Source organism: Sylvia atricapilla, chromosome 3 (genome assembly GCF_009819655.1).
Source record: "Sylvia atricapilla isolate bSylAtr1 chromosome 3, bSylAtr1.pri, whole genome shotgun sequence".
In the NCBI taxonomy this organism is placed as follows: Eukaryota; Metazoa; Chordata; class Aves; order Passeriformes; family Sylviidae; genus Sylvia; species Sylvia atricapilla.
The window spans coordinates 34,276,780-34,385,722 of record NC_089142.1 but is presented as its reverse complement, the minus strand read 5'-3'; the positions used below and the strand labels follow the sequence as shown (position 1 = coordinate 34,385,722).

Genomic DNA, 108,943 nt, shown 5'->3' with positions numbered 1-108,943 from the left:
TGAGAAATACTTGAATTTTGTTTGCTTATTTAAAAACACAAATCTCCATTTTTGATAAATAATGCACAAACTGTGTCTGCTGTTCCTTCTAACCAAACTGAGGTGTTCCAAGGAACTCTGTCAGCAAGATGAACAGACTCACCACATCTCTCTTCTCTCTTGTTGAACTGGGCTGCTATGATTGAGTGTCCCATGAGGACATTGCGCAGATTCTTATTTATCATTTAAGATTTCTATTCCCTGAACATCTCAAGTATTGTGTTTAAGAGCCTTTATTTCCATAAAACATAATTCCAGTAAATAAAATAGAGGCGAATGCAGAATGTGTGAAAACCCCAGCTTTCAGTGTAGAAGGGAAAGAGTCTGCTAGCATTCAGGATTAAAAAAAAAAAAAAAAAAAAGATGTAGGAGTGCTTTAAAATGGAGGACTGGGGACAAGGCGACAGATGCAGGAGAGCATGCCAGTTGGAGTGACTCATTATTGAAAGGGTAAAACTGAAAACACTCTGCATGCCTGAGAGAAGATGACTAAATCCAAACAGCAGACAACAAAAATTGTTGCAAACACTCAAAAGAAGTCAGACATACAAACAAGGGTTAGATCAGTACTTCACATGAAAGTGCTCTATGTGACTGCTGGGCATCTGAGGATGGAGATTAGTGAACAGGAATATTTAATTTTAAATGTTTATAGTAGTAGGCATCTGATAGAAAATAATAGATCTGAATAACAGAGATATATCAAATAGATCTGTATAATAGAGAAGGCTACGCTATTTTAGCAGTAGTGTTTGTTAAAACAAAGCTCAGTTTTGCATTGATAACAGAAAGAATATGTGCTGTAAAATCAGTTTGGGTTGAAATTTCCTATCCAGGAAGGAACAATAGCAAAAAGCAGTTGTCCTGAACTGGGAAGTCAGCCTGGACATCATGCCTGTTGATGACAAGCGTGGGAGTCTGCCTAGCAAACTCTGACAAAATATTTACCTGTTCAGTGGGTAAAGTTCAGCGTGATAAATCCACCTTATGATCAAGGCTGTGCTTCTGGTGACTCACACAGAGGGTGACAACAGCTGCAAAGCACCCTCAGATTAAAGGCTGCCAGGGTCAGATGGGTGCAAGCAGAGACTGCAGCTGTCTGCAGGGGGATTAGGAAGAGTTCAGAGCACGCTATTATTCAGAGACAACTGGTTCAGATAGTTTCAGTTCTTGGCCCAACTAGTCAGGTGATCAACAAGAAGAAAAGCCATTCTAGATTTAATCCTGAGCATTTTAGAGTAAGTATTTCTATATATGACTATGGAAGAATAGCTCTGTAGTAGTCTAAGGTATTCAAATACAGTATCCCTGCAAGAAATGGAAAGGGCACCAACATCCCAAGTTCAAGAAGGGAGTTGCTTGCAAATGGTGAAATTAATTTAAAAAATTAAAAATACAAGAGTTATATAAAAAAATAAAGGTGAACTTATATGGCTTTATATGTGAGGGAGTAAGCATGACCTGTAAAGGTTGAAGTCACTCTTCACCAATGAACTAAACATTGTTTATAAGATGCTCATTAAGTGCAGGTATCAAAATGAAACAGAAACCATGATTATAACACCCCTTGAGCCACTGGTGAAACTGTATCTTGAGTATTGCATGGCCTTTGGCTCCACTGATAGAGTATAACTAAAAACAGATGGGCAGCAATTAGGATCAGAGAATGGTAGCAACACCTAGGCAAGTGAAGGAAATATTATGGGTTATTTCCTCTTATATTACTCTTCAGCACAGAAAAAATAAAGTGGTTAAAAAAATTTATTTGATATCTGTAAATCATTAATTATATAGAATGTAAACAACTATTTTTACATAGCAGTGGAGCATCACATTAAAATTATTAGAAGATGCCTTTTTATATAATGTGTGATTAAAATTACAAACACATTGCTTAGAGGGTGTCACAGAGACCAAAAGCATAGAGAAGTTTAAAAAACCTGCAAGACATAGATAAGGCAGATCCATCACATCCTTGTCAGCATCCAGTGTCAGAGACTGAGCTGGACCAGTGCCCTGCCTACCCTGGGGTTGCTGTTCTCACATTCTAACGAAAGTAATTTAAAAATTGCAAGAAAAAAACCCAAGATATTATTTTCTCCACTTCTACCCGTCAGATAATAAACTTTGATTGTTGCAAACCAGGCTGGATTCCAAGTAAAAATTTCAAGATTAACAGCTCCAGCTAAGTTACCATATCCCAGGGGTTCTCATTTGTAAATGGAAAATAAACATGAATACCAAGTCTATCTAACTGAATGAAGCACAGCAGCTCTCTGTCAGATTATTTTAATGAAGATAGGTATCTTTAATTCATGTAAAATATATCTCTTTCAAAGCACAATTTGATTATTTCTACTTCCACATTCTTCTTTTGTAATTTGGTAAGGAAAACTGGTAAGAAAGGTAAGGATTTGCTAAGAAAAGCCATTAATAGAATAGGATCATTTTCAGACTGATGTTTCCACTTGTCACAGTTACTTGAAAAACACAGAAAATTGGGTTGTCCTTATCTGCCTTTCTCTGGTGCTCAGCATGTGAGGCACCATGGGCCAAGAATGATAAATTTAATTAAGCTCCTTGAGCAACAACATTCTGTCTCAGTAAACATTAACACTTCCCTTTATGCCTGAGCAAACACAAAGATCTGGTCTCAGCTTGGGAATAGTTCAGAGTGCTAATGCAAACAACACAACTACAGCTATTTCTACAAATGGTCCTGAAAGGTTTTCTAGCATGTGTTGATCACACTTCTCACTCAGGAAGTTCACTTTACTCTGTTATTCTGTACCTTATGAGCAGAATCTTTTGTGTCAATAAGTGAAACTATTTCTTTGGCATCAGCAGGGGAGGATCTATACTAAGAAGACTCTAGGTAGTCTTCACTCAGGGAAAAGAAAAAAAAAAAGAAAAAAAAATTTGAGCAAAACCCTCAAGTAACTAGAATTACATCTCCAGTTATTTCCCACTGCAAGAAGCAGGTCAGATTTTCACAGCTGCATTGCCACAATTTGGAGGGGCTAAATTTGCTTTTCTCCAAGTCTGTATCTGCCCAATCTACATGATACGCAGAGAAGCAAAAGGCACATATATACAGACGCGTATGGTTGTATATGAGCTTGTATATTGATCACTGGCACATGCCAGACCAGCCACTTGCTCACTCTGCCCCAGCAGACCTTTCTCTCCACCTGAGGGGCTGTGTAACACTCCACTCTTCAGAATTCCCTTCACTTGTGTTGTTCGTTCAACTGCTGCCTGGTGTCTGAGGTGGAGGTGCAGAGGAACTGTACAGGAGTTATCCGTCCTCGTACTGTGGAAGTGCCACATCATCTCACATGTTTGGAGCTCCTGGATCGCTTGGGGGAGAATGGCTCTGCTCAGGCCGTACTCAGAGAGGGAAGCATCACAGCCATGAACTCATTCAGGAGAAGAGTATTTGGGAACTACAACATGGCAAAGTGTTGCCTGACCAGTGTTGCAGCCCTGGGGGCCTGCTGGAGTGTCTGAGGTTCTTCCCCAGGGATTTTGGGCCAGGTACTTTAGGAGCACTGGAGGGATGACTGCATTGCACACTGGGCCAGTGATGTATCAGAAATGCAGCATTTTTTGCTTTTGAATTAATCTATGTTTAAACTTGGCAGTGCACATACAGTAACATGATTTCTGTTGTTGTTTTTTATGCTTTGATGGCATTGAAGACAAAGAAAGCTGAAGGGGTTCCCATATCATCAGTATTTCTGGAAAAGGAAACCAAAGCACCTGCATCTGTTTGCACTGGAAGGCATCAGGCCTTGACCTGGTTACTTGCCTTGATACTTATAATTATTTCTATTTAATCTAAACTGGATGCCAAAAAATGCAGATTCATTTGCTGGGTTTTTATGCTTGCCATTTTGTGTTCTACTGCTAAGTGCCCAATTTCCTTTTGCAAAATCTAAAAACAGGGAAATGCTTGTGTCCTAAGGTTACTTTTCATTTGAAATACAGAATAGTCATATTATTTAAACAAGACTTTGAAATTTTAGGGGAATTGAAGGTTCAATTGCCTGAATTAAAGTTCCATTCAGTCAGTACATCATCCAGCCCTGTCTCTTCCTGACTCCAAACTACACCTTATTTACAAACACATACATGTTTAGCAATCAGCCTTTTTGGCCTATGTGAATTTTGTGTTTTTAAGTTTCTGCGGGAAAGCGCCAACTGGTTTAATGGATCCCTATTATTTCACTATCTTTGTTTGGAACTGTGTTTTGTTTCCTTTTAGGAGCTCCACTCATTCATCACATTTCTTTTGTTCCTTTTATAATCAGGCCATGTTCTAAGAGAACATGAGCTAAACACCAAACCTCTTTGTCCTTATCGTTATCATCAGGATCAGTTCCCTTTACATTTTCACATCTGACTAGCCTTCCTGAAACTCAACATTATATTACAATTAGAAATGCTCTAGACGTAATGTGCACAGGAACTTCCTATTCCTATTCACAGAGCTGTGTATTTTGAACTGAACAGACAAACAAGTCACTGCCTTGGAAGTGCTAAATTCAGGGACAAGGCAGGGTGGACTGTGGTTTGCCCTGGGATATGTCCATTTTATCTGTCATAATTATCAGTTGAAAAGGGATTATTGAGCCTTATAAACGATGTGGGAGGTCTCAGCTGTGTTTTGCACCTGCATATATCTGTTTGACTGTTACCTCAGACTGAAAGGACGAAGGCTCAGGTTTTCAACTTCCCCAGCAAATGGCCTATCAGGAAGCACCAGGCCATGGTGGTGGAGGAGGGTTATGCTGGGAGTAGGAAAGACACACTATTCTCAGGATCCTCATTCACAGTTTAGGTAGTTAAAATGTACTTTGTAACTCGAACATATATGTCTATTTTCCCTTTGCTTTCAATACTTCCTTGTGCAGACCTATTTCCAACAATGTCTTGTTTCTTCTTGGAGTTCCAATTTTAACTTCACCTGTTGGTATTTCATCAAGAGGAGAATGACCTGCCTTTCCTTCAGAGATCAGCAGAGAAAAGAAGCTGAATGCATGCTGTCTGCATCTCTTCCCTCATTAACTATGTTGGTAGTATGAAATATTTCATTATTTTCTTTCCTTACTGTAAGCCTTGGGAGTGTATTTTGATAACCTTGACAATCCTCTGAGCAGAGCTTGCTGTACCTTCAATCAACTCAGTGCACAAAATGAGGCAAGCAAAATATAGATTTTGCAGCTATGATTACTTGTAAGTTTGGAGACTTCTTGTCTTCTTGTTGGCCAGAACCTATGGAGAGATTCAAAGTGAGCAGTTCTTTAGAGGATGATCTTTATGTTCTCTCCTAACCCATGGAGATTTTGTCTAACATTCTTCTTAGGCTTCATATTTCTATAATGAAAAAAAAAAAAAAAAAAAAAAAAAAAAAAAAAAAAAAAAAAAAAAAAAAGATTCTAAGTACATTCCTTGTTCCAGGTGCACAAAAAGCTGAGTGGGAAATCTGCAGATCGTTGTGGTGCATTCAATATCTTATATGTTGTTTCTCATATAACCTTTCTTTTCTGATAAAGATCCTTGTGTCTCATAATAAAGAAATCTGTACAGTCATTGATGGTTTTTTTTTCTTTTCAATTTTGTAACAGATTAAGATTAGATGCAGACATTCATGAGCCAAATTTCACTGCCTGTGCTAGTATTGATTTAACAAGAGGGAAGTGGAGTAAAATAGTAGCTGGGATTGAAAGAGGTCATGATGTTGTGATGAAATAATACAAAACCTGAAGTCACACCCTGGCTAGAGAGCAAATTACATTAAGTCTAGTCCTGAAGATTCATTCATTTTTCAGAGCCTCTCTTTGCATTGTCATGAACCATATTATGCTGATGCCCTTCTGACTGGGGAATCCTGCCATTGCACATTGTGTGATTCTGCTAGAGAGTTTGCACAGTTTTATGCAGATAGCATAGAGCCTAGGATGAAATTTTTGTTCATAATCTCTGACCTTGTGTCTCAAGCCTGAAAAGACTTACATAAAATATTTGAACACACTGAGCCTGGTGCACAAACTAGCTTTCAGTAAGTAAGAGGTACTGACACTCTTGAAAAAATTAATTTGAGATTATTTCTCATATACCCAGAACAGTCTGCTTTCTAATTCTTTTCCTTATCTCAACATTTTACTCATTACCCATTTGATACTTTGAGCCTGACTCGACTCTACGTCATATAAACTGAGGAAAGAGATTATACAATGTGTTTGCCTGTGTTTCTGGGTTTAAACACATTTTGCCTTCAGTGAGAACAGCATCATATCATATTCCCACGACAGACTGTGATGACAACAGGATTACAATCTGAGGCTTAGGATAGGAAGTGGAGGGAAAAAAAGTCTTAAGGAGCAAAGATCCTGTTTTCTTATAGCTAGTTTTAACAGCCAAAAAATAAAGTCTTGAGAATTTCAGTTTGAGGAATGCCTGACAGGCATTTTATACTAAATTTTTTATTTCCTATTTGTTACTATCAGTAAAGCATCAAAATTGTGGTTTGCAGGCTGTGCAAATACAACTATATATGTTACATTTAAAATATGTATTTTAATATTTTATTATATTAATAAGAAGAAATAAGGACTCTGAAAAATGGAAACTTAGTAACTGAATCTAAGATAAAAGTAAAGAGAAAAATTCAAGTCTTAGACCTTCCCTATAAATCTCTAGTTAACTTCAGTGGAGACCAGTACTCACAGGGATATTGGAACGTCTAAGACAACAAAAACTGAAGCTAAAACTCTGTAATGGCACAAATCAGGAACCGTATTTTTACCTTCTCAGCCATACAGAAAGTCTCAGAAATGTCCATTCAGCTTGTTCCACTGCAGACTTATTTACACTGGGCACTTGATTTAAAAAGCTTTTTAGTGATAATGTTTCACCTGATCTCACCTGATCTGATCTGAACATCATAATGTTTCACCTGTACTTTAATGTTTATTCTATTTTCATGCTCAACTAGCTTAGACGTGTTAGAAATTAATATCTTTTTTAAACTTACTAAAACCACATCATTAATTCAGATCAATTCCTCAGCTGATTACACTGAGGAGTAACTCCCAAGTCATGGTCTCTCATGCAGGATCAGTAACCACTCTCAACTTGTGTATGGCTCCAGTGATGGGGAGACTTCTCAGATTTTGCAGTTTATTGAAGGACTAGCTCAGTTCCTTTAGGACAAAGAATTCACCTTTAATTCCATGTTTACACTTACATTGTTATTCACATGCTTGGCTCCCATATGCCAGCATTTAATCAACATATTTTAGCATTTCTCATCTGTACTGGGGACACATTTTAGTTTATTTTAGTTTTTCCACTTAGTATTGTGCAAGTTCCCTGAGAACTGATTGTCTCAATTAACAGCAGTAAGAGATTATACACAAAAGTTCTAACATAGTAAGAATGAGTTAAACTCATGCACAAATGCCTTCAAAGTTCTGTTGTTTTAGAAAGATGTTTTCGGGTAACTAAAGTCCAAAATAATATAATGCAATATTTAAGCATATCTGAGCTTATTCATCTCTCAATTGGAGATGAATTTTTCTACATATTTAGCTCCTGTGAACAATTTTGGTAAAGCATCAGAAGTGTTTTGCAAAACCAACAGATTGTAGAAAGTCTCTAGGATTTATTTTAATACTTCAGTTGAAGCACCTGCTGCTTAGGTTAGAACAAAACCAAAGCAATTCTGGGAACCTTTATATCATGCCATGAATTTTGTTCATCAGGTTAAGTGAGGCTTTCTCAAGCTTCTGGAAAAGGTTACCTAGAAAGTTGTGGACACTCCATCTCTGGAAACATCCAAGGCTGAGTTGGACTGGGTTCTGAGAAAGCGGATCTAGCTGAAGTTGTTCCTGCTCATTGAAGGGGGGTTGGACTAGACTACCCTTAAAAGTCTCTTCCAATACAAATTGTTAAGTGATTCTACAAAGCAGCAAGCTTTTTCACTGTGATTTTTCATTAGTTATGATAGTTCAGAGGAAAAAATCTGCTGGTTGTCATTGTGCAATGTGACAAGAAACAACCAAAGGTGGCTGTAGCCTCTGTGGTGAATGTTGGAGTGAACAGAGCAATCCTGAACCTCCCCAGCAGTTGCCTTCCCAGGAATACTGTGGCCATACTGTGGCATCTTCTCAAACTTCCCTTATTTGATTATTTCAAACTAGCTGTAGGAAGCCTATTTCCACATTGAAAGAATAGTTATTTAAATAATCCACTAACATCTATGTGGTTTAAAATCCAATGCAGTAAAAAAGATTACTATTTGGTGCAATCTGAGAGCAAAATGCCCTACAGCAACAGATAAGAGCTCTCAAACCACAGTCATCAATAACATCAATATCAATTAAGATATCTGGGGGAAGGCCTCATAGAGGTATCATAAGTAATAAACGTGGAGAGAAAAACAGGACTGGTAATGCACTTAGTGCCAAGATACACAGTAAGTGCTTTGTAATCTGCTAAATTTTGTATTGCTTAAATACACCCTGAAGATCAGAAATAACTGTTGGGGAAGAAAAACTGTAGAGCAAGGGAGCAGTAAAGACACACTGCATTATTAAACAGTGATTAAAGTACTAAACCCAGAAATGTTGCTTTCTTTACAGCTCTTTAAATACTTAGAAAAATCATCTGTTGAACCACATGCGATCAGGACGCAAACACAAAACCTGACAAGTGTAGCTGAAATGTATTCAGTGTATGATGGCTTCGCAAGAGGAAGCTGAAGACAAAATATGCAGGGGCGTGTCCTGGGCATTGGTGGGTGTGGCAGGCACAGAGGAATGGGCAGCCCAAAGCACTCACCACCACAGTGGAGGAGAAGGTCCCCAAATCTGCTTCCTAAAAGCCTCTCGGTGAAAGTCTCACATGAAGCTCAGATTTCCTCTGCATACTTAAGTGGTATAAAAGGACTAATTCTCTACTTAGTTTGCGTAGGCAAAAAACCCCTAAAAAATCAAATCAAAACAACAAAAAAACCTCCCCATAGCAACAAATTTTCAGCTGGCACAGAAGTTTTCATTTTTATGAAATTAATGTGGGAAAGTTCAAAGCAGTGCCTATCAAATTTGCATGTATCAGCTAAGAGGTGAGGATAGAAATGTGTTCAAGACATGTCTGCATCTGCTGGGTGATGTGACTTAGGAGTTGCAGTGGCACTGCTGGCTGAACAGTTGGACTGGATGATCTCAAAAGTGTCATCTAACCTCTACGATTCTATGAAAAATGCGGGCAATTAATGTCATGGTTTCATGACAGATAGATCTTCTTAAATCAAATTTCACTGTCTTTGACTTAAAGTCAGTTTGGAAAATAGTGACAATACGTCAATACCATCTGCTTGGGTTTTGGCCAAGTATTTATATGTATTTAGTATATGGATATGTATCTAATATATGTTAACATATTTAAATTATATTATTTATTTATATGTTTAGATCTAAAAGCTCTTATCTGGTGAAAGAAGGCAAGTGCTAAATCCAGAATTTTTCAGACAGGTCTCAAGGTAGATGAGAATGGAGATCTTCAATGAATTGGGCAGATTTTGATATGTCTCCAAAAATTCAGTTTCTTGTCCAAGGCTATTCAGCATTTACGTTGATGACTCTCAAGATGAGTCACAAAGTCTTTGCTGGCAAGATTTTGGATCTCAGAAGATTGCATTGGTAATGTATACCAGGAACCAGCTACTTAGCACTCTGGATGTGCCGTGTAGGGTTTGCTCTATCTACAAAAGGAAGATACATTTAATGGGGGGAAAGTGTATTTCTACACATTTTCAGTGTAAGAGAATATGCTGGAAATTAGCAGCTCCAAGAAGAAATGGGAAAATAACAAAGACAAATCATGGTGTTGTAAGGAAGGAGAGGTCATGTCAGGATGAAGGTGGCCTGTAAGTGAGGGGGCAAACCTTCCCCCCATGTAGCCCAGCTGGGTGAGTGCCCACATTGCACCAGCCTTGAGAAGAGATCCACAAGTAATTCAGAGATTAGAAAAAACTTTTTACAAAAGAAAAGTGGGAGGTGATTGGAAAACCATGTCTCACATGGAGAAGATGCAGTGGTTTCACCCTGGGAAATAGGAGCAAAATGTTGTTCAGGAATTTCCCTCTGAGCTTAGTTGAACAGAGGGAGGAGTGAATGCCTGAACACTTCATCCAGGAAAGAAAGAAATGCTGCTTACATGCTTTCAGGTACATTAACTCTCCCCTCCTGGCCCAGGTGTGTGGTAGGGAAAGCTCTGTGTGCCTGTGTGTGGGCACTTGACATCCGAGGGTCACCATAAATACCCATCGGTGGTCTTCTATAGAGAAAAAGAAAGTTTCTGCTGTGCTCTTAATACTCATAAATTCTCTGCAGCTCTGCAGTGGGACAATGACTGTAATCAAATCTCATGCTTCAAGGCTTCAGGGTCAGGAAAAAATAACACCCTCCATGCCACCATCAGTACATGCTCCAAATACCTCTGGGGCCTGACAGGGGAGCCTTTTCATTTTCTATGAGCTCAGGCATGTTGAGGACATTGGGAACACTCTACCTGCCTGTGCATGTGGAGATGGTTTTACTGCCTGAGGTCATGCAAAACCTGCTGCTAGGTTTTGGAAAGCAGGTCATATTCAGCCTATCTAAAAGGCAGCAGTTTGATACTAGGTGCCCTGGGATCTGCAGGTGAATTTATCTGGTACTCTGATTTGGACTTAATTTTTGTGAAGGAATTTACAGAAAATAAATTCCAAACTGAAGCTAAAAGCATTGTCTTCTTAATTCAGAGGGTGTCACTGTTAATACAAAATTGTTGGACTATGCCAATTGAACCTTTTTAATGTTCTACATCTGCACTTTGTGTTCCACTTTTACCAAGGCAAAACTCACAATACAGCTATACTTGATTTCATAGCTAAAGTGTTCTACAGAATACAAACAAAACCCCTGATCTCTGGAACTTATTATTTATTGTTTAATGACATACCTGAACAAAATCTTCAAAATCCAAATTTATGTTTGCAAAATAAATTTGCTTATCCTGTTTCTGTAATCATGTAGTACTTTCTCCCTTTATAGTCCCAGTAGCAATCAATCAGTATCAGTCAATATTTAATTGACTAAAATGAAATGGATGTGTAATGAAAGGAAAGGAGTCTTCCCAAATGTAATATTGTGCATTCAAGTTTAGGATTATGAAAGCAGACATTCAAACCTAGCAATATACAATCTTTCTATCCCCCTTCAAAACTAAGGATAGAAAAACCTTCATTCCATGTGTGCAATTAAGTTTGTGAAGAGAATAATAAAGCTGGACCAAAATACAGTAGTTATGCTTTGGTACAAAGTGCCCACATCTGGGTAAGTATTGCAAATGAATCCCCAGTTTTGCTTGTTCATCAGGTTGTTGTTTAATTTTAGTCTAACTTTTCTAATTTCAAAACGAATATACTTATTTCAGAGAGGAGAGAAGCCTGACTCTACCTCTGCAGAGTTTGTAATAAGCCTTCCAAGTGGAAAAAGCTGTGAAAGGAAGGCATGGTAAGGGGAGTTTCAAGTGGCCATGACTGAGGACGAGAGAAGGAGAAGGAGGGATGGAGAATAATGGCTCACTGTGCTTGAAGGCAAACAGATGATTAGAGAATGTATTCTGAGAAATAATGAAGGATCAGCACCAGGATCCAGTTTGGTGATAAGGTTTGGGGAATAAATGGGCTCCAAGGTGCACAGAGCCGTGAGACACCAGCAGGTCAGGGGACCCTCTGTATAAGCTACAGGAGACTGATGACCCTAATGGCGAGATTCCAGACACCAGGTAATAGAGTTGAGAAAGAGCTTGACCTTACACGTGACCCAAAATATCTGTTTATTAGTCTCCCTGGTATGCCTGCAGCAGGCAATGACAGGAGCCTCCAAAGCTACTCAAGAGAGGCTGCCCCAAGCTATCTGCACCACTGCTGAACCCCATCATACCTTCTTTAGAGACCCCATGCCCTCACTTCTTCCCTTTCCTGTTTATTCCTTACTCATCCCTTCCCTGACCTTCCCTGACTCCTGCCCTCCAGCTGGCCTCATCCAGCTGATATCTTTAAAAGCCCTTTACCCAGTCCATGATGGTCTAGCCCCAATGGCAGATGGATGTTTTGTTGGGAGACAAGGAGGGAAAACCTCTGGGCATACCTTCAGGGTACAGAGGTGAAGGCTAGAAGAGCAAACGTCTTTCTCCTAAGCCTGTGATTATGTGGCTGCAAGTTACACTATCTAATGGTGAGAAGCTCTGTTGAGCAGGAAACACTGGGTGGGGAGAAGAGCTATTTAAACTAAAACACAAAGTTGCTACAGTAATGAAGAAGAATAGCATTACCACAAATTGAGCTGAGTTGGAAATCAAAAACTCTGTAAGTTTCAGAGGGGAACAGGAGAAACACAGGTAACACATCCAAGTAATTATTGTTGGAATAAAACCCAGTAATTAGGTTTTAAAGTACAGCTTCATCATATTATGAATAGGATTACTTTACCTAAATGCATGAAAATATAAAAATTAGGCTTCATGGCACACAACCCTATGCAAAAACCTATTCAGACTGCTAGGTCTTCGAGATAAGAGTGGTCATATTCCACACTTTTTGAGTGTCAATATTCTCTATCCATGACTGCAAGTAGGACTTTCTATATGCTGCTGTATTTACGAAGGAATAACCTGAGAGTAGGGAAGAGAATTAAACAGGAAAAAATAACTGTGATATTCAGAAAGGTTGTTTGATTTGTGGGGAGTATACAGAATCGAGTCTTGTAAGAAGAAGTTGTGACATCCCTGGCACCTCATGGCAGGCAGTCTGTTTGCTGGGCTGCCCCGGCTGCAGCCTCAGCCAGCTGCTCCATCTGGAAGCGGGGATTGCTTCGATGGTGGCTGTTTGCTGCCATCTACGGCCGGAGACTGGCTCCCACACCCAAGGATCATTTGAGGAAGACAAACGTGTATGGATGAATTTAATGAGATCAGCAAGGACACTGATACGATGCACCTTTATATCTGTCCACAGGTATTAATGTGTCACTGCTCTGCCAGGTGTTTGATGCAAAATGCGAGCTCGTAAAAGCTGTTAGTAACTTCTGGAGTGGCTAAATACTTTTCAGGTTGGCCTTTGTATACAAAGCACAGAATATTAATTTGAGCTATGGAGTTAGGAAACTTCATAGGAAGTTAGGAAGTCGGTTTCTTCTTTGCTGAAAAAAGGAATCGCAGTGCTAGAGAAGATACAGAAGATGCAGAAGAAACATCTGTTTTTCGACAAAGATGATATGTTTGTTATAGATGTCAGTTGCTGTGCCATCCCCTTTTTTCTCCCATACATCCTCAAGGACAGCCAGCCTTCAGTGCCACAGCCAGAGTCACTGTGTTGTTTTAGGAATGCTGTCTGGCCATGGCCACGGCTTTGCAAAGACATCTCAGATGTAGAAACCACTCCAGGTGGGAGTGGACAAAGCTCATCCCCAGCCGTGCTGCAGTGTGTCTGTGGGCTATTCATCTCCCGGCAAACACTGCTGGCAGTGCTCCCTAGCGACTCCTGCCCCAACAGCAGCTCCTCTGAGGGCAAGGGCATGTGCACAAACCCAACTTGCTTGCCCATCCCAAGGCAGAGGTCCGTGTCTTCTCTCTCCTCCCTCTTGGTTCAGACTCTGAATTTGTCGACAGCTGTGAAACTTCCTAAAGTATCTGTGGAGAAATGTGCTCTGTAGAGCACATCACAGCTAGGACCAGCCCCAGATGTGCCTAAACAACTACTTGAAATGAATCTCTCTCCCTCAATGGTGTACAGGGAAGGAGGCAAACACCTGCAGATAGATGTCTGCATAGCAAAGTCTACATGTGAGACAATTGTCTGAACTCCCACAGCCACTGAGAGAGGGCAGGAGTGGGATGCAGCACCCACATGCCAGCAGCTCATGCTGTTCAAGATGCCCCTGTGTATCTCAGTTATTCACACAGCGCTGCCACATGTGACAATGAGACCTGCAGGAGACCCAAACCCTTCTGCAGCAGGAGCCGAGGGCTCAGCAGAGATGTTAAAAAGGCTCTAGATGCCCGTGTGTGGGCAACAGTAGGTGTCTGAATTCAAATGTATTGTCCTGAGCTGGACAACACTGACTGCACTGCTACCTTCTCTGAGCAACCACAAACAGCTGGTGCAGTCTACACTAAACAGATTTCAGAATTTCCTGCAGTTACTCATAATATTGCACCAATAATTTCTTCTGGTATGACTAATAGCTGCAACGATGGTTAGCCAGTTAAGGTTGTGGGAACTGCTACTGAATTTAAAAGAAGGATATTTTAACTGGTTATTTAAATGGCCTAATTATTCAAAAATTGTCTACAGATCCGTATCTATAGCTTCAGTCATCTCATGTTTAACCATGCAGCACATCTCCTGACTACATCAGTGAGGTTTCTGATGTAGTACTCAAGTGAAGGTGGTGTGCATCTGCATATATTGTGTGGTAACCAGAGAAAGGGCATGGAAGACACATTCCTGTGTTTTGAGTAGGATCCGCTGTGTCCCATTGATAGTAACACTGTTTTGGACTGCACACAAGCCAGAATATTACTAGCCAGGGGCTTCAAGGTTCAGAATTAGAGAGCCCCTCACTATTTGTAAATAAGGCCCTCACATTTGCTTTGCAAATAAGCCTTAAATTATTTTTCTGCATTTTAAAAAATGATGATAATTTGCAAGAGGAATGGCTTCCAAGTATTCCAGGATCAGAAGGAACCAAATACAGTGAAACAATCCTAGCCGCCTAAACTGTGTAAGAGATATATGTGTATTAGAAAGCAATAAATATAGCTGGAGAATAGGAATAAAAAAAAATTTAAAAAGGAATGTGTATTCACAACACACCATACAAGAAAAATATATAGAATATATATAAAGAGAAATAAAAGCCAGCATACCAGAATATACCAGAAGTGGGTGCAGGGACACTGAAAGACAAAGTTTAATGTGATGAAGCTGTCAAATGACAAAAAATATTTTAGTACTGGGACCTTTTCTTCTCAAAGTGAGTATCTGTAATGTTACAGCAGCACCTATAAAGACTTTGATGATTTTTGAAATATCAAAAGCACAGAAAATAGGAATGGATATGGTGCTATTATGAGTGTCTGAATTTGGTCAGTGATGGTAAAACTATCCCCTAATAATCTACTAATCATGGACATTTCTTAAGAAGACTTTTACTCAATTATCTTCTTATTTTCCAATTTAGCCCAGAGGCAGAAGTACAGCTGGACCAGCCAGACCTCTCTGACATGATGTCATTCTCCTACCACCTGACAGAAAAGGAAAAAGCAGAAGAGGGAAAAGCAAGGTGCAAGGAACTTCAAAAATACAAATATTTCCATTGAAGTGATACTTAGTATGCCTCAACTGGCATTGTATTTTTGAATAAGGAGATCAAGAAGATCCCTATGTGAATTTTTTAGATCATAGGTCATGTCAGAAAAGAGCAAGGCAAAATTCATGCATCCTAGTTCAAACTATCACGAAAAAACACTGCAACTTCATGCAAATAAAATGTGATAGTGAATCACTGGTTGCCTATCAGTGGAACAGTCACATAATCTTTGTTCCAGAATGAGCTTGTTGCAAACTCAGTTTGGAATTTCTGGATTTTCTGGATGAGAAAGGTGTATACAAGGCAGAGTTGTTGAACTGGAACCCATTTATGCTTTTTTTCCCCTCTGTTTTCAAAGATCTAAAGCAGAGCATTAATCATTATTGTTTGACTGTTCTGATGGCTTTACTGTATATATTCACTATCAAAAATACATGTTGAAATCCTTTTACAGGACATTTCACAGATATTTTGATCAATTACATGTTTGTGGTTTGGTCTGTAGGTGTGCACTCACTCTGAATATACATCCATATTTCACTGGATTCTGTTCATACCTTGGAGGGACCTCTTGCATTTCATTAACTAGTGCCTCAAAATGCAAAACTAACAGGAAAATCAAAAGTATTCCTTAAGTATCTTCAGTATCATCAAAGTATTTCCTGTATCTGATCTTTAACATATATATATTTTTTAGACCAGACTGTTTTTTATTAAAGTTTTCTAGCTCTTCTTCCGATGCAAGAAGGTGAATAACTCATCAGCCATTAATGAGCAGAGTGTGCTGCTGTCATGGTGCATTCCCCTCACACTCTCAATAGAGACAGAAGGAAATAGAAAACATAAAGATTTGTAACATTTGAATGTGTCTTTTTAACAGAAACTAGTACATGGGCAGCAGCCTCACTTCTGGCAAGGCACCTAAATGCAGCTAATACAAATAAGTCAGTTTGTGAAGTTGAAGCAATAGTCAACCTCACTGAAGCAGAAGAATCTTTTTTCTTGGCTCTTTGACAGAGATGCAGTCATCTCCAGAGTCCAGAATTATCCACTGCTGTTAATCCTGCTTCTTTTCACTGAGAATGCAGTTAACCTTCAATTTGACCCATCTTTGACAACGTCCCTCGCCTTCAATTACCAAAATTGCAGCCATTCTTTTTGCAAAATCTGGATCACTAGGATCTCCCCCTCTCATCTGCTGCTTTTCAAAGTTGCCGACGCAGCTCTGATTCCCACTGTAGGGAGGGTTATGTCCCAGAAGAGTTCCATAATTAGAACTGACCACACAGATGTGCTTCAAGAGACTAAGCAGCTGAAATACAGAAAATACTCACTTTAAAAAAAAAAAAGTTGGCTTCAATTTGCAACATTGCTGCTTTGTGTTGGTGGCTTTCTTCATGGTACTGCTCATCACTCTGACTCCTTTCATTTAAGCTGAGGTAATTGATACCTTTTCTATTATTAAAGCCTTGGGAACAGAAGATGAAATCCTGCCTTCATTAAAGTCAGTGGCAGAACTCCTGTGAACTTCAGTTCCTTGAGTGTCATTAGATTGTCCTGTATATCATTGATACTGATGTTTTCATCTTGGACTACTGCCTACTCTCCAGATGGCATCCAAGCTGTGACTCCTAAAGGACAGAAAATGCACCACTATCCTTGGGGGTGACATATTCCCATGATTAGTTACCATCCCACTAAAACCCCCCTGAATTATGTCCTATTAAGCTTACCTAGTTTAAAGTTTTAGGCACTGACTTTTTATAGCTTTCCTTCTCAAATTGAAGAGACTTATCCCACCTATCATATTTTCTCCAGAAAGATACCAATTAAGAGTAATTTAATCTCTTTATAAAATTCTAACATCTACCCAAATTAACAACTGTGATTTCTGACCCTTTGCCAAAAATTTTGTTTCTGTGGTTTTTGCCTGCATTCTCCCCTATGTTCTAAAGCAATCAGAGGACTCCGCGGTATTTCAATATCCATCTCACCAGCTCCACCTACAGCATCATCTGCCCACAGTTCTGCTGCTTGCAACCCCATTCAAGCACATCTTGTGTGGTGCTGGGTTCTCCTAGAGAGTTGCTTGTCTGCTTGTCCCAAACACATGGCCCTCATAAAGACACAACTTGAGTACTTTGTTTTCAAGATGGAGTACTTTTGTTCCTTGTATAAGATTGTTTTGGGCTACATCAAAATATATTTTGGTGCAGGTAGCCAAGTAGTTCAGATCAATGTGTAGGACAGCCCAGTCCTACAGTATATATTTACTTGGTTTTCTGCATAGCACAGCTCTGAAGCCAGGAAGTGATGCTGAACATTTTATATTTGCCCTCAGGGCCTTGGTACCTAATCGTCATGCTCAGGCCAAGGCAAAATAGTGGTATCAATATAAATGTCTTGTACAAACGATTTTAGGGGCTTATCTCCTAATACAACTGTGCCATTATTAGTATTTTATAACAACACTGTGTTAGACACTTTCGTTGCAGCATGCTGCTGCATAATATTTTGCACTTTCATAGCACCTTAGAATCTAACCCTCTACCAAGAATAATGAGAGGAGCTCCACAAAACTACCCTGAAGCAGCCCTTGTGCTAGTCCAAGCCTCAAGAAGATGAAAAGGAATGACAGCAAGGATAAGGAATCCCCAAGGTCACTAAGAAAGTCTATGGCAGAACTGATTCTGGAAAAAAATTTTTCATGATTTCTTGCCTTAGGCTTTCACCATACAATCATTCTTCTTCTGAACATAGTAGTGATAAGAAAGAAAAAATAAAGATAAGAGGCACAATTATAAGAAATTATTTCAATATTTTGCATGAAGATATTCCCATTGATGAAGATATTCCCATAGAGAAGGCAGATTGTGCAAAGTGAGGCTCGTAATAGTTGGGAAATGGATGTGCAACCTGCTCTGTTTGCATTACAGTGTTTTTCTGGCGATGATTCTTTCTCTGCAGTGAATAATCTGGGAAAAAATATCTGCAATCAAATAGGGTTTCAGGGTCATGTATCTGTTCTCATTGCTGTCAGCATGACTGCTGCTTCACAACCTCCAGAAGTTATAAAATGTGCAGAAAATGAGGCAGGGGACTGCAGGCAATTGAATGCTGCCCTGGAGAGATTGATGCTATCCCTGCCTCTGTCATTTTTCATTTTCTTGTGGCCCGATTGGAGACATCTGGGCCTAAATTAGAAAAAGGCTGAACATTCACAGCTGCACTTAAAATTGCTAACTTCAATTTGAACAGAAAAAAAAAAAATCAGGCTCTGAGTTTCTAAAATTGGGCATTCTCAAATTTAGCTAATACTTGATAATTCTGAGTTTCACATCTGTTCTTCAGGTCTCTCGGTCTCAGGTCCCTGGACATAAAATTATGGGAAGAGTAACCTCAAAGCAGAGCTGTAAGAATGCATTAAATAATGTTGCTAAACAGTGATAATATTGCAAAGAGGTCATCACAGTAAATCTCATGAAGAGATTAATAATTCAATAGAGGATTTGAGTAATTGTGTTAAAAAATGTGTAAGTAATGCTTGAGCTTACTGGAAGTGGAATATTTGATTACTTGCCCCTCAGTGAGGTCTGTCCATCCTTCAGATAAATAAGGCAGGAGCACTGTGGGAAATGGATGTGGCTGTGCCATATTACCAACAGCTGAGCTGAATTCCAGCTGCTCTTTGAAATTGGGCACTACCTAACTCTTAAGAGCCTGAATAACTCTTTAAAAACATCCTTTTATTACATGCCTCTGCAAACTAAGTTCTATGTATACAATTTTTTCAGTATAATTTGGCTGCAATTGCCATATACTCAGTGGTAAATTGAAGCTTCCATGAACTTGCAATTTATTGTGACAAGTACAGGGAATTATGTCTAGAGAAGACAAGGCAGATTGCTGTTGTGAGCAGACAGAAATACCACATACAGATCAATAACCCCCTTTCATTTTAAATATGTGTATTTTCACTGCCTTTCTCTGCTCGGGGTTATTTACTATGAAAATCACACATTCCTGCTGCTCCTGAGAGGCAGGTACACTTTCCATAAGGAGAAAACCTTTGGTCTCATGGTGGGAGCACAGGCTGTTGTTAGACACAACATACAAAGCACTGCGTTCCATGCCACAAGTGCTGCCTTGTAACACTGCATTACAGAGCAAGGTGTAAGGTCCTGGACATCTCACCAACACAGCCTTTGGTAGACCTCATCTGGGGAGCGCCACAACAGGCAAGACCAAAACCTGCTATTTTAAAAGGGATTTTTGCAAAATGATTCATGGATGTTGTATTTCAAAGTGCACATGGCAGACGGATGCTGCCAGCTGCTCACAGCCCGAGTTGCTGTTCCTCCACTCCAGGAAAAGCCCTTGTGAGGCTTTGCCACCACAGGCCTGACTTTGCCTCTCCTACAGTCCCTTCCCATCACCAGAGGGAATTCTTTGGCAGCTTAATGTTGAAGAAAACCCATCCCGCTGTCAGAAAGCACCAATGTAACAAGGTTGGAACTTTTTTCCCTGATAGTCATCAATTTACCTACTGCACTGCCCTCCAACTATCGCTGGAAAATCGGGCTGTGCAGACCTCTGGCCACAACAGATCATGGGGTAATATATTGAATGGATGATGTGCCTTGAGGAAACACTGCATTTTGGGTTAATCTTCAAATAACCCAAGCTCCAATTGATTCTTTTGATGCCTCCAGCTGTCTCTCTTCAACTGGTTTCAGGTATTGGCAGCTCTAGCTTCAGTTTGGGGTCAGACCTTGCAGACCAACTTCCACATTGCTAGGGAATAGTGCTGGTACTTTTAACAGTTTACACCTATACAAATATAATGAGAACTTTTTATTTTAAAAAACAGGGTTTTATCAACATACAAAATTACACAATCTTAAAAACTGTTATCTATTCCAGCACCAAACCAGACAGCTTAATTCTACTGCCAGCTTGTAATGAAAGAATCTGGTTTATATTACTTCTGGCATAACTTCATACCACAGATTTTAATAGTTCAGGATTTTTTTTTACAGTATGTGTTTTAATTTGGAGAGGAAGGACTTTTCTTCTAGCTTCAGAGAACTTCTAAGGCAGTCAGCCAATATAGAAGGTGTATTTGGAAAATTTCCCTTTGTTCAATTAAGATGGCTGGGAGCAATCCAGAATTAATGCAATGCTTTCTTTAACCAGCTCTCATCAAATTTATTATTCATTTTTTTTAGCCTAGCTTTCAAGTAAAACGGATGAGGATATTAAACTATGAAAAACCATTCAGATGAAGGGCTGACTTCATCTCTCAAAAAGCAGGAGAGCCAAGGTTAAAACTGTCACTACTAGAAGACCTCTACAATATTAAAGAGACACAATGAGAGCAAGCTAAAAATGGTATTTCAGGATTAACTCAATTTTTTTGTGTGTGTTTGCAGATTCATTACAGAACCAACTCCTACTTATGTTAGGTGACTAATCTCATTGCAATGTAGTAACTTGCATAAGTAAAAAAATAAGACTTAGCCTTTACTGATTGTTAGCTAGCTGAACTAAATTATAGCTTATTTTAAAACTCTTTAAATATATCATACCCTTAACTACTGCACTGATTTATATTTTTGATATTTGGTCCTACCAACAACAGAATGAGTTGGATTTTACAGAAAAAAATAGCAACATATGAATCATGTTAAACAAGTATTGCCTGACATGCTCTGAGCACTGCCATCCCAAGTGAACAAGAGAGCAAGAATATAAAACCAATGTCATATTTAACTGTGTTCCTTGACCTTACAGATTTTTAACTAAAAAAAGAAGAAAAAGAAAATTACCCTCTCCCATTTGTGCACAGATTGGGCTGCGTTAAAGGTTTAGGGTGGTGAATTGTTCCATTAATGGTTTTGATGGTAGAATTAGTATTATGTCTAGTTGTGGCTTCAAAATCTGTGGCAGGAATGTTGGCTAGCTGGTGATCAAATACCAGCTAGTTTTATTATAGAAACATGGACTGAAACATGTACTTTATGAGTCAGCCCTTAGAAGTAAAAAATGAATGTTTCAGAAGGTAGGATATTTATTAAAGTTCATGCTCTGACAGTGAAAACATTGTATTTTCTTAAATTAAAGAATGAAATGCAAGAAATAAATATCTATTTTCTAACAATCAAATGCATCTTGAAGCCATAGAAGGTACTGAACCATAGAGAGGAACATTAAATGAAATGACAATCATTCTCTCTTCTGAAAGTTTTTGTATTGGCTCTCGATCGTGACAGAGTTGGAACAATCTATGTTGTGATGATCCATGTCTGGCACTTCTAGACAAGTTCAAGAGCTGGGGATGGGAAATCTAAACATATTCAAGATGCTCTCTTAGATTCAAATTCTAAAACTTTTATTCACACCAAAGAATAGCTTATTACATTTTTAACCCTATAGTCAGTGCTCACATTCCACAAGGAGGGACTTCTCAGTAGATACAAACAGTGACCTGCATCTTTCCTACCAGTTACTTCCCTGGTGCCTACATACAAGAAAATTAATTCTATTTTACGTAAAGGGAAGGTTTTTTTCCCCATTTCTCTAAGCTAAGAAAAAGCACTGAGGGCTACAGTGTGAGCACATCTTCATATACTTCTGAGGTTTTGTGGTGCCTTCTCAGTTTGTGCAACCGTGACCTCCAAAATTTCCACCATGTCACATGTGCTTGTCTGTACATTGATGCACATGCACACACATAGTCTCTCACTGTGTACTGTGTCTCTTCTGCCAGTTGACAGGGACAGAGCTGCCACTGGGTCTAAGTGTCACCAAACTGGGTACAACATTACAGAGTATCTTCCCTAAATTCTGCAGTTTCTTCTCCTGAGGTAAAACAACCCTGATTTATGTTGGATGAAGATCTTAGTGTTGTATTTCTAGTAAAACTGGTCATGTTAAAGTCTACTTGCTGAAGGAATGGGATGGTGATATTAAGGTAAAACTCTTTTACACATCCTACAGAGTTTTACTTAGAGGGGGGCGTTACCTGTGTGACACAGAGCTGTGTGAGTAGGAAGTCCCTGCAACTGATATGAAGACAATACATCATCACTTTCTCTGTTCTAGTATTAGTGGCTCATGTAATTAACAGGAGACAGAAGCACATGGCACAAATAGGTCAGAAACCCTCCTGACGGTCTCTTCCATGGAAGCAGCTACTACTGCAGCCCGCTGGAGGAGCAGATGTCCTGTTCCTTCTCCATCTGTGTCTGCAAAACAGAAGGAATTTCCTTTCCCTTGTCTTTCCCCACCTCTCCCACTCAGTTTCAAGGAAAAATATTAAAGCCTATTTACTCAGGCTTTATGGAGAGCTCTAAATTCACCCTCTCTGAAATCCTTTCTTCCTCATAAAAGAAGGTTGTGAAAGTGGATGTCACGAAGTATTTTCAGAGGCTCAGCAGGTCTCAGATTTTTTGACCTTTGATACAGCCTGGAGCCTTTATTGTTGCTGAACACCAGGTGTTCATCCTGCACTTGAGAAGCCTTTGAAACTGTCAGCTATAAGGAATTACTGACACTCTTGAGATCCCTGGTAGCTGGATATGAAAACACTGTACAAAGACACCGGACAGATTCCTGTATGTAATGTGTTTTGCAGAGCTAATACTTTTCAAGTGCCCTATCCCATTGTCTCTGCTTTGCAGGATTCATTCAGGGAAAACAACAATATTAATGGGGAAGTAAAGGCCACAGAATTTCAAGTAAATAGGTGAGGCTAGGACTAACATCCATCTTAGTTCATTTTAGGTGCCCACACCACAGATATTTGTGTGTGAACCCATAACCTGTCTTTCCTTTATTGTCAATGAAGAAATACCTGCAGGATTTATCTGATCTTTATAAGGATATCTATTTTATGGCAAGATGGAGCATAGCTCAGAATTGTCACATCTTGGCTGGAATGCAGATAAGTAGCTTAGCTCAATGTCCAAATTTCAACAAATGAATTGCATTCCTAGAGGTAAATCTCCATCACTTCACACTTTTGGCATTGCTAGCACAATGTACTCTGTCATAACAGTGACCAGTGTTAACGAGTGCTAAAACCACATTTAGCTTTGAAGAAAATTATAGAATACAGGCAATGCAGCCAAAGACAAGGACTTCATCCTCCTGAGTAAGAACTGGAGAACAATGCTTCTGCAATGATCTCGTATTTCACCAGTTGCAATGGGACATTGTTTTACCCTTTTTTCCCCCAGTGCATATTTTTCTAGGAAACTGTCACATTTTTTATCATTTCAAGACAACACTTACATGTTAGGTACTGTAAAAAGCATTAAGGTGTGCTATCTATTTAGAAAACCTCCTCTTAGTATACTATCCCCAAAGCATCTTCAATTGATTTCAAGCTGAGTATATGTCAACACATCATTTTTAGATCATCAAATGTTAAGTGACTGGTTTTTCACTCATTCCTTGAGTGGGTGCTTAAAGCAGATTCACTGCAGTTTTCATTATTGTTTTAAGTGGGTGCTTGAAGCAGATTGACTGCTTCAAGCAGTTTTTGTTATTGTTTTAAGAAAAACCTATTTTATTTTCTTTGCTATGAACCTTATGTTATTTAGTCTTATCCTTTCTGGAAAACAGAAATATAATGACCCCAGCTGAAATACACCTAAATCCACTCAGAAATATTATCTCATTCTTTATTTGCTACGTATGTTACATGGAGAAAAAAAAGTTTAATTATCCTTGCTTAAAAACCCAAACAAGCCGCAATCTGAAGATGCATATGCACTTGAACAGATATCTTGGCTATATAATTCTGTAAAAGACTAAAACAATTTACTCTTGCCTTGAACTGGACATGAGCCAGAAGCAAATTTACAGACTCACAGTGCTCAGACATCATGAAGAATCCACTCATCCAACTGTTTAAAATCAACAAATCCAGTGCAAACTTCAAGATGGCTCTGTGAGTTTCAGAGGGAATTCTTGATTGTTTACAGCTTTGTGTGTCAGGATTGACGGTAAAGGTTATAATTAAACCTGACTTCCAGACGTGTGAATAGAGACATTTCTAAAAATTTCCATAAAACCCTAAGAAATGCAAACAACAAAACAGTAATAGCCATCCCCCACTCCCAACATTACTGTATCTGGTTTATTTGGATTCCTGTACTTATGCTTGATTTTCCTGGAAATTTCTGCATTTCTTAACCCCAGTCTGTCTCAGAAGAATCCTGTCATTCTTACAGAGTCTTTGTCCAAGTCTTACACTTACTGTAATGAAGCTGTAAGACCCAGGTTCTTCTTTTACATCTGCATCAAACACAAAAAAGGAAAACCTGTCAAAAATTAACAATTTATATTCTGTACTTTATATACTCTTCTCTTATATTCTATACTCTCATAAAGCATCTATATGAAAACTTTTTATGAGAATAGTGGACCAGAACATGGCTGAATTGTGAAACAATGCAATCAGACATTAACCCTCCAAGATAACTAGTGCAAAGAATGTAAGTGCATGAGGGATGCATGGGCAAGGCTGCCTGTATCTGATTTATTTGGGCAAAAATAAATTCATTATCCTTTTCTGCCAATGTACAATGGAAAAGAAAGTTTAGAGTTCTGATTTTGTTTTTCCCAGTTTTTGAGCAGTTATATACAGAAGAAACTTCCTTTTTTTATTCCCTTCAGATTTTTTGTGACAATTCAATAACATTTCAAGGATTTCTGCGTGCAGTGAAGGACCAACACACTAAAAATCAGAGTTCACAGGAACATTCCTGCATTGTCTCATATCATCCAAACAGTCTAAACACCAAGGTAATCTCTAAAGTTTGAATTAGCTCCCTGAACTGCTCTAGCACTTTAAATAAAGGCTCGCCACATAATACAGGTCTAACTTCAACGCTACGTTCTATTTGATGCATTGCAGTGAGCACTAAGATTCTCTCTGGCTGATACAGGTTAGAAAAACCATGATGAAGGGATGTAGCATCCCCACTACTGCTATACATGGAGGGGCTGGAAAGAGATAGCATGCTATCCATATGTTGTTTTTATTCCACTAAAAATATTTATGAGATGATCCTGGTAGGTTTCTAGATCATTTATGGGGCAGGACTGGCATGAACGGGCATTGGCAGCTCAGTTATTCTGCTCAGTTATTTGTCTGCCAATCCAGATCCTCAAAAAATACCTTTAATCTTCAAAAATGGATGGTTAAATTAATAATTATGTTGACAAGATGCAATGTAAATGAGTTATTCCACTTCATTACATCTATTCCGAAGTCAATATTGGTAATTAGAACGACTATCAAGCATTCTGGATATTAAACCTTCATAATGGACTTGCTGAACTCTCCAATGTCAGTCTTGAGAGAGAAAGACAAGTTCACCCCTACTGAAAAATTAATTTATTTAATGGTGACTCTGCTATTAATGTACATTAAATGTGCACATTACTAATCTAAATAAAAGATATGTACATTCTGACTTTTCACGAGTAGTTATCAAATAGCTTTATAATCCAGGTGAAATTCTGTGTAAGGAAAAAGCAATGTCTTCATGTTATAGAGAAAAATCTGTTTCTTTTATGAATGCTTACTAAAGGGACATAAATACATATGATCAATTATTTGAAATGACATGTAAATATGTTAGCATTATGCAGTGAGCTAGCCTCCCTCTACAGCAGTCCCACTCAAACTCATCAAGATGAAACACCCACAAATACTGAGTGTTCTGCCCTGATCTGCCAAGTCTGACACTGTAAATGCAACAAAAAAAAGATGCAAAGGAAGGATGAACTTCCATACTCTCAATTTCTAAGTACAGCAGTAAGACTTACTGTCTGTAATTTACACATGTAAATTTACGCATGTTTATCCATGTGCTTATCAATGCTTTTTGTACACCAAAATATAAATGGAGCATAACACAATATACATATTTGCTATATCCTACCCTTGCTGCATCTTTTTAATTTTTTTTTATTTAACTGCATTTTCCTGACCGTTTTTAGACATAGTGCCTAGAGATTTACTAACAGAATTGTTTCATGTTGAACAAAGATAGTCTCTTATCAGTTCTACTCCTTAGATCTCCTGTGCTGCAAACACCTTATTATGGAAAGTCTCTAGCAACACCAGCAATGTGGTGAGCATTTCCTCGACACAATGAGAAGGGAGTCCCTGGGGGTAATAATACTCATGTTCCATACAGAGAAGCTGGGAGGTTAAATTAGCATCTCTGAAGTACTTGGAGTTCTTTGAAGACACCATAGAAATGAAGGCTAAAGCAAATTCTTATGTGAAGCGAGAATGTCAACAATCAATATTATTCAGTAATGGTCATAATTTTTCTATTAACAACACATAGAAATGAGGCTCCTTCTAGATGTGGATCAGTTCTTAGTTTAGACTGAAATTTTCCACATAGGCACTTCATTGTATACACAGGGACATAAATAAGTAGCCCAGTAGACATGATGCGTTAGGCAATGTCTGTCCACATATTGATCTCTACCCGGGTTGGCTTCTGGAGGCTGTTCCTCTCTTTCAAGCATAGAAATTTGTAGACATCTTTAACCTCCTCCTCCTAAAAGCTATGCTATGCTTCCTTTTATGTGGCTCCACTCCAGGAGTACTGGGTTATCACTTCCTTTATCACAGTTCCTGGAGATCATTTTCACCATTCTGCCCACTGGGAGCAGCGTTTCTTGATCAAACCATGCAGGCTACATATACAAGTGTGCATCCTAAAAGAGCACTGCATTTTTCTAGCCTTGAATTCTCTAAGTCATCCCAAATTTAGCACAGTATTAGCTCTCACACATATAATTTCTAATCTGAGGTAGGGTCAATAACTTGCTACTGTCAATCTTTGAATCTTAAAAAAAAAAAAAACCCCTTTGTAGAGTTGCAAGATACTCAGAGTACCATCACTTTCAAGGAGAGTGCTGGCACTCAGCACTTCTAGAAAACTGTCTCATCAGATAGCTATATAAAGATTGAAAAATGTCAATAATATTTGGCTTATTCTTCTCACAGGATGAACTCAACATGGCATCAGGAAATATTTGTCCCTTTTTCTGTACTCAAGGTAATTAACAGGTAATTTGTTTTCCTCCCACACTGAGTATTCTACAGCAGCATGATAAACACAGTCTGGCTTTGTTAAGGATGATGCTTAAGCACTCCTTCTGGTAATTAGTATTTTTCCACAACGTGCTTCCCCAATTGCATCTAACTCAAGAAGAAATCAACTTTGATGCATATTCTTTAAGTAGTAATTTAGTTCATTAAGGTCCGGTGCTGCACCTCCTGTAGAAATTATGCTTTCTTGTGATAACCTTACTGTGTAGTGTTTGAGGAAACAGTCCTACCATGGTCTTAAGAATAAAATGAGTGGATTTCCTCAGTGCCAAATCTATGACCCCGTTTTTTTATTGTCCAAATTTTCAAAAAAGTTGGGGATGGCTTTTCTAGATTTCTCTTCAAGTACAAGCAGTTTCGATGAAACTAGAAAATCATGGCACAACAAGAAGATACATGGAAAGAAATGAGGAATACCCCATGGGCAAGAAGAAGGGTCTCATTATGTCCTCTAGATAGAAGTGCTGAGGGAAGAGCAGCTATGAGCACCAGGGCTGTTCTGGTATAGCCTATGCCAAATACTTCCCTGCATGGGGTGTGTGCAGGCACAGGAGTGGCAAATTTTCCTCCTGTGCTGGAGTAAGTTTTTTCCAGTTAGGTGGTCATTATCAGACTGCACAGTGAGCTTAAGAATGGGCAGGAGAACTTAACATTTAACACTGTTCATTACAGTTCTCTGTTTGGATATTGCAAAAATCCTGAGTACAGTCCTGACCCTATGAGAGCCATTGGAAAATCTTTTGGCTTGGTCATAGTATGACCAACCACTCTGTGCAAAAGGATGAATATCTTTCCACGTCTCTAGCAACACCTACACCTGGGCAGAAAAAAAAAAAAAAGACAAGAATAAAGCACCCCTTACAGGTGCTCCTGACAAAGGCCTCTTCTGCTTTCGCTTTTATCAAAGGGTTTGGCAAATTTGGAGGAGTAAAAAAACTCTTCACCTTTAAACAAAGCAGCCTACAGTCATGGTATACATCTATCATGAAGGTATTCATGGACCTCTCTATAAGGAGGAGAGAAAGAGCCTTCTAAAACTCTCAGGCATTTTCTCCAAATTCCATAAAGAAAACATGAAAATAGGAGTTTTAGCAGTCTTGCCATTCAGTGCCAGTGCCATTCAGTCATATATAGAAATGGAAATGACACCCCAGTCCTGTTGAGGGTATCTGATTACAAAGTCTTAAGTCTGAGAAGATCTCTCCATACAGCATCACACTGAAAGTTAAAATATGTTGTTCACCTGCAATGACCCCTAATCCTTTTTCAGAGTAAAAGCTTTCCAGCAAGTAATTTTATAGGATTTGCTTCTAGATATATGCACATGACTGCATTAAAGCATTGTTAATGATCCTAGGTTATCAAGCAATCCAACATCAGAAGGGTTTAATCTTTACATAGTTGAGACAGTCAGTATTGTGCAAGCAAGACCCATTAAATCTGAGAGTCATAAAGTCAAGAAGAAGGCGTGAAGGAGTTGATTGACTACATCTCACAACCAAAATGGTTCTTAGGTTGCCACTGGAGGCCAGTACAATCAAAAATGTCCTCCTGTGGGTGTACAGATTCAGTTAAAGAGCAACTTCAAGCCTGGAAGAGTAGGAAGTGAGAACTCACTAAGCTGTACCAGTCACACTACCACTTCAGCATAATAGCTGAAGAATTTGATCTTACATTAGAAGACTGAGTTTTAGGCTCAGAGCCTTAGCAAAATTATGATGAAAATACCAGAACTGTGAAAAGATTAGGAATTAAGTATTGCTAAAACATTACTATGATATACATATTTGCATATGTAAGTCTTAGCACATGTTCGTATCTCTAATTGCATAAACCAGCATTTTTCTCAAGTGAATAGTGGTCATATTTAGTCATAAGGCATCACAAATCATGATCTCCCTTCCCCATTAAATACATGCTTATCTTCTTTTGCTTAAAATTTATTTTACCCTCTGGTTGAAAGTTGTACTCTTATTTGACATATATCTGGCATCTATTGAACTTCTGCTGAACAAATCTGTCACTGAAATTATAACTTCAGAAATTTCCTAGAAGACTTTGACTGTCACTTTCTCATACAGCTGAGAATTTCTGAGCCTAGAGCAGCAGCAGACAGGGCAGGCAGTACGTGCTTGAAAGCTCACTCCTAAAGTTCAGATGGTACTGCAATTCCATGAACTGTGAGGAAAATGATTATTGAATCCCTACAACCTCCTTCTTGTAGGTCAGCTTCATTCTAAGACACACCAAGTTCTTCCCTGATTAAAACCGGCTTTTAGGATGTCAAAAAGATCAAATAAACAGTTCACATCACCTGGCAGAGCTCTTAAAGAGAAGGTGGGTCACCCTTTCTGGACCTGGCTGAAGGCCCACTGTCTTAATAGCTTTTGCCTAACACTCTCTATCCAGCAGCTCCTGCAGATACTGGACAACATGTAAAATAAAAAATGCCATACATGCACATCATTTGTGCATGCACAAAAAGCTGCTGTTTAAAAGCTGCTCTGCTTTTGCAGAAATTGGGGACTTGCCAGGAGCCAGAGAAGCAGGTAAGAGACCAGGCTCAGTTATCAGGATGGCAGCTTTTATTGATTTAGGAGATCAAAGAAATGGAATTTTCTTCTCTTGAAGACCTTTTCTTTTTGTAAGAATATAGAGAGGCTTTCTCCCTTGAAAATCATTGCTAGCTGCTTCTCAGGCCCAGTTTGTCCCAGTTGTGCTCAATGTAAAATACAACATTTAATGCTTCCACTGGTGGAGCAGATAGAAGTCAGTGAAGCATCCCTGTTTCTATCCATTGTCATAGCCAGGATAAGTGTACACTTATTACTTAGCCAGCTGTACACTTATTACTATTATTTATACAATATTTCACCGTTTACAGCAAAAAATGCTGCCACTTTGGAAGTATGAGTATCAAAATAATACACCTTTACAAAAAAAAAGTTTATTTTGCTTGAAAATTAAAATGGAATGTCCACAAAGCCAAGGTAGTTTGAAAGCCTGTTGTCTTTCCATGGATCAAAATTTCTACGGTACATGAAATTTGGATTTTGTTTCAGGCAGCATCCTGCTCTCTTTTGAGGAAATGATGCATTTGGCATCAATGCCTTCAGAGTTACTTTGTATTCAAAGACAGGATTGTCAATTAGTCAATGAGTAATAAATTTTAAACTTCAATTAGTACTGAATAGTCTTTTTCTGTTGACTCTGGTGAATCTGCTTCATGATGTCAGTGAAGCTTAGTATGGCTTCACAAAAATTTTTTTCTGAATTTCTCTTTTCCAATATAAACATCTTCAATGAAATACAAAACATTTCTATTCAAGATGACTTGCAGCTTTCTTAAATTATTTCTCCCCTCTTTCTAATATCAATAGAAAGCTGGTATTTCCACATTGACTATAGTAGAATACATATTACCTATAGAAGCAGTAAGTTAGGTAGCTTTTGGTACACAGACCTGTTAAAATAAATCTGTAAAAGATTAGTGCTCTGTGTAAAAGAAAAGGTTAAAAAAAAAGACAAATTTAAGCCTAATGTGAATCTGTTGCGTGGAAGTGCAATATACTTCATACATACCTCCAGACTTTTGAATTGGAAGCTCTATCAGGATTACAAAATTAATGACCAGAATCAATCCTAAATAGTGAGGAATTTCACAGGTACTGACTTCCACAATTACAGGACTTTTGCTCCATTTCTGATACATATGTCCATCTGACCCCTTTCTGGTCTATTAAACTCAGTGTTATTGCCAGACATAAGCCAAAAACTACTCCAGCAGCAAAACCTATCCTTGTGATGTGAATGATGTGGTCCGTTAATGCACCAGTCAACAGAAGTCTCTAAGATAATACAGTTTTTAAGGTTGTCCTTGTGGGAACCAGCATGCTGAGTAAGGAACACACCTTTTTCATCTGTACAGAACATGCCAATTACCACCCTTCTGTAACCATCAACTCTGTAATATTCAGACACTCCATACTCTGCAGAACATGACCTCACTCTGACATGGCTTAAAGAACAGTAGAAGAGCTCGTTAGCTATTCTTTGTGTAACTTTTCTCTTCTATTAATTCTCTCTTTTATCTAAATTAACTTAATTTTCAAAGTTCTTCAAAGACACAAAAAAGGCATTTCCTATGGGATGTAGAGTACATACTCATGCCACCAAGTCTGTACCCTTACCACTGTGTACGGCTGTTCTCTTAGATTTAGTAGCTCAAGTAGTTCTCCAAAATGTAGCAAATCTTCTGCCTGGGATGTACAAAGACATTCAGGCTACATCCTTCTTAGTCTGTCTTTCTGACTGGAAAACTGATAAATTGCTTTAATTTCTTTATATCACAGCAACCAAAGGAACTACTGAAATAAATGCCATTAAGGAGGGTGACTACAGGGGCTGGACAAACAGTTGTGGACAGAACCCACACAAGACCAAGCAATGAGGTTATATTTAACATCAGAAGCACAGAAACTCCTGAGTATTGCATGATTTGAGTACTTACTGTTGCACGAGCTGTAGAGAAAGCATAATGCAAACTACCTGGCTCCATCAATCCAATACAAAGTCAGGAGGATGCTTCTCCTTTGAAAAGTCTTTTTTTTCCCCCCTCCCCAGAGCTAAACAGATCTGTTCAGGACTGCTGTTATCACTATGGTTACAGCCAGCCTCTCCAGGAGCTCTGTTTGTACCACTGGCCCTAAGAGTAAGAGGGAGAAGCAGAAAAACAGCACTGGGCCTGAGGCAGGCTCAGGCACAGACAAGGTGGGGTCCAAATCTCTGCCTGAAGGCTGAGGAAAGGGCATCGAAGTTGGCTGAAGAACTGGAAGACTTGACAGGAGAAACTGGCAGACAAATGGAAAAAAATGCAGAATTATGGTGAGAAACCCCCAGATTTCAGTGTACTCTAGTGCACAGTTTACATGCTTTACATCACCCAAGACATGGGCATTTCTGGGGCAGAATTCAGGTATGAGGTGTGATGAATCAGCCCTTACACATGCCTCCTTCCATCCACGTGTGCTTGAATGTGAGATTAACACAGATCAACTCTATTTTTCTCACTTCACATTCAATTAAGAATTATCTTTGTGCCTCAAAATGGCCATTCAGTTTGTTATTAATATATCTCCTCTTTTTTAAGGCTTTCATTATTAAATTGAAAGCACAGTTACAAAGAGTCAAGAAAGACATCACCAATTCTATGTTATTTTTAGCAGCAATAACCCTTTACAGCTGCTTATATGGCCCTCATCTAGACCTCCACCAGCCGAGCTGTGAACTTAGGTTTCACAGAGCCAGCACAGCAGGCAACTTCTTGGGACTTCATCAAAAACTACCCTGTGGAATGGCAACCCCAACTCCCCATCTATTTAGTGCTGGGCTGCTCCCTCCATGGTGTATCCTTATTCAAGATGGTTCCTGTTTCCTGTGTGGCCTTTTGTTCATTACAAATATGAACTCCTCTTTTGTGGAAGTGGTGGTTGGTTTTAAATCCGAAAGCAATACAGCTTCAGTAGATCACATCCTTTCACTCTGAATTTAAAGAGTACTAATGTCTTCTTGTCTTACCTTCTTAAAGCACCTTAGGTTTTCATTAAGAAACTGCATAAATTTTAAGGCAATGGTACAGATTATCTGAATTATCTTTTGCTTCAGTATTCTGAGAATACAAAGATATAAAATTAGCTGAGTATTAAGAATCACAATTTTTGGTGACACAGATGAGAATCTCAGTGACAGTCACTATTGATAACAACACTGACTAGTTCAGAAAGTATACAGACTTTCACACTGAAGATGTACACTAGATGTTAATAAAAGTTGCATCACTTATTAAATACTTTGGCTAGCATAAAGTTGGCTAGCATAAAACTATCCTGCTTGGCCCAAACCAATTTGTGTAGTTGTGTTGTTGTTCTTTTTTTTTTTTTTTTTTTTTTTTTTTTCTGTAATATACTAGTTAAAAAAGAAGTTTCTCTTTTAAAGTCAAACCATTCTAAACTCCTGTCAGTATTACCAAGAAAAGTTCAGTCTTAATGCCAGTAATGGAACATGAAGTATTGGTAGGTCCCAGCTGTTTCTTTCCTCTGAAATCAATTGGGAGTATGAGCCCAATAACTGATTGTGAAGAACAGAGGAAAAATTGTTGTGTGCCTCTGCTAAGACATGCTTCTAGCTGCCACAAATCGTGTCATTAATGTCAAATTCCTAGGCATCGAAGTCAACATTTCTGTCGTAACAGAAGCAATTTCTAAATATTATTCTCCTTCGAAAAGTCTTTTTGTCCATACTTGAACAGTGAACTACAGTAATGCTAAAGAGCACAGTATTATCTTTCTGTGCAACTCCACAGCTGATTTATTTGCTACTCATTACTGAATGGAAACGAGAAACATGGACATCTTCTCACTGCTGGAATGTGGGAGTCTCTCTTAGAGGAACATTCGAAGTTTACAGACTCCTAATGCTGATTGCCAATAGCGATATACTCTTCACATCCTTTTTTAAAATTAAATCCCACTCCATAGTCAAACACTGCATTTGAAAAAACCTTTGAATCTTGAAATTCAAAAATCTCTGTCTGATCTGCAAATAAGAAGGAGATTCAACCAATAATGAAAAATGTGCAAATGTGAACACCTGTCTTCAGTGGTCCAAAGCACCATTTTACAGCTATTTGGGAAGAGATTTCTCACAGAAAAGATTGACTTGAACTTTCGAGCAGTATTTTAACAGCATTCCCAAGCTTTCAGGCTACCTAGGATTTTAAAATCTCCTTTTTGTCAGGTAAAAAAACAAAAAACAACAACAAAAACCAAACAAACCAAACCCTCAAACAAACAACAACAAAACAAAACAGGAAAAAGGAAGAAAGAATGAAATAGTAATAGCATTAATAGAAAGAATGAAATAGAAAGCTGGCGTTCCATACAGTCACCGATCACAATCCTTTTCCAGCGTTCTCCTCCTGGAATAACAAATTAAAATGGTGCCATATGTCTCTGTATGCAACACAACCCAATAATCACTTGGTGTGCACAACTCTTCAATACTGACTGTACATAGTGTTTTCTCCAGCTAGTTAATGTCATAAGCTGACATAGTCTTCTGAAATGTGTTCTGCCGGCAGCTCGAAGTAATTGCTACCTGTGCCATTTCGTTTAGACCCCACCCACTTAAATCACTTTACTCCAAAACTAAGTTCAGCCAATTTATGATAATATATGTACGCCGCATTTCCAATACTCCACGGATCACTCCGGTAGGCTTCAATTACACAATGAAATTGTAGCAATATATCCTCCCGAGTGTGGCTGAGTTGTAACCAAGACCCTTAGGCTACCTTAGGCAACAGAGATAAAACCCTTCCGGGAACCTATTTCAGAGGTTTTTGATAAGAATAACATCGTAACAACCATCTGGAGAAATCCAGTCTTATGTGCGGTTTTGGGATCCCTCAAGGCGCTATTTTAAGCGTTCACGACAGGACCACGAGACGCAGACCGGAGAAGCATCAGCGGCTCCGGCTCCCCCCAGTCCCGGATCCCCACCGGGACAGCCCCCGCGTGGGATCAGCTCCGGCCGTGCCGCCGCCACCTCGGGGACGCGGGCGGCGGGCGGGGGCCCGGGGTCACCTGACTGCGCCGGGCCACCGATCTGCGGCGGCGGCGGCGCTCGGCTCCGCTCCGTCCCGCCCTCTGCACCGGGCTAGGGGGCGGCGCTGCTGCGGCAGTAGCGCGGGGATTAGGCTGCGGGAGGATTAAGCCGCCGGCTGGAAATAGCAGCGTCGGCTCCCGGGCGTGGACGCCCAGCGCATCCCCGGCGGCGGCGGCGGGAGGGGACAGCCCGCCCGGCACCTGGGGCTACCGGGGCCGGGGGGCCGGGGGGGGCTGCTGCGCCGCGGGGCGCCTCGCCAGCGGGCCGGGCCGGGCAGCGGTCGCGGCGGGGGCCGGCAGTGCCCTCCCCGGAGCGGCGGCAGGAGGACGGGAGGGAAGGACGCGCTGACAGGTCGGCCGCCGGCGCTCGGTCCGTCCCGCTGTCCCTCCGCGCCGGGATGCTGCATGGCGCTGGGCGCCGCCGCCGCCGCATCCAGCGGCGCCCCGCTTCCCGGCGCGGGTTGGGGGGGTCCCCGTCGGGGCCGGGGGTGGCGGTGGGGGAGGCAGCGGGAGGGCAGAACATGGCGCAAGGGTGCCATAATCTCCCATCGGGGAGGCGGCGGCGCGGGCGCTGCAGCGGGGCCGGGGCGCGGCGGAGGCTGCTCCGCGGGTCCGCTCGTGGGGCGGGCGCTGCCAGGCAGGTGCGGGAGGGCTGCCTTCGCCCATCCCGGGGCTCGCACCGTGCTCGTCTGCAGCCTCCTTCAGCCGCCGTCATTATTTCCCCTTCATCTGTTCCTTGCGACGCCTAAAATACCCTTCTTCCTGCCCCAGGCGGCTTCTAGCGAGGCAGAGGCTTACACAACGGGGCGGGGGGGGCCGCGCCTCGGGAGGGGCCGGGCTGCCCGAGGGACCATTGTGCGTGCGGCGGGGCCGTGTGAGTGCCCGTGTGCGTGTGCCCCTGCCGTGCCTGCCCCCGGCCGCAGACCCGGCATCTCCGCCTCCCTCCCGTGTCTTTCGCCCCTGCAGAGCAGGCAGCAGCCAGCGCACCGTTCGAAGATGTCGGGTCAGACGCTGACAGATCGCATCGCAGCTGCTCAGTACAGCGTTACGGGATCGGCCGTAGCCAGAGCCGTCTGCAAAGCCACCACGCATGAAGTGATGGGGCCCAAGAAAAAGCACCTGGACTGTGAGCATCCCTTTTTGTTTCCCCAGCGAAGGCCCGGGGCTGAGGAGCCTGCCCGCGGGGCACTTTAGTGGGCCTTTGAGCCGGCTGCCTGTCACGCTTGCTCTAATCCAGCTTGCAAAGCGTGAGGGTGATGGGAAATCTCCAGGAGAGGATGAGTTATTATTGCATTTCTTCTCTTATTGCATAATACTGCTCTTTCGGCCATTTTTTTCGCCATGACCTCTTGCCTTTTATCCAGGAAGACAGTGGAAGGAGCGCCTTATGGAGCAGGGGCTTGGGGAGAGGGGAGAGAATCACAGGGCAAAATGGACACACTTGTCATTGCCTGCTTGGGTCAGGATTAAGCTAGGATGTGATATACATAAATGATATTCCCAGGTACTGGCCAAGCACCGGTACAAGTGGGGCCATCTCAACAGCACTGCATCTCCATTTCTGAAGATGTTCAGATGATGGTCTGCTTAGATGGCAAGGCACTGGGATAACACTGTGTGTAGATTGGAGCAACCTTTGGAGAGTTTCAAGGGCTGATGCTGAGATCCCAAATATCTGACAGCAACTTTGTGAGCTGTCTGGTAGTTTGCATCACGTTTTATTAAAGATGGCTGTTGGCTTTATCTCAGATTTTTGATGTATTTTGGACTGAGATTAGTTAGTTAAGGCATGAAACAAGGTTGAGGCAAAACATTTATTGGAAAACAATGAGCTGGTCATGTTTCATCTTGACAATTTCATTTCAACCGTCAGCCCCTGCATGGAGACACCAAGTAGTAGAATGGTAAAAGGATTTGGTTGTGTGATGTTAGTTGGCCTTGTTTGCCAGTAGTATCTTTGTCCAGCACTGAACTTTGCAGATCAACAGCAGGTGTTAATATCTAAAACAAAGTGGGTTTCCCATGGTTTTTTTGGATCTGGTAAGAAGTACATTCAAGTAAAGATCAGCAGGTTTTATACCAGGCTGTCTCTTGGCTGCTGGCCATTACTAAGTAATGCTGGTGCAGGTGTTTGTGACTACAGTTCTGATGATGCAGTATTTGTTAAAAGGAGGTAGCATTACTTCTGGAAAATAATTCCAGGTTTCACTTCTAATGACTTCGTAGCTTTTTCTCCAAGTGACAAACAGTAGGCGCGTTTTTCAGTATATTTAGATGCTCCTGCATATATGTCCAAGAAATGCTGCTCTAAGCAGCATTGATTGAAGACTTACCAGAGTCTAAACTGTTGTTTAAGTAGATAATTGGTCCTGATATCATGCATTCTGTCATGTTTTCTTGTGTATTTAAAAAAATCATCTTGGTAATTGATGTATCTTTATGTTGTTGTTTGGTAGCCGTCAACACTTTTTAATCTGTAGGCTGTATGTCTGGACTGTCCTATACAGACTGTATCTGTTACTAGAAGCTTTAGCTTAAAAAAAGCATAGCTCATGTGTTTGAAAGCATGCTGTGTCTATGTGTCTCTGTGTTGCTGTGTGTATATACATATAAAAATAAAAAGTACTATCATGAATAGGCTGGATTAAAGTGAGGTAGAAGTAATCTACCAGTGGTATAGTAAGGACTGTAAAGGATTTGTGTTTGAGTATTGAATATAATATTACTACTCAAGAAAGTGGGTATATTGGAGACAGAAGTCAGTTGAATTCCACAGAATTTCTTACCTACCTGCATGTCATAAAAGAGTAAAAGAAGTTATAATCTCCTTGGAAGACATATGCTTCCTCTTTTTTTTTTTTTTCCTATTTTACAAGCTGTAAATAACAGTTCAGAGTTTAATTGGCTAGGTGCATTTCAGGTTGGATAAGTAGCATTTGACGATATGAAGAATGAAAGGTAAAACTTTCCAGTGCCTTAAAATGAGTTTTATGTCAAAGGTATAAAGGATTTAGACAATTAAAAATTCAGGTTCCAGACAGTGATGGTTGAAGTGATGCCTTATGAAGAGCTGTAATTCTGGTATTGACGTTGGAGTTCTGTGTCCTTAGGGAACTCCAAAATTTTATTTAGTATCTTAGTGGCCAGGTGTCAAGTCACACAACCTCTCTTCCACTGCCTTACTTAACACCTGGCCTTTGTAAATTAAATTGAGAGATCAACTATTTAATATGGGTTAAGTAGTCCTGTAAGGATAGGATACAATGATGCCTGTTTTCGTATGTTTTCTGCAGAAGAGAACAGTTCCAGAGGGCTATAGGGACATCATAGGTGACAAGGTGAAAGGTAGTGTGTGAGGGAGAAAAGAACAGAATTAGTGTCTTCAGTGCAGAAAAGCTGCTAAGTGTTTACTTTTGTGTGGTTTTCTAGACTTGCTACAGCTTTCAAATACAGACTGTAATATAGATGCTGTTGTCTTTTGGCATGGGCTCTTGGTGCTGGACAGGCTGGTCATGTGAAGGAGTACTGAAGTATCATTTGGTTGCTATCTTATGCTCTTTAACAGCCTTTACCATTTTCTGGAACTCCAGATCTCCTACTAGTGAATTTTCAACAACTGCTGCAAGTAGTGCCAGACGGCATTAAATGAGCTTCTCAAGTCCCTGTGGTGGGAGAAGGAATGTAAATCTAGGATGCTTTGATGGTTTGGGACAGCTGAGCTCTGACCATTTTGGGCTTAGGAAACTGTTGTCATCTAAAAGTTGTCTAAAACTCACCACAATGATATGGATTCCTATCCCTCAGCTAACCAATGTTTGTTAGCTAAATTATTATTCCTGTGAAGAAATGGGGAATTAGCAACTTTATTTTGATGCAGTGGGAAGGGCCATTGCAGAGTTGGGTGAATGATGCATATGGGCTACATTAAGGATATATAAACTGATAATTCAAGTGGGAAGACAATACTTGTGCACAGCATAGGAGTTTGATTATTAGAATTGTTCTGAAAGATGTGTTAAGGCTTCACCAAGGCTTTAGTTGTGTGGGCCAAGTAAAAGGCTGCTTCCAGCCTCAAATGGGAATGGCTCTGATGGTATCAACAGGAGATGCTTTTGGAGAAGGGAAATAACATGACTTAGAAATGTGAAAACACATCATAGATGAGGGAAAAGTAGGTAGCTCTCTACTTAGCTCTTTTTATAGGATCTCACTCAGAAACAGACCTTCAAGCTTTCATTTAGGGAAGAGAATTGAAAACTAGTGAGGTTGTTGCATCTGCAGGTGGTTGTAATAAGTTCCTGTTTCTGAAAACGATAGAAATGGCTGGGATTTTCCTTGACTTATTTTGCTGAGTGACTTGCTTTGCAGCAGGAGGAAGTTCTGCAGTGTGTATTCTGAAAAGACCACGTGTCTCCTTACTTCTTCAAAATAATTCTCATAAGGTAGAGGGACCTTCCCAGAAGCCTGCTCAAGAGCTGGGAGATGTTTGTGAAAAGTCAAAACAAAGCAGATGAATATCAGAATTTGATTTTCTGTGGCTGTGGAGATGACCTGTGTATCTCCTGTAACTTATTTTCATCCCAAGACTAATTTTGTATGTACCTGGCAAGCAGAGGGTCTAAAAAGAAGTTTATAGTTTAATTAACAGTGGTTAACTGAACTGCAGGGCTGGTGTCAGTATTTTGCTTGTACAGACACTTCTTTCTTGCAGTGTTCTACCTTTCTTCTGCAGTCTCTGGTGTTGACCTGACGAGTTTGAATCACTGTGATCTTTAATGTTGAAATAGAAGTGCTCTTTGACCAAAAGCAATGAGTTAAACTTTTTTGCCTAGGCTTAGTAAAGATGACTCTGCTGAGTCCCACAGGTTAGTCTTAGAAACCTTTGTCTTACTCCTGAGGAATATGTCTGTCTCTGTTTTTTGGGAAAAGTTGGGGCTCAGTGGAGCTACCTTGAGTCCCTAGACTTCAGTGTCTATTGACTGAGTGGGTTAAAGGATAGGGTTAACTAGGATGTGTATATTTCAGAAGTTGTTTGCTGTTGAAGTGATCTGGGGAGTGTTCCAAGACTGTTGGCACTTGTGGCCCTTTCCTAGCAGGAGTAGTGCAGATGTACTGCATTGCTCTGCAGTCCAGGTGACACTCTACAGTCTCTACAGCTGTGGGAGTAACTTCAAGAAAATTGCCAAGAACAGAGTCCCTGTACACACTGGGCTTAATCCTTCACACTTTACTGATGAAACTGCTTTTATGTCTCACTGTATCTTGTATTGCAGTAATTTGTTGCAGTTTCTGTGTGTGAGAGAATTGACTTTGTTTAAATGTCACCACTAAAGATCACCTGGAATTCTGTGTTTTGGTTTTTGTTGTCATAGCTGGTGTGGATTTTATAGTGTGAACTCCTCTGTCATGCCAATGAATTGCTTTCACACCTGAAAAGAAAAATACCCAAGCAAGCAGTTATTTTCTTTAATTCTTTATTGGATGCTGGATTAGCACATTTATTGTGTGTAAGGGCTCATCATCAGTTTTTATGTTGAATGACTGTTTCTGTGGGCATCTGCCATGTCCTTTCCCAAAAGGATATTGAGGACACACTTCATTTGGAGACATGCAGGTCTCTGAATAGGAGTAGAAATAAATGTCTGTCAGGGTTGAGGGGAGGTAATAGGAACGCTTTTTACATTCGTTGTTCTTGAGTATTTAACTTTTAATTCCCCCTCAGTCCCACACTGTTTTTAATGCATTTGTAGTACCAAGAGAAGGCTGCCCTTCTAATCAGGCTGAAGACATGACCAATTCTTCAAAATGTGTTTGAATCAGGGTAGAAGTTTGAATTCATGTAAAGATCCAAATGTTGAAATATGGGCAGGATCACTTGATCCTGTGCATTTCAGCTGTTCTGTGTGTAAGTTGTCTTATGGTGCAATGCCTTAGGAAAGGAAGAGGGAAGATGAGGGAACAGGAAAATGACTAGACACTGTAATATTAAACTTTTTTCATGTAAGCAGTGTAACTTGGTGAAGATTGACTAGTCCTGAGTATTCTTAGTCTTTTTCAAGAGTAAGCAAGATCCTTCTGTTAAACATGCTTTGTCAAGGTCATGGATGACAAGTTCTGGGACAAATCAGGTCTTTCTGTTGTACTGACTTCCGTTGTAGACCTTGATAATTGAGTAGCTATTTATGAGATGGTCAGGATGACAGTGACCAGAGCATGGTTTTAGTCGCTTCTGTTTAGTAGCTAAGTATGTTTCATAATAGTTCATAGTGTTGCTTCCTTAAATCTCGGCAGCAATTGAACATCTTCTAAATGACAACAAAAATGTGCAGGTTTGATTGATTTTCTGTGTTTTGATTTCACCTGTATCTCTGATTTTTCAGCCTAACCCTTAAGCCCTTTATCTTCTGTGCATGCCTTACACGGGCCTGTCACACTAGTGAGGAATTCTATGAAATCTGCAAGAAAATGCTCTGTAGGTGTGGTCAGTCCATGCTTCTGTGTCTCTGTCATGTGAAGGGTCCTCTGAAGCACTTAAAAGTAGATGGCAGTGTAACTTTGAAGGGCATAAAGCATTTTGAAGGTTACTCATTTTCTCTGCTTCTTGCTGGACCGAGAAATTGGTATCCAAAGAGGAGAATTTCCTGCTCTCGGAGCTCCCATTTACGGAGAAATGGTAGTGTAGTAGAGGCACATTGCTTTTAGGATTTTTCTACTGCTGCTCAAGATTCTTGAGACTACTTTGCTCTTCCTGCCCTGCTTACTTTCCCACTGTTCTGGGTGTCCATGACAAGGCTGCAGGGCTGGCCTCTGTGAGAAGAGACCAGGACATGCTCTGTGCCAGACACAGCCAGCTCCACGGTGGATCTGCTGCAATACACAGCTGAGCCCATCCACCAAATCTATGGCACCTCAAGGAAAACAAACTTAAGAAAAAGCAGAAAATACTGGACAGACAGAGGAAGCAGGAAAAAGAAATGGCAGAGAGAACACCAAGGTTAGAGATGGAGCAGGATGCACTCCATGGTGCTGGAGCAGATACCCTCTTTGATCTCTGGAAGACACCCCTGTTTTCAGAAGTCACAGCTGCAGCATTTCCCAGTGCTACCAAAACCTGGCCATGTGCATCGAGTTCACTTGCTGCCACTGAAGAAGACAAAGGGATAAACTTCCTCAGTCAGCTGTGGACATACATCATTGCTGAAGGAGCTGGCTCCAGCGTTTCTGAGGATGGGGGGAAATCTGGGGTGGAGTGACAACATTATATCTCTTCCCTTAGCCTTACTGTAGCCTAAAGGTGAGTCCAGTCAGTACCAAACAGTATCCTTAAGTTACCATGCCCTGTTCCTTTTTTGGAGCACAGATCAGGATGCAGGTGAAGGTGGAAATGCACGAGATCTGTTGTGTGCCTCAGGTAAATACAGGAGTCTCACCAATGATTGATAAACCTCCTATCTCCGAGCTTCAATGCAGAGTGGTATTCTGGCTGGTTTGGAGAGAGGGGTTTCAAATACAATGAAAACAAAAAAGCAAGGGGTAAAGCAAGCCAGGAAATCAGGGTCTGAATTTCATTGCAAGACATACAAAGAAGAGGATGGGTCATCTGGCACAGGACTGAGCCCTGAATTCAGACTAAATGAAAAGATAGAAGAAGCCTTCCTGGTAGCCTTGCAGGCAGTGATCTGTAGTGCAGGGTTTGCAGCAGTACTTTTGCTCCTCTGAGTCAGCAGTATCAGCAGGATTGCAGTGTGAAGTCTCACTGGTAAGCTGATACTAGAGTATCATGCCCCATCAGATTCAGCATGGCTGCTTGATTTTCCTTCTGTCCAAAATTTTGCTTGCATGAGAGCTGGTGGCTTAAATTAACCTGAATAAACCAGGTGTTGGCTGTTGCTGGAAGGCAGCTGGAATACTTGGCAGAGGCCAGCTTGTCACTTTGCAGAGTGTGGTGAGGTCTGCTTTTTCTGAAGTCTTGCAAACCTTATGCTAGACCCTTAAAACAATTCATAATGCTTTTAATCTTGGTATTTTGATCATGTTTACTTCAGAGCTGGCTAAAAATACTCAAAATCAATACAAAATATGTTTTGTTGATGGTCATAAATTCTCTTTAGGTTGTGAAACACATTTGCTAAAGCAGTTGAGAGCTGTAGTCACTGAGAGAGGGAATATACACTACTATCCATCTCCACTAGCATCACAAGTGATCTTGGACATCAGCCTTGAAATGAATGTAGGTGGAATACTAGAACAGTATTTTCTAGGCTGCTGGCAAATGGGGCATTCACTGGGTATCTGAGGCTCATGGCTTAGTTGTAGGCACAGGAAATGACAGTGCACAATACTAACACTGACTTCTGGACCAGCCAAATCTAAATACTTTTCTGTTTTTCTTTGCTGCGTGGCATAATGTGATCTCATGCTTTGTTGTAGATTATATCTGTATCTTAACTTAGTTTAATGAAAGGGATTGGATGGTAAAAGGTCCTGATGTTATGCTAATGCTGTGTCTTTTATGCAATTTTTACTCTGGCCATCTGAACAGAGACAGCATGTCAGTCAGCTGCCTTTCCTACAGTCTGTTTTTTCTAGCTATAGATAAAACTCAAATGTGTTATGTTTTTTGTAAAGCGGTTTTTGTGAGTAGATAGACACGATCATGCTTGAAGACCACCAAAGCCCACCTCTCATGTGTACTGAGAGTTGCAGGTTGCTGACAGGACATGTCTGCAACTTGGGTCTGACTCGTGGCAATCAACTCCTTTTGGTTGTAAAAATTACCAAAATTACCACAGGTAAAAAGCAAACTGGCAGGAACTCCTGTGTTGCAATTGGGCCACAGAGTTCTGACAAGACAGTTGAGCCATGTGCTTTGACAAGGTTGCTTTACTGACTCAGAGAAGGAATGAAAAAGAAAACAGTGTTCTTTGCTGATTGTTGTTAAGTGTTTAGGTGACTAAGTTATGGCTGAGATGCAAACCAGTGGTAAGGGTAGATTGGAGAGTTTGGTGTCCGCTTGAGCTAAGATTGTTCTACCATTCTACCAAAGGACCAAAGGACATGTCTTTTCAAGAAAGTATCTCAAACTTTTCTGTGCTAAGAAGTGATACAAGGCTGTGGCTTGACTGCTGACAGTGGGGTGCATCTCTTCAGACTGACTCTTGTCTTGGCACGGGTGCAGATGACATGTTGGCAGCGGGTGCTTCCATAGCAGATGGTCAGGGGTTAGCCTGCAGAGCCTGGCAGGGTCCTGGGGCCTCTGGCAGAGTTCTGTTATGCATCTTAAACTGATACTTTACAGAATGTTCTAATATGGTCCTCCACAGAAGTGAGAGAAAGACATGACTGCTTGAAGCATGAATAAAACATGCTGCCTTGTCATCCACATTGTTTAAATGTATGCAAGTTTACAAGTTTAGAGGAAGGTCCTCAGTGTAAGGCAGGATGGGTGATCTGCCACAGTGCAGGACGGCACTAGGAGGGGGCACATCTTTAACCTAATTGAAGAGTTGACCTAGATGCACTTCAGTGGGAGTTCAAACTGCTTTTCACAGGACTCCTTTCACTTCTTGCTTCAGGGAGTGTAGGACTTGTATGAAAAGGGCAAGCCAGCTGGCCTGTTTCCTGCCTCTGCAGTCTGCTGTTTCTCATTACATATAGGTCCCATATACATGAAAACTTTAACTTATTGTTGCATCAGTCCTTTAGCAGCCCTGGAGTTTTCAAATCCAACATTTTCAGATGGAGACTTGGATCCTGTTATGTGACTCTAGAATCCAGGGTATGTTTATTGTGCTTGTAGCTCCTAATCTAAGTTTTATAGCTTCATCTAAATGTATTTCTAGGAGAATGTGCATTCTGCTAAGGGACAATAAGCCAGAAGCAACTCAACATATTTAGTGTGCCAGTGTTTGGAAAACATGTACATTTTATTATGAGTGATGCTTTGTTGCTGGCAAGTGGTATTTTCATGTATGAGCCTTACCTGCAACTTTCTGATGTGGTCTTTCATTCTTTGAAATGACTATGAAAGACTCTACATGAGAGTTTTTCTGGTTTTGCTAAGTTGATTTAAACTTCAGATTGCTTTGTTGTTGGTGAATGGCAGGAGTGTTAACAGGCAAGGTCTGCTATGTTTGTCATAGGTGAGTTCAAAGAGCTGCTTCTTGTTCATCAAAGAGCTGGAAATTGCTTAGACAATATTATGAGAAACTGCCATTCAAGTATCATGCTCCATATCAAGAGTTAAATTCTGGGTGTTCCAGTCTAGAGATCTGGCTCTGCACAAAGCTTTGCTGCCTGGATGTGAGCCTGTGTGATGGATTCCAAGTTACTAACTCATCAGTACTACTCATCAGTACCTTGATAGGAGACTTCTACTGCCAGTGGCAAATGCATCATCCAGAGGCATTGGTGACTTCAGACTGTTGATAGCAACTTAGCACTGTCATGTTCTTTTAAATGTTAGTAGTCCTTACTGCATCTTCGGTCTTTCAGGTGGATGTTCTGTCGAATTTAATATCTTGGGGTTTTTGTCACATCAAGAAATCTGCAGTATGTGAAAGGCTGCCAGCTCATGTTGAAAAGTCAAGTCTATAGGAAGTAAACTTCAGTTTTTTCAAGATTTTTGAGGCTTAAACTCACCTTTCTGTGGGGCAGAAGAAAAGTATTATTGTTTAACTGTTGTAGTACAAGGGAATGGACATAAAGGAATTGCACAGTTTCATATTTTACCCTTTTTTTGGTTTTGTTTTTCTTTGCAAGGAAAGAGTAAAGCTGTGTCTAACTGTGAAGGATATCAGTCATTTTGTTTAAAAGACTGTTTTAAGGCACAACATCCACATATGAGGCAGACATCTGGTTTTATGAACTCTTCTGCTTTATGGTAGTAACACAGATGCAAGACAATGGATTGAAATGATAGCAGCCACATTAGAAAGTACTTGCTGCTTGGTTGGAGCTGCTTCAGTGTGCTTCCAGGAGGTCATACTGTTTCACTGGCTTGTGCAGAGGTTTGCATTACACTTGGTTTCTTTTTTCTACGTGTTCATGTTTTCAGCCGGGCTGCCTGCATGGCTGTGGGCATTTCAGTCCTAGTTAAAAATTTTGGGCTGTGTCATTATGTGGCATCCACTGGTGAAAAAACTGGACTCTGGGAATAATCTCACTGAAGGAACAGCAAAAGCATAGACCATGGTCTGGATATTGAGTCAGATGTGTCAGCTTCTGAGGCTGCCTACTCAGCTGATATCTTTCCAACACAAAGGCTGTAGCTAATTACCATGTCACTGAAGTAGCTTTCACGTTGTCTCATCCCCACCCAATTTTTTTTTTGTTTTGTTAATGTATTCCCAAAATACAACAGCTAAGTATTGAAGCTGGAATATCAGGCTTCTTGCAATATATTTTCAGTCTAGTTCAGCTTTTTAGTGGATTACAAATTGCTGTTCTGGGCAGAGTTGATAGTCTAGTGATAGTTTCATTTCTACAAGTTCATTAAAAACAAATAGTTTTCTGAGGAAAGTAAATAATTTGGGGGTGTAGAATTCTTCTCAAACTGGCAGCTGAAAGAGCTCAGGTACCATGTCTTAGGTGCTTACCACTTTGTGCCAGACGTGTTTGGAGTGTAAAATCAGCCCAGCATGTAAAGGCTGATTAGGATTAGAAAATGCTGTAGTGCAGAGATTAAAGTAACTGGCCCAGTGCTGTTGCAGCAAGTATGAAATCCTTGTGTTTCTAGTGCAGCTGTACTCTCTGCCTAAAAGCTGCAGTTGATCCTGTTACTGATAGTCCGGCGAGCACCCAAGTGATAAGAGTTATGAATTGATACAACCAGCAGGTAATGTTAGGGGTTAGTCACTTTCATGGAAGGATAATCATAGGCCACAGCTGGAATCCTAGCATTGGGTTGTGCATGTGCCTAATGTCAACAGGCAATTGACTGTAGTAATTTAAGCAGGTTTTATTGACTGTTAACCTTCTAAGCAATAATCTTGAAACTCTATCATGCCTTTAAAATTACTCTGTTGTTTGCAGCAAGAGCTGAGATGCAAGAGAACTGTCACTTTAATGCTTGCATGGATAGAGAGAACAATTCCCTTAGAGGAAATTGAATAAATTCTTTGAAGGCTTGGCAGAAGATTGGCTGGTGGTTGCATCTCTAAATTAATGTGTATTTTGGTTAAGGCTTCCAGGTTTGAAGTGCTGAAGGAAATGTCTTGTAGAATGAGGTCTGAGATTTGCCATGCAGGATAAAAGTTCCTTTTCATGCAAAGTTATTGGTCAAGAGCTGTTTTTAATGTTAGCAGGGTTTTTTCCACATCTCTTCTTCCCCTAGAGTTTGGCATTTAAGATTCCATATTACAATAGGATGGGAAATAGCATTTCTCCAAGACAACTGCTGTTATATTTTGACCTTATACCCATTGGTTGGTGTCCACCAAATGCAAATGGAATTTTACTTATCTTAAACTCTTAAGAGTTATGCAAAATGGCACTGAAATAATGATTTGTGGCTCAGTTCTTCCAGTAAATCAATAAAAAGGAGAAGTGGCACATTCAGCTCCAGAATTACTTGGTGTTTCATATCAACTTAAGCAGAAATGCTTAATTCTTATATTTGAGCAGAAAAAGGTATGTTTCTGTTGAGCTAGTTGTGGATCAGGATTTGTATGGAAAGAGGGTTGGGAGTAAGTCCTGTGGGTGAGAGGAAAAGATCATTAAAGCTGTGATTTCTCATCTTTCCTCTAGTTTGCCTGAGACAGATTCTTTGGTATTCAAAGTGAGTGAATTCTGTACAAATGAGGTTCAAGACAGAGCTTCCCCCAACTTTCGACAGGGAGAAGATTCCATGTTTGATAACTATCACTTTTCCTATATTGCAGATGATTAAAAAAGCTGTGGTAGCTGTAGTGGGGAGGAAAGGCAGAATTCTTAGACCATGGGGCCTTTCCCCTTTGTTTGGTGTTCTGGCTTCATATGTGTGAGGCTAAAAAGGTGCTTTCCATAGTATGTTTGTACTATAAAAGTTGTCTAGCCTATCTTCTGTTATTCCAGATATGAAATTCCTGAGCAAAAATGAAACTTATTTTTCTAATTGGTTGGATCGCAAGTGTCAGCAAGGTCTGAGACTTTGTTCATAAAATATATTAATTGCTAATTAATTTTCAGTCTTAAAGACTGTGCTTAAAACCTCAATGACTGATCCTTAATGCTGAGCTTCTGCAGCTGTCCTGAATGTTGCCTGTCAGTTCTACTATTCTCCTGGAGAGAACTGCAATGTAAACATTAAAGGTAGCACACACACTGTTCTCCCCCAGAGGCAGTGGAGCTTTAATTTCTGGGAACTTTCCTTCAATGTAAAAAAATATTCATAGTTCATGAAACTTGAAGGAATTGCTTAAAGCAGGATGATTTTTTTTAACAGAGTGTGATTGGACTTTCCCCCCATGATGGGAAGACAGATGCTGTAGTTGCACCCTTCTAGACTCAGTAGAAGACCATTTGATGGTTGGCTTTTATTTCCTGTTTCCAAGAGAGCTGAACCTGAACCTCTCAGGAGGTAAAGCCATACATATAAATAATTAAGTGAAGCATAACACAAGTGCAGCATAACTGAGGTAACACTGAGCTGGGGTGATTTTTGCAGATGACTTAAAGCCAAATATCTTGTCCTGATATGTTGGTTAAGGGAGGGGTGCAAACCCTATGGAAGTATGTTGGAATAAAAACTGGCAGTGTGTATGGGCAGTAGATTTTTCACTTTGTTTCAAAAGAGAGAATTGGTAATATAGGAGGTGGTACACTGTTGTGTTTAAAAAGGAGTAGTGAGATAATAAGATTCTAAGGCTAATTAAACTCTCAGGTTGAGAAATTGGAGGATGCTTCAAGAGAAATTTGCTGGTACTCAGTCATTTACCCTGTCTCTCTGCAGACCCTTCATGTGATTGATGGGTTCTGCAAAACACTTAATACTTCGGGTAGTACAATGTATCTGAGTAGGCAGAGAGGAAGAAATTGTGTATAAAAGCTTGTCTTGGTGTGGGGTGCTGTTGTGTGGTTCAAAGACTGATTGTGAGACCTCTCAAACTTCAGGATCTGCAGCACATATTTGTCCTCACAAGAGTCTGAGATTTATTTTGGGAGGAGGAGATATTTGAAGTCAGGTTGGAGAGAGGAGGTAGCCCCTCTGAGAGCTATAGTTGCTTTATTTGGAATCTGAGGTACCTGGAGAGCACATGCTCAGTGGAAGATTAGGTTTGTTGAGTTAGCATGGAAGTTCCAAGGCAATATCTGAAAGATGCTGGGCTTTGATAAAGGGCAGGCTTGCTGGCATCAAGGTGAGATACAGCAACTCTTGAGGAGGACTTTGGGGGAAGAAGGAGGAGACAGCATGCACTGCTGTTGAGGTGGCTGTCACAAGGCAGATCAAAATGTGTGTTGGTGTGAACAGGGCAAGCTGGAAGTGAAAAGAATAAGTGATAAATTATGACCTCAGAAACTCCTCAGAAATTCCAAACACTTTTCCAAGGAATTGCCTGATAGTCAAAGCCAACAATACAAATTATCTGATATTCTTACAAGCAACTGTTGTAGAAGCATAAACTGGTACCTTTGTTCTGCTTTCCAATGTTGTTTTACGTTCAGGTTTCTGTAGATGGGGAACTTCAGCTCTTGCATTGGTTAGCACAATGCACTTTGCTTCCTAATACAGTTCTGCCTTGCAGGGGAGGGACTCCACTCTTGCTTGCCTATTTAACTTGTTTGGCTTAGGTTTGTAAACTCTTACTCTGAGCTGCTTCTTTTTGTTCTTGACTAGCCTGGATTTGGAACAAGTCTTCATTTCCTTTTCAATAGCTTCAAGGCATTATTTAAATATTTATAAGTGAGAAAAATACTCCTGAAGACTATTGTAACACTGGAGTAATAGTGAGGAAGGTCTGTAAGTGGGTTACTGCTGGAGAGATTTGCCAGAGTTTAGGAGCTGAATGTATGACACAGCTCAGATGCTGAGGCAGCTTGTGTGTTAATTCAGTCTGGAATGACAGCTGCTCTTAAGTTGGCTCTGATATTCCTCTGAACAGAGAGGTCTTGTGCCCTGCTGCTGTTTCTCTGCATACTGAAATGTAAATTGTGAATAATTTTGTGAATAATTAATCATGCACTGGGAAATCCCAGGTCTTCTTATTAAAAAATTTAAGGGCGGGGTGGGGGGAGTGGGGCAGGGGAGCCAAAAACAAAACAGGAGAAAAACCCTGCCCAGATCCAGAATACCATCTGGAAAGGTAAAGGACTAACAGATTCTTTAAAGTATTGCATAATCTCTCTTATTAAGAAAAAAGAAGAACTAGAAACTAGTTTTTAATCAGACTGAAAGAGTCTGATATTCTGAAACATTTGAAACGTTCTTACTGTTCCCCTTTTTTTACCTTATGAGCTTAACAAACACTAAAGCTGACAGTTCCACCTTTTAGTGTGCTCTTCAAAATGTCATGAAGAGAGAGCCAAGGTCTCTCAGCATACTTCAGTCTGCCTCAGTAAACCCTCTACCATTCTTTCTGTCTTTAGCAGGTTTATCTTTTTATTAATGGAGGTGTTAATTAGGGAAGAGAAATAAACCTAGAGTATGATTAAGTTGCAGTTGTCTTAAGTCTGGGTGAAGTCCAAGAGCTTAAAGACTGTTGTTTAGATTTAAGTTACAGTGTCAGAGAATTTATAACCCTTTATTTCTTCTATTGTATTGATTTTTCATCTCAAAGCTTAACTAGAAAAAGTATATTGAAGTAAAATTATAATTTTAAAAGGTATCTTTAATTGAAGAAGTTAAAATAGCAACTGAAAATGTGAAGAGAGGAAGTAGGAAAAATCACATATTGTGATTTGGCAATTGTGATTTAGTCCCATAGTAAACAAATGGATTCAAAGTATATATAAGTCTTCATTCTCCAACTACTTCACTTCTGTGAGATGTGTGGTAAAAGCATTCCTTCTGTTGCAGTACAGTTCTGATTTCTGACTGTGCTTGTAATTTGTATTTGAGCTCAGTGTCTGGGTTTGAGGATTGGCTGTCAGTGTACTGGATGTCTGCAGTAGCAGAAACTTCTTCAGGAAGGTACCTTTAATCCTTGTTTGCCCTACTTGTGTGTGCCCCAAATGGAGTCAACTTTGCAAGATTGCTTCATATGGTTTCTGTTGGGTTGTTCGTCATCGGTTACTTCTTAATATTACCTAATTTGTATAAACAAATGTACCTGTGACTTCCTTGGAAGACTAAGCTTTATTGTCTCTTGTCCACCCAGAAAATGTTTGAATTTGTACATTTTGAAAATATTGTTTATAGATTTTTTTTTCTTGTAAATGATTTCTTTTTCCTTGTATCTGTTTTTTCCTTACCACATTAAAGTAAAAGTAGTTTTTCTGACTCCTATTTTAAAATTTAGCCTAGCCACCAAACTCTGCTGCTCAGTTTCCTAAAGTTAGCTGTGCTGGTGCTTCATTCCAGATGCTGGTGGTTGCTGGTTAAGCTATGACTCTGTGGTACTGGAAAAGAAACCCAAGAAATTTGAATACTTTATCTTTGTGATGTGACTAAATGGGAAACAGCTCTGCAAGAATTATCCCCCCACCCCCAATCTCCTTTTTCTGGCCTCAGATGACAAGTGACATCTTCATGCATGGTTTAATTCTTTTCTGTGCACTGAAAGTAGTAGACTTAATTTTAATCATGCTTCTCTATTTTGCACACTATAATTACTCATGTCCTAAGACATTCAGAGCTGCAGACTGAGATGCTGTACCCTCCAGCAGTTTGGAGGGGAGACAGAAATGACTGACTTCAGAAGCAGTGCTGTGGCATCATATAGCAGTGCCTTATTGCCTCCATTGCATTTCTGTGGATGGACTTTTCTGAGGTTTCATTATCTAAAGTGCACTGATGAAATACACAATTTATAGTGTCCCTTTTTCACAGAAATCTACATACTGAAGCCCAACACTGAAAGCTTACAAATTTGATGTATTTCCTTTTATTAATAAGACAAATGCTGTCACCTGCAGTAAAATCTGAACAGGGTACACAGTGAGTAAGCCACTTGTGACTTGCTTCTAGGCTTTTACAAACCACTGTGTTCTGTAATGCATTAATCAGCAGTACAGAATGAAAGATCATTGGACTGTTTGTACCACAAGATCAAGGAGAATTCTTGGAGCTCTGTGATCTTGAACTGCTGTCATTCAATAGCATGGCTTTGCTACTATAATAGTTTGTCTGCAGAACTGCCTCTTTCAGGGCTAGTATTACTGAGGTTATAGAAGTAAACACATTTCCAAAGGTGTTCTGCAAAAAACTTCAAGCTCAGCATCCATAACCAAGACAACAAAATGCCATGACAACATAAATTCTCAATTCAAACTTGGCAAATGGATCACATAATTTTTGTCTCCTGTATCATCCCAGAAAATCATTCCCCTGGCCTGAAACTGAGGACAACTTGAGCTTTTATGCCCACACAATAGACAATTTCGTATGCAAGTAAGGACTGTGGTTTTCCCAAGCTTGTGACTCTGAGCTAGAGATTTCTGGGATCTCAAATAAAATAAGTCTTTGTAATAGAAGGTAAAAAAACCCATAAAGGTTACATGCCAGGAATTAAAAAATGACCCCAACCAAACAACCAACCAGACAGAACCTGAACTTTTGAATGCTTCTGGTACAGCAGTGAGGGTTTCTGTACACACCAGGTGTGTCTTAGTCACTGATGTGACTCATTGATCTGTTTAGACAGATTTGTCCTCTGGACTTTTCCAGTCCTGCAAAGGCAGAATCAGCAGTTTAATGCTGAGCCTTGACTTTCCACTCTTAGCAACATTAATGCTCTCCATTGCTTGGGATTATGTAGGGGAGGGAAAGGAAGTCTGCCAAGTGGTTACCCTACTGCCCGAGTGAATTGAACTCCTGTAGACTTGCAAGGTTTAAGTGTGCAAGGATCAGTCACAAAATATCCTGTCTGCTTTTTGAGTAGAATATCTGTCGTCACTGAATGACTTGAGTAGTTGGAGGAAAAATTCTAGTCTGGAGGTGGGGAAAAAAACATTAACAATGATTCCTCTGAGGGAAAGTAAGAGATGAGTATTTTAATTTCAAATAATGCTTAGTCTAGTAGTTAAACTTTTAAATTTTTCTACTTAGATCCTCAAATTTTAAGCCTCAGTCCTACAATTAGATGTGCGTTTTGTACTCTTTGTGTTGCATGAAGTCATTTCCTTGAGTCTTGCTAGGGCTGTGTCTGGCTTCACCCAGGTTTTGGGCATGCAGTTGCAGTATGCAGTTTCCAGCTGTGTCTCAAGAATAGATAATAGCTTGCAGAAGGTAATTGCTGGCTGCCTAACAGGAGTACGTAGATAACAGGGGATGTAGCAAATCACACATCCTGTGAGATGTAGAGGATAGTGGAAAGCTTGCTGCCCTACTGCTTATGATTTAGCTGCTTACCTTAATTTCATGCACTCTTCTGTGCAAGTTTGCATATTCTTAATGTACAGGACACCCAGCTATATGTTATCATTTTTCCCTGAGATAGTCTAATGACTTACTTCTTCTATGTAAGGGGCAGTTGCTTCAGTATAGCCTAATGTCATTCCTTGTTTCTTTCTCGCTGTTGAAGAGGTCTTAATGCATGCCTGAATACACTCTCCTGCTTTCTGAGTCTGTAGAAACTCTAGGAGATGTGGTAGAGCTGGCTGATTATAACAACCTCTGGGATGGCAGGGTATCTGTTTCTGGTGATGCCTCTGATGTCTTTTTGTTGACATGACTGGGTTCAGTGTGCTTGGCATGTTACCTGTAAGTGAAGGATTCAATAGTACTTGTTTCTCTAACTCGAAGGTAATGGACTGCAACAATTGACTTAAAAACCTGCTAGCAGTAAAGTCGTGTGATGTTATGCACCCTAACTTCATCTGGCATGAAGATGGAGAAATGTTTGGTCATACTTGGGGCAGAATTGTTGGAAAGCTATTACTGTTTGATGAAAGAGTTATACCACTGTTGCTGTCAGCATGTACCGATACAATCTCAGTTTGAGTTTGTTGTTTTTGTTGTTTTTGTTTTGTTTTGTTTCTTTTCTTCCAACGTGGAATGTAAGCCCTGAACTCCCTGTTTGTCACAACCATGGCCTGCAGCCTGATGGTCTGAGGACTTGGCCATGCTGCAAACTTTTTATCATACTTGTAGCACCTAACACCTTCCTTTTCTCTCTCCTTCAGACTTGATCCAAGCAACTAATGAAACAAACGTGAATATCCCTCAGATGGCTGATACGCTTTTTGAGCGAGCAACAAATAGTAGCTGGGTGGTCGTATTCAAAGCCTTAGTCACCACACATCATCTAATGGTCCATGGCAATGAGGTAAGTGTCAACAGCTCTCTCAAGGCCACGTTGGCACTGAACACACTCCAAGCCAGAAGTGTTAGTAGCACAGAGGCATCTTGTCTGAACCAGAGAGGACCTGAGATCAAAGGGCAAGAATGATTCTTGATGAAGAGAAAACTTCCTGTTAATTACAGAGTTGGACTGTTTATCTGTCTCTCCATTTATAAAACCATAACATAAGACCAAAGTGCAGGCTGTGCCAGGATGCTGACAATTTAGGCACTGAATCTGAAAACAGCTACACAGGATTGAACACTTACCTGGGATTTTTTGACTAAGGTCAAAGTTGATGTTCTGGCACATGTATACTGCGATCTAAATAGTTGCCTTCTCTGCATGAGTGTTAAAATCTTCCTAGAGCTGTAAATTTAACTTGATAGCCTTTTAGATCGTTGTCCTTATCCTTGCTTTTTATTGACCTGTATAGACATGCATGCCTGCATAAAAAGAGACAGCACATTTAAAGAACTTCAGAATGACTGTGAAACAACTTCAGTATGACTGTGAAGCAGTTCCTCCCTGGCTGTATATAAAGTGTTTTCATGCAATGAACTTCTCACAGTATAAATTCTTACTCCTATTTTTCCTGTCCAAGTTTTGGTCAATGTTCTCATCTGATTTCTCTAACTGTTTCAGGCTGCTAGTCCCTGTATTTGATGAGGGGCTTTGCTTGTTATTAAAACAAGCCCTCAGCCTGGCTGAAACTGAGGGCTGCTGGATTGAGAATAGCCTGGATATGTGCTTTGTAAGCAGATAAATCTTGAGCTCCCTCAAATCACTGAGAATTAAACATTTTTATTGCTCCTTTCATAATATATTTTGTGTTTTGCACATAATCAATTTTTTATATATACAGTAAAATATTTACTAGATATTCTGACTAAAAGTAGTTACTCTGAATCGACAAAATGTTTTGGACAAGGTATTGTGGGCTAGGACAAAAATCAGTGGTTTCATGTTGTATGCTGAAAGTAGACTGGTAATCTTGCTTCTAGAAGGTACAAGGCCTTCAGATACAGCCTGTGATAAGAAAAATTACTTTGTGTTGCAGAGATTTATTCAGTACCTGGCATCTAGAAACACATTGTTTAATCTCAGCAATTTTCTGGACAAAAGTGGATCTCATGGTAAGCCTACTTATGTCTACAATCTTAACAAGATTTGAAATAAGATACTGTTGTTAATTTGCTCCTTCATTCCTAATATATAAATAATATAAAAATGTGCTACTGAAGCCTTTTTATAAGTACTAAATAAATACAGGAGCACAAGTGAACTGCTGAACAACTTCAGAAAAATATTTCTCATCTTCTGCAGTATTTTTACTGAAAAGGTGAAACTACAAATCCTTTAAGTGCTGGTTGAAATCTGGGCTGGGTCAGCTATCCTCTTAACTCTTATGGGTGTTAAAAGTTGAAATGGATAACTTTCCATTTAGTTTTTTGGGTTTTACACAGTCTTAAATAGTGATTCAGTTGCTTGGGGACACTGTACTTTTTAGGCATTATCTGTAAGTTCTTTATGGTAGGGCTGTTGGCAGCAAAAGAACTGGTTGGTTTTGATTTGAGTAATGAATTTAGAAAGGTCAAGGCAGAAATTAAGGATTTGTTCTCTCTGAATCTTACAATGCCTGCCTTTCTACTTTTCCCTCTGGACTCATTAGTCAATTTTCCTGTGCCCTCAATTAAAAAAGGAAAAGCTTGTTTCATGGTAGCACTACCAGAAAAGAGGGAAAATATAATTCTTCAGCTGTCAGAGAATGTTTGTAAATTGTATGCAGACATGTTACAGTGATGGGCAAATTCAAAGCAATGCTACATTATTTTATATCTTGATGAAGACATGTGACACCAAAAAAACTTCAGTATCTTTTAGATGTGGTAACAGAAGGAGCAAAGCTAAACAAATACTAAGAGTATGTTCATCTAAGCTAAACATGATAAATGTACATATATATATATGCTCAAAGACACTGGTGTTTGGCAACAGTTCTGTTAAATGCATGCATTTGTTTTCTTCACTATTTTCTTTAAACTTAAAATGCCATTTCATAGATAATTCACAGTGTATCATAGATAATCAGAACTGGGGGCATCAGATTTGGTAGTGTTGTGCTTGAGTTGGCAGGGATACTTAATGATGAGAGATTTTAAGGAAAAATATAATCATTGCCTAAATTGAGAGGTGTGGATTTTTAGAAAGGCAGCAAAAAAGAACCTGAATTGAAGAGGAAGATTAGTTGCCTTCTGCACACATTTCTGTGGCTTAGAGGAAAAAACTTTGGAGGGTAGGCTGTAATGTTAACTGCTCAGATGTCATAGGCTTAAAAGTCACTTCAGTTTGAGGCACCTTGTACAGTATTATGTGCCTTGAGTATTTCTGGTGTAACAGTCCAAGGAAGGCAGTAATCTCTGTGGATGCCATAATGATTTCTTTGTTCTGGTAAACCAAGTCAGGGGAATTTTGAAGGTCCATGTAAGAGTAAAAGTGGCTAACATACATAGAACATCAGGAGTGTTAAAGTTGAACTTGAACTTTGTCCTGGAAGTCATGTACCAGTTCATTACCAGTTCAGTAAAAACTTTTTGTTAAATTACTATTTTAACTTTTTTGTTAAGTTGATATATTTCCAATTTGTTAAAATGGTATTTGTTTATAGAGGGGGGACTTTTTGGCCATCAAGTAATGTTACCCCGTAACTATGTAGGGGCCTCCAACAGGTTTCCCTCCGAACCATGTCACTGATGCATTGAATGAATCTGTTGGAAACAGAGGGCAGTGGTAGATTGTTTTGGTGTACCACTACTGATGTTTCTTCCAAAGCTGAAAGATGTCTTGTGATGCATGTTCTGTATGTGAAGTTGCATAGTGTTACAGAAATCACGTAATCTTGGGGTCTGTTGGCTCTATGTTATTGTTTACTAAAGAACTTCCAAACAACCATGGAAATTATATTAAAATGTGAAACTGTTTTTTGCAGGTTATGACATGTCTACCTTTATAAGGCGTTATAGTAGATACTTGAATGAAAAAGCATTTTCCTACAGACAAATGGCATTTGACTTTGCAAGAGTGAAGAAAGGGTAAGCAAAGTTTAGCTATGGAAATTAATAAGGCTGTCTGGCTCATGAAAATCTTATTTGTGGCATTACACTTAGTTTTAGTTTCTCAGTGACTTTGTTGTTATATGCTTTGTGTAGCTACCTGATTTTTAAACTACTTGTAATCGGTTAAAAATTGCGCAACGAGGCGAGGAAAGACTGGGTAGTAAGACCAAAGTAAGGTGCATTGTGAAACTGGGAGATTTTAGTGCTAGGTTTAAATCTTACCCTAATTAAATTTTGCTGCAGTGAAACTGTGTTAAGGATTTGGAGAAGGAAACAATCTGAAACTATGTTTATGATGTTTCCTTACTCTCCAGACACTTTCCCTAAGAAAGACAGCTGATTACAAATAAAGTCTGAAGTGAATGCCTGAAGTTCTTAGCGGGCAACAGAGCAAACAGAACAGAATAAGGTTGTAAACTGCTGGTTTTATTTCTCATAAGAACAGTGTTAAAAAAAGTTGGTCCAGCCCAGAGTAGTGTGTTGGTATTTATGAGAACATTTTTCTGGTCTCTGACTCCTCTAACTGGAACTTTAAGGGCTCTAGATGCTCTCTTGAAGCACGGTTGGCACAGCAAGTGGCTTAACACCCACTGAAGGTGCAGCTTAATTGAGTGCATGCTAAAGATGCTTCTGCTAATCATGAGTTGCATACAGGATCCTTCTGGCAGTTCTGGTGTGTTCTGCAGCTTGGGATACTGACCTGTTAATGCAGGCTTCATTACCAGACCGTTCTCTCCAGCTTCTCAGACAGAAAGTGTAGGGTCTACCAGGACAGCTTTGCTGTGTAGCTGGATGTCATTCCATTAGTGGACACTACACAAATTTGCTCTTGAACACTTGATGTTAAATAAAGTTAAGTTTGGGCTGCTGGGGATCCTGCTGTTCCTGCCTTGCTCTAAATTCCTGGAAAGGCTTTCTATGCCTGTTATTTCTGGTTCTCTGAACAATGCATACCACTATTCTTACTTATTTTATGCTGTATTCTGAGGCAGAATAAGGTGCTGCCTCAGAGTATAACATAAAATAAGTAAGAATAGTGGCCTGCATTTCCAGTCTGCATATATATACACCTGTCTGCAGCCAGAACAGGGTAATACATAATGATGCTTGTGCAGGTTTGTCATAACTGAGAGGTAAAAATGACCATGCTTGAAGACTGCTATGAGACTGTGGATGACACTTAGGAAATGATACACACCCATGGACATGTCAGCAATGAGTTGTCATTAGTTATTCATAACAAACTTTGTGCACAAAGTATATCAGTTCTCTGAGTACTTCTGTGGCAATATTTCTAGTTAGTCATTTAAGCTCTCAGTGTCATCTTCCCATAAAGAGATCAATCTCTTGCATTCATCACTCTAACGCAAAATCTTTCCTGACTTGCTGTCAGGAAGGGTGGCTGGATAAAGCATTTTTTATTGCCAGCTTTCATTATGACATGAGAAGCTGGAGAATCAGAGTGTGCTTTTGAAATGGTTTGAAATGAATTATAGGTGCTTTAACCCTAAATTTTAGACAACAAATCATTTTGGAGGAAGGAAGAGAGGAAACAGCATGGCTTCTAATCTGCATTCCCTCTTGCAGGGCTGAAGGTGTAATGAGAACAATGGCTCCTGAAAAGCTGCTGAAGAGTATGCCAATATTACAGGAACAAATTGATGCACTACTTGAATTTGATGTATGTATTGAAGCTGACCTAATATTAACACTGGGCAGTGACTTATACATGATGCATTATTATGAACACATTTCATCTTGTAGGTAATGCTTTACTCATCATCCCTTAAGGAGGGCCAAAAAATCCCCTTTTCAGTGTTCCACTATTGTGGCCAAGGATGCCCCTTGCCCATATGTATGAAATGTAAAGATGTTTTGGTTTTGTAGAGAGAGAACTTGGAGTTCCATCTTCTGCATCAGTTAGGAGGAAGAAATGGACAAAGCAAGGAGACTGAACACTCTCTTTTCTGTCTCTCGGCAACCAACTTCTTTTGGGGAAGAGGGAAAACCCCTTTAAAATACCACATGTACATTGTATGGCTTCCTCAAAATCTTCATCTGGTTTTCAGATGTAAATTAAGTTAACTAAAGTTTAATCTAGATTGTTCATAGAAATAAGTGTGTACAATATATTTATGATGTCATGAATGTTGGCAGGATTGCTTTTCTGACCCAAGGATGAAAACAGGAATCAGTTGTTGTAAAAGACACAGTGTAACATTTCAAAGAGGTTTTTGAAGGAATTGGTTCTTCTGTTGTTGCTGAGCAGCAAGATGCACTTCGAGGTGGAGCCCACTACAGCTCTCAGAGGAAAGGCTTTGAAGTATGTCTCATTGTGCCTTCCATTCCTTAAATGGCATAGGAATTGTGAGAATGCTCTCAGAAGAGGAGATATTTTTAAGAAAAGAAAGACCTTTTAATAAATGAGCACGTATTTTCTTCCCAAGTTAATGTGAGAAAGGATCTTGACATCGTTAGTCCAAATACATTATCTCATACACTATTAATTTTTTGTTGAGCTCTTCGGTAAACTGACCATCTTTTGTCCATTTCATTAAAACTGTAAACAGCATCTCTGCCTTCCTCTTCTTCGTGAGAAGTGAAGGAGACAAGACTAAGATATTTACTGTTGGTGTGGATACTCCTCTGCTGTAGTGGATTGTTATGGAGTGGTGAAGAAAGCAATCCTTGATCTGCTAACCAAAGCTTTTGTTTAGTGTCTTAGCATAAAAAATTCAGTGCTTGATTCTGTGTGTAACAGCACCAATTACCTGGTGTAAGCCAAAATACTTGATTGCATTTGACACTTCCTTTGTAAATAACTGATATTTTATTTGTAGGTTCATCCAAATGAACTGACAAATGGTGTCATAAATGCTGCATTCATGCTTCTGTTTAAAGATCTCATCAAACTTTTTGCTTGCTACAATGATGGGGTTATTAACTTACTAGGTAAGTAACCTGGCTTTTATTTCACATACTGTACGTGAATGAAGAATCAGTTTCAGATCTGCTTCAGGTTTTTTACTTAACTTTCATCAGTTACACCTTTCTTGACTCATCTAATCTGAAACAAGAGAAAATTTTCAGCTGTACCCTCTTATATTAGTGTTTGTCTGAGGCTAGATCATCACATGTCCTTAAAAGTGTGTAGATAGATACTTTAAAGACAGTGACCATCTCTGTGCTTAAAGAAATGTGCAGTGCTGTGTGAGCATGTGTAATATGTCCTGCAAAGTTAGAAGCTTTTGCATTTTTAAGATGCCCACATCCTTCTGTTTTATATCACAGAATCAATTAGGTTTGAAAAGACCTCTGGGACTGTTGAGTCCAGCCAATGACTGTACGTCACCTTATCACCATAAGATATCACCATGGCACTGAGTGCCACGTCCAGTTTCTCCTTAAACGCCTCCAGGGATGTGACTCCAGCACCCCCCTGGGTAGCCCATTCCAATGTCTGATAACCCTTTTTGTCCAACCTAAACCTTCCTGGCACAGCTTATGACTGTGTTCTCTTGCTGGTTGCCAGGGAAAAGAGACCAACCCTCACCTGGCTATAACCTGCTTTCAGGTAGTTGTAGAGAGTGATAATGTTATGTGATAGCCTTTTATGAAGTAATACACTCCTGAGTAACATTCCTGATCTGCCTGAAAGTATGACTGCCAAAACTGGATCCCCTCCACAGCCCTACCTACCATCAGCCTACAAAGTGTAAAGGAGGCTGTGATCATGTTCTGAAGCTCAGGCAGCCTGGTGTGATCAGCAGCATGGGTTGGGCATAAAAATTCAGTTGAAATTTCACTGTCTACTGCTATTTAATGCGTAAGTTCAGGTTGAAATGTGTGGCAGCTGTGTTTAATAATGGACATAAATGGACTTTAGAGACCTACTTAAGTGAAAAAATTACAGTTCTTTGGAGTGGAGACAATTTGGAGAGGACATATATTAGTATATGTTTAAGTATCCTTAATGATTTTGAACTTTAAGTTGGGTAGCTATTTCTCCTGTTTACATTGTGGTGTTTAAAAAAGTGGTTGGCATCACACACAGTGCTGTGGCGGGCTGGGGTTCAGTTTTGTTGTCTATATAATTGTTCAGCAGCTCATCAAGCCCAACTTCTAAACTACTCTAGGTGAGAGATGCCACTAGATTGATGTCCAAATAGTAAATGGTAATGTAGTGTCATATTCTTGATACATGATTTTTCTATAAATGAGACTTGCTGATATAAGACCTAATGTAAGACATCTTGACTGAAATTTGCTGCATTATTTCTTTAGAGAAATTTTTTGAAATGAAAAAGGGACAATGTAAAGATGCTCTTGAAATCTACAAACGATTTCTAACTCGAATGACCAGAGTATCAGAGTTTCTTAAAGTTGCAGAGGTGAGTGGCTTTCGGTCTTCTGGAGGCACTTAAGTATTTTGTGATTTTGTTTGTTTGGTGGGGGATTTTTGTTTGTTTTGTTTTTTGTTTTTAGTACCACATGTAAAGTATTAATTGCGCTTGTTAAGCATTGGATCCATTGGATCCATCCAAATGGATCTGGATCTTGGATCTGCTTCTTTAGGCCGTGTTGTTAATATGGTTTAGGACTTCCACATGTCTTCATGGTGCAGCCCAACTCAGCTTTCCTGGTTAAATTTACAGATGACATGACTTCACATGTTCCAGTATTTTTGAGAAATGCTGTGATAAATGTATACTTCTAGGACAGGGTTGAAAATTAGAGGAAGATACAGCAATTTGGAATAGAAGCATGCAGATTTTTTAAGTCTGGTTTTTTCAGTCTGTGCAGCCAAGTTAAGTGTAATGTGAGATTTTCCCCGTTTTGTTCCTTGTTATCATCCTCTTATGCGGATAATAGGAATATTACATGGTTAATTAACTCCTTTGCTGGATTCTCGTTTGTGGTGGTTGGCTCTTTGGCACAGGGTGCACATTTTCCATGTTTCATACTTCATTATAATGGGCAGTAGTAATGAGCTGAATAAAAAGTTTGTTTCTTTGCTAATTCACTTATCTACGAAGAAGCCTGGTAGACTCCTTGATGACTTGTAATGTCAGATATGAATATTGAACTTGAGGCAGTAAAGTACTTCAGAGACACAGGTCAGCTTTTCGAACAGGAGTTATAGTGACTCTGCTTCAGGATTACGAGGTGCAGTGGAGCTTGCTCTTCTGCAAAAGCTGAACTGTTAGCCCCTCTGAAGAACCGTATTGTGAAGCAACAGGGCTATTAATAGCAGATTGCAGACTTAGACCTTAATTTGCTGTCTCCTGAGACAACATTATATGACCGGTATATTTCAGTACAGAGTATGAGTTTCATGTGTGTGAAATCAAGCTCCATTTTCTTATCCTTTTATATTAAACAGGTATTTAATCTGTTGGAAAAAAACCCAAAAACTGCTGCAGGTTGTTGATGGTAGCTACTGGAAAGATGGATATGTCCTTTCTAACTTTGTAGTATTTTTCTAAAGACAGGTTGCATTATGGCTTGAAGAGCAGTTCTACTCAAAATTAATGCCTGCTGCAGTGGAATAATGCACTTAGATTTTACCTTTACTCTTTTATCTCCACAGCAAGTTGGAATTGACAAAGGTGATATCCCTGATCTTACACAGGTAAGCTTCTCTTGAAGTCATTTTGGATTTGTGTAATAAGTAAAAGTTCTCTGATTACGAAAGCACACCAGGAATGCAAATGTTGGTGAATTTGTAGCAGCTAACATGCTGTACCTGCTGGTCCATTTTAAGTATCACTTGCAAATTGGCCTGGGTGCCTGGCTTTGTGTTTAATGTGAAGAGAGTATTTACTTAGAGGAGGAGATCCATGCTGAAGAGTTCACCTGTGGCAGTTTCGATGCCAGTAAAATTGGAACAGAAGAGCAACCCAAACTACTTAGCAGCTGCAAACCCCAGCTGTTCATATAGGTTTTGTTCGTGCAGTTTTTGGTAGCCTCTTGAAAGCCTGGTGCAAATCAACATCAGAATAGTGTCTGTCTCAGTTAAATGCCACTTAAAAATTCTGAAAGTGAGACATTATCAAAAGGTGGAGATTAATCTTTGTGGATTTCAGATACAATGGAACTATAAAGTGTGGCCACTCTTTCAGCAGACAAAAGCAGCATGTGCAATACCAGACCTAATCTTGAAATAGCTGGCACAGTATCTTCCCCTAACTGTACCTCAGGGGCTCTTTTTTAACACAGTGTAGTCAGTGATGAAACAACTTCTTCCAGGAGAAATCACTGGGAACCGAGTTAATGAAATACACTTTATAAATTTCTGTGGCACTTTTATCTGCTTCTGCTTTTGTTGCACCAGCCTGTTCTGTGTCATCAGTCAGTGCTGCACTTGCTCAGCAGCACCTTAGTTACTGCTGCTGGATGGTCCCTCCCACCCCATGAGCCAACACTTTAAAATAGAACAGTTCTTTTGGAAAGAAGGGTCTACAATGATCATCTCATCCACTTCAGTCTCTGCTGAGGCATTCCCTCACAGCTATGTTCTCCCAAAGGCTGCTTGGGACTCACTTGCTAAGGCCTGCCTGAAACATGCTGTACAGTTTATGTATAAGACCTCAACAACATATATCAGAGAGAAATAAATAAAAGGTGAATAATTAAACTGAATTTAAGCTAACAATTAGTACATAATTCTATGTAGTATCAATGGTATACCTAAATTCCTATAGCAAGCCATGACAATAGTCAGTAGTATTCTGCAAGAAGTTGGTTGTGTTGACAGTCTGTGCATACATAGTCTGTAAATCTAGACAAGTGTACCAGTAGTTTAATTCAAGTTGATAGTTGTCATCTTTGGACTTTTTAGTTTGGCTGCAAAGTTTTGGAGGCTGAGAAGGCATCTTAGCAGCTAAAAACCTTGGCTCATTTTTATTTACTAGCATTTCCTAAGGTACGACAGTTTAGCCCCTAGTAGCTAGTGGGGAACCCATATCTAAGGTTCCAGCACAATGCTGACTGGTAGATTATCTAATGTTAAAGCAGTATCTAAAAGGAATTGAGAAATGTTCAGGGTTGCAAATTGGGTACCAGATAGTATTTCTTTTCCAAATTGTTGCATCTGGGTAGGAATTTTCTGAAGGTTCTTTTATGAGTTCTGTTTCATAGGTAAGTTTTATATTACCTTGCTGGTTTTTAAGAAACCTTTGACTAATACATTGGAAAGCTATCTAAAATGTCTGGAGGGAACTGGTAACAGTAATTCATGCAATCCTTTTTTTCTAATTTTTTTTTGAACATAGCTTTTACTTACATGTTAAAGTCTCACAACATATATCTTAAAATATAGCCTTTTAGAATACATAGAAGTCTGAATCTCTTTGGATTTTTTTAGTTTGTTTTACCTTTCTTCTTTGACTTCCTGCTGGAGAATTCTTATAACTAGGTCACTTGTGTTTAACCAACTCTTACTATGCTGAAATGAATTAAAAGTTAATAAATATGCCTGTAAAAGCAGGAAGGTCAAGATGTCTCTTCATTGCTTATATAAGTAGGACGTATTTAAACTCAAGCTGTCGTTTAAGATTATTTTGAGCGTTTTAAATTTCTGGGTGTGTTAAGTTACTGGTTTTAATGCTGAAATCAATATGCAGGCACTGCAAGTACACAGCTGTGCATTGGTGCTAGCAGGTGCTGTGTATCCTGAAATATCTGATTCAGCCAGCCAGCTGGTTTTTCAGTATAGGAGCAGTGGATAGGCTGTTTCCAAGCATCACAAACTGACTTGTTTGATAATTACGTCTGCCCTGAAATTAAAGATGTCATTTATGAAAAACATCATAGGTATTGCTGTCAGGAATTGTCATTGATCTGAAAGAGACTGATAAAGAGAATTCCCTGTTTAGAGACTGATGAACTGCTGAACTTGTAACCCTGATGAAATATTCAATTATTATATGCTACTGCGTCTCTCAAGGGTTTCTTCCCTGCTTTTTGATCTTCTAGGAGTCTAGTTATCCAGACTCTATTTTTATACTGGAATAGCTAAGCCCAGTGTGCATTTACAACTACTTATTCTATCTGCCACTGTAACAGCAAGTGCCTGTGGGTATTGACTGCTGACCACAAAAAGTTTGCTTAAAATAAAACCTAAGATCACGGATGCCTGAAAAAGCCTGTTTTTTTTATAGATGTCTTAAATAGCAATCTTTCTGCACTTCAAGCTAGCTGCACAGTAACCTGTGCCAGGGTACCATTTTGAAAACAGCTATAAGGTTTTGTGATGTTGGGAGTCTTGAGCCAAAGATATCTCCTACTGGAGGTGTTGGAAAGGACTTTGTTTTGTTTAGGCTGCAAATGCTTTCTAACCCTCTGGTCATGAAAGAGGTGTTGGGCAGTCTGACTACAAGCAAAACTAAGTGTGATCTTGAACCTGTGAATCGTAAAATCAACCCTGTGGATGCCTGTGCTGTTGTCAATGTTTAACACTGATTTAAAGCATGATGAGCAGCACATCCCGGATTTAGGTGCTTCAGGTGCTGCGTAGTGGAGGTAAAAGTTTTCTCTCTGCAAATTTGGATGCAGTAATTTATTTTTAAAAGCTGGCTTTGCCTGAATACTTCTAGCATGGAAATCCACTGTTCCCACACGTATGTAAGTAAAGTGCATGAGCATGCACATTGTGGACTTCAGGGAAGTCAGTGCTGGATTTCAAAGTAGGATTAGATCACTGCAATGCTTTCAGGTGTGTATCTTTTTCTTCACTTTCAAGGCTCCCAGCAGTCTCATGGAGACCCTTGAGCAACATCTAAACTCACTGGAAGGAAAAAAACCTGGCAACAAGTAGGTATATATGTTGTACCATGTATCTAGGCAAAACAGAGAGAGTGTGTGATTAGTTGTTGTTTAGGTTCGCCTCCCTCAACCTCCTTTTGTCACTTACCTAGAAAATACGACTTTTCCTTTCCTTTACAAAGTCATCTTAATGGCAACCTTTTCTTTAATTAATGGTGGTGGGGGAAACACACAAAACAACTAGATGCTTTCCAAAATGAGCTAAAATTACTTGAGGAAAACTAGAAGGAAGCGGGGGTTTGCCTGCTGCTAGGGCTTTTATCATCAAATGTATTTCTTTTCTAATGGTTTTGCGTCTTCATAGTATATACTTGCCATGGCTAAGTTTAGGAAGGATTAAGCTAAACCTCTGTTTTCTCTTTTACTGTTGCTATCCTTGCAATTTAGTGAAGGGTAAGTACATACCTTTACATATCACTTGCTTGCAGGCAGAGTTATGTGTTTTTTTAAAAGATTTTCTTGGGCACTTAGGAATAGATATTTTCTTTGAGCTAAGCTAAACTGTTCTTCGCTTTTATACATAGTAATTAAGTTATTTTTTTGTCATTTCTGTGATTAGAAAATCTGGAAATCTTCTAATCTGTTCTATAGCTCCTAGGACTTATCCAATTCAAGAAACTTATGGAATGGTTGCTAGTTCAATACTGGTGCAACTTTATCTTCAACTCCTTCTTTCATCTCTTAGATCAAAGCAGCTCTAAAAATATGTAGCAGTATTTTCATATCTCATAATGAAAGCAAACAAATGCACTGACGTGCATTTTAAGTTATGATTAAGGCTCTGTCAGTTACTGTTAGTGTGATTTTTGTGCATGTGGGAGAACTTTCAGCTTGAACTTTCCAACTCACTGTTTTCATACTTTTAAATGTAGTTATTTTCAAGTAACTCTGGCTTTCTTTAAAAGAGTGCAGACTTTGAAAATTTGCCGACACACCCTCAGAAGACTTATGTTAGATAATTGCTTCAGTATTGGTGGTGTTCTGCTGCTGTTGCATGGTTTTCTAATATGGTGACATCTTGCCCCAGTAACTCTTTCTTGCTGGGTCCTGTAGGCCCCAAAGCAAGATATTTGCATGCATCTCTGCATTTCCTCCATGTAGTAGAGGTTATTTAAAAGGCAGAATAATCCTGTGGTGCCAGTTACCTTAAAAGATTAGTTTAAGATTTGAAGGAAAATTTGCATTTGTTGTCTAAAGTGGTACGTGGAAGTTTGAGAAATGTAGAGGGCATACAATTGAAGAGATCTTCAGAAAGTTTTCATGCTCGAGTTTTGGTCTTTTTGCAGCGGTTTTGATGACCAGAAACATAGTTTCAAAGCTGTACTTACCTGAAAACTCCATTTTTTTTTTTCTAGATCTGGGGCTCCTTCTCCTCTGAGCAAGGTAAATACTGCCAGTTCCTGTACTAGATAATTCTTGTTCAGGTGATATGGTTTAGAACATTGTAAGGAGTTAAATTTCCATCTCTAAATACACTTTTTAGCCTTTGGCACCTAATTGACAAAATTTTGTCTTTTAATGGCTTTATAAATAGTGGCCCCATAAGAGCATGTCACTGATCTGAAGGGCTGCATTGCTTGTACCAGCACCAGTCAGGATGCTAAGGAACTTCACCTGGATGTGATGATTACTTCCTGTGAAAGCATAAAATATACACATATTTTTATCTCAACTTTTTTTTCTTTTTTTTCTTTCACTCCACCTTAATTCTCATGTCACCAAGAAACTTGCTCCAGAATGTTTCTCCTCCAAATCCTTCACTCCTTCATTCCCTCTGCAGCTCTTTAGGGGGAAGTTCTGACTCTTCTAAAATCATATTCATGTGAAAAGCCAGGAAGAAATTTTTCATCCAGTATATCTTGCTTCAGAAATGACCTTCATTAGAGAGACTGCTGACTTTAATTTAAAGCAAGAGTTGCCAGTGAAAATGCCTTGGTTTGAGTGTCAGATAAAGTAATGAGCTTTAGTTCAGTAATAGTAGCTCCTGGTATCCCTGGAGCATTGCCAGGTGCCATAGCTGTGTCTCATAATGGGCGCTGTGGAGGAAAAACTCAATAAAATTGTCTGAATCTAATACAGGGAGTTCAATGCTTGATTCTAGAGAGAGCTGTTAAATTTCTTTCTGAAAAGTTCTTTACTAAAAAACCCACAACAAAACCAAATGAAAACAAAAAATACAACCCCCTCAACTCTCCTGTTTAATATGAGATGTTTAAACACATCTGCCTTGATGCATATGAGGGACTGGGACCATTATAGTCTCAAACCTTTCTAAAGCATTGAGGAGAATCTAGAAAGCTTACACCTATCTGCTAGAGTTATGATAATGGGTTGGCAGTAGAAGAACTCAGGAGAAAACCTCTTCAAATTTGCTGTTCTTTTTCCTTCTTGGAAGTGGTCAGAACGCAAGCAGTACTAAAATAAGGACTTGTTAGGAAAAGGATCTCTCTAGCATGTGAGATGCTGTACCAAAGCTTACAGTATCTTTTAGAATTAAATTGACACTCTACAAGGTAACTTGAGTCTTCAAGTTCACAGAAGAGTTGCAATATACTCTCCTGGGTGTCTGTCCTTGCCATACTTGAAGTATCTTTGTCCAGAATTGGAGCAGCTAATGAAGCAAAGTCATAGGATGAGCTGTGTTTTGTATCTTCCCAAGGACTTAACCCTGAGCATTGTTGATGGCTCTTTAAACTCTCTTCTGAAGGTTTACAGACACACTTTTAACTGGTTTCTAACCATTTCTCTTCTCTCACAATTACTGTGGTTAGAGTACTGAGGTGCTGTTGTGGACAAACAACTGTTTCATTCCATAGACAAAATGAAGAGTCTGACAGTTATAGAAACAACTCCTTAAGAATAAACCTTGTAGAATCCTTTTTCTTCTTTGGAGTCACCTGGCAGTTTCTCAGCTCTACTGCCATCTGAAAATGTAGCCCAGTCTTCTGTAAATTCTTTCAGAGGAGAAAACACCTCACCATAAAAAGACTTGATGTCAAAATTGGGTTTTTAAAGTATGTGCATCTCTGCATGAGTTGGCTGGGGAGAAATGCTGGTATATTGAATGTATATTTAAAATATTTCTCCAGTCTTCTCCAGCCACAACTGTTACATCTCCTAGTTCTACTCCAGCAAAAACTATTGATACATCTCCTCCAGTTGATCTTTTTGCAACTTCATCTACAGCTGCTCCAGTCAGGTAAGTTAAAAAGTATATTTGAGTTACTGAACTTGATGTAGGTACCAAAGTCATACTTGTAAGTGGAGGCTCCCGTAAGAGGCTTTGCTGATTTTACAAGTAGTGTATGTCAGTTTCCAAAGGGGTACATTATTCTACCAGTACAGATTGCAAATAAACTCTAACAACAACAACAAAAAGAAAAAAAAAAAAAACCAAACCCAAGAACCCCCCCAAAACAACAAACAAACAAACAAAACCCCCCACAAAAAAACCCACAGAATTGCTGTACAGAAACTTTTAATTGGATAGACTGAAGTAATGTGCAAGTCCAGAGTAGTCTTTGCTGACCTTCAGAATTCTTTCTAAAACTGCTGAATTAATATTCCATTTTCCTTCTTTTCAAGTCAATTAATGAAGAACAAAGATAATGAACTTCTGAAGATTCAAATAAAAAATAAACATTTAACTATGAGAAAATCTGAACCTTGTTTTCAAGTCAAAACCAGAACAAAACACTGTTGCTCATTGTAAAGAGCAGAAGTGATTGAACTGTCAAGATGTAAAAACTCTAAGCTTGAACCAAGAGTCTGCAAGATGTAACTAATTTAAGTGTCAAGTGAAAAACTTCACTGAAGAAGGAGCTTCGACTGTTGGTTATTTAAATGTTCTAGATGAACAAGATCCAGTTTCCTAAGTAAATACGTGACTGGCTTAATCCACAGAAGTTTTGCCAATTCTCTTCTACCTAAAAGCCAGTTCATTGCCTGGAAACACGGGTTTCTAACATGGCACGCTGAAATTTGGAGGTAGAATGGTGCTGGTTTCAGTCACAACAGCTATTTTCTTTGCTTTTAGGGACCACATGGAATTTTGAATTTTCTGTTTTGCGTGTTGGGTGGGGTTTGTTTTGGTTTGGTTAGTTGGGTTAGGGTTGGAGTTTGGTGGTTTTTTGATTGGTTATTTGGGATTTTTTTTAAAGAATTTAAGTTTTATAGATCTGTTGTAATGCCATTATCAGGAAATGGAAGTAAGTTAAGGTTCCCATCCTGGGTTGTAGCATATTCTTGGGACTCACTACACTAGAGGTGCTTGTGGCCACTGCTCTAATCCTAAAGCCTGAAATTTTCTCTATTTCATCCAGACTAAGATTGATTCCTTAATCCAGTCATGACATTTAAAAAAAAAATTGATTAAAATGGACAAATTCCTTCAATATTTAATGTCTTTCTTCCTTTTCTTGGCAGCTCTTCCAAACCATCCAGTGATCTTTTGGATCTTCAGCCAGATTTTGCTGGTACTGGGCAGGCAGCTCCAGCACCTGCTCCTGCAGGCGCTGCTGCTGCTCCTGCTGCTGCTGGAGGCACTTCATGGGGAGGTAGAGAAACCTCACTATCAGCATCCCTTCTTGCAGTCTCCATCTCCTTGCCTGGCTGAACTGAAATCTGCCTCTTTGCTAGCACAGGATGTTCCCAACTCACTCCCAGGCTTCTGCTGACCTGACAGCCAGGCATCCCTCTGCAGCACAAGGCTACTTCTTCTTTCCAGGGATATGCATAATAGTATAAGCTGCTTATAAGGGCCTGACTGCAAAGCTGAGGGAGCCAGGATTATGTGACTAAAAGTGAGCAGGAAGGGGATGGATGAAGATGAGCAGGTAGGGTAGGCACTTCAAAACAGAAGAACCAGAACTGCTAATGTGCTTATTGGCAAGTTGGGGGCAGAAACCAGGTCTTCTGTTCCTGGAGCAAAGCCCACAGATCCATAGAAGGAGGAACAAAAATAGCTTTAAAAACAAAAATGAGTATAAAGCAAATGGCGGCAATTTAGTTCTGCTGCGAGTGTGATTACCTCTGATAAGCCTTAACATATTTTGATAAAATACCTTCCTTGTGTGCTTAGAATATTAATATGGAAATAGAAGTAGACGGCTAACTGCTTTCAAGCAGGAATAACTAATCAGCTCTCTGAAATCTGACCCTGTTGTTCCAGGCAGCAGTAGCAGCTGGTGATCTGGAGTACCACAGTAAATGTATGCAGTGCTCACTCTTGTCCTGTTAAAACAAGGAATTAGGCCTGTAAATGTGATTTAATTTACACAGTTGTAAACCCATTGTGGTGTAATCTTAAGAGATCCTGTGTGGCAGCTTAATGAACTCATCAGCCCTCTCCCGGCAGGAATGCAGCACTGAGTCATGCTGACTCTGCTCTCAGTGCACATGCTGGGTACTGGTGGCTTCTGCAGTCCCTACTTCTGTCCTTAGTTGTAGTTCATTAAAGATGACACCATATTTCAGCCACTTCATTATGAGAGGATAGCTAAGGCAGTGATGTAGACATTGTATTGCATATTCCAATTTAATCTGTTGAATTAATTTTTTTCCCTGCAAATGTCGATTTTATTAACAGAAGGATAATCTTATCCAGACAGCAAGACTAGAGTCATCTATTTTAGGGTGCCTGTGACTAATTATTCTGCAGTACTTTGATTGCATCCTATTTGTCTTACTTGACATTGCCAAGCACTCAAGCTTTTGAGATGTTTGAAAGAGCATGAAAGAGCTAACTTTTTTAAGCAGTTGCTCATTCTTGCAATAATAGAAATACAAATAATTAGCCCAGTAATATTGTGAAGTATTGATTTGCATAGAAATTGAGAGCTGATTTGTTGTTGGGGTTTTTTTGTTGTTTTGTTTTTGTTTTGTTTTTGTTTTTGTTTTGGGACCAAACATCCATAGTTTGGAACTTTGGTGTTTTTATTCTTCTGAATCACTAAAAACTTTCAAATTGACTAGTAATGCACTTAGTCTTACTCCATGGCAGGAAAGGACAGCTAACTAGTTTTCAATGGCCAGAATTGTCACTGCCCTCATCAAATATACTTCAGTCTTACCTTTCTGAATAGCATTTTGGTAACTTAGTAAGCTTCAGCTTTGTCTGCTTTACTGCTGGCAGCAGTCCAGATATGATGACCTATTATTGCACTGGAATCTTGCTGGGGTTTTTTTGGGGGGGGGTGGGGGGTTATTTTGTTTGTTTGGTTGGTTTGTTTTGTTTTTAAACTCTCTGAAAGAATAAAAATATTTCACCTGGAGGGTAGGGCAGTACTGATGCAGATCCCTGAATGCAAGCTAGTGAACTCTCCATTACTGGAGATTTTTCAAGATCTGACTAGTCTGAGCCATGACTGACCCTGATCTGATTTTGCAAGCACTCTTGTTCTGAGCAAAAGGCTGGGCTAGATGTCCTTTCTTCCACCCAGGACTTTTGAGAGGCTGTGTAACCATACCTCCCTGCTACTTGAACTGCTTATTCTTCTGGGCTACAGGAAATTCATGTAGGAATTCATGAGAAAATAGTACTAGAGGGAGGAAGCTGAAGAAGTGCTGTAATTCAGAAAAGCCAGGAAAATGTGAATATGAAAGTACTTCATGTTGCAGCATCAATGCATATCAACTGCAAAAATAGATAGCCATTTAGCAGGTAGAGTAGACTATAGTATTACAAAAATAAAGTAGGTCAAAGTCTGCATCTTTGTGAGGTTTTACTCTTGGATGTAAAAGCAAACTGACTTGAATTTCTGCTCTGAACTCCCTTACGGTGTGCCTTAGAACATGGATTTGCTAACAGTGTTGTTACTTCAATATTACTCAATGAAAAGCCACTGCTTTTAGTCATTCCCATATAAATACTAAGTGTAGGTTGTTGTGCTGGATAATTATAATTTCACTGTATTGAGTTCTATAACATAACTGAATAACAAAAAGACATTGAAGACTAAGCTAATAGAACTTAAAAGTTTGCCAACAGTTATTTATTCCAAGTCTAGCTGCTAGACATTCACCTGGTGTGCAGTAATGGGATACCAGGGTGCTGCATTTTTAATGTACTGTTCTGCTCTTTCAGAATGGTATTTTGACTTAGTTCAGCTTGTACCGTCAGTCTCAAGTATAGCTTGCCCAAGGAATGTTATGAAAATTGTAAAAAACCTAAATTTAGGTTTTTGCTGCCTTTTTACAAGTGTTGTAAAATAAAGACAGATTTGTAAAGATAGGGCTGTGCCTGCTCAAATCGTTTTGCTTCCAAATGCTGACCCACAGTAAAGCATCAGGACTCTCCTTGCTGTTTTTTTGCTGTGGATCAGGTGAACCCATGACCCTGTCATGTGTACAAAGAATCTAGGAGCAGCACTGAGATACTGGTTAGTAAATAGGTAGCTGCTGAGCTCAGACTATCCTAATTACAGAATAAAAATTTAATAGGACAAACTTATTAGTTTTCACATGTTTTTTATATCTCATAGTTGATTTTTATGTAGACAAAACTGTGTTTCAGCTCAATCTGACTGATCTTAGAGGACATCAAATTGTAGGAAAGTCTGTCATTAAAGATGCTTCATTGGCTTCCAGAAGCAGTTGACTAAGGAGCCAAACTTGGAGCAGAGCCAGTCTGCTTATGCTTATGCTGTCAACATTCATACTCCTCATAGCAAGTGTTAACAGAGTTAGTTGTTCCTGCAGAGCATGTTTGCTCTATCATAAATGCAGAAAAATCTTTTGAAGAGGAGCTGCTCTATTCATTTATTTATTTATTTGTTTTGCACTTAACAGTTGTCCCAAGTCCAAGAACCACCACCTGTTTGTCTCTCAGAATATATTTGGGGACTAGGGATGCCATGTATCACATCCTGAAGTCACTTAACACGATTTGCAAGCTGCTCGCTACTAAAGTACCCTTGCTTTAGTGCCTGTCCTGTGAATGGTTCTAGGGATGTACTGGTTCTGTTTTGAGGAGTTGTTAAACAGAATGAATTTTGTCATGTCAGAATAACTTCTTGAATGTTAGAAAAGCAAGTGCAGAAATAATGTTTCTAGACATAACCTAGACATGTGATTTAGCATGAACATTTGGCTAATGAACATCTTCAATCTGGCAATTCTACTAATTACTCTGTTTTTTTATTCTGCTGTCATTTTAATGGACAATCACTAGACCTCTTGGGAGAGGGTGAGTAGTATTTTCAATTTCTTAGACCTCTGTATGTTAAGACTCCTTACTAAAAGCTCTGGCTTTCTGAGGCTGAGTGACTGTGGTCTTTGCCTTTCCCCTTACCTTTCCTGTTTGGTCTTCATTACATGGTTGCATATAGATAATCTGGCCGCACTTTCCGGTGTTACCTCTGAGCCACAGATCTCAGATCCATTTGCCCCAGAGCCTACTGCGACTACTGCTCCAACTACTGATACTACCACTACTACAGCTGCTGCTGCTGCTACAGCTCCCACTGTCACTGCTGCCACTGCTGAAGTGGATCTCTTTGGAGGTTAGTTTCGTTGCTGTAGTGCTCTACTCCAGTTCATGATGCAGTCAAAGCAACACTGAGCTCAGCTGCGTAACAAGGCCTCTGGTTTAGCCAGCTGTACCAGAAGTGCCTGTGTGTTGGATGCTAGATGGACCAGGAAATATAAACTGCCCAACTACCTCTGTTTGCTGTGCTTTTAGCTAATAGACTCTTCTGCATATATATGGAAAACTGTAAAGCTTAAGACTGAGTTACCTTATGATTGAGCAGCTAAGGACAGTAGTTCTCAGGTCCACAGGGGGGTAAGCAGGAATTGTTTGCACATTATTTAATAACTAGTACAGTTTCTGAGAAAAGCAGCTGTGCTTTTTTTAGTTGAAGAGGATGGATGTGAAAGTGTCTTCCCCTTCGTTATGTGTCATGCTTGTGCTGTGTTTTGTTTCTTTTGGGTATTTCTTGCAAATAGAATGTCAAGCCAGCTGGATACTGTATTTCAGCAATCTTGAATCTGGGTTTAATTTCAAAAATATTTGCAATAAATTGAAGGGGTGGTGAACTTGTACTAAATGCCAACTATGCAAATAATGATATGTAAAGGTAAAAAAGGAAAAATATCCTTAGACTTTAGTCATGCTGATTCAGTTTCTAATGTTATTTGCTATCCACTTGAGTAAGAATACATTTCCCACTGTATGTTATCAGTATTCTTGGTATTCCTGTGAAGCAGGAGGCTTCCCAACAGCATGCCAGAAATTACTTTTCTTTCGAACAATACACCAGCCCAGTAATGGAGAAATCTTCTCATTTACAAACTATGTTTAAGATCACCTGACCACTGTGTTTTTCTAGTTTTCTCTCATGCATACTTCCAGCATGACAGGAGATGTCAGGAATAAGTAATAACTTACTTGCTATCAAGACTGAATTCCAGTATGTTCTCTGTGGAGTGTGTTTATCTATCACTTCTACTGACAGGAGTGCCAGAGAGGTCTCCTACATAAGCAGTTTGACTACAAAGGTGTTTCCTTAAGACTGAAAGTTCCCAGTTAGAAGGTGTTTTTAGGACTGGCTTCAACAGGCAGCACCAAATTATCCTGTGGTAAAAGTGCTGAAAAGCTGTAAGAAAGGAATACAGCTGCTACTTGCTGCTTGCCCCTCCTTTTACAAAGATTGATACTAATCCAAGTGCCACGAGATCAACCAGTTGAGAAGCATCTTCAAAATTGCCGTGGCCAAGGTTCTGGATGCCACTAGGAGCGAGAGGGTCTGATGTTGGTTGCTCTCAGGAGCCTGTTGCAGAAGCCAGGGCCTGTGCTCATTAATAACCCTGCAGATGCATTGAGTCTAAAACTTACAGTATGTAAGCACAGAGGTCGAGCCAATCTTGGATACTACACCTTCAAATTGCATTATTAATTTATTAACTTAGTCATTTAGTAATTAATTTAGTAATCAATTATTTAGTAATAGGTATATGACTTTTTGAAAAATGAAAGAACAGTTAAATGGATAGAAATCACAGTAAACTTGAAACAGGATTAGAAAAACAACTATCTGTGCTTGTTCTTCCAGTACTTCAGCAACAAGATGCAAGGGTTTTTTCCTACCTTTCCACACTCTGTGCCTGGAAAAACAGCTGCTGCCAAATCATGTGCCTGCTTCCAGGCTTGTCAGGCAAAGACCTGGATGTGTTTAGTTTCTAGAGATTTAACTGATCATTAGATAACTTAGTGATTCATGTTAAGAAGTGGAGCTTCACCCTTCAGTGTGGAAAGAATTTCACTCTTGCAGTATGCAGACTTCTGTGTCTTGATCTCTTTAAAGAGAATGTATTTTGTCACTCAAATACTATAAATGTCCAGTGGATTATACATTAGATGAATATTGATTTTTTTTCCTGGAACACTTCAGAACAAAGCAAGGTTCTGTTGTTTATGATAGCAGAAAAAATCTAGTTCTCAGTTAGAAAAATTTCTAAATGCACTCAGCAGCAAAGATACTTTTGCAGTGCCTTCAAGACACCCAGTAGACAGACCCTTTTAAGATCTATGAGTCTATATTGAACTTCCATCTCTCTGCTCATGGTTTGATTTTTTTTTTGTTTCTTTTTTTTCTGAAGGCTCTGCTGTGAGTATATTCTAGCATCATATAATAGCATTCCTTGTTACCTTAAGGCAGTGTCCAGGGCAAGAGGTCATTTTTGGGCAGACACTGCTGCACTCGAGTTTTTGTGATGCTAGACATGCTTACACTTAATCCTATTAAGTAGGTATTTCACCTTTGAGGTCTGCTGGAGATACAGCCTTCAAGGTCACCTTAACTTCTTGCAGCTTGCCAGTGCCTTGTTGCTTCACAAAATCTTGTGGTCGGGCATGGTAGGAGAAGGTTCAAGAGCAGTGATCTCAGGAGAAAGAATGTAAAGTCTTCAGGGAGTGTCTGTGTAGGGAAAGAAGCTGAAGGCTGCAGGGAAAAGGTGACCAAGCTGAAGGAAGAAGCAGTAGAGGAGGTTTTGGAATAACTGTTGGCTTCACTGTATGGCTGCTACTTCAGCTGATAGGAGTCTGCATGCTGCCTAGGACAGGGCGTTGTCTTTCAGAGATAAGCTCTGCATTATGTGTTCATTGCTAATATGGCATTGGAAAGCAGATGAGAAACGCAGGATTGACCCAGCATAGCTTTTTTAAAGAATTCCATCTGATTAACAGGCAAGCTTTCAGTTACCTGTGCCAACTCTCGAAACTCCTAATCATATTTCAAAGACAAACAAGAGGAGGCTATTTTCAAAGTGCAGCTGGAATCATTCCTGTGAAAGAGAAATGCAAAGGTAGAAGAAAGGCAATGCCACTCAGTAATAGAATTTGGGCACAGTATTTTCAGACATGTGTAACATACTCTTGAGTTACATTTCGTTGTGAGATTACTCTGCAATCAGTGCAAGTAATAAGTCATGGCAGACACTGCAAATGTCAGTTATTAGGCATTAAGATGACTTGAATCGTAAGTGGGCAGAACTGTGGTGTTTCTATAAAGAAACTGTGGGCAAACTGATAAAGACTTTTGGCAGTTAAGGCTAATGAATGCCCCTTATGCTGGTATAGCAAGCTAGCACTTAGTTAATAAATACAAAAAAAACCACAGTAACGCTTTGCACAAATATTATTATTTCCTAGCTCTGAGCATGGTGAAATATTTCCTTGTAATTCAGGTCAGGTTTTCTATGTCAAAAAGTAATGAGTGACTGAAGAGGGAAAAAACTCTGGAAACAGAGTTTCTTGTCTACACTTCAGTTCTATGATCTTTCCTCTACTTGTGACTTCCATGGGATTATTTCACATGTTTCGTAATACATTAGTGATTAAAAGTCAGTTGTATCATCTGTGTAAGTTTGTCATGTATTGATGCCATGGCAGCAAATAAAGCCTGAATTTATGAGGTAAAAGAGATCACTCTGCAGGAACACTTACTTTGCTGCTGGCAAGATGTATTGAAGCACTTCTTCAGTGTTTAACAACTTTGAAAACCCCTCGTTTGCACACTATTTCAGTAAGAACTATATTTATGAATTCAAGTGTAATGCAGTACATAATACTTACCTGTCACTCCTGGTAGATGTTCCATGCAGTGTGAACTTGCAAAGGTCTCAGTAACATCTCTTTTAAGTTTTCAGGATGTCAAGAAAATCGAGTGAGGGCCATATGTTGCTTGATTCTAGAAGTCAAAAGCTAAATTCACTTTTTAAACAGAAGATGCAAAAATATAAAGACTACAGGAACTGCTTTAAGGGGAGAAAATCCCTTACACTGCTGAATGTGCAAATGCAGTATTACTACACCAATATGGAAGAACAAAAAAAATGAAACTATCCTTTTTTTAAATAATAAAATATGCAGATTTAATTGTATCGAATTTTTGCATGTTATGCTAGATGTTAGCAGAGGGCAGCTGTGCAGGAGCAGCAGAGCCTTTTGAAAGGAACTTAATAAGCACTAACTTAAGAAAGACTCAATGGCAAACCTTTGGTTTAAGCTGTGTAGGGTCACCTGTTCAGTTGGTTTGTCTCTATGTTTGTAGAAGTTTCTTGAACTAATCAGAGTAACTAATATTAGGAGTTCTTACTATAACATTTTTTATTTAGGTTCCAGTATGAACTTAGATGTTTATCCCATCTGCCATTTAACCCAAGTCTGATGCTAAAAAAAATTACAGTGCTTGGCAAGAAGTGTCAGTAAAATATAAAGCTGGTGCCAAACTGTTTCCTTGCATCTGTGGGCTGGAAGGAACTTGTGCCCACCTGAATATCTGTGACTGTTACATGTGGAACTTCAATAGCCAGTATATGGACAGGAATAGGTGTCACTCTGAGGCTGAAGTGATCCCAACAAAGGACTAGTGACTAGCTCTATACATTCTGAATTTCTGCCTTAAATCTTATCTGCAGTCTATCCTTTCATTCTGGGAAATAATTATAAGTATGGTTGACCAATGTCTGTCTGTGCTGTTGGGCTACAAGCTATTTGTGTGGGCACAAATAATAGGTTTTTTTGAAAGAGCCCAGGGTGTCCCTTCATATGAAAGCTGGCCCTGTAATGCAAAACTGAGCACACATGATGTTACACAAAACACCTTCTCAAGGAGGATGATGCAAAACTCTTCAGTTCAGTTCTGTGCTGAATTCCTTCCACATGGTGCACGCCAGTGTCTGGTACACATACAGCACTGGGATGTTTGACTCATTCTGATGTTTTTACTTGGACAACTGCCATCCAGTTTTGTTGTTGAACAACCCTGTTACTTGAAAAATAGAATTATATTTGAAATGGCTTATTAGCAGGCCTTTTTTGCTACTAACTCATTTTAATTCTATTGTACAAGACTAGTGGGCTTTCTTCTGTTCTGTTGAAGTTTTGATGCATGTTCTTTTGAGCTTTTTAGATTACTTGGCACGAATTTGTTTTTTAAATGGTTGTTTTCATTTTAAAATTGGCAGTCAAGTTAAAGCATGTTAAGCTTTTTCCTGTGCTAATTTGACAGTGCAATTGCAGTATTCCCCAACAGATTTTTTTTAACTTGCTAATTTCTGTAGCAGTAGAAAAATGTCCATTACAAGCATCTTGAAGTATTTAGTCCTCATTGTGTAGTCTTTTTTTTGTGAAGAAAATGCTTCCCTATGAGGATAGTCCAAATGGCACTGTCCATTAGGACTACTTCATAGACTTAAGAGCACAAATGCTGGTTTAATCCTAGAAATAATGCTGTTCACAGCTTAAAATTTAAGCATCCCACTTAGGAACTCACAAACAAAAAGAAAAAAACAATCAAAGAGCAAGTGGCAAACAAAAATAAACAAAACAAAACAAAAAAAAAAAAACTAAAACAAAACAAAAACAACAACAACAACAAAAACCTCATGAGCAAGTCATTCCAAAACCCCAAATTGGTTGTTTTCCCTAACTTGGCTGGTTGGCCTAGAAGTGATCCTAAAAGGACAGACAGGTTATGGCTCGCCAGCCATTGGTTAAGATGAACAATATTGATCTGTTTGAAGCAAGCTGAATAAATATAACCTATGCATCAGGTTATGGCTTCAGAAAGATCCAGTTGGAATACTGTTAAGAAACAAGTAAGTTCAATTTTTCAGATGTTGCATGACTGACTTGGCTCAAAGACCAGAAATGGTAGATGCAGATATCTGCCAGAGGAATTTAATTGTTGTTCATAACAGTGCAAAGCACTATGCAAGTAAATTCACAGTTGCAGATTAATCACATGTAATACAGGCTTCGAGCATGCAAGTTGTTAATATCTGCTCTTAAATTAATTTTGTTAATTAGTTCATTTTGGGTAGTATGTGAGCATGCTGCTCTGAACCCTTATACAATGAGAATAATGCCTTTTACACTCCCTATGCTTACTGTGGGCAACCCAAGAAGCTCCATCTGCAAACCCTGTCCAGAACCTGCTTGTATGGGGTTGGGGGAGAGACAGAGTTCTGCACTGCATGAGTTGTCTTGCTGTTGGAGTAATTACATTCATGTTGTATAAGGGGATCTACCTATGCAATTTAACTTGGTTATTTTACTATATTTTTCTTCTCTTTATTCTTTCCTTTTTTTTTTTTTTTTTTTTTTTTTTTTTAATTTCTGTTCTTAAACTGCACCCAAGATGCCTTTGCAGCTTCTCCTGGGGAAGCCCCTGCAGCAGCTGAAGGGGCAGCAGCACCAGCTACCCCAACCCCTGTAGCAGCAGCTCTTGATGCATGTTCAGGAAATGGTGGGTTTTATGTCATTAGATAGTCTCTTGTTTTGCTGGGGATTTTTTTATTTGTTTGTTTAAACTACATGGCAGTGTGTTTTTCTGAAAATTTCACGGTGTTTGCAATTGGTAAAAACAAACCTTAAACTGAAGAGCATGCTTAACAAAACTGCCTGTTTCTGAGTCCCAGTGACTTTGTGTTTATTTGGTAGTGCTAATGAACAGTTCTGTCAGTGCTGGGTTGTAAGCAGTAGCCTGGATAGTCCTCTGTCATATTTGGTTTTTTGGCCTTGCCAAAGAGCCACTGAAAGTTCTCCCCTCTAGTAAGTAGACTGTTCAGCCTGTCAGACAGCCTTGATTTTAGAAAAACTTAAGTAAAATCTCTGGATAAGTAAGCTAGATGTTACAGTGACCTCCTCCGTGTGTGTGTGTATTTGCAGTGTGTGCATTGCCTATAGTTGCTTTGTTCTTGACTTCCTCCCTCACTGATCCTAAGTATGCATACACATATATTTCCCCTCTCCTTTTTACAAGACCCCTTTGCCCCATCCGAAGGTAGTGCAGAGGCTGCTCCTGAGCTGGACCTCTTTGCTATGAAGCCAACAGAGACTGCTGTTCCTGTAGTTACCCCTACAACTAGTGCAGCCACTCCAGTTCCTGCAACAACTCCTTCTCCAGCTGCTGCTGTTGCTGCTGCTGCTACTGCTACTACAGCTACTGCCACTACCACCACTACTGCCACCACTTCTGCTACCGCCACCACCTCCGCTCCTCCTGCTCTAGATATATTTGGTGGTAATTTTGTTTTTAACTCTTTGATTCTGGTGGATTGATCTTGTCAGGAGTACCAAATGAGCAATTCATTGTTGCATGCGTGTTGTGTGCTAGGCTTTCAAACCAGAGAGCCTATTAATTTCAAATATGACGTGCAAAATTGGAAACTTCTGTTTTCAGTCCTGCCTTTCAAAAATGAGTTAAAGATGTGTTGTGTTCTTGGCCTTAGATTTGTTTGAGTCTGCTCCTGATGCACCTGCAGCACCTAAACCAGATGCTACTCCTAGCATAGATCTCTTTGGTACAGGTAAAGAGAGAATGGTTCTGATACTCTGCTGCTTTGAGGCTGTGCAATGGTGTAAACTTATTTCAGTGATACTTACTTCTTGTTTTTTCTTTTATTTCTGGAAGATACATTTTCATCTCCACAACCTGCAGCTTCTCCTGTGCCTGAGAGTTCTCTCACTGGTGATCTTTTATCTGGTGAGTGCTTGTTTTCACAGGCCATTCCACAGACGTCCTGGGTTTGGAATTTTTCCAAAAGTTAAAAAAAAAAAAAAAAAATCATCTTACTGCCAGTTTACATCTTTAAACTGAAATATCAAGAAATATTAAGTTTTAAGTTTGCTGCTTTGGTCACAAGATGTGCACTTGCTGAAGATGCAAATCATGAAGTGGCTGACACTGAAGTTCAGGAAGTAAGTGATGTAGTTGTTGAGAGAGGAAATCCTCCTCTAAGCATAAGAAAATGCTTAATAAGCAATGCTTTCTTTAAAGTACTGTGGTTTTCAGTTGCTGTGTGAGAAATGTAACACTTTCTGTTTGCAGTTCTGGAGACTATTACCTGAATTTACCAAACCTGTAGTTCTAACTGTTGGAGCCCATGTGGCTTTAAAATATTTAGCTATCATTGTTGCCTTGCTGATACTAAATATTATTTATCCTATGCTTACTGCAGTGGATGCATTTGCAGCCCCCTCTCCTCTACCCACTGCCTCTCCAGCAAAGGTGGATTCTTCAGGTGTGATTGACCTATTTGGTGGTGGGTATTTTTGTTTCCTCACCACTTCAGAGTTGAATCACTTCATTTCAATTACCTTTGCGCTTTGCTAAAGCTGCGGGTTTCCCCTTCTCACAACTTTTCTGTGTGACCTTAGGGCTGAGTCTGGCATGTCTGGTTCTTAAAATTGCACCATAACGAACTGCAAATAAGCTGTTGGTGTGGTCTTTGTCTTGTCATGACACTTTCCATTCTGTCCCCAGTCAGTGCATGGCTCTTCTTCAGATGTCCAGTGAAATTCTGCTCTGTCCTTTTCCTTCTTTGCTAATCTCCATGGTCATGCTGTTTTCTCTCTGTTCCGTTTCTCAAAGCAGCTGAAGTTCTGAGGGTGATTTGTCTCAGCCTGGGTATATCTGAATCACAGGGTTTAACAAGGTGGAAATTAGGATGGGCACAGCCAACTCTAAGCATGTTGAAGAACAGAAATGGTGCTTAGAAGCGGTGAATTTCAGACATTAGTGAGATATTCCTCTAAAAAGATTTCATGTGAGCCACTGGCTTCTGGCTGGAATTACTCCAAACTTTCAGCTAATGCATTCATCTCCAAAACCCTGTTGTCTTGAATGGTGTTGTTTGTGTCTGAGAAGAAGCCCAAATAAGAGATTTTTTCAAGTAGTGGTTTGTAATAATCCTTTTTTCCACCTGAACTTTGCATCCATGGTACTGCTCTGCAATAAGGATGGCCAAGCAGTTTAATTTTCTTCTTCTGATGTATGAAATGGTTATTTTGTCATCTTTTGTTTACGATACATGATGAATTGATGTATTTAATATTGAACTCCTCACCTTTTTTTGATGCTTTCTGGAATTCCCTTTAGATGCTTTTGGAAGTAGTGCTTCTGAACCCCAGCCCACAACCCAGGCTGCTTCTAGTTCCTCAGCCTCTGCAGACCTACTTGCTGGTAATAAAGATCTTCTAAAAGCTTGTTACTTTAGAGCAGTACTATGAAATGGTGTTTGAAATCTTTTATGTTCCTTGGATGTAGATAGTGAAATAAAATGCTTATTCACAAGATTTCTTAGTACTTTAGATATTTTAATTAAAACTAGAGTGACTTATAATGGAGGCAGTATACTGAAGTACAAGCTAACTTTCTAGATTATCTTCTTTCCATGTTCCTTGCTTTCCTACCTCACACAGCCTTATTTTTCTGTACTGTTCACTGAGTATGAGTGTCTGTGTAAAGTTTCTTTGGCTGTGTGTAGCAGTACTAAAGTTAGAAATATTTCAGGCTACGCTTCTTGTTCCTTACTGCTAATTAAACTTCGAGTGCATTCAGTTTGGTTGCTTTAATTGAGGCAGGTTGAACACTTAAATGTTAGCTTGAATGGCTGACTTGGTAGCAGTCTTGCTTTTAGGCAAGGAGGGTGGGATGATGAAAGCATGCTTTTCTGAGCACAAGGGCAGGGAAATGATAGAGACCCTCTCCTTACACTGGGAGAGATGAGGTCACTGCTTGGGCTGAATGTGGCATCACTGTCACACCCTATATCAAAGGTTGGATAACTGTATTATTTTAGTCTGCACCCTATGGATAAGCAGCTGAATTCTGTGTCTACTACTTTTCTATCCAAAGTTTGTACTATACCATGCATTGTAGTGGCTACAGTGATTGTGCTAAACAGCTGTAACTCATCCCCATCCCAGTTGGAAGTTTGTAGAGAGCAAAATCCCAACACGTGCACTTCTGGTTTGTAGAAATTCTGGTTTGTCTCAAATTCTTTCATGTTTCTGAAAGCAGAATGTGTGTCATGATTGAAATTGGCACTACCCTAGCCAAAACCAGCACAGTTTGTTGAATTGGTGGGCAGTTATCACTACATTTTCAAGTAACTGCTTGGAGTGTGGACACTGTCTAGTAGTGCCACAGGAAGGAAGAAGTTGCCTAGATAATAATAAGGTATACATCCATTCTCAATCAGCAAGCCAGATTCTTAAATTAGGACATAATGTGTAAATGCATGCTAAAGCTTTAGGACAGACTGCTTCAGATTTTATGGTAAAAGACTGCCTTTTTTTTCATATTGCTTCAATAGGTCTTTGTATTCGTTTATGGATGGCTTAAGGCCATAGATCAGGTTTTAACTAATAGATTCTGGAACGTGATAGTCTTGCAGTTACATATATTGTCAGGAGACTGGGTGCAACGATGTTGTTGGACAGAAGCTAATTCTGCTGTGTACAAACATTACAATATAAAATATTTTATGTTGTTATTCATAACTAAGCCTAAATGCAAGTAGGAATTGTGCTCCAGATGGCTTTCAACTTCAGCAATGTGCTCTCTGAATGTGATGAGTTGCATTAAATCAAAACCTAAATTATAAAAGGGATGTTCTAAGTCTAAATAATCAAGCAGACCTGAAGCAGTTGGGGTGAATAGATGATTTTTTAAATTTTATTTTATTTATGCTTTGAATATACATTCCAAAGGGCTCTAAGTAGATTTGATTTTTTTATTTTGGCAGACAGAGGGAGTCTATAAACATTGCAGCATATTGCTAAGCATTTGTTCACTGTAGATAATGGCAGATGTATAGCCTGCAGTGTAATCCAGTTTTAAATTTAAGAGTGTCTGGAGTTCATATGGTGGCTGAAGGCTTGTCCTTCATGGTTTATGAGTGTTTGGTTGTACTAAGTGTTTGTGTGCATAATGTTATGAGTATACTTACTATTCATAATTGTCTTAAGTGTTCTGCTGTCAAATGAGTTCCTGCTCTTGGCTTGCTTAGGAAATTTGGAAGAAATGTTTTCATACTCCAAGCCTTTCAGCAGACAAAACTAGAACTTTGCTGATAAATACAACAGTCTAGCCTTTTTTCCTTCTAGATCTTTCTATCCAATTAAACTGTGTGCATGTGTGTCCTGGTATATACTCTAATAATGTGTCCTTATATGAAATCTTACTTGGCTATGTAAAAGCAACCTCAAAATCAGGCAGTTGAGGGTGTTCAGACAACATATCTAACAGTTGCTGCTCTTTCTGCAGACTTTCTTAGGGTCTTGTGCAATCTCTAGACAACTAGGACTTGGTTTGTTAGAGAATTATTACGGTTTCACTGCCTGGTATTCCTCTTAAATTGTGCAAGGCTAAAAGCTATGGAATTAAGATCAATCATCATACAAGTTTTCACCAGAAGCTGGGAAGTCTTCTCTTTTGTAGCTGAAAAAAACAGATACTTTATGGGGCTTTGCAAAAGGTTACAGAACTTTCTAAACAGACTCTTATTAATGGATACTGGATCACACCCTTCTGCCAGGCTCCTTGTTCTCACTCAGGAAGTGGAAAGACTGGCTTTTTAGATGGTTCCTGTGGTTTAGGAATTGCTGCAGTGAACTGCCTTTGTCTTCCCTGGAAATGGTCACCCTGCTTCTGGTCTGATTCCATGGAGATGAATACTTTGTGCAGTAGTTGAATGCATGCAGCTTTGCCTTGGGCAGGTGATGATCTAGTGTCAGTTTTAGCAGGTATATGCTGCAGATCACATCCTCAAGAAGAGGCAAGTGAAAGAAGCCTTTTTTCAGCAGCTGGAGAAAGCATCATTACCACAGGCTTTGGCACTAGGGCAACTGGAACCACTGTAGTATGTGCTGGAAGGGAGATAGGGAATGCAGCTAGGAATGGGTAGTCTGGAATGCATTAGAGAATCTCTTAATGTGGATCAAGGCATACTAGAGTGAGTTCAGTGGAGAGCCACAGAGGTGGTGACTTGTGCATATGACATATGCAGAGAGGCTGAACTGGGGTTGAGAAGGCCAAAGGGAATTCTTCTAGATATCTATACTCATGGGAGTATGCAGAGGAGACTAGTCAGGTTCTTCATGGGGCTGCACAAAAAAAGGCAATGTGTGTGGGAAACTCAGTAATACTGTAATGGTCTGATATGACAACAGATCACCCAGAGAGACAGTAAAATCTGCTCTTGGAGGTGCCAAGGCAAATGTCTGGGCAACCTGATTTGATTAGACTGACTTTAAACAGGGTGTGTGGCTGGCTGACCTCCAGAGATCCCTTCCAACCTACATTATTCCATGACAAACTCATGTCAAGAACAGACCGTGGCAGACCTCTGATCCCAGGACATTTTTCCATATTTAGGGTTAGCAACTGTGAGCACAAGACTTGCTGTGGGCTGGGATTTGGATTATGAGGGCTTCTTGGTGCCATTATACTGAAATAAGCCTAATAAACATAGGGAAGCTCATAAAAGCTGCTGAAACGTTCTTTATTTTAAAATGGTCTAGTAAGAATTGTCTTTATCATTCTGCCCTCTATAGACTGAGGTTTTGGTAAACACAGTCTAACAAGGCTGACCCTTATTTCCTCACCTCTCTTATGTGGTTTTTTTTTAGGCTTTGGAGGTTCTTTTATTGCTCCCTCTCCATCACCGTCCCCAGTCACTCCAGCTCAAACTGGATTACTGCAGCCTAACTTTGATGCAGCTTTTGGGACAACAGCTCCAACAACTGGCAGTTCATTTGATGCATCAGGTGAGCCACAGGATTTCTTCCTCTGAATTTTCTAATGTGTTTTGTATGGTAGATGAGTTAATGGCACCATATTTAGCCTCTGAGTACAAGCAATATCAGTGACCTCCTTTTTGTTTCTTACTGGAAGAACCTCAGGGTGATCACAGGGCTGGTGTGTGCCCAAGAGCTCTCTGTACCCATTTTTTATTCTACCATGTCAGTAAAAACCAAACTAACATATACTGTAACATATACTAGCATCATCCTTGCATGTGCTTGACAGCATGAGTTAGGAATTACACAAGGAAAACACTACTCTGTAAATCAAGTATACAGGCAAGTCAGCTTGCTGCTGATGGTGCTCTGGAGCCTGCATGGCACCTGAGGGTACACACAACAGAAACTGGCCTAAAGTTCTTTGCCTGACTATGAGCTTAAACTTTTATCACTGCTATCGTTTTGTTTGCATCTCTTCCATTCTATATTTTTCATGCTGGGTCCTTGCTACAAACTTAAAATTGGTGAGTTCTACAACTGTACAAGAAAAAAAGATGGAAGTAGTACTGCTGCTTGGTTATTTGGTTGCTTGCCAGTGCACATGCTACCCCTCCCTGTTGACTTAACATTAGCATGTACCTCAAATACAGATCAGAAGATAGAACTCAGGCATGAGATGTACCAAGCAGTTTGACTTCAAGGGATCTGAAAAAAGAACTTTTGAGTTAGATGACTGGACTAAGGAGAATAACACTGTCTGTGTGGATGGTTCTGGTTCCTTCTGATCTCATAAGATGTTAGTAGGTTTTCCCAATTCCCTGCTGCTTGCAAGTGAATAGTAACATCTTGAGACTGCCAATCCTGTTACTGTGAGATGTCAAGGTATAAGACTGCCTTTGCCACAGTAATTCTACCTGGTGTTAAAAGCAAGATGTTCATTTTAAAAACCTTTAAATGAATATCTCCTGACAAATGTGTGTGTATCTGACATCTCTGTAAGGATGGTTGTAAGAAAAATAGTGTCATGTGGAAGTGGTGCTGTATCTATGTAGATTCAACGCTCCAATTAAATCCCTTTTAGGCATGTCTTCTCATATTAGTTTCCATTGGTATAGCTTTTTGAGGGTTACTGTACATTCAGTGTCTAGTAAAATGATGTGCATGCCCTTGTCGGCATTACTTTTAATGTCAAACGGTGTTTGGGTAAGACTTGTGATGTGGTTGTCTGTGCTGTATTCGTTGAGCAACAGCAGAGTAGCAGGCAGTGCATTTTTGATCACAGCTGCTCTTCTGACTCACTTTCCTTTCACTTCCAGTGTTTGATGGCTTAGGTGATCTTCTTATGCCAACTATGGTTCCTTCTGGTCAACCTGTAGCACCTACAGCCACAGCACCAGTCCCTGCTGCAGCAGCAAGCAAAGGCCTTGGAAGTGATCTTGATTCGTCTCTTGCAAACTTAGTAGGCAGTAAGTGACAAATTCTGGTTTTAAGTGGTGTGACATGCATGTTGCCTTTCCATGGAGCCAAATACCTGTCTATCTTAGCTTGCTTCAATGTCCTCCTGTTCCACTGGGGAAGCTATCAGCTGGAATAAGGCTCGGTCCAGATAGCTGATTCACTTAGTCTAGGTTTGTCCTTGGAGCCCAGGATCTGAGTTAAATAATGGCATTTGTTTGGTAGATATGATTTGTAATGTCACATTTGTGATGTGTGACACATTTCAGAGGCACATCAGACTCTTAATGGATGTACCCCTCTGTAACAGATGGAACAGTGAAAATTGTCCAAACTGTCTGATGGCTGGTGGACACAAATAACTTACTTCATGTTTAATAAGAGAAAGAGTTGCAGTGGGGTGATGAGTGCACTCAAGAACTGACCTTCTCTCGGGCAGAGAACTTACCAAACATGTTCTTTAAATGCTAAACTAAAATATGTTCTTTCCTGTAGTAAGAAAAGGGCTGGAGCCTTTGTAATTGGAGATTAGTAGCTGCAACCCCCCCAAAAAACCTAACAGAAGTCCACCTAGGCTAAGGTGTAATCCTGCTGAAGTTGTATAAAAGGAGTACTCCCTTAGTATATGTAAACACACCACAACAAATATGTCACTGATCTTATGATACTGACATGGCTATTAGGTATGGGGGAAAATACTGTGCTTAGAAGTTAGCAAGACCTAATCCCTTGAAACGTCTTCTGCAAGTCATCTTCTATATCCAAGTTGGGAGGAGAAAATCAAACAGCATTTTATGACTTACAGGACTTATAATGGTCCTCTAAGAAGTGTACTGTCTAAAGTTTAACTTCAGACTTCTTCCAAAGGGTAATTAAGGAAACTATTTGGAGCTTCCATGTATGGCAGAGCAGATAAAACAGTGCCAAACTTACAGGCAAAGTCCCATTTATGTGTATGTAGGATACAGCTTTTTATTTCCATATGCATAATGATGAACAGAAATTAGTGTTGTCATTCATGGTAAATAGTTTGGTGCTTTTAAACAACTTAGCATTTTGTAGGCCTAAATATAGTTATTTTGGTTTGCTTTTGAAGCGAAAATGACTTTCTCAAGTGCAAGACATCTGCAGGGTTTCTCAGATGTTTGTCCTGAAGAAGAGGTAGATGTGGCCAGTCCCCTGATGCTGTCTAAAGGAAGACAGCCAAAATGTTTTTGCTCTTGATAAGCCCAGATGCAATGAAATGTAAGCTGTTGCTTTGGCATGCTTCAGTTTACTGAACGTGTGGTTTCTTTTTTATTTCCTTTTTTTTCTTACAATTTTCAGATCTTGGAATTTCTGGTACTACTTCTAAAAAGTAAGTTCAATTTTGCTTAAACATAAAAGGAAGTTTTCTACTCTGCTGTGTAGCACTACATCTATTTCAGTGTTTATTGAGAAACAACAAATTGGTTATATGCCCCAACCTCCCAGTCCAGAAAAATTCTGAAGAAAGTATTCTATTCTGTGCAGGTTCACTGAATAATTAAGATTCAGTGTTCCTGATACAGCTTTTAAAATTGCTGTCTGTAATCTGAGTGTTAGAAATATTTTTTCCTGTAAATTACTGTCTTCATGTTGGATAACTGATTTCCAAACAGCTTATAATGAATAGATAGTCCAGATAATAAACTGTATAGCTCCCCTCAATAATCTATGCTAATATATAAGTTTTGTTATGTTTTTACAGATACTGGATGTACTTATTTTGTAGGCATTGAAATACTTCCAAAATAGAAAAGAGGTTCATTCCATGCAATGATAAGCTTATTTTTGTAAAAAGAAATACTTACAACATTGCATTTATTTTTTTTATCTTCCTAATCTAACTGCTTGCTTGTGCCCTGAGTCTTCCTCTGTCTGCAAGACTTCAAAATGTATTGTGCCTCTGTGGAGACACTAGGAGGGTTATGTACAAACATGTCATGAGGTTTAGCCCCAAAATGTAGCTTCCTTCAATCTACTTTGTTCAAATGGTGTATTTTATTCTGGGTAGAGCAGCCTGTAACAAAACCTGGTTTTTCGACAGCCCTTTTATTCCATGAATGATTTGTTTCTCTTGTATCTATCAACTTTTTGCAGAACTGAATGCTTTCCTTCTTCAGCTGTCTGAGCAAGATTCCAGCACTGAAATGGCCTTTCAAAGACATTTAGCAGGCAGCTCTCCTGCCTGGCCCCAGTAGAACAGGCAGTAGCAGTCCCTCTTCCTACTTTGCAAGGGTATATGCAATATGTTACCTTCAGTCAATACTAAGTAAAACTTCTCTTTAATTCTCACCACAAAGGCCATAACCATGTAACTGACTTCAGCTTAGAGTGTTCTGGTGTCTACTGCTAACAACCCTTGAAACTGAGTGTCACTAAAAGTATATCTTTCTGTTAATAACTGCATACACCATAAGCTAATGTAGCTGCACGTCTAATGCTAATGTATGCTGTAACTGGGTTTTGTTTTCACTGTGGAAGTATGCAAATAATAACCTGCCTCTCTCCCTTTCTGTTAGGGGAGACCTTCAGTGGAATGCTGGAGAGAAAAAGTTAACAGGAGGAGCAAACTGGCAGCCAAAAGTAGCACCTGCAACATGGTCAACTGGTGGTGTCCCAGGTGGTCCAATGGTAGGTGCTTAATCCATAGATAGCACTGGTATTGGACTTCCAATATTTGATGAGACTGTGCAAGGGCACCTGTAGGGACTGCTCCACTCTGCTCAGGCTAAAGGGCTTGCTTCTGTGTAAATTATATGAGTATTTCAAGTCACATTTTTTAAGAATGGATTTACAGCTGGTGTAAATAAACCATTGAGTAGTAAATGAGAAATACACTAACATATGTATCAAGATATTGTTCTACCTGTACATTTAATACCTGTGGGCATTTCCAAGTGTGTGATTAGCCATGTAGGTCTGGCCAGGATCAGGCCCATGTCAAGTGCCCAAAATAAAACACTATTGATCCAAAGCTGATGTGCTGTAAGCAGAGAAAATAAATAGGTTTTTCTCTGGTGTTACTAGGTGAAGTAGATCAAAAGACTGCACAGTATTCATACTGATCAGGTACTTGATGTTAGATCAGGAGCGAGTAGCTTATTTAGCAGGGTAAAGCAGTTGGAAAAGGTAAGATTACCCTGTAAAAAGTAGCAGAAGGCACTAATTTTGAGAGAAGGGGGTTAAATTGAGCTAAAAATCTAAACTTGGCACAAGAGCAAGTTGATCATGAGTGAGCTACAAAAGTATTCTGAAGGGGAGGAATACCTGATCTCATCAAGGTCTCACAAAGCTTAAAACAGCCTCCATTTGAGGAGGTTGGGTTGGCAAAGGAAAGAACTCTGAAGGGGGACTGTGACCAGTTCAGTTCCTTGTTGCCACTGTCAGGTGTTTACATGACACTGAGCATGTTCTATAACATTATGGAAGATAGAAGAAATCTCTGTACTTCACTTAATGTGTTAGTTGTAACGTCAACTTTTTTTCTTGATAGAAAGGCTGGGCAATACTGTACAGTGTAAGTGAATTTTTTTTTGATCTCTTATTGCACTTACTAAACATGAAGATACTAACAGCACCTCACCTGCACTACAGTTACTACTGCTGGCTTAAAACTAGAAGCTTCTAACATGGCTCCTCTTGGACTGTCTGTCCAACAGACAATTCTCAGCCAATGGATTGAATATGGCAGTAAGGATGACCCTTTCTGTGCTTCAAGCTTGAAAATTATCTCTTTACTGCTTTACTTGGATGTGAATTACGTGATGACTTGTACTGCCTGATATTTCAAGCTTCTGCAGCATCAGCCTGATCTTGTAGTAATTTCACCATCTGATAAGTATCTAGTCTTTCTGGGAAGCTGGGTAGTTTTGATAGCATTTTATGAAACATATGTGTTGTATATGTTTCTTAAAAATCATGCACTTAGGTACTTTTTGAATCCAAAGAAACCCAAGTCTGCAGGCAAAATAAATATGAGGACAAAAATGAAGCTTTTTCTCATGTCAGTGTTGAACCACTTAGGTTTTGGTCACTTCTTCCCTTGTGACCTTTCTATTCCAGGATTAAAATCAGCAGAATCATATCAAAGCCCATTCCCTCGAATGACCTACTGCTAAAAGGCAGAAGTCTGTATGGCCATTTTCTTGGCATCTGCTTGATGTTGAGCTACAATGTGTTCCTGTAAAAGCAGTCAGATCACTGCATCTGATATCATTGACCTGTGTGGTTTAATTTCTTTCTTTACATACCTGAGTGTCCAAGTCTTGGTTTTAGTTTGGGGACTCTATTAGCACAGTACAGTTTTTAACTGAAATTCTCCCCAGAAAACTTTCAGACTGGAATAGAGTTCATAAATTCTTAGCCAGAAAAGGTAGTGGTTTTGATTAATGAATCTGGAACAAGTTATCTTGACTTGCCTCCAGCTTCTAAAGACACTGGCATATTTTAATCTGGAAGCAAGGATCAACCAAGGGCACTAAAATGCAGCATTCATGGAAGTGGACTGTGCAGTGAATAGTTCCAATATATCTCCAGAGACACACTCTCCTTTGAACTGTAAGTGTGCCAGCTGCTCTCCAATGGTTGTGAGATGTTACTGACTCAAGGTGGGTGGTAAGGATATGGAGGCACAGGCACAACCACACGGCTCGTGTAATAGCTTGAGAAATTGTGCCTGTATGCTTAGGCCATGCAAGAGCAGTCATGAAATCCTACTGCCATTTTTACATCCCTTTCTTGAATGCTTTCTGCCTCTCTTCAGAGTTGTTAATAATTTGGATTGCATATATAACTGTGAAAAGAAAAGGTTTAGATGCCTTCAAGGCTATAAGGAGACTCTGCATGGGAATTTACAGAGAAGGGACCCAAAAGGGATGATGTATAGGCTGTGCTAGATAAGTGAGGTGGGGTGACCTTTTTAAAGGTGCTCTTGTGCTGTATATCCAGTCAGACTACTAAACTAACAGTTCTCTCTTCCTGAATTCTAGTGGAAGATAACCTTTTTTTTTGCCTTTTACTATTTGAATGAAAATTGTAACAAATCAAGCATATGAATGAAAATCATAGCAAGATAAACTAAACTGTCCTTAGTAAAGTATGTAATGATTCTGGTTGTGGTTTAAGTGTGTGAACTTAGCCTTTAACTTCAATGAATCTCGGTGCATAATTATTTTTTCTTCACTGTAAACTACTTAAAGCATCTATTTCCTTTAGCTTTACAATCTGCTTAAGCTTTTACTAAAATGCAGTGCTACAATAAGTGCCACAGTGTGTTAGCTGTTAGGAAATTGGGATGCTTTCTTACACTATGTAGAAGGAGAAGGAAACTATGCTTTCTTGACCCTATTTTGAGTTGTCGTCAGTAAATGGACTCTTTACAAAGAGAATGGAGTCTGTCACTATTGCTTTCTTATGTAGAAACAAGCTGAGCATAAGGACCCATTCAGCTCTCTCATTCTTTGAAGCATTGTGGTTTTGAGGCTGCATATGTGCTGCATAACAGTCCTACTTTCCAGAACAGCTTTGAGAATGCTGGAAACTCTGGTGCTTTCCAGATGGTTGCTGTTAGATTTTTGCTCTTTTTTTTTTCTTTTTTTTTTTGTTTTGTTTTGTTTTGTTTTTAATTTATTTTTTAGGCAGGAGCTGTGCCTCCAGCAAGTGCTGTTCCTGCCGCAGGAGGTACTCCACCTGTCCCACAGCCTGGAGCAGCATTTGGGATGGTGAGTCTCTTTTGCTACCCCACCGTCCTTGCCTCACCCAGCCCCTGCTGACTTGGTTTGTTTGCTGGTTTGCAGCCCCCAGCAGGTGCAGGGGTGCCCATGATGCCCCAGCAGCCCGTGATGTACGGGCAGCCCATGATGAGGCCCCCGTTCGGAGCCGCCGCTGGCCCTGGTGTACAGGTGAGTGTTAACTACTGCTACACAAATGTTTAATTGCACTCCATGTCTCTAGAAAGTGGCCTGTGTGTGTGTATTAGCTCAGCTCAACTCTAGCTCTGTAATGAGCTACTCTAGGCCTGTAAATGAGATGGCGTAAAGGATCAGCTGCCTCCTTGCAGCAGATCACGTGAACCGCCTTGATTATTTTTTTCAGTTGCCTTGTATGAGATCAGTGGAATGGGTTTGAAAAGTCTCCTACAGCTAACTACATACAAGATCTGGTTTTGGAGGATATTTGAGTAAAGCTGCAAGTGGAACTCACAGGCATTGCTGTTCTGTTCACAGCCTACCAAAATTTACCATAGCTACACTCAGCAGGTGATGCAGCATAAGCTGTAACACCTGTCCTAGACTATTACTTCAAACAGAATTTTGTTTGTAATAACACTGAAAAGGAAAGGCCTTTCCAGAGGAGAGGCAGGAAATTATTAAGCTGTAGTATTTTGCTTTTTGTGAGTCAGAAATCCATCTGCCTTTCAAGTAAGGAGGGAGATGGAAGTTGATGCTGCAGCTATAAAATCTCACTGGTAACCCTGGAAACCAGGCTACCTCCCTTGTTTTGCAAATACTAAGCAATCAACATATATCAAACCACACCTTTTAAGTAGGAAATTGCAGTCCCAATGAAGCTTGTCAAGGCTTTCTGTGTAGAAACGGAAAGAATTTGAAACTGCTTTAAGTATGAATGTACTTAGTCTTGCTTTTCATCACACTTTAAACTGTCTCTGCACTTAACAAGAATGTTATGATGCGACACAGAATTTTTTTTTTTCTAAAGAGTGGTCATCAAGGTGCCAGGGCTACACATGAAATACCTCTTGTGCCCTGAGTTGAGGTAGTAATGTGGAGGAGTAAGGACAGAATGGGAGAATAATTTGACCACCATAGTCAGGAGTGTTGCATGGAACTTCAAAACTGACACTTTCTATGGAATAACTGATGATTTTTATACCTATCAAAGAAAGATCCTAGAATGATCCAGTCATGTTTCCAGTTTGTTTTGGACTCTTATTTACATTACCAATGTCAAATAATTTGTAATTAACTGCCAGTCACAGGGATTTTCTGTCGTACCCTGCAGGATGCACTCTGCTTGCTCTGCACCTTGGTTTTTAACATCTAACAATTTTCTGTCTGGGTTGAAGATCCTAATGCCATTCTGCCTTCCAGGGAGGGAGTGATCTGAAGCTATGCTAATTAGGATCTGCAGTGTCTATAGCCCTATCCATTAAACCTGCCAAACATTGTTAACCCTGTAGTAAGGATGGAATCCAAACAATGCTTGAGCAAAACGGCGCCACAACGAATTTTGCAAACAAATGGAAACTTTGTATGCTTGCAATGTGCTTGTGTGAGAACTGCCTGTGTCTATCTAATGCTTGTGTATTCTTGTCTGCTTTGTTTTTTTCCTGCCTTCCTGGCTGGCATCTGTCAGCTTTCTCCAAGCCCAACTCCTGCTACTCAGAGCCCCAAGAAACCTCCAACAAAGGACCCATTAGCGGATCTTAACATCAAGGATTTCTTGTAAACGATAAGGTATTCTGTGGCTGCCTGCTCGAGCATGTCACACTGTGGTACATGTCTGGCACACAGATGTTGTTTAGGTTGAATGTGACAGATAAAATCGCAGCTGCAGAGCTAGAAACATGCACTATAATGAAAACCAAACTCTGTCCATACTCTTAGCTTTAGCTTGAAAGCTTGACTTAGAGATGACTTTTCCTGACAGTTGCTTTTGGCAAAAAAACCAAAACTGTCTTCACGGTATAACTTCCATTTTTACTTTGTTTCTATTCAGTCCAAGCATTCATGTTGAGTTTTTTTCTTGAAACTATTACTGAAACACATATAATGATAGCAGACTACAAATAGTGAGGAGAAAATGGTGCCAAAGAGGCTTGTTCCAGTTTTGTAGGTGTTGAAACAGGTTTGGTATCATAGGTGTGAAGATATCAAAAGTGGGGAAAACCTTACGTACTCATGTCATGAAGGGAAAGTTGTTTGCAGCTCTTTACTGCTGCCAGCTAATGTCTTCCCCTGCCATACAATTTTTCAAGGCAGTGGTTTTCTGAATGCTAGGGCTGTGAGGTCCTGAGCAGTGCTGTGTAGAGCAACCGTGGGGAAGGACAGAGGAGTAAATGCAAAGGAAAAAGGAGAAGCAAAAAAAACAGTACTGCATAATGGAAGGAAATAAAAGCCAAAATATTATTCTCATAGTTCCGGAGGGCCAAGTAGGAATATAAAATTGAATTAAACACTTGAGCCATTTTAAAAATAATGATGCATAAATAAGGTATGCATTTATAATTAAGACTAGAATAATGTGTCTAGAATAAGGTGAGGAGAGGACAATCATTACATAACTTCAAAGCCTTCTTCATGAGTCACTTTTCTTCCTTCCTAGAGCTCAATTCTAAAATTTGTTCTGAGCCCACTCTGCACTGGAGCTGGCAGCAGTGATTCAGGCTGCTCTTAGCAGGTGTCTCCCAGTCCCAGTTCACCCTTCTCCAAATCCAGCCCCAGGGAGGTGTACCTGTCACTTGGTAGAGACAGCCAGGAGTGGAGATACACCTTCGCTGCTGGGTCTCACTGCTTTCAACTTGTATTTATAATGGAGATATTCATAACTGGCTGTGGGAAGACTGCTACTTCAGTAGACTCTGATAGCAAATCCTTTGAGGTGTGAAGAGATGAGCAGATTTCGTGCTCTTTGTAGAACACGCTTTACTAACTCATTATATTGGTTTTCACCTAATACTTTTCTATATTCACAGCTGCGGTTTTTCTGACTGGATGCTAAAAATGTGAGTTTGGAGTCTGCAAATGGATGCTCAGAGTTTCTCAGTGAGCCACCAGTACCAAACCCAGTGCTTACTCAGACTTTCTCTTCCTCCTGAAACGTGTAGCACAGCTGTGAAAGTGAACATTAGGAATGTGTACTACCTTAGCTGTTATCCCTACTCTCTCGAAATTTGTGTACTTGGGTTATTTGTGTTTTACAATTTAAACAATGGATGTATGTTTCTGATGCCTTCTAGTGCTTTTCTGAACCTATCCCACGGGGGCAGATTATGCAGCTGTTGTTTGGTGAGCCATTTGGAGCAATGTCTGTGGTTTTTGAAGGTTTCAATGTATATAACTTTTTGAGGACACCCAAAGTTTCCCTAGGACTCAATTTCTCCTTTATCTGTTACAAAACATAGTGTGATAATACCAGATAGTAAAGAAAATACTTTAAAAATTGTGCAGAATACTTTTTTTTTCCAGTCACAGGAATCTCAATCGTCGTGAAAAAAAAATGTTTTATTTTTGTGGCACTGTATATGTTAAAATAATTTAAAGTAATATAAAGGAAAACTTCCATAACAAATACTTTTTCAATGATTTACCAGGAATGAATAATCATATCTGACAGAATACCATATTTATTGCTGGTTTTATTTTTTAACCTATTTTAATTGCTTAAGTTTTTGCATTTATAATTGGCATATTTATCAGTTCTTGCTATAAATGCACTGAAAATAAGTAAAGGGTCAGGTTCTCTCCATGTAGTTGGGAAAAAGCAACCATAGTTGTGCTGGCATTAAGGGATTTCAAATACGAGAGCACTTTTTGGTATATCTGTAGTCAAAACATTACAAGTGATGTTCCTCATCTCTGTTCAGTTCTTCCGTACATCTCTTAATTTAGTGCTTACCTGTGTATGCCTTAGGATAGTGTTTTCTCATTGCCCCGAATGCGCTGTGAGTAGCTTTTGTACTATTGGTGATTAGATTTAATTCTGATCCAGAGATCCATGCCCTTTACTGTACATACTGTGTTTCTTTAATTTTTATTTGTTCTCATACTGTTTCTGCTGATGGCTTGGTGTAAGATCTTGACTCTTCAATGAGGTCACTGTTGATCAGTGTTACAAGTGGCTTGGCAGTTCTCTGTAAAAGCATATTGGGTTGGAAAGATATTCACCTGAAGTCTTTCAAATGAACTATTTAATCAATGTATGGTACCATTAAAAGTGGTTGTATCTGAAGTTGCTGTGGGGATAACATACACTGTAATGGGAAAGTTCTATAAAAAGTTAATTTCAAAATGGCTTTTCTTTGTATTTCGGTTTAAAAAAATCCCAAACAAAAACCCCAAAAATCAGAAAACCCCAGTGCATGTGTGCCCTCTGAGATGCAATAAACACCTTGATCAAAGTCAATATCTTGTTGCCAGTTTCATACTCATTAAGATGTTGAGCGCAACAATGTACCTTGAGAGGGGAAAAATGTGTTTAGGTCTTGACACTGATTGATGAGTCTGCTGCATATGGAAATTACTTTTATAGACTCAGAATCATTTAGATTGAAAAAGACATCTATGATCATAGAATCCAACTGTTAACATAACACTGCCACCTCTACCATGTCCTTAAGTGCCACATCTACAGCTTTCTGCATTCATTGCACCAATTTTGCATACAATTAATTACCAAGCGTGTGCTAGAGGATTGGCTTTTTGTAGTTTCTTTTATGTATCTGAATAACCCCATCGGTAATTTCATCTCGCTGCCATTCCCAGCTGTTTTCAGCTGTGCCCAGTGTATGGCAGCCAAGGGTGGGCACAGCCCCCTGAGCCTCCTGGGCACAGGGACTGCCCTGGGACCATAAAGGCCTTCCTTGGAAGGATGCTGGCTGGAAGGGTGGGTGGGGGTAGGGCTGCACCTGGGGGATCCCAGAACGCCCGTGTCACAGAGCCACCACCTGGCACTGCAGCATTCACAGTGCCCCAGGGCAGGATAAAGGGGACATTGCTTTAATAGCTCAGCCTTATGGTGATGAGCTGACAGTTGCATCCCAGTTTTCTGGATTAAAAATGGCTAAGGCTCAGCAAATCTCTGTCTTTCCCTCACTATCTGAGCATGAAGACCTGAACAAAATCAGAAGGGCTCACCGTGGTTTTTCCTACCCTCCCTATGTGCTGTGTCTTGACAAATGCAGGGAACACTCAACTTCTTGCCACTGTGTAGTGCATGTCTTCTCAAAGTGAGGACATTTTCAGAGGAGAATCATAGCCAAAGAAGTAAATATATTTAGATCAGTTCATTATCATCTTACTCAAATTGAGATGTGAGATACTACTCACTGAATTGCAAATGAATGTCTACAATGTCACGTGTTTCAAGTGGCCAGACCTCAGGGTGAGGGTTTTCTCCTTGCCAGGTACATGCCCCTGCCACAGAGTAATTGACTTTCTGCATTAGCTTCATCCATGTCCACAGCCCTTGGTCCTGATTTTGGTTAGTTTTCTGTTGACGCCATGGCAAACAACTCTCTGTGTGTGTGATGTGTTGTCCTATGAGCAAATAGAATCCCGGACAAAAAAGAAACTTGGGGGGAAAACATCTAGAAGTTTGTTCACTATGGGAAGTAAAATCAGTGTATTTCCCCAAATGCTGACTAAGGCTAAACAAAAGTGACTTGCTCTCCCTGGCACAAAGGAATTAAAAAATCTGGCTTGCAAGCGAACCACATGGTCGTCTCCTGGCCTGTAGACAAGAACATGTTCTTGTTATCATCTGAGTTTCATCATTCAGGCACGAATGTGTCTGTGTCCTGCTATGACTAACCACTTTTCAATAGAAGCTGGAGCGAAGAGTGGGTGGAAAGGAGTGCTCCCATCTGTGGAAAGAAGAAACTCTCTTCTTCCCCTGCATTTTTCATGAGAGGAGGACAGATTCCAGACAGCTGATATGTCCCTTATCCAAGTTCTTGCTGACCTGCGTGCTGACTTTAAAAGCTGGCGCATCTGGCCACACCTGGCTTTTGTAGCTCCCCCTTAAGCTATGAGTGCCTTAAGGAATGGTAAACACCTGGAGAACCTGAACTCAGCCTACTGCAGGACTCATTTGGCAGAACAGACTCATATTTTTTGAATGTTTGTAGTTAGCATTGCCTCCTACTCCTCTTCTTTGTTTGTTTGTTCATTAATTTTGTCTTTATTTGAAAATTTAACTGTACTGTACTGCTTGAGTTGATGGCTTCTGGATTGATGCTGGTGTTTCCAAAGATGAAAACTTGTATGGAGAGAGCTAAATCTCTAAGTTGTCCTCTAAGATCCTGGTGACCACCTTAGCCTTTCAGGCTGGTTGCACAATCAGGCTGCTACCTGAACTTCCAGTCTTTAAGATTTAGAAAAGCAGCTGCAAAGGCTAGCAACTTGCCCTAAAAGCAAGGAGGAAAGCTAAGAGCAAAAGCTGTTCTGGGGTGGGGGAGAAGAGAGGGAAAAAAGGGAAGATTTGCTTCTGACTTACTTCGATATTATGAGGTACTACTTACTGGGGGCAGACAGCATCTAGTACATGAAATGTCCATTAGCCATTGCTGACGTTGTTTTGTCTTTGTGATATGAACATTTGCTCCTGCCCCTCCTTCCCCATCTCTCATTCCAGAATAAGAACTGCATGCTTAGATAACTTACTCTGCATAGGGAAGGAAAAAAATCCCATTAATTCTTAGTGCCTAGACAAACCAAGCAAAACTTGCTGTGGTAGGAGTAGTGGCAGTGACACCAAACACTGAGTTAGTGATTCAGATCTTCCAGGACCTGAAATATATCAGAAATTTTATTAAAATAGAAAATCTTTTTACATGTGTTATATATTGCTGATGCTGTGAATAGTGTGGGAAGTGGCAGACACTGGATGGTAATGAGGGGTTGAAATAAGAATTTCAGAGATGGGACTACAGAAGGAGAAAGGCTACACATCTTTTAAAGCAGACAGCACTGCTATTTTTTCTGCTCCAGATCTTGGCTCTTAAAGCTTCACCACCTCTTCCCTTCCCTTAATTAAACTCTGCAAGTGATATGGGCAGCAGAAGCCCAATGCTTGTTTCATTGCCCAAGACATCTCTGCATGCAATTAGAGCTGTAAAAATAGTAGCCTTTGGGAATTAACAAAGGCAGAAGATCAGAAACAGGAACTAAAACAAGTGAAGAAATATGTGTGTCAGTGTGACATCCACTGCAAGGACTAAAGAGAGCAAACCTGTTCTCTGATGGTGTTGGAGAACCTGTGGAAGGGTTGGTGAATGTCCACCCTGCACAGCACTCAAGCACACATTAAAGCTCCTATGTTAAAATACTCATGGTTGAACATGGCTGACTTTGAGCCATATTTTCAAAATATAGTTTATTATGATGGAAGAGATTTCTCCATTTACCTCAATATCCTAAAATTCTAAAGTAGCCACCTTTTTAAGAGGTCCTGCAGGTCCTGCCAAAGCACTATCCCACTTTTTTGGAAGCAGAGATTTCATACCACCAAGTGCACCAGTGAAGGCAAATCCTGCACAATCTGAGCCAATCTTTCAGACTTCAGCTGGTGGTTGGAGACAGGTTAGTTGTTTTCTGGGAAAGTGCAGGGACTGGTGGGATCTGGTGACACAGGGTGGGAAGGATCTTCCCCTGCCTTCCCAAGAACTCACCTTTCCACAGTCCTTGTCTGTACTTTTGCCTATCCAAGTCTGGGAAGAGGCTGACTGTGTGGAGAGGGGATAGAATTGCATTAAGGAGGGGAAGGAGAAGATGGATGCACTAGGGAATGGTGTTGGGGGATTGATGGTGTGTTCTTGCTCTTGGGGCTGCAGGCTGTCTGTAATTGAGGGAGGGGGTGGGCGCTGGAACTTCGTGGGTACAGTGACCCCAGGAAGGGGGCAGCTCTGTGCCCTCAGCCTTGTGAGCTGCTGCAGGCCTGCAGTGTGGGTATTAAATGTCAGCAAAACGATTCTGGTGCAAGAACAATTTACAGCTGCAAGGAGACACCAAGCTTTAAAAAAAAAGTCTTTCATATTCTGAGTGTGTCTGCCTGTAAATAAGAGCAATTTTTAAAAATGCTACTGAGATGCAAGAGGAGGACAAGTTAAATTCTGAAGTTAATTTTAAGATTATGCCTTATGTGTCTACGATGTGCCTGTAATTACACCCTGTCACTCTGGCTTGATCAATCGATAGGGCTTTTAGTGATTCTTCCTTTCTGTAGTAATCCCACACTGTCTCCAGCCAACTGAAAGAGCAGTATTGAATTGGTTTTGAAAAACATGAAGACAGAAAATAAATCACTTCTCTTTTGAAACATGGAAAAATGAAGTTTTTAACAAAGGAAGAAAGAAGGTGGGGAAATAGTAACACTGAGTCCAGCATACTGCACAAATAAATTGGCTTATTATAAAAATTCTGGCTTAGATAATAGAGCATCTTTGAATCTCCCTTTGCACAAATCTTCACAGCCACTTTGAGATTTTGGTTTAGGAACTATTTCTGTGGACATGTCTTTGGGACGTAGAGCACATCATCTCCTTTGTGCTTGAAAAGAGAGGTGTCCAGCAGTGTATTGAAATCCCCACTTCCCAGCTCACCTCCATTCCATCATGACAATATCCAGCATCTATCTAGCATCTCTGCTGCTCAGGGGTGAGCCAACACATTGAGCTTTCCCAGCTCTGTGTTTTGTGGGACATGAGCTATCCTGATTTTGAATATATATTTAAATATACAAATAAATATAGATAATTCAATACATTTAAGACTGCAGGTACCTGGTGATTTTTCCTTGCTGCCTGAGTCCCAAGTATTGCAGTTCTCTGTGAAAGTTTGCAATGTTGCACCTGAATTACTTTCCCATCACTCTCATTTCAGAAATGGTATTGATGGAAATCCAGCTGCTTGCCTCTTTTTGTTTTCTTCAAGATTTGAATGTGTAGAATTTGCCTAAAGAACCTTTGGCTCCAAGGCATATCATACTGGAAAAATGTACTTCTCTCTCAAAATATTTGGCTGCCTATAATTCCTGTATAATGGGTGAAATGTTTTACTCTCTAAAGCACGATCGAGGCCCAGACAGGGAGACAGACAAGGCAGCATTCAACACACTGAACTTAATTATAAATTGACATAAAAGTTCCATTAATTCCAATTTATATACATCACCCAGAAGTGCATCTGGGTTCGTGCATGGACAGTTTTTAAACATCTTAAACTTTTGTGAAATTAAATAAAGCTACTTATTTGGATAATTTTTTTTCTCTTTTGAACTTTATATTTTAAAATCCAAAATATGCAGATGAAAACACCTTGTTACCATAGTCCTTGTACAGATGAGTTGATTCACATTGATTAACAGAGACCATACAAAAAAATACTGTTTTGTTTTTGTTTTTTTTTTTTTAAATAACAGAAAAAAGATTACACAGTGACAGTAAACAGATTTTTCTATTTAGGTGTTTAGCTCTTTTTTAAGGTTGTAAGTAGCAATTATAAAACTAACGTGTGTGTGTAAAATTCTCTATTGCTCCTCACACTCTTTAGTCTGAGATACCAAGTAAACCTATTTCTCATAAGCAGCTCTTCAACCATGTTCCTGGAGCACAGGTAATGCTTGTGTCCATTTATACTTGAGCCTACCTGTTTTCTCCAGTATTTTCAGTCATCTCAAAGAAGCACACCCTGTGGATCCCAAGTGGAGAGTTGTTTTCTGGAGGTTTTAAAACATAGCCTGACAGATTACATTCTTGATGATTACTAAGATGTAGCATTAGGTCTTGATATATATCGTCTTGCACATATACATTCAGTGAAGAAAAGTGTAATTTAGAGGTGTCACACTGTTCTATCCACCCAAAATACAGTATTTTGTATCTAGGATTGATTTCCCTGGGATTTTAGAATCCTGGAAATTATTTATTGGAATAAAGTGGCTGATATATCTATTAAAATATTTTCTTTCTTTAGACACTTGGCTTCATGACTGATCATCAAGACTGACTCTAATCCTGCTATGTCATTTAGCCTGGCTTGTCGATTTTTCAGACAGCTTCTTTTTTTTCCCCAGCAGATGTAGAAGGCTGGATATAGGTGATTTGTGCTTTTAACAGCTTTTAGAAATACCTCCAAGAATTTGCGAACGTATCACTAACAACATCCATCTCTCTTTAGATGAGGAGTGTGTACTGAGAAATGGGCAAATCATCTACATTCCATTCAACTGCATATTTTAGAGAAACAAAGAACTGCAAAAGATTTGCAAGCCCTGGAAGCAGTAATGCCTAAACCAGGCTGTATTCCATGAACTGCTTCTGTCATTAGCAAGGAAAATCCCCCATCTCAAACCAGCAATGCTGTCTTTGCTGTTCCTTTACCCCTTTGAGGCTAACATAGGAATAGTCCTAACTTAGATTTTAACCAATTTAACTTTAGTAACCCCTTCAGTATTGCAAGTGGTTGCTCTGGAAATCACAAAATGAAGTAGCTGGTCTCATGTATGAATTACAAGCCAGTTCAGCACGGTTTGCATGAAGAACTTGTCATGCATGTGCTTCTGTCATTTGATGACCTTTAAAATAGCTGTCAGGCTTTGAGAATATTATTTTGCTAGTAGCAGAGTCTAGCATGCCAGCCACACTTTTCCATTCATAACTGAACTTACAGTGGCTGGAAACTTGAACTGGTAAATCCAGTATTTTGATAGATCTGTCAGAGATGGAGGAGAGATGCAACTGAAATGAAAGAATTTTTTCCTAGCCAAACTAAAGATCTAAGCTGATCCAATCTATGCTTTCCTGGGACAGACTCTGGTGTGAAATACAATATTTTTCTCTTAGCCAAAACGTTTTATTGCCAATATAAAAGATCAGTGTTACTATGCATACTGTTTCATTTAAAATTTGGCTTTCTGCTACAGATAAACAAGACCAGCACAGCTTTCTGCATTCCGCTGCAGAGGCGATGCATTCAGAGCACGTGAAGTTTCCACTTTAGGCAGGGTACTAAGATAGAAATCACATCTCTTTACTCTAGTTCTTAGCTCTAAAACCAAAACTGGGTAATACAAAGCAGATTTTTCTAGACCTCAGTCATTCCACAGCCTTTCCAAACACCGGTGATGAAGATGAAGAACATCATCACCTGCACCCTGAAAGAGTTGCTGGGTTTGTTTTTTTTTTTGCTGTATTACCTGACCATTCCTTTCTGCACATTGAATTGTTATTTCTTCTGTCCACAGGGATACCCTGTTTTGTTCTTTGCTGTAGCAATGATGGTATTTGGCCAGTTATCATGGTCATGCTTTTGTCTTATGCCCTTTTTCTTCAAACTTTTCTTGCCAATCAAGTTTTCTAGCTATCTGTTCTATCTTGGTATTTTCTGCACTCTGTTCAGCTGTGGCACCTGTGCCTCCCCCGGCAGGATTGCACTGTTGGGCTGTGGTCACCCTGTGCTCCTCTGTGCTCTTAGAGACCTTCCTGAAGAGCTGAAGTTTAAGCAATTGCCCTTAAGGATACATTGGTTCAAAGTGTGTAGCCATACTGGAAAAAAACCAAAAACAAACCCAAAACAAACAAACAAAAACCCAACAAAAAACAAAATAAAACAAAACAAAAACAAAAAAAAAAAAGGAGAAAAGAGGAACAGAATAGAAATTCTGAAAGGAAGTAATTTTAAAAAGCTTTAAAAGGGAGAAACTTTGTTTGTCTAAATAACATCAGTATATAGCATTACTGTTGGGCTCTTTGTGACATTAATAAGACTCAGTGCACTCCTAAGCCTTTATAAAATAAAAAAAATTTGGGAATGAAGGGGGAAGCTGTAGGCTGAATGTCTCTCTACGTCCTGTTTTCCATGTGGTTGTATTCCTTTGTGCATCAGGAACTGTCCTGGGAGGATTCAGCACACTGCAAGGATGGCAGGGCAGAGGGGCTCTGGAGGAGATGGGACAATCCATCCTCCTCAGACCCTCAAATGCAGGAGCCACAAACTCTGTTTCTCCTGCATGTGGCTTGCTCATGGACCTGGCAGGAGAGACAGAAACAAGAATCAGCTGCAGGTCTCTGGAGGATGATGGGAGACGTGAGGGAAGAGACAGGGCACAGCATGTTTTAGGTGCCTCTCAGATAAGGATGGTGGAGCATCAACAGGTCGAGAACACAGGGTTCTTGTCCTTGCTAGTTGCACTCATTCATGGCATGTGTACCTGACACAGATAGCAAGGGAAATAAACCTATGCAAGGAAAAGAACCATACTCACCAAAAACCAAGCTCTTTCAAATCACCATGGCTGTGAATATGGAAGGGACAATAGTGAGAAGCAGGACTCAGGTCTGAACTGCTCTTCTTTCATGGAAAGTTTTGTGGGTATTAATGGCTATAATATCTGGATTGTTTTTTAGTTTGGTTTTTTTTCCCCCAAAAACCAGTCTCATCACCATCCCTACTGCCTTTGGATTGCCGCAGGGCATGTAACACTATCTGCTGAAATCATAACACTGTAATTGTTGGAGCTGCCTAAAAAGCCCTCTGCTAAGATGACATTGGAATCTTACTAAAATAAAAACAAAACAAAATTTTTCCATGCACATAGTCAAGTAACTTTGTTTCACACCAGTCTTGGATCTCTGAGCTCTGTCTTTATCATATTTCTACCAGGAGCTGGTTCCACAGTGATGTTGCCAGACAAGCCTGAAAAATCTATAATTTTTTTTTCTTTCAAATTAGGAAGAGGGAGCTGGCATCTGGATCTAAAAATGTGACTTCTTATGCCTCTAAAAATACTTACCCGGAAGCCTATTCTTTGCCAAATAAAAAAAAAAAAAAAAAATTACATTGTGGCCTTGAAAAGTAGGTGGTGCACTCCTCTGTCCCAGGAGTGTGTAATTTTGGCTCTGTATGTGGGCTCTGACAGCTGTGGCAAGAGATGAGCACAGGAGGGCCAGCACTGGTTTGGCAAGCAGGCTGTACTTACAGCCCTGGCTCCACCTTGAGTATTAAAGAAAGGGCTGGAAAAGGAATATAATGAAGCATGGCATTTCCTACTTTCTTTCCAATACTTACAGTGCATTTAATTTCTGCTGTTTAATTGCACTGGGGAGAAGGGGAGGGAAAGCAGGTGCATTGCACATACTGGAGTATGAAGATTCTCCCCTTTCTCTAGAGTTGTGATCTTCTGTTTCACAAATGTAGGTAAAGAAATGCTGTAAGACCTAGCCGAAATATCTATAACTGTCCTTTTCCGGGCTTTGTCCTTGGATTAGCCCTACATAGAAGGTTGTGCTGCTGCAGCAAGACATTACCTTAGCAGTAGGCTCAAATAACTGGTGTAATAAACCTCACCCACAGCCAGCTACCGACAGTTTCTGCCAGATTTCTGCAGGTGCTGAGCAGATGTGGATCCCACACAGGCAGATCTCCCTGACAAGGATCATTCACTTTTTATTTGAAACTATCATTACAGTGGATCTTGTGATAGGAGCCATTTGCAAGCCAGTTGGTATAACTTGACTAAAAACATCAAATCATTGCTATTTTTGCAGTCATTTAAACCAGTGAAATTTAATCACTTTCCTCTGGAGTGTAGGATGTGGCCAGGAGATTAAACCCTGTGCATGCTGCTGGGGTCCAGATCCAGTGGCTTCTCCCTCCATCAGCATCTGTGGCAGGAGGAGCTGTCAGGGCTTCCCAGAGTTGTTTTGTAAGGATGTCACAAGATTGTTCCTTCAGCTGGCAGTCTGTGTTTACATTGACTCAAAGCTTACAAAAGCCTTTCCCAAGGCCAGCTCTGGATTTGATGTGTTGTCTTAGAGCTATGAACACTGGTTTGCTTTCAGTGATTTTGCCTTTCATTCTCTGATTGCAGCTGTTACCTTAATAGCAACTTGAAGTGGCTTCTCTTAAACAGTAACCTAAGCTCCTCATTATACCTCAATGCTTGGGCATTATCTCATTTATATTAATTTTAGGTGTTTGGTGTTAGAGTAGAAAATGCAGTGAAAATCCAAAATGCGCACAGTTAAAAAAATTTAAAAGTGGAATTCTCTCTCACTTA

The 108,943-nt window shown here is 39.8% G+C and overlaps 1 protein-coding gene across 2 annotated transcripts; it reads left to right on the top strand.

Moving 5' to 3' along the window:
• Nucleotides 1–35,524: 35,524 nt before the first annotated feature.
• SNAP91 (synaptosome associated protein 91) lies at nt 35,525–99,231 on the top strand. Of its 2 annotated transcripts, XM_066315088.1 has the most exons (30): nt 35,525–35,628; nt 36,243–36,402; nt 54,537–54,679; nt 55,755–55,830; nt 57,684–57,786; nt 59,398–59,491; nt 60,651–60,762; nt 62,095–62,201; nt 63,401–63,442; nt 66,554–66,624; nt 67,992–68,019; nt 69,726–69,835; nt 71,062–71,192; nt 74,807–74,821; nt 74,964–75,137; nt 81,279–81,386; nt 81,903–82,163; nt 82,372–82,449; nt 82,554–82,625; nt 83,101–83,184; nt 84,021–84,104; nt 87,557–87,694; nt 88,987–89,136; nt 90,452–90,482; nt 91,669–91,780; nt 92,643–92,666; nt 94,786–94,869; nt 94,945–95,049; nt 96,524–96,624; nt 97,863–99,231. In XM_066315088.1, exons 2-29 carry the CDS (start codon nt 36,273–36,275, stop codon nt 96,614–96,616), a joined length of 2,760 nt encoding a protein of 919 aa, XP_066171185.1. In that variant the 5' UTR covers nt 35,525–35,628; nt 36,243–36,272; the 3' UTR covers nt 96,617–96,624; nt 97,863–99,231. The 2 variants fall into 2 exon arrangements, with proteins under 2 accessions (XP_066171185.1, XP_066171184.1); XM_066315087.1 differs by lacking the exons at nt 74,807–74,821; nt 74,964–75,137; nt 81,279–81,386; ... (12 more) ...; nt 96,524–96,624; nt 97,863–99,231 and having other exon boundaries at nt 36,248–36,402; nt 71,062–72,479.
• The last annotated feature ends 9,712 nt before the right edge of the window (nt 99,232–108,943 follow it).

Excerpts from the sequence above, each read along its gene's own strand:
- SNAP91 (XM_066315088.1), top strand. The coding sequence starts at position 36,273 with ATGTCGGGTCAGACGCTGACAGATCGCATCGCAGCTGCTCAGTACAGC. Across the intron at positions 60,763-62,094 it reads TGGGGTTATTAACTTACTAG|AGAAATTTTTTGAAATGAAA; the intron begins GTAAGTAACCTG and ends TTATTTCTTTAG. Across the intron at positions 95,050-96,523 it reads CCGCTGGCCCTGGTGTACAG|CTTTCTCCAAGCCCAACTCC; the intron begins GTGAGTGTTAAC and ends GGCATCTGTCAG.